Source organism: Chiloscyllium punctatum, chromosome 44 (assembly GCF_047496795.1).
Source record: "Chiloscyllium punctatum isolate Juve2018m chromosome 44, sChiPun1.3, whole genome shotgun sequence".
NCBI lineage: Eukaryota > Metazoa > Chordata > Chondrichthyes > Orectolobiformes > Hemiscylliidae > Chiloscyllium > Chiloscyllium punctatum.
In genome coordinates, this window is record NC_092782.1 from 44,840,936 (window position 1) to 44,951,934 (window position 110,999).

Consider the following 110,999-nt stretch of genomic DNA (forward strand, 5'->3'; position numbering starts at 1 on the left):
GGCCGAGGGGGAGGGACGGGAGGGAGGGGCGAGGGGGAGGACGGGAGGGCGAGGGGAGGACGAGGGGGAGGGACGGGAGGGAGGGCGAGGGGGAGGACGGGAGGGAGGGCGAGGGGGAGGACGGGAGGGAGGGCGAGGGGGAGGACGGGAGGGAGGGCGAGGGGGAGGACGGGAGGGAGGGCGAGGGGGAGGACGGGAGGGAGGGCGAGGGGGAGGACGGGAGGGAGGGCGAGGGGGAGGACGGGAGGGAGGGCGAGGGGGAGGACGGGAGGGAGGGCGAGGGGGAGGACGGGAGGGAGGGCGAGGGGGAGGACGGGAGGGAGGGCGAGGGGGAGGACGGGAGGGAGGGCGAGGGGGAGGACGGGAGGGAGGGAGGGAGGGAGGGAGGGAGGGGGAGGAGGGGGGGGAGGGGGAGGAAGAAGGGGGAGGGAGGGAGAGGGGGAGGGAGGGGGGATGGATGGGGGTGAAGAAGGGGAGGGGGGTGAAGAAGGGGAAGGGGGGGGTGAAGAAGGGGAAGGGGGGTGAAGAAGGGGAAGGGGGGGTGAAGAAGGGGAGGGGGGGGTGAAGAAGGGGAGGGGGGGGTGAAGAAGGGGAGGGGGGGGTGAAGAAGGGGAGGGGGGGGTGAAGAAGGGGAGGGGGGGGTGAAGAAGGGGAGGGGGGGGTGAAGAAGGGGAGGGGGGGTGAAGAAGGGGAGGGGGGGTGAAGAAGGGGAGGGGGGGGTGAAGAAGGGGAGGGGGGGGTGAAGAAGGGGAGGGGGGGGTGAAGAAGGGGAGGGGGGGGTGAAGAAGGGGAGGGGGGGGTGAAGAAGGGGAGGGGGGGGTGAAGAAGGGGAGGGGGGGGTGAAGAAGGGGAGGGGGGGAAGGTTGGGGGGGAGGGGGGGAAGGTTGGGGGGGGAAGGTTGGGGGGGAGGGGGTGTGGGGCAGAGTTGGGGGTGGGGAGAGGGGGAGGGAGTGGGGGGTTGGGGAGAGGGGGAGGGAGTCGGAGGTGGGGAGAGGGGGAGGGGCGGGAAATGGGGGAGGGGAGGTCGTTTTTGAGGAAGGGTGGGGCTTGAGGCGGGATAGGATAGGGAGGGGCGTCAGTGGTTAAAGGGGGTGGGGGTATATGGACAATAAGTGGGTAATGATGTACTGTGTTGCTGGCAATGCCCCAAGCTATTCGGACCGCGTTTTACCGTTAACTTTCCCAGAGTGGGGCAGAAAGAAGCGGATTGCTGACGGTTGTCCTCAGCCTCAGCCCCGGGTGCCCCCGTGACACCGCACATGGCGGAGCCGGGAACGTGAGCAACGTGTCCGCAGGGAGGCTGTCAAGGCTCTGACTTACTTGTAGGTGAGTCCATCGGAGGAGGCGAACAGTATCTGCGCGGTGAGACCGTCCTCGGGCACATAGCCGGTACCGCCGCTGATGAGGTAGTCGGCCATGCTGCAGAGACACAGGGGGGGGGGGGGGGGGAGGGGGGGGGGGGGGGGGGGGGGGGGAGAGAAGGGGAACGGGCCGTCAGACTGAGGGAGAGCGCGAGTGAAACCCGCGGGCCCACACGGGGCGGGGCCTGTCTGCCTGCCGGCTCGAGCACGCCTGGGCTCGCGACCCCGGCCCCAGTGCGCGTGCACGGATACCCCTGCCCCCCTCCTCTTCACCGCGTGGCTACCGGCCCTAAGTGCGCACGCGCAGGTCACAACGACTGCGCCGTTTAAATCGCGATGTTAACTGTCGCTGTGATTGTGCCTTAAACTCTCGCCGAGTCGAACTTGTCCTTGGCAAGAATGGTTAAATAGTAGCGGCTGTTTTATTGGTGTTTGTAATGAATTTCAGATCGCTTTTGGGTTCGCCGAATTATTAAAGACGGGGGAGGGTAAGAGAATGGGAAGGAGGCCATTTGGCCCGTCGTGTTCTCTCCTATGGTGCTACCAGGAGAAAGTGAGCGCTGCAGATCAGAGTCGAGAGTGTGGTGCTGGAAAAGCACAGCAGGTCAGGCAGCATCCAAGGAGTAGGAAAATGAGTCGACGTTTCGGACAAAGGAATCCGCAGCAACGTGTCCCCGGGCGACCCTGATGAAGGGCTTTTTCCCGAAACGTCGATTCATTCTCCTACCCCTTGGATGCTGCCTGACCTGCTGTGCTTTCCCAGCACCACACTCTCCACGGGTAATCCGCCTATCTCTGCTCACCAGTTTCATCCAGAACCTCCTTCTTCACATTTGTAAACAGTAAATTAGGGCCTAACTACATGAAAGTTGTTTTTCACACGTCATTTTAAATTTATTCCCTCTCATTCTTGTTTCTTGTAAAAGCAGGGACAGCTTCTCCCCATCTACTCTGTCCAGCCTGCTTGTAATTTCAAAAATCTCAATCACATCTTTAGAATAGATTCTCTACAGTGCGGAAACAGGCCCTTTGGCCCCAACAAGTCCACACCGACCCTCCGAAGAGTAACCCATTTTCCTCTGACTAATGCACCTTAACACTACGGGCAATTTAGCATGGCCAATTCACCTGACCTGCACATGTTTGGACTGTGGGAGGAAACCAGAGCACCCGGAGGAAACCCACACAGACACAGGGAGAACATGCAAACTCCACACAGACAGTCGCCCACATCTGGAATTGAACCTGGGACCCTGGTGATGTGAGCCATTGTGCTGCCCATAAATCTCAGCCTTCTCTTGCGACAGAAGAGTCCCAACTTCAATTCATTCTTGTAACTTTTGTATGAAGCTTTGTATGAAAATTGCTTTGACACTTCAGTTGCATTTTCTCAATAATGTGGAGCCCACAGCTGTACACAGTACACCAGCTAAGGTCTAACAAGTACCTTTTACATGTATAACTTCCTATTCTTATTCTCTATACTGCTGTTGATAAAGCTGAGAATGCTGTATGCTTTACTTCACTTGTACTGCTACCTTCAGTTGATCTATGCACATGCACTCCGGTCCCTTTGCTCCTATACCCCTTTAGGATTGTAATCCCTACTTTACATTGTTTTTCAGTGTTCTTCTGACCAAAGTGCATCTCCTCACACATCTTAGTATTAAATCTCATCCTCCACCTATCTACCCACTGCACTAACTTATCAATGTCCTTTTGGAGTTCCACACTCCTCACAGTTTACAATTCTCCCACATTTAATGGTATCTGCAGACTTAGAAATTGTTCCCTACATACCAAGATCCTGATCATTAATATGTATCAAGATTAGCAAAGGTCCCAATATTGAACGTTGGAAAATTCTACCATAGCTTCCAGCTGAAAAATTATCCATTGACCAGACAAAGAGGACTAAATCCTGTCTTTGAATAATGCGACAGACATTTTTATATTCATCTTAGAGAGCAAATAGAACCCTCACTACACATTCAGCAATGCAACACTCCCTCGATAATGTCAGCCAAGATCATACTCTGTAATTGCCAGAATGGGATATAAGCCCGAAATTTTCAATGGTCTGAGTCAAAAATGCAACCTTATGGACCACGGAAAATGCCAAATGTCCACAGTCATTTCTCAAATTCTTGACCCAGCAGATCAATTGTTTTGCAGGGCTATCAGGAAAGAGAAGGGAAGTCTTCAAAGGACCACAGTCAAAATAAGTTTGATTCTATGATGTCACTGTTGTTTCTCAGAGGTTTGACAAGGTTAGATCACATGGAATAAAGGGAGACCTAACTATTTGGATATAAAATTGGCGAGAAGGTAGGAGACAGAGAGTGGTAGTGGAGGGTTGCTTTTCGGGCTGGAGGCATGTGACCAGATTGGTGCTGTATCCACTGCTTTTTGTTATTTATATAAATGATTTGGATCTGAACATAGGAGGAGTGGTGAGTTTTTGAGAAGATTTATAGCTCAGGTTGAGGTTCTGGATGTAGGTTTGCTCGCTGAGCTGAAAGGTTCATTTTCAGATGTTTCATCACCATACTAGGTAAAATTTTCAGTGAGCCTCCGGATGAAGCACTGCTGGTGTAGCCGGCTTTCTATTTATATGTTTGCGTTTCCTTGGGTGGTTGATGTCATTGCCTGCGGTGATGTCATTTCCTGTTCTTTTTCTCAGGGGGGGGAGGGCAAATGGGATCCAAGTCAATGTGTTTATTGATAGAGTTCCAGTTGGAATGCTATGCTTCTCAGAATTCCCGTGTGTGTCTCTGTTTGGCTTGTCCTAAAATGGATGCATTGTCCCAGTTAAAGTGATGTCCTTTCTCATCCATATGTAAGGATACTAGTGAGAAAGGATCATGTCTTTTTGTGGCTAGTTGATGTTCATGTATCAGAAAACAGCTAGCTTTCTGCCTGTTTATCCAATGTAGTGTTTGTTACAGTTCTTGCAAGATATTTTGTAAATGACATTAATTTTGTTTGTAGTCTGTACATGGTCTTTCAAGTTCATGAGCTGCTGTTTTAATGTACTGGTGGGTTTGTGGGCTACACAAGGGGTCTGAGGAGTGTGGCAGTCATTTCCAAGATGTCTTTGATGTAGGGGAGAGTGGCAAGGGTTTCTGGATGCGTTTTGTATGCTTATTTGGGTTTGTTGCTGAGAAATTGGTGGACTGTGTTCATTGGGTACCCATTCTTTTTGAATACACTGTATAGGTGATTTTCCTCTGCTCTGTGTACTTCCTCTGTGCTGCAGTGTGTGTTATCTTATTGAAATAATGTTCTAATGCAGCTTTGTTTGTGGATGTTGGGATAATTGCTTCTGTAGTTCAATATTTGGTCCATATGTGGTGTTTTCCTGTAGATGCTGGTTTGAAGTTCCCCATTGGCTGTTCGCTCTACTGCAACCTTTAGGAATAGCAATTTGTTGTTGTTTTCCTTCTCTTTAGTGATGAAATGGCATCACCAACCCAAGGAAACTCAAACATATGAACAGAAAGTGGGCTACACTACCAGTGCTTCATCTGGAGGCTCACTGAAGATATTACCTATAATGGTGGTGAAACATCTGAAAATGAACCTTCCAGCTCAGTGAACAAACCTACATCCATAGGAGGAATGTTTAGTAAATATGCAGATGATACTAAAATTGGTGGTGCAGTAGGGAAAGCAAAGTAGTTACCTCAGAGTACAATGGCAACTTGATGAGATGAGCCGAAGAGTGGTAGATGGTGTTCAATCTAGGTAAATGTGAGGTGCTACATTTTCGAGGGAATTCAGGGCAGGACTTAGGATATCTGGTTGACATGGATGATTTGGACCGAAGGGTCTGTTTCCATGGTGTACATCTCTATGGTCTTAGTCTGTGGTCTTAGTCAGATTAAACCATAATACTCTGACCACAGCTTGCTGCAATGACTCATAAACAAAATACCACATGTTCAAAATCTGAAATTACAAAATAGAAGCATTGTAAATTTTCCAGCAGATTTGGCAACACCTGTGAACAGAGAAACAGTTAACATTTCAACTCGATATCTCATTGAAACTGGAAAATGTTAGGTCAAAGGTTTTAAAAATGTATTGGAACAGACAAATGATAATACCAGAGCAGGTCTATAGTAGAATATAGGATAAGAGATCAAAAGACAATAAGGTTGATACTGTAAATCAAAAGGGATGGTAATGCAACAAATAAAGAAGGCAAAGATGTGTTTAGAGGAGATGCAACTGGAAAAGCAAAATCATTACCAACAACATGGAGGATAACCAGATGGTTGAAGAGGCTGGGTTGTTAATTACATTCAAGGCTGAGATAGACAAGTATTTAATCAGTAAGCAAATGAAGTGTTGGGATAAAGTAGGAAAGTACAGTTGAAGATTATCAGATCAGTTATGATCTTATTGAATGGCACAGCAGATTCAAATGGGCCAAATGGCCTCCTTCTGCTCCTATGTATTGTGGTCTAAGTGCCATCCAAAAATAAAAAAGAACAAAAGGGAGCAGAGATTATAATCAGAAACTGTTGAATTTAACATTGAATCTAGAGATTGTAGAGTGCCTATGGGAAAGGTGTGGTTCTATTTGTCAAATTTACATTGAACTTCATTAAAAACATATTGGATGTGAAGGAAAAAGAGTTCAGAGTGGGGCTGAATTTGAGAATTAAAAAGACATACTCAAGGGCTGCTCTTGAAAAGTGAGTGGAGGTATCCCCAATGTAGGAGAGGCTGCAGTAGGAGGAACAAAGGTTCTTATAATGTTTAATCTGCTTTCTACAGATACTGCCAGACCCGCTTGATACACTACGTTTGAATAATGTGGATAATTACACCTTACAAGCTACTTGGCCTAACCAGGTCTTGCTGTGTAGTGTGTGTGCACTATAATTGGTTTCTTCAGAATATGGCAGACAAACTAGCTGTCCTTAAAAGAAGCAGCACTGAAGGCTGGTTTCAAAAGGTGCTGCTGAGGGAACATTGCAGTATCAGAAATGCTATTAGCACACTCTGGTGGATGTAAAATCCTATCATATAGCTTAGAAGAGCAGGCGTTCTCTATGATGCCCATGGCAATACTTAGCCCTCAACAAACATTACTAAAAACAGATTGTCTAGCCACTTTTCATTACTGTACTCAGGATCTTGCGGAGCACATTGACTGTCTCGTTTCCTACATGACAACAGTGACCATACTTCTAAAGTACTGCATTAGCTGTCTAGTGCTTTGGAACATGGTGAGGTTGTGAGAGAAACAATAATTTTTTGTAATCTATTTGTATTGTTTTCACTACAGAATTATGATTTTTAAGATTACTGATAAATGCCCATTTCTTGGAAAGTTTCACAAATGTTGGTTACTGATCCATTTCTCATTACCTTGTCTCTACTTCCTCAGAAGACTAAGGAAATTTGGCATATCCACGTTGACTTACCAATTTTTATAGATGCACCACAGAAAGCATTCTATTCTGATGCATCACCTCTTGGTATGGCAACCACTCTGCCCAAGACCACAAGAAATTAGAGAGTTGTGAACATAGCACAGTCCATCATGTAAACCATTGACTCTGTCTTCTGGCCATACTTCCCACTGCCTTGGGAAAGCAGGCAACATAATCAAAAATCCCTCCCACCTGGTTAAACTCTCTTTCACCCTCTTCCATCGGGCAGAAGGTACAAAAGTTTGAAATTTTGAATGAACTTCTCATATATTAGAGTTGATCTTTCTCTGCACCTTCTATGTGGCTGTAACACTATGCTCTACATTCTGTTCTATTACCCTGATGTACTAATGTAAGGTATGATTTGCCTGGATATGACAATGACAAACAATGCTTTTCGCTGTATCTCAGTACATGTGACAATAATAAATCAAATCAAATCAAATCAAATCTTACACAAGGATTTATTAATATGCACATCGCAAAATGTTGGTTTTAACTATATCATCTGATATCATCTGATGCCAAGTTGCGCACACTGAGGAAGGGGCTGTTACTGTTGCTTCCAGTCCAATGAACCAAACCCAAATAAATGAGATAGAAAGAGGAGGACAAGTACGGTCATATGGACTTCAAGAGAGAATAAAAGAGAGCCAGGTTGGTTGTAAAGAGAGACAAAGGTCAAATAGAAAAACATAGAAACAAAGTGAGACAGATAGGAGCGACAGGGATAGAAATACATGCAGAAAGTTAAAACATTGAAAAAAAACCACAAAAATAGATGAGTGTAGGAAGAAACAGTCAGAAACATGAAGAAAGATGGAAACATGGCAAAAACTGAATGCCGAGAGGTAGCTGGAAGGTGATCGGGCAATAAATAGAGGAACAGATAAAAAGTATTTAAAGACAGATGGACAGTCAGGTTGTTGGAAAACAACTCAAGAAGGCAGCTGCTGCCCTGTTTGTCCTAATACAAGATCCAATATGTTGCCATCCTCCTAATGTTTTATCACGTACACAAACTAAAGAGCTGTAACTAACTCCACAGAAACTAAAATAAAATAGTGGACGCTCAAGGGACTGGTGGCCAGACTATCAATAAAATCACTGTGAATCAGCATTCGGCAAGAACCAGACAATTTCAAATATGCTTTCAAAGTGGCAAACGTCAAAAGAAGAGGCAAACTAATTGTGTTATATTGCTTATTAACTCTTTGCTGAGATGAAGTGGAGCATTTAAAGTAATAATGATAAGTTTGCAAAAACATATGTGAAAAATATAGTCACAGAATGAAGGAACAGGACAAATAAAATAGTAATACGTGTGCTTTGTTAAAAGCATCCCAAAGCATTTAAGGTACAATGTATTACATTGTATAGTCAAGTTCATTACAGGTGAGGAAGGTCATCTGGCCCATTTTATCGCCAGGATCTTATGATTCTTCCTAACAATACAGCATCCAATTTTGGCTTGAATAATTCCAAGAATTATAACTACTACTCTATTCCTCAGCTTTAGTTGAGGTCTGGGACTCCAAACACTGGCAAATAAATGAGTTATTCCATCATTCCTGTGTCAAAGAAAGACAAGTAAACTTGTCAAAGACAAAAGGTGAAAAAGGAAGAAAGAGAGGAAGAGAAAGAAGAGAAGTGAAGGAAATAATTACTTACATCTATAAAATGGCTTTCATGACCTTGAGGCATCACAAGACATTTTATAGTAAATTAAGTACTGTTTAAAAGTGTAGTCATTGTTGTAATGTAGGAAACATGGCTGTCAATTTATACAACTAAGGTCATAGCAATGTGTTAATGTCCAGATAATCTGACGCTGATTGACAGAAAAAAAAATGAAGTATTTTTAAAGTGCAGTGTTTTGTTGAAAGGTACATTTTTGACAACAATTTGGTTAAGATTGGGGAAAATAAAGTAATGTTGATAGGTGTAACATCCTGCTATGTACTAGTTGGCATTACTCCACAGAGAGGTCAGCACTTATGCCCTTAATTTCTTAATCTACAAATATGACCTGGATACTGGAATTAACTATACAGTCATCACGTTAACTGATAATAAAAACAAAAAGCAGATGAGTCAGGCATGCATTAAAGGATTTGCAAAGTGATTTAGGTATGGAGAGCAAATGAGACAAATTAAATTCAAATTAAATTGTTTGATTAAAAAATATTGCATATAAGCATTGGTGATCCACTAAACCTGCCTCATACTTAGTAATTTCCTGTAAAAGAACTAACTTGTGTTCAAAATATTTAAGATAAAAATATACAATAGATTGACTTGAATTAGTGCAAGGTGACACAGAATGAACCAGGGCTACGACATGCAACACAACACTTTCAATGTTCAGACAATGCAGTGAATATTAAATACTTGGGGTTCTTGTGGTGCTGTAGTAGTGTACTTCTGTCTGGTTTCACCTCACACCTGCCCTGAAGGTTTGTCAAATACGTTCAAACAGGTTAGTATTAAAAAAGAACTTAAATGTTTTTCACAATCCAAAGTGAAAGAACAACACATCAGCACATGTAGTCTTTACAATGATCAGAACTTGAATGTTAAAAAAATCAACAATTACGAAATAAAAAACCACAAAGAATGAATGGAACTGGAAGAGCTTTATAGATCAGAATTCATCTCAATCCTTTATTAAAAATGCATTTGGCTGATTTGCATTTTACTGAACTAACAAATAACTCTATGTTGACAGTGAGTTATTACAGGAAAGGGCCTCACCTGAATAACAATTTCTTTGGAGAATTTTGAGTCAGTAAAAGTATAATGATGCAAAATACAATTAAAACAGATGATGTTCATTTCCTATTGACAACATTCAGTTTTGCAACTTCGATCCTTGCAATTGTGAGAAGAGGAATCATACCATTGCACCAACCTGCATCAAGTGGTGAAACAGTTTTCCAATTTACCCCCTCTTCCAAAACTAAAGCTACAATCAATCATGAGAATCCCTGCTCTAAATGTGACCTGCTACCCTCAGTCATATTTCAATTTGGTTTGATTTGCATTTTAGTTTGGAGAGTTGAATTCAATTACAGCCAAAGACGTACACTAAAAACATCATTTTCCCAGGCCTCTGCTGGGAGAGCCAAACCAGAATGTTAATCTCTGTTAGAGTTAGTTGTTAGAACCACACTAAACCCAGATTTTATCCAGGACAGAATTCAGAAGACCAGAGCTAAGAGCGGAATTCTTCAAGTGTGTTTCTGGAACTGCAAAAAAGGAGTCAACAATTGCTACCAGTTAGGTTTAGCATTTGAACACAAGCTTTTCACTAGACCATGGTTTTCAATTCAATTGCAACTCCACATCTGCTATTTTTTGCTTACTTGACATTGGTGTTCTTTGCTACAGTGAAGAATTCCATAGCAACAGACATTGTATAGCAATACACGTTAGTAACAGGAACAGTAACTATTAATCATGAAAGTGTGAGGGGGGTCACATCTCTGTTTCTGAGATGAATCACTGACATTTACCATCACCTGGATGACCATCATCCTTGTCTTTTGCGTAAGGTAACTGACTAAATCTCATGGAAAATTCAATATTAATGTTTAACTTCAGGAAGTAATGATTAGATGACATCAAAGTTGGTGCATGAGTGAAGAACGCAAGACTGAGACAGGGAAACAGTTTCACATTTCTCAGGCCCTGAGAATGAAAAAGGTTAGAAGTAGATTATTGTAATGCATTGGGGATGGAGGTAACGACACAGGATATTGAACTTAGAGCAGCAAGAGACATAATTGTAGAACTACACTGATCAATAATAGTGATGTAACATGTACCTCTAACAAGAATTGCCTCAAACACAGGAGGTATGGTTAGTAAGTTTGCAGAAGACACCAAAGTTGGTGGTATAGTGGACAGCAAAGATTACCTCAGAGTACAATAGGATCTTGATCAGATAGGCTAATGGGGTGAGGAGTGGCAGATGGACTTTAATTTAGATAAATAGAAGGTGCTGTATTTTGAAAGACAAATTAGGGCAGGATTTATACACTTAATGGTAAGATCTGTGGAGTATTGCTGAATAAAAAGATCTTGGAGTGCAGGTTCATTGTTCCTTGAAAGTGGAATCCCAGGTAGATAGGATAGTGAAGAAGGCATTTGGTATGCTTGCCTTTTTTGGTCAGTGCATTGAGTATAAGAATTGGGAGGTCATGTTGCTGCTGTACAGGACATCAGTTAAGCCAATATTGGAATACTGCGTGCAATTCTATCTCCCTGCTATCGGAAGATTGTTGTGAAACTTGAAAGGGTTCAGAAAAGACTTGCATGTTGTCAGGGTTTGAGCTAGAGGGAGAGGCTGAATAGATTGGGGCTATTTTGCCGAAAGAATCGGAGGCTGTGGGGTGACTATAAAATCAAAGAGGGCAAGGATAGAGTAAATAGGCAAGGTCTTTTCCCCGGGGTGGGGGAGTCCAAAACTAGAGGCCATAGGTTTACGGTGAGAGGGCAAAGATTAAAAAGGGACCTGAGGGGTAACTTTTTCACGCAGACGGTGGTGTGAGTTTGGAATGAGCTGTCGGAGGAAGTGGCGGAGTCTGGTACAATTACAACATTCAAAAGGCATCTGGATGTGTTTATGAATAAGGAGTGTTCAGAAGGCTATGGGCCAAATGCTGGCAAATGGGACTAGATTTATTTAGAATATCTAGTCGGCATGGATGAGTTGGACAAATGTTTCTATGCTATATATCTCTGTGACTCTAAATGAATGTCAGCAATCTCTTGAATGCTGCTATGAAACCATTTATCACATTTACAATTAACATCAACTAAGCATACATAGGATAAATTTCAGCCTCCAAGTCGTAGCTCCAAAATCTGCCTATGACTTCCCTGTATAGTGATGTGATCTGAATGTGGACTTGTATTCCCCTCCCCAACACACACACACACAGTGGCAGGGCATGCTATTAGGAAGGGAGTTACAGGATTTTGGTCCAAGGATAATTACACGGTTTCATGTCAGGATGATTGTAGCTTGGACAAAACTTGCAGTTTGTGGTGTTTTCATGCATTTGCTAACCTTGTCCTTCCAGATGTTAGAGGTTGCAGTTTGGAAGATGCTGACAAAGGAGCATTGATCTGTTGCTACAGTGTATCTTGTATATGGTATACACTGTTGTACATGCATTTAGCTCAAGTCTACACATCATCATGGGGTAGGTTTGTTGCCATGCCTTTGAATGTAGGAATCTACAGGGACTCCTTCATCTAGAGGTAGAGGTAAACTATTTCTTTGTCGAACTAAATGTCGAACTAGTTTCTTACAAGTTAGTTACTAGATACAGGTTACATTGTTATGATAGTCTCTGTAGTAATGGCTATGAGGACGACTAGTATATAGATCTTACCTCTTCAATATCAGAAACTATTCTAACCTAAAAATCCATTTGACATCATCATAGTGTGTGGTACTTAAGGCACTCCTCAGTATTCAGACTTTCAGATACCGATGGTCTTATACAACACACACTGCTACCCCTATGCATCAGGGGATGAATGTTGAAGATGGTGGGCAGACTGCCAATCAAGTAGACTACTTTGCCTGTACCTGTGATTCTGCCACAGTACGTCTGTGACTGTGTATCATGACTGTCATGTGGATCAGTGGTTAACACTGCTGCGTCACAGGAGCCTGGGTTCAACTCCACCCTTGGGCGACTGTCAGTGTGGAGTTTGCACACATTCTATCTGCATGGGTTTCCTCCAGGTGCTCCAGTTTCCTCCCACAGTCCAAAGATGTGCAGGTTAGATGGATTGGCCATGGAAAATTGCCTACAGCACCCAGGGATGTATAGATTAGGTGGATTAGCCATGGAAAAGCTGAGTGACTAGGTGGAAAAGCAGGGTTACAGGGATAGGGTATGGGTGGGTCTGTGGGTATGCTCTTTGGAGGGTCTGTGTAGATGCGATGGGCCAAATGGTCTGTTTCCATATTGTAGGGATTCTGTGATTCCCATAGACAGAGATAGTAGATGGGTTTGCTCTGCACTATTGTACTACAATGGATAATTGTGTGGAGATCAAGCACATGAGATTTAGAAGACAGCAAGTGAAGACAGACTTCTCCAACTGGCAGGACATGAAAAGCAATGTTTGCAATGGAACTCTGTGGTGGCCTCACCCTGATACCATATATGTCAATGGCTTAGAGTGTTGTATAATCCTAGTTTTACAGGTGACACTACGTAATGGAGTATCTTACATTGGGCAAATCATAGTTGATCTATATCTCAACTCCATTTATCCACCTTAGTTCTATGCCCCACAAAAATCAATTGATCCTAATTTTTAAAGCTTCATTGAATCTCAGCATGTCCATATGGTCTGAGTTCACTCCAAGGTCCAGCAAATGTATTTTCCGCACCAGGTTGCGAACCAAACCATCTCTGTTTCCTGACTGTTTAAGTGTCAAATTGTGGAATTCCCACCCAAACAACAATGTGGGTGTACCTATATTGTATGGACATACTGAGATTGAATGAAGCTTTCAAAATTAGGATCAATTGATTTTAGGGGGATACATGCTCAGTGCAGATGTGATGGGCCAAAGGGCCTGTTACTGTGCTGTACTGTTCTATGTTCTGTAGAGCAAAGGTGGGTAAATGGAGTTGAGATATAAATCAACCATGAATTAATTCAATGGTAGGACACAGTATAGGCTCAGTGGTCTCTTCCTGTTCTCATATCTATGTGTGAGAAAGGTTGTGTGATCAGTATTCTACTAAATAATTCCACTTAAGTGCTGCTTTTCCCTAACTGGTTGGAAGCTGGGATTACTCTACCACCCACTGAATTCCTTTGGGATTGTTATCTTAGAGGAGAGCATCCAAGTGAAGGAATTAGCTAACCTTATTTTGGTAAATATCCAACTAACAGACAGCCCAGGAAAAGAGATCAAGCAGCAGGAATACTGAAAGCTGTGTGCAAGTGGTTTGGAGATGCCGGTGTTGAACTGGGGTGTACAATGTTAAAAAATCGCACAACACCAGGTTATAGTCCAACAGGTTTAATTGGAAGCACACTAGCTTTCGGAGCGACGCTCCTTCGTCAGGTGATTGTAACTATCACCTGATGAAGGAGCGTCGCTCCGAAAGCTAGTGTGCTTCCAATTAAACCTGTTGGACTATAACCTGGTGTTGTGTGATTTTTAACTGTGTGCAAATGGGTGTTGGTTGCAAATTGCCCCAAGCAATGAGCAGCTCTACTTTAATCTCCAGAGATAATGGAATATTTCAGGCCATCATCACCTCTCCAGGAAATGAGACAACAATTGTAGTGCAGTTTCCAAGCAACTCCTGGACATGGCTCATGCTTAGCTGGGCAACTTCATGCCATTAGTGTGTTTGTTTTACATTCTGAAATGGTCTGAAGATTGCAAGACCCCTTAGTTATAAACTGCTCCAAATTTTTAATTCCATTGACTTCCATGGTAAGTAAAAGTCAGGTGAGATGTAAAATAGACAATAATTAAACCAAACAAAAATAGCTTTTCTTTCAAGGCATTTGTAATCAATCTCAGCCAGGTCCCTATATGATCTTACAGAGGGAAAACTTCATGTTTGTTATTTTGTCAAATCAGTTTGTAATTACTGATTTGGTAAAACTTCCTGGGAATATTTCCTGCAACATTAATTATGTTTACACAATGATTTGACATCTAGATTTGACATCTAAATTTCACTCTAGTCCCACCCATTTCTGAAAGAATTTAGCAGAGATTCTTGGCAAGCGACTCTCATCTCCCACCTTGTCTGATGGACAACTAAAGGGTATTCATCAGGCTGGAGTCCTCAATAACTAGCTGTCTCGAGAGAGAGATTCTGATCACAAATGGACCACCTAGTGTGGTACTGAGCATAGAGGCCTCAAGTTCAGTTTTCATTCTGGCCTGCAATTGCCGATGTCAGACAATTGAGGTGTTGATACCAACCTTTGCATTCCTGTTTTTCAGAGCAGGGTCATGAGGCCCAGCTAATGAACATCCCAATGACCGACACAAATAAATGGGGACGCGACAGCCTAGTGGTATTATCACTGGACTCTTAATCCAAAGACTCAGGTAATGTTCTTGCGACCAGGGTTCAAATCCCACCTTGGCAGATGGTAGAGTTTGAACTCGATATAAAAATCTGGAATTAGGAATGCGTTGATGATTGTCTAAAAGTCCATCTGGTTCATTAATGTCCTTTTGGGAAGGAAAGTGCCATCCTTACATTCTACATGTGACTACATCCAGGCAACGTGGTTGATGTTTAACATCCCTAAGGGCAATTAGGGATGGATAAGAAATGCTGGCCTAGCCAGCGATGCCTTCATCCTGTGAATGAATGAATAATTTTTAAAAGCTCAACTTGTATTAAGGCTAGTTATTATGGTGACATATTTTCTTGGGAATGAGGATAACTTTCTCCCACAGCAGTGCTGTGGATCCTGTAGTGATGAAACAATTCAATGTTAGATTGGCACATCCCATCACAGGCAGGGCAGGTGGTGTTTGATGAGGTGGAATACTCCTTCCTCTGTTTACACTTGGCCTCCACCTGGGCCTGTCAGAGATGCTTGAGATGGCCAGTGGATCTTTCTACTCCAGTTTAGTATTAGGGATGTAGACAATATGATACATTCAATGCAGTTGTTTGATCATAGAGTCCCCCAGTACTCGAGATGTTGGCCTCAGACAGAACATTGATTATTGTATATCTCTCCTGTCACTGGATTTGCAAGATTTTGTAAAGATACCACTGGTGACCACATGGATTTGAGGTGTCTGCCGCATATTGTCCATGTCTCCGACACACATGGAAGGACAAGCGACCACTGCGAGCTTGCAAACCATGAGTTTGGTGTCAGGTTTAAGACCTTTGTCATCAAACTTTCAATTCCTCAGACGGTCAAAGGCTGTGCTGCACACTGGAGCAATGTTAAATTTTCATTGTTGACACCTGCCCTCACTGAGAAGAGGTTGCCAAGATATGGGAATTAATCCACATTGTTCAGTGGCTTGCCGTAGATCTTGATAGTCAACTATCAGTATTGTGTGGCAGTAGTAGGCTGGTGAAGGACCCTTGTCCATTCTCTGCTCTGCCTCTGTGAGTGCAGAGATAATAGGTTGGTGTTTAGCGTCTGAGTGTTTACACACAGAAGCATCATCTGCACATTGCAACTTGAAAGCAGAATTTGGAGTGGTCTTGTTTCTGGACTGGAGACAACAATTTGAGCAGTTTCCTAACTCCAGTGGGAAGCTTCTTGGACCTGGGATATTATTGTGGCAAAGAAGGTGGAGAGGAGGATCAGTGCAATAACACAGCCATGTTTGACCGCAGTTATTTTGTTGCATAATACCAGGTCTAATATAAAATACTCTCTGATTGGCTCTAGAACATGCTGTTCTAAGAAACTATTCTGAAAATAATTCTATGACATGCTCATCTGGGCATTTCATTTTCTCTTCTGATTTTTCCAATTTGTAAGTAGATTAAAATTCCCCATAATATTCATTCTACCTATCTGACAACCCAGAGGGAAAAACATCAGTTTAAAATGTATCAGTCAGTAGACCCCATTTAGAAGTTTAAAGATAAGTTGGACTGATATGTGTCATTCATACGTTTTACTTGAAAGTTTTTTTTTCTGGAAAGCTACCACTATTTCATCTTTGACAATTTAATAACCTCATAATGCTGACACAGGGATTGCCCTACCACTTTCTGGTGTGGGGTCCCTTTATTAAACTCAATTAGATTGAGGACTGAACATAGGAAAGCTTGCTAACAGCCATTCCTTCCCTTGCTACTGATACCCTGTCTTGTCTCCCACAACTCCCACCTTGTAAAACTCAACTCCTCTGCACATTACTTACCTGTGACCTGACCTGATCTCAGAGTCAGGCCCTTTAGGCAGCAACTATGGCCTCCAAAGCAGTGTTGATGAACATGAGAGCTACATTGGCTCTAGTTCACTGGCACCTCTTGCTCAGCAGGATCTTTTCCCCCAAGGACCTGATTCCAGTGAAAGGCCCCCTTATTACACCATCACTGCCTGATTGGCTTGAGGTTCATTGGGCCTTTGGTACCTGAATCTCAGGATCATACAAATTACTTTGTAATCATGTGTTACTGAAGCGGTAAATATAAAAGACGGAGAAATGTCTGCTGACAATGCTTCTGTGCTGTGACTTCAAATAGCAAGACAGGAACTTAGGCACCTACTTACATACATGAGGCAGCAGTGATGTATTTCCAACCCTACTGAACGAAAGCTGAATAACAGCCCTCTTAATTAATAAATATTGGATGCAGTCATTACTGCATAATATGAGAAGTTATACTTAGGTAACTTGTTAATTTAGTGCATACTGCCGACATAGTAATAAAGTCAGATTCTCACAATATAGGAAAACTAATTTTACAATAGCAATTACTTTATTTTCTCATATACACTGGGAACAGTGTTTATGAGAAAAAGTCCACCACTGACTAATTATTAAGAGAGGGGTCGTATTTATTGCAACAATGTTTATTTATAATGACATAAAGTAATCTTAAAACAGAGCAAATAGTAGCAGATAAGTAGATTCGAACTGATCTCTAAATCACTGTCCTTCAAGACTCAATAATCTCTCAATCTTTTTCCTTTCTCTTTGACAGAGACAGTTACATTCTGGGAGATGAAGGGAGATTGTCCCTAAATGAGTGGACTTTGCTGAACTGATGGCACCAGCAGTAAAGCTGCAAGCACCTCATGTAATACAGGCTGGGAGGGCTCTGTTCCAGATTTGTGTTGAATTATCTGATAACGGTTAGGTCATGAGTGCAATCCAATTGGCATTAGTGGCCTTGGGGTTAAAGAATGCTGACTCTTGCAACCCCTTCCACCAAATCCCTCCAAATGGTACTTAATTTTTATCACTACCTCAAGTTCTTTAAGCTCTTATTCAGATTCTACTGATATTATGAATTGTATTTTGTAAAACATTTAGAGCCTCCACCCTTCCTCCCCCTTACCCTACCTTACCTTTCAGGTGCATAGCCAGCTTGAATTCTGGTGGCAGTATATCGCTGTGCTGCTGTCTCATGTCCATGCCCGTGGTGGGACACACTTGGATGTCCCACCCCGGGGGAGAACTGATCACCTCGAGGCTGAGTTGGGTCCATTTCTCCCACAATTGTCCGATAATCAATCCGGTAAAAGTCGTGCTCTGAGTCACTAAATCCACCGTAACACTGCCTGTCCATTTCCCCGCTCTCAAGAAAATAACTTCCAGAACCTTCCAAGTGTCGAAGTGTACAGTTCACCGGGGAAGGCAGATGGTGTTGAGGGAATCAAACTGAATACTGCCCAGACATCCTACCACCGTAAGCTCACCATTCAGGATCAACAAAACACCAAGAGATATTCTTGAAACAGTTCAGCAAATGTAAATTTACTTCACACTGCCCTAGGGTCCATGTAAAACAGCAACAACTTCTAAATTGGTACAATTATTTTAAAAATCTCTTAGAAAAATAGATGCTTTCCAAATGAAATGTAGTAAAATATTTGAATATACATTATTTTGATTGTAAATTTATGACAATGGATGATTACTCTCTCTCCTTTCCCTTTCTCTCGTCTCTTCTGTTCTCAGCTGGTGTACATTAGAGAGTATTTTTGTTCTGTAGCCCAGCCCTACAGCTCTAGATTAGCCTTATTCTGACAGTGCCAGACGTCACATTGTTAAAGAGGATTGGACACTCAAGCGAAACAATGTTGTTCCTGCAAGTCCCGCCCCTTTGACAAACACACAAACACAAACTCATGTCAACTATTCCCTTTAGTGCTTCTACTCGCACCCCTGAGAGCAATGTAGCTACATGTGAGTGTGCAATGAACAGCAGCATAATAGCTGAACAGAGAAAACTCGGAGAATCCTTACAGCTTGGGACAATCTAATACTTCTCCCCTTTTTTCATCTTGCTATTTATGACCCATGCTAAAATCTTGTGTTTCAAACATTTAGTTACATGCAGTCTGCATGAAAGCCTACACATCTTACAAGTAGGTGTGAGAAGTGAAAATATAGCCCTATATCAGCTGATTACATTTCAGAACAGGTGTACGCCTTCCTTTCCGTTGTCATGTACTTCACATATTTATTGTGTGCTACAATGCGGCTGGAATTATCAATGTTTGTTTTGATCTGACTTGCCAATTACATTGAGCATAGCTAAACTCCCTTATCTTATCTAAGAAAACTCTCTTCCTTATCTAGGGGAAAAAAAGCTACTGCCGTTGGAGGTGTTCCAAAGGTGATTCACTAGCCTGATCCCCGATATGGAGGGATTATTTTATGAGAAAACGTTGAGTAAGTTGGGCCGATACTCATTGGAGTTTGGAAGAATGAGGGGAAACATTGTTCAAACATACAAGATTCTTAGGGACCTTAACAGGGTAGATATTGCAAGGTTGTGTTCCCTGGTTGGAGAGTCTACAACATAAGGAGAGGCTAGAAAAACTCAGGTTGTTTTCCCTGGAGCAGCAGAGGCTAAGTGGAGACTTGATAGAAGTAAGTAAAATTATGAGATGCTTAAATAGAGTTGATGGTTCAGGATCTTCTTCTGTGAGTTGAAATGTCTAATACTAGGAGGCATGGCTTTAAGGTGAGAGAGGCAAAGATCAAAGGAGATATAAGGGGCAAGTTATTTTACACAGAGAGTAATATGAGTCTGGAATATGCTGCCAGGGTGATAGTGGAGGCAAATGTGATAGGGGCATTGAAAAGACTTTTAGGTAAGCACATGAATATACAAGGAATGGAATTAGATAAACACGTGAATATGCAAGGAATGGAAGGATATGGACCAAGGGCAGACAGAGAGATTAGTTTAATTTGGTATCATGTTTCGCACAACATTGTAGGCCGAAGGGCCCCTTCCTGTGCTGTACTGTTCTATGCTATAAAAGAGGACATAATCTCAGAATAAGGTTTTGCCAATTTAAGACAAATGAGAAGAAATTTCTTTTCTCATAGGGAAGTGAATTTATGGAATCCTCAACTTGTAGTGGCTGTGTCGTTGAGTTGAGTATATTCAAAGTTGAGATAGATTTGTAATTAATAATGGAATCAAGGGTAATGGGGAAAAGGCAGGAAAGTGGAGTTAAGGATTATCAAATCAGCCATGATCTCATTAAATGGTGGAGCAGACTAGATGGATTGAATGGCCTACCTCTGTTACTGTGTCTGTCTTATGGCCTCTCTGATGGACTCTTGGAGTATACTCACTTGGGGTTTTTCTTCCAGTACACTAACTTGGTGTACTTCTGCCCATACACTGACTCAATGTTACTCCACAAATTCACTCACTCAGTGTTACTCTTCCAGGATATCGACTCGAGTGTAACCTCAGTATTACTCCTCCAAGTGCACTGAATCAATTTTACCTCCCCAATACATTGGCTCAGTTTACTCTTCCAGGACACTCATTTGGTGTTAATCCTCCAATATGCTGATGCAATATTAATCCTCGAGTACATTGACTTAGTGGGCAGGCTCTTCCAGGTCCACCTAGAGTTTTTAGAAGGGCAGCCAAGGAGGTCAAATGGCCGGGAGGCAACAATTCTGTTTCCCAATGGTTCAACTAAATTCTCAGATTCTTCCAGGTGGGCTGATATTTCCTGACCATCAGGGTCAGGAATGTCTTTTACATTCCTCAGCATGCAGTGAATGATCATTAACAGTCCAGTCCACTGGAATTGTTTTTACAGACACAATCATGTTGGCCAAAAACAAGAAACTTGTGTTTTGGCCATCCACAGTTTTCTAGCAGGGAAGGGCGCAGGTGAATTACTCAAAAGAAAAATTTACAAGCAACGTCTTTCTCTAAAATGAGTTTCAAAATAAAAGCCTGTCAGAGAATGCAAATGGAAGGGAACCATTTATTTGAACATATATAAACAACCAACTGAGGCAATTGAAATAGAAAGTGGAAAATACTATTGTGCCAGCACTGTTAAGGGCTTAGCACTGAAGGAAAGTATTCACTGCAGAGTACAGATGAACTAACTCCAACAACTCTGAACACAAACATCCCAACCATGTCCTGTCATTCATTAATCTTTGATGAGCAAGGCACCTAAACATCACCAGTAGTGTTGAAGGTGCGAGAGGTTCCTCATTCGACTGTAGAGAAACATTCACAGGCTTTTTATATGCAAGTTAACAATCTGGAAATGAAACCATTATACAGACTGTAGATTCCTAGATTGTAGGATTTATCAAGGACGATAATGAAGGACACTAAGAGTCAGATTGTGCTCATTGCTACACCATTGAAAGATCAAGGTTGCAAATATCTTGCACATGGTGACATCAGAAAAGGAAAAGTCAGTTATGGACTGGGCCAGTCTGATCATTTAGGCAAACACTGCTGCCTCACGCGCCAGGTTTGATACCCGTCTCCTGTGTGGAGTTTGCACATTCTCCCTGTGTCTGTGTGGGTTTCCTCCAGGTGCTTTGGTTTCCTCCCATAGTCCAAAAATGGCAGGTCAGGTGAATTGGCCTTGCTAAATTGCCCATAGTGTTAGATGCATTAGGCAAGGGGAATGAGTCTGGGTGGGTTACTCTTTGGAGGGTCGATGTGGACTTGTTCGGCTGAAGGGCCTGTTTCATAATTTAGGGAATCTAATCTAATCAAACTAGAATGTTGATTAGTCCACTAGACTTTAACGTGTTTACAATTTGCCTGAAGAGGTTTTTTTTCTATTTAAAAAGGTATACTATTATGTTACCTCTTTTAAATAAAAGTATCAAATACTGTACTTGTAAAAGTTGAACAGATAAAAGGACCGGCAAAGCGAAATGATTCCTTCTGCAAATATCTTCGATTTGACAAACACCAAATTAGAAGCAGTGCACATCAACACAAAGGCAGCTCACTTCAAGATAGAGTTATCCACTTGACTGGATGGATGCAGTTCCAATAGCACTCAAGAAGCTTGACATCATCCGGGACAAGCCCAGTTGCTTGGCACCACATTCAACAGCATCCACTCCCTTCATCACAAATGCTCAGTAGCAGCAGTGTGTGCTATCTACAAAATGCAGAAATTCACAAAAGATCCTTAGGTAGTACTTTCCAAATCCATGACTACTTCTGTCTGGAAGGACAAGGTCAGCAAATTCATGGGAACACCACCACTTGCAAGCTCCACTCCAAGACATCCATCATCTTAACTTGGAAATATATCGCCATACTTTCATTGTTGCTTGGTCAAAAATGGAATTCCCTCCTTCATGGCATTCTGGGTCAAATGACAGCACATGGACTGCAGCAGTTCAAGAAGACAGCTCACCACCACCTTCTCAAGGGCAGCTAGGGACAGGAAATAAATACTGGCCAGCCAACAATACCCACATTTCACAAGTGAGTTTAAAAAAATCAAAATGAAGGCTAAAGTTAAAAATCACACAACGCTAGGTTATAGTCCAACAGATTTATTTGAAAGCACTAGCTTTTGAAACACTGCTTCTTCATCAGGTGGTCTACCCTAGTCTAACACCGGCTCCTCCAAATCAAAATGAAGACAACTTACTTCAAGATGGTGGTAGTTCAGAGCATCAAATGTACTGGTTGTACTAGAGCACTTCTATTAGATATACAAAACAGGTCAGACCAGTGTGTGGTATTTGCAAGTTTTACTGTTTTGTTTTCCTTCTTGGCCAAAAATAGAATGGAGAAAACAAATTGCAGTGGCATGTTCAAGTAAAAAAGGTAACAAAACTACGTAAAGAACTGTGGATGCTGGAAATCAGAAACAAAAACAGAAATTGTCAGAAAAACTTAATAGGTTGGGCAGCATCTGTGGAGTTAAAGCAGAGTTAATGTTTGGGTCCAGTGACCCTTCTTCAAAACTGATTATAGCCAGGGAAAGATTGGTATATTTGCTGAAGATGGGAGTGTGGGATGGGGTGGGGTAACCAATGGATGAGCATGAAAGCCTGAGAAAGAGACGAACACAGTTGGGTAGACAAAGGAATAGGTATAGGTCAATCTAGGAGAATCAATATTATGAACGGGGACCATTAGTGGCTGACAATAGACTGTTTAAGGCAGCAGCCCATGTGATGACAAGACCTGGTGTGTGGGGGTTGAGTAAGGACATGGACAAAAGGTGCTCAGGCCCTAAAATTGTTGAACTCGTTATTAAGTCCAGAAGGCTGCAGGATTCCCAAGTGCGCTGACTTCACTCCAGCATTGCAGGAAAGCCGGAATCAGAGATATTGGCCAAGGAACAATTGAAGTGGCAGGCAACTTTTGTGCTTTTTTTAAGTTCAACATGCATTGGGAATCTTTCTGCCCACATAACATTTATTTAAACAAGACAGGAGAGTTGAATTGTTGCCTCCAAGTCTCTTTTTGTAACGGAAGTTGGAATTTCTATGATGTACAAATTGAAATTTCTGATGATACTATCCTAACAGGACCATCTGGTAATACAGTGCGTGTAAGCTCTTCTGCTTCTCTCGCCTTTGCAAGTTCAAATTTGTAGTTTCACTCATTTTGTGGTATGATATCTCGTTTGAGGTCAACCTTATTAGTAAGAAACTTCAGGTAAAGGACTCCAACATTCATTCTACTATGCAACAGCTCAACCAGATTGAGAAGTTTCTGCAGAAATGCAGGAGTGATTAAACATTTGAAAAGAAATAGTATACATTTGGGAGATTGCTGAGGAATTTGAGCTACCAACAGACTTCGAACTAGAACAAACACATATTTGGAGAATGAGGCAATAGCTTACATTTGAGGGAAAAGATAAATCCGTTCAGGTTCCAAAACAAAAATTCAAACTAAATTTTTATTTTTCAGTCCTAGATACTGGAATCCACTTGGTTAAAGAAGAATTTGAGCAGATACAGTAACTTGTTTCAATGTTTAATTTCCTTAATAATGTGTACAATTTGTTAAAGAAGACTTCAAAACATATATTAGAACATTGCTTGAAGCTAGAATTGACAATTCAACATGGAAATTCAAAATGCAGTGATTTGTGCATGAAAGCTTTTTTATGATGACTTCCAAGACATTTTACACCTCAAGGTGTGATGAAGGTCACTTTTAAATACACTTACAGACAACTTTCCCAACATCTTCGCTGCTCTTTGAATTATCCTGACCTTTACAGTTTCTGTTGGTAGTGGGGAGTGTAGCTTTTCAAATTTAAAATTGATAAAGATAAACCTTTGATCTTCCAAGCTGCAGTAGAGATGTCTTAGACAGATAGGGTAGTAAATAGCTTCAGTACTTTGTCTCAAACAAGTTATTGCCTAATTTGTGAAGCAAAAGCATGAAAAACAAAATTCTAAATACTATGTTGTAAGTATGTGAAGATTACGGAAAAGTAGGGGGAAAAAATCAATAACAGTATTTATTTTATGTTTACATTGTTAATTTTGAATGCCCAGTACACAAAGGCAAAATTTCATGACAGACTCGCATTTACCAGCCCCTGAGAAAAAGAACAGGAAATGGCATCACCATAGAAAATGATGCCACCACAGGAAATGACATCACGAACCCTAGGAAACTCAAACATATAAATAGAAAGCGAGCTACACCACCAGTGCTTCATTTGGACGCTCACTGAATATGTTACCTAGTATGGTGATGAAACATCTGAAAACGAGCCTTCCAACTCAGCGAGCAGACCTTCATCCAGACTTTTAATTTTTCTCTATATTGAATGTGGCAGGTAGTGCATCAAGGTATAGTCCACCTAAAGTGCCAAAAACCATTAGGCAGGTTCTTGGTCACGCATCATGGAGGATGCAGATCCCCACATTGAGCGGACTGTATGCCTGGCAAGGGCCTGATGTCCATGTGCCATGAGTAACAAACAAAATGTGAGCCCACTGTCCTGATATGATACTGTCCCCACCCCGTCCCATGCATCATTTCTAGGGTGGTTCCATTGGTGACAAGTGGTACCCCCAGAAGACATAGATAATGGCCCCAGTATGCAAACATCAGACTAATACCAAACAGTTCAACAATGCTAACCATAATTTCACTAAGGTCATCAGTGAACAAATAATTGGTCTTCCAAAGATGTGCTTCTGTTGCCTGAACTACTCAGGAGCAGTACTGCAATACTTGCTCAACAGGGACATTAGATTAGTGATTGTTTGCTTCACTTAGAACAACCTAGACCAATAACCGATGAGGGGGAGATGGACTGAGAGAAGAGGGAGATGGATTTGCCACCTCTCTTTTCAGAGAAAGAAGAAGGAAGTCTGATAGTATTAATGCAGAGACATTCCTGGCCTCGAGAGAATGCTTAGTTTATAATTTAAAACATTAAGCTACATTATGCTGGAATAAGTTGTAAATTAACTTGTTCCCTTTGCACCAATGCCCAGAGCATCAATGTGGAGTTATGCATGATTACATGGAGTTGCACGTGTGGGACTGAAATTTTGTTTGCTAGAAACATTCATCTATCACTGAGATAGAGAGGTTGAACTATGCTGATTGACTTCCAAAATCCAACCATCTACTTTAAATTGCTGCTTTCCTCCCAGAGGACAGCCATGAATGACAGCCTCAAAAAACTGTAATGTTCTTTAATCTTTCTTTTCCTACCAGCATGTCTAAGGGTGCACAGAGCTGAGCTTAAGGAAGCCTGCTGATGGCTTTTCACGCCTTATCTGAGGAGAATTTAACTGGCATCATCTGGTGGCCTGGAACCAAGAGGGTTAGGCAAAAGTGAGGACTGCAGATGCTAGAAACCAGAGTTTAGATTAGGGTGGTGCTGGAAAAGCACAGCAGGTCAGGCAGCATCCAAGGAGCAGGAAAATTGACGTTTTGGGCAAAAGCTGAAGGGCTTTCCTGATGAAGGGCTTTTGCCAGAAACGTCAATTTTCCTGCTCCTCGGATGCTGCCTGACTTATTGTGCTTTTCCAGCACCACTCTAATCTGGAACCAAGAGGGTTCTGGCGTGCTAAGGATTTCCTGTATTTGTGTAGGCACACCCTCCTCAGCCTCACTTCATGGGTCCCTAGGAGAGGCAGGGAGGTGTGTCAGGGTGCCTCTGGAATGCCCTGAGATGATAAGCACTGGATACCTGGTTGTCTCACGTGATCCCTGTCAGTGTACAATGGTGCTTGCCTCATCCTCTGAGGGGATGGAGTACCTCAAAGGTTAACAATGCCCCTTGGCTTCCCCTTAAATCAATGCAAGAGGTAAGGATTTTGTGATAACAAACGTCCTTCAACTGTGTGGGTGTTTGTTTCATGCTATTGTCCTTAACAGCCTCACTTTGCACAAATATGGAGCCCCTTCCGTGAGAGATAAGGGGCAGCAATTTAGGGTGGATCAGTGGTTAGCCCTGCTGCCTCACAGGGCCAGGGTCCCAGATTCGATTGTAGCCTCAGGCGACATCTGTGTGGAGTTTATACATTATTCCCATTCCACTTTCTCTGCATGGGTTTCCTCAAGGGTGCCCCGGTTTCCTCCCACAGCCCAAAGACTTTAATTTGTATAAATGTGAGGTGCTGCATTTTGGGAAAGCAAATCTTAGCAGGACTTATACACTTAATGGTAAGGTCCTAGGGAGTGTTGCTGAACAAAGAGACTTTGGGGTGCAGGTTCATAGCTCCGTGAAAGTAGTCGCAGGTAGATAGGATAGTGAAGAAGGCATTTGGTATGCTTTCCTTTTTTTGGTCAGAGTATTGAGTACAGGAGTTGGGAGGTCATGTTGCAGCTGTACAGGACATTGGTTAGGCCACTTTTGGAATATTGCGTGCAATTCTGGTGTCCTTCCTATCAGAAAGATGCTGTGAAACTTGAAAGGGTTCAGAAAGGATTTACAAGGATGTTGCCAGGGTTGGAGGATTTGAGCTACAGGGAAGAGATTGAATAGTCTGGGCTGTTTTCCCTGGAGCGTTGGAGGCTGAGGAGTGACCTTATTAGAGGTTTACAAAAACCTGAGGGGCTTGGATAGGCTAAATAGACAGTCTTTTTCCTGGAGTCGGGGAGTCCAGAACTAGAGGCCATAGGTTTAGGGTGAGAGGGGAAAGATATAAAAGAGACCTATGGGGTAACTTTTTCATGCAGAGGGTGGTGCATGTGTGGAATGGGCTGCCAGAGGAAGTGGAGAACCTTATCAAATGCCTTACTGAAATCCTTATGCACCACATCAAGCGCTTTACCCTCATCCACCTGTTTGGTCACCTTCTCAAAGATTTCAATAAGGTTTGTGAGGCATGACCTACTCTTCACAAAATCGTGTTGACTATTCCTAATCAACTTATTCCTCTCTAGATGATTATAAATCCTATCTCTTATAACCTTTCCCAACACTTTATCCAACCAAAGAAAGGCTCACTGGTCTATCAATACCAGGATTGTCTCTACTCACCTTCTTGAACAAGGGGACAACATTTGCCATCCTCCAGTCTTCTGGCACTATCCATGTAGACATTGATGACATAAAGATCAAAGTCAAAGGCTCTGCAGTCTCCTCTCTGGCTTCCCAGAGAATCCTATGATAAATCCAATCTGGATATGGTAGCAGCCATTTTAATTTCCATTGCGCATTTATGATATGTCTGAGAATTGTAGGACAAAGAAGAAATAACAGGGAGTGAGACACTTTGAATAGCTCTGCACGAAAGGCCAACAATCTCCTTCTGTGCTTACAATTCTATGATTCTATCCCTTCAACACCTCAATGTAATTCAGCTATCCAATCCAATCCCAAATGTTAACATAGCTGTTGCCCCAACCACGGACCACCCTCTGCATGAAAATGATGCCTCTTAGGTCCCTGTTAAATCTTTCCCCTTCCGCTTTAAACCTATGCCCTCTAGTTTTGGGGAAAATACCTTGACTGTTCACCCTATCCGTGCCTCTCATGATTTTATAAACCTCCATAAGGTAATCTCTCAGCCTTCGATTCTCCACAGCCTCAGCCTATTCAGCATCTCCCTATAGCTCAAACTCTCTAACTCTGGCAACATCCTTGTAAATCTTTTCTGAACCCTTTCAAGTTCACAACATCCTCCCTATAGGAGGGAGATCAGAATTGCATGCACTATTCCAAAAGTGGCCTAACCAATGTCCTGTATAGCCACAATATGTCCTCCCAACTCCTATTCTCAATACACTAACCAATAAAGGCAAGCATACCAAACACCTCCTTCACTATTCTGTCAACCTGGGAGTCCAGTTTCAAGGAACTATGAACCCGAACTCCAGGGTCTCTGTGTTCTGCACTACTCCCCAGGACCCTACCATTAAGTGTTTAAGTCCTGCCCTTTCCAAAATGCAGCACCTCATTTATTTAAATTAAAGTATATCTTCCACTCCTTGGCCCATTGGCCTATTCTAGTTTTGGTCACATTGTACTCTGAGGTAATCTTCTTCACTGTCCATTACACCTCCAGTTTTGGTGCCATCTGCAAATTTACTAACCATACCTCCTATGTTCACATCCAAATCATTTACATAAATGATGAAAAGTAGTGGACCCAGCACTGATCCTTGTGGCAGTCCACTGGTCAAAGGCCTCCTGTCTGAAACGCACCCTCCACCACCACCCTCTGTCTTCTGCCATTGAGCCAGTTCTGTATCCAAGTGGTTAGTTCTCACTGTATTCAATGTGATCTAATCTTGCTAACCAGTCTCCCATGAGGACCTTGTCAAGTGCCTTGAAGTCCATATAGATCTGTCCACCGCTCTGCCCTCACCAATCCTTTTTGTTACTTCTTCAAAAAACTCAATCAAGTTTGTGAGACATGACTTCCCATGCACAAAGCCATGTTGACTATACCTAAGCAGTTCTTGTCTTTCCAAATACATGTAAATCCTGTTCTTCAGGATTCCCTCCAATAACTTGCCCACCACTGATGTCAGGCTAATTAGTCTATAGTTCCCTGGTTTTTCGTTACCACCCTTCTTAAACAGTGGCACCATATTAGCCAACCTCTAATCCTCCAGCACCTCACCTGTGGCTATCAATGATGCAAATATCTCAGAAAGGGGTCCAGCAATTGCTTCCCATAGAGCTCTAGGGTACATCTGATCAGTTTGATAGATACATATTTAGCAAAAAAAAAAGTTATGCAAAGACAGGAATGTGGAGTTAAGTAGCAGATCAGCCATGATCTCATTGAATGGTGGAACAGGTTTGAGGGGCTAAATGGCCTCCTCCTAATCCTATATTTTACATTTAAACATTTTTGTTGCAGGATTGTCACTGGATCAAAATCTTTGAAATGCCTACTTAACGGCATGCTGGAAGTACCTCAACCACATGGACTCAAGAAGGCAGCTGATCACCAGCGTCTCAGGGACCAACTACAGATGGGCAGTAATGACCATCAGTGGTGCCCACATCTCAAGAATGAATTAAAAATCACTCGCCTATAACAGGATATATTTCAAGTTCTTTATGCCTCTGATATTGAACTTTATACACAAACTCAGAAGTCTTTACAGTAGGAACAGGTCATATCCGTTCAGGTTTAACAGTTGAGTGGAAACCTCTCAGTACTGGTTGAAAGCAGTGAACAAATATATAAAAAGTAGAAATTCCAAACTTGACTCCCTGAGGTACAAAAACAAAATCTAACAGCTCATATAAAAAAAATTGATGACAGCATTATTGCATAGTGAATGTCAATAAACTATTTGACTTCAGGATCATAAACCAAGCTTAGTCCTTTTTTCAGGTGACCTCTATAAACCTTACATTTCTCTTAAGGGCAACAAAGCTAGCTGATCATTTTGCCTCTACCATTGCCTAGCAGGACTGTAGCCAATTTAGATCCTTTCAACACCCCCTTGTAATCTTCATCCCAGTTTTGAATCCTGAGCATAGAAATCTTGCAATCACAGCATATTTTATAAAACAATCTGAGTTAAGGATAAAGACTTGGTACATTTCCTAATTAATTGAATTCCCAAAATTAAATATAAATAAGTCAATAATTGCAATCTTCAGATATTTTTATCGTGCGTTTTTTATGTGTGTGAGAGCTCCTCTGCTGCCTTCTTGACTGCCACTTATAACCTGCTGCTGCTCTCTCCCATCTCCCTCACCCTTGCTTGTTTTTTCCATCTCTCTTGGCTTGCTGCCCTAGTGACAGGTTTGTCATTGGGGGATGTTCTACAATAACTGCTCCTGGCTTATTAAACAGCTCCTTGATAGTTTCATCTGCAGGTGACTAATTGCTGCTGAGTGTGGCAGGGGATTAACTGTAACAAGCCTCTTACTGATTGAAGTATCCTGTGTTTGTAAAGAAATGGAGATGGAATATCTGAAAGCAGTCCCATGTGTATACACGTTAGTGCACATGTGCCTCCTGTGTACATGCACCAACATGTCTGTGGGTTTATCAATACGTGTGAAAATTAGTTTAAGAATTTTTCTGTGGCTATCTGAATGTGAGCATCTGTATATTTGAATTAAATGGTGTCTGTGTGTGTTTGTGTATCAGTTTGTGGGTATAAGATGAGTGTGTGAATGTCTGTGTATATACGTGAGGGATGTGGTTGTTCATCGTCCTTATGGATGTATAGGTGTGTCCAGGGGTGTGTTGATGTGGCATGAATTTATTTACTGAAGTATGATTGTGTGTGGAATAGTGTGTACAGGTTTGTCAGTGTTTTGTGAGTGTCTTATAGATGTCTTACTGAATGGCGCAGCAAATCTTTAAGGACAAATGGCTAACCTCTGTGTCTGTTTCTTATGATGTGGAGGTGCTGGTGTTCGACTGGGGTGTACAAAGTTAAAAATCACACAACAGGTTATAGTCCAACAGGTTTATTTGGAAGCTCTAGCTTTCAGAGCGCCTCAACCACCTGATGAAGAAGCAACGCTTCAAAAATTAGTGCTTCCAAATAAACCTGTTGGACTATAACCTGGAGTTGTTTTATTTTTAACTCTGTTCCTGCGAGATTCTGTGGTTATATGCGTTATTATGATCCCACAGGTAGGCCAAAATAGCCAAATGTACTAAATGACCTCCATGTGAAGAAATTACAAACACGATTCCACTTTTTGTAATTTGTCCTTTAACATGAATCAAAGCCAATGCAAATTACACATGAAGTAGTAAAGAAAAGGTAAACTTCACTTTAAATAGCTGATACAACAAAAATAATCCCTGAATAAATGTGGCACTACATTTTTTAAATTCCATTCAGGGAATGAGTGCTTCGCTGGCTAGTTGAAATGTTTTATTCTCCCTAATTGTCCTTGAGGAGGTGATGATGAGCTGCCTTCTGGAATCACCACACAGTCCATTTGGTGTAAGAACACCCATAATGCTGTTCGGGAGGGAGTACCAAAGTTTTGACCCAGTGACACCGAAGGAATGGCAATGTATTTGCGAGTCAGGATTGAGAGTGTGTTGGAGAAAACTGCAGGTGGTGGTGTTCCTACGTATCTGCTGCCCCTATTAGATAATAGTGTGTGTAACTTGTCTAAGGAGCCTTGGTGGATTTCTGTGCTGCATCGTGTAGATAGTACACATGGCTGGGAGGAGTACAGAGGGTCGGTGATGGAGCGAGTGTTGCCAGTCAAAGGCTGGAAAGGACATGGGATGGGTCTCAGGACTAGGAGAAATACATCGGTGGGACATAGAGCTGGGAGAGGTACAGAGGGTAGGACACAGGGCTAGGAGGGGTATACAGAGAGTGGGACACAGAACTGGGGGAGGTACAGACAGTAGGACACAGGGCTGGGAAGGGTACAGAGAGTTCAACTCAGGCCTTGGAGGGGTACAGATAGTACGACCCAGAACTGGGAAGGACACAGGATTGGGATACAGGACTAGGGTCAATACATAGGGTGGGACACAGAACTGGGGGAGGTACAGAGGGTGGGACACAGGAGAAGGCGGAATACAGAATGTGGGACACAAGAGAGGGATACAGAGGGTGGGACACAGAACTAGGGGAGGTACAGAGGGTGGGACATGGGAGGGTGGGACACAGGAGGGAGGAACACAGAGGGTGGGACACGGGAAAAATACAGAGGATGGGACACAGAACTGGGGGAGGTACAGAGGTTGGGACACGGGATGGAGGAACACAGAGAGTGGGACACGGGAAGAATACAGAGAGTGGGACACAGAACTGGGGGAGGTACAGAGGGTGGGACACGGGAGGGAGGAATACAGAGGGTGGGACACGGGAGGTGTACAGAGGGTGGGACACAGGGGAGGGAGGGGTACAGAGGTTGGGACACAGGGCTGGGAGGGATACAGGTTGATGGACAAAGCTGAGAGAGATATGGGGATAAGGACAGAGCTGAGAGAGGTACATTGGGTGAGACATAGAGTTGAGCAGGGTACAGGGACTGGAGAGGTTACTTAGGCAAAATGGTGTTCACAGATCAAATAGATAAACAGGAAATCAAATGAGTCATTGGCAGGTGATAATGTAAACATGATGAAAAGGCAAGTCAGAACACATATCCTCACCAACAAAGCCATCTTTTTTGACTTCAGGGACTACTGCTGTTTTTATCCAAATTATTTTTAAGTGTCCATTTCCAATATATGTCAGGTTAAGAAGTGACTAGTCAACATGCCAAAGAAAATACGCTAATTCCATTCAGAGGAGTTAGAAGGACAGCTAAACAGGATTCCAGGCATCAGGGAATTCTACTCTGATTAATTAAAGCAAGCTTCATTTTCTTTGGAAGAGATAAACCTACAATTTGACCAATGGAAGATTTTGTAATTCTAAAGGGAACTGACAAAGTAGATCCCTGCAAAATTACTCCTGCTACAGGGTTCAAATCTAAGGGGGCAGGAAAGAAAAGGAAAAAGGTGGGAGTAAACAATAACCATGGGGGAGCTTTCTCAATCAAAAGGGAATCATGTTACGGCATTAGATCCATCAGAAGGATATTGAAGCAGTCTGTGTGAATGGGATCAAGAACTAGTTAGATAGTGGAGAAAGAAATGCTGAGAGAGACTGAGGAGATTGATTAGTAAATTGAGAGGAGTGGTAGACTTGAGTGATCGGGAGGAGGGGGTAGACATAGTTGTTTATTGAGGACAAGGGGGTAAATGGGATCTAGTGATGGGGACGAGGGTGTAAATGGGATCGAGTGAAGGGGAGGAGAGGGTAGATGACATCGAGTGATGGGGAGGAGACAGTAAATGGGATTGAGTGATGGGGAGGAGGGTGTAGACAGGGTTGCGTGATGGGAAGGAGGGCTTAGATGGAATGGAGTGATGGGGAGGAGGAGGGGTAGACAGGATCAAGTGATGGGGAGGAGGGGTAGATGGGATCAAGTGAAAGGGTGTAGATGGGATTGAATGATAGGGAAGAGGGTATAGATGGGATCTAGTTTTGGGGATAATGGGGTAGATGGGATTGAGTGATTGGGAGGGGGGTGTAGATGAGATCGAGTAATGGAGAGGAGGGAGTAGATGGGGTTGAGTAATGGGAGGAGGGTGTAGATGGGATTGAGTGATGGGAGGAGGGTGTACATGAGATTGAGTGATGGGGAGTAGGGTGTAGATGGGATTGAGTGATGGGGAAGAGGGGGTGGTTGGGATTGAGTAATGGAGGAAGATGGGATCAAGTAATGGGGAAAATAGGATTGAGTGATGGGGGAAGATGTAGATGGGGTTAAGTGATGGGGAAGAGGGGGTAGATGGAATTGTGATGGGGAGGAGGGAGTAGATGGAGTTGAGTGATGGGCAGGAGGGGATAGATAGGGTTGAGTGATGGGGAGGAGGAGGTAGATGGGGTTGAGTGATGGGGAGAAGGGGGTAGATAGGGTTGTGATGGGGAGGAGGAAGTAGATGGGGTTGAGTGATGGGGAGAAGGGGGTAGATAGGGTTGAGTGATGGGGAGGAGGAAGTAGATGGGGTTGACTGATGGGGAGGAGGGGGTAGATAGGGTTGTGATGGGGAGGAGGGAGTAGATGGGGTTGAGTGATGGGGAGGAGGAAGTAGATATGTTTGTGATGGGGAGGAGGGAGTAGATGGGGTTGAGTGATGGGGAGGAGGGGGTAGATGGGGTTGAGTGATGGGGAGGAGGGGGTAGATGGGGTTGTGATGGGAAGGATGGAGTAGATGGGGTTGAGTGATGGGGAGGAAGGGGTAGATAGGGTTGTGATGGGGAGGAGTGGGTAGATGGGGTTGAATGAGAGGGAGGAGGGGGTAGATGGGTTTGTGATGGGGAGGATGGGGTAGATAGGGTTGTGATGGGGAGGAGGGAGTAGATGGGGTTGAGTGATGGGGAGGAGGGGGTAGATGGGGTTGAGATAGAGAGGAGGGAGTAGATGGAGTTGAGTGATGGGGAGGAGGGGGTAGATGGGGTTGAGTGATGGGGAGCAGGGGGTAAATAGGCTTGTGATGGGGAGGAGGTAGTAGATGGGATTGTGATGGGGAGGAGAGAGTAGATGGGGTTGAGTGATGGGGAGGAAGGGGTAGATGGGGTTGTGATGGGGAGGAGAGAGTAGATGGGGTTGAGTGATGGGGAGGATGGGGTAGATAGGGTTGTGATGGGGAGGAGGTAGTAGATGGGGGTGAGGGATGGGGAGGAGGGTGTCGATGGGGTTGAGTGTTGGGGAGGAGGGGGTAGATGGGATTGTGATGGGGACGAGGGAGTAGATGTGGTTGAGTCATGGGGAGGAGGGGTAGATGGGGTTGAGTGATGGGGTAGGAGGGGGTAGATGGGATTGACATTCATCAACATGCTGGAGGCCAAATGGATCAAATGGTCTTTCCTTTTTTTAACCAAATTAATTTGGACCCTTACAGTATATCAGATTCTCTTGTCATTAAACATTTTTTTTCAACTATTTACCACCTCCCTATTAAAACCCCTACCTCTGAGAAAATTGCATCTTTCAAAATTAGGGTTTACCATAAATCTGAATTAAGAGGAATGCAATAAAGAGAGACTATCCTTGAATTGTAAGCATGAAAGAAAGCCAATCTTCTTCCATCATGTTTGTACTAGCTCTCTGAAGGCACCAATGATAGTCTTTCCATACAACAGGTTCCCACCGTTCCCCTAATGGTCTCTGCCTGATATTCCCTGTCAATTCAAAGACCAGCCAGCTGCTTGAACCATGCCTACATCCTGCAGGGCTTAGCATCTGGAAGCAGGGGAGGAAAGTCAAGCATTACTGTGGGCCTGGGAGATGTTCTATACAAATCCAGATCTCAGGATGTTCAGTGCAGAACCTGAATAAGGGGAAACACTGTTTAGGGCTTCCAATGAAATGAAATGGCTGGCTCAGCCAAAGGCCTGGAACCTATTGTTTTCAGGTAAACTGTACAACCCTGAGATAGGTAGAAGGCAAAACGCTTCCGAAACTCTTGCATTAACTCTTCCACTTAATTTCCATACTATTTCCATGTTTACATCTATCAAGAAACTCGGCGACATAAAGGGTGTGAGATTGGCATTAGGGATGTCTAAGTCATTATTTTTCTGCTTTGTACTTTGGAAAGAAGGCATGCATTTCAGGGGTAATCACATGCAGAGAGCTGAGGAAAAGTTCTCCATTGGCCATGCATCACGGCAGTTAAGTCCTCAAAATTCTGAATACATTTGTGTTTTGTCAGTTATGGTAGTTATTCAAATTAATTAGTTATAGTGGCAGGAGGCAAGTCTAAAGTCAAAGAAGGTACTTTTGACAAAGTTTATATTTAGCTCCCAATGTGCATGAAGATGTAAAACAGGCACAGCACACAGTTATGGAACAAGATAGTAGCTTAATACATTTATTACAGCAAACACTACTAATTTGATTGATTGATTGTCATTTGTTTTAGTTATTTAATAGATTAACAATCAAAAGTATTTGATTAACCTCTGGTATATAACTCATTTCATTGTGTCACTTATTCTATGGAAGCACAGGATTCCACCCTGTAATTCAGTTTTTATATGTAGATCCGTAAACCCTCTGAAACCCCTTGATTAGATTCTATGTTATAACTCCCATTCAAGTGTTTGATATTCTAAATGTAAAATCTGTGGATAAATTCTAGCCAAAAACTCACCTCCAGATATCAGCTATTTTTATACCGAAATACCTGAAGCATCCATTAGATTCTGTCTTGTAACTCATTCCTCAATATCTGCCATTATGTATATAAGCCACTGAACTGAATTGTAAAACTCTTCTAGATATCTGCTGCTTTCTAAATAACCTTCCCCAAAGTCTCTACTGGATTTCAGTCTCCACTCATACCTTGATATCAGTTATTCTCTATATAACCTCCACTGAACCTCTCAGATTCCAACCTGTAACTCAATCATGATATTTATTATTCTATATATAAACACACCCCAATTCCTCAATTATATTTTATTTATAGCCTTCATGTGGGCATCAAAATTTCAATTATTTAGAATAACAGCATTTTAAATAATATTAATTTGATTGCTTTGTCATTAATGGGTCACAATGATTTATTGACATTACATTTCCCCTTATAAATTTTTCACAGTCTTTGTAACATGTTCACAGATGAGTTCCCATTATAAAAGTGTGAGATGATGAAGTAAATACATTCAAGACGTTTCCATTAATGCAAGACCTTTAGTAGTATAAATAGCAAAATATGTTGTGCTGGCCAAAGTGAGACATTGCACTGAGAGCAAATGAATCATTTTCATTTCAGATACTCTGGATGTTAGCCTCAAGTGCTCCCAGGTCAAGTTAAACAGAGAGTAATATCCACTCGTACCACCCAAAGACGAGTCTGTACTCCCAACATCTGCAGTAATTTCCCGAATACATTACCGTGCCATTCAGTAACAAAACTATTGGAAGTTCAGTTAAACTTTCCTTTGCTGGAGTTTTTTGAAGAAGTGACAAAGAGGATTGATGAGGGCAGAGCAGTGGATGTGATCTATATGGACTTCAGTAAGCCGATCAACAAAGTTCCTCATGGTAGACTGGTTAGCAAGGTTAGATCACATGGGATAGAGGGAGAACTAGCTATTTAGATACAGAGCTGGCTGAAAGGTAGAAGACAGAGGATGAGGGTTACTTTTCAGACAGAAGGCTTGTGACCTGTGGAGTACCACAAGGATTGGTGCTGGGTCCATTACTTTTCATCATTTATATAAATGATTTGGATGTGATCAGAAGAGGTATAGTTACTACGTTTACAGATGACACCAAAATTGGAGGTGTAGTGGAGAGTGAAGAAGGTAACCTCAGAGTACAAGGTGTACTTGATCAGATGGGCCAATGGGCTGAGGAGTGGCAGGTGGAGTTTAATTTAGATAAATGCGAGGTGCTGCATTTTAGAAAGGCAAATCAGGGCAGGACTAATATACTTAATGGTAAGGTCCTGGGGAGTGTTGCTGAACAAAGAGACCTTGGAGTGCAGGTTCATAGTTCCTTGAAAGTGGAGTGCCAGGTAGATAGGATAGAAAGCATTTGGTATACTTGCCTTTATTGGTCAGTGCATTGAGTTTGAGTTGAGAGGTCATGTTGTAGCTGTAGATGACATTGGTCAGGCCACTATTGGAATAATATGTGCAATTATGCTGTTATTGGAAGCATGTTGTGAAACTTGAAAGGGGTCAGAAAAGATTTACAAGGATGTTGCCAGAGTTAGAGAGTTTTAGCTATAGGGAGAGACTGATTAGATTGGGGCTATTTTCCCTGGAGCTTTGGAAGCTGAGGGATGACCTTATAGAGGTTTATAAAATCATGAGGGACATGGCTAGGATAAATAGACAAGGTCTTCTCCCAGGTAGGTTTAGGGTGAGAGAGGCAAGATTTAAAAGGGACCTAAGGGGCAACTTTTTCATGCAGAGGGTGGTATGTGTATGGAATGAGCTACCAGAAGAAGTGGTGAAGGCTGGTACAATTACAAAATTTAAAAGGCATCTGATGGGTATATGATTAGGAAGGATTTAGAGGGATGTGGGCAAGGTGCTGGCAAATGGGGCTAGATTAATTTACGTTATCTGGTTGGCATGGACAAATTGGATGAAATGATCTGTTTCCGTGCTGTACATCTCTATAACTCTATGAATGCTTACAATTAACTCACAAAGGAAACTCTGATCCATCAACCTAAAACAAGGTAATAACAAAAAGTATGTATCAGTGGGTCTTTTTCAGATTGGCAAGATGTGATGAGTGCAGTCCTGCAGGGGTCTGTACTGTGGCCTCAACTTCTCGCATATTTTCAATTTCTATTATACTTAGATGAAGGAAGTGATGGCGTGGTATCTAATTTGCAGATGACACAAAGATATGTCGGACAGCATATTGTGAAGAGGACTTGATGAGAATGCAGACCAATATAGATAGGTTGAGTGAGTGGGCAAAAATCTTGCAGATGGAATACAATATTAATTGTTTACTTTGACAGAAAGTAGACTATTACTTAAATAGAGAATGACTACAGAATTCTAAGATGCAGAGGGATCTAAGTGTTCTATTGTATGAATTACAAAAAGTTAGTATGCAGGTACAGAAAAGAATTAAGAAGGCTTGAGAAGAGTTGAAAATAAAAGTAAGGATGCTATGCTTCTGTTATAAACCTCTCCTTGCTACAATCCGAAATCCCCACCTGCTTTAAGAAGATCACCATCATCACAGTGCAACACAGTATAAAACACCTACAATGTGCATCATCACCTACTGCCCAGTGGCTCTGACCTCCATAATCGTGAAATGTTTCAAGAGTCTGGTCCTGGCCCGCATAGCCTCCTAGTCTGTCTCAATCCCCTACAATTTGCCAACCGGTGAAACAGGTCATGATGTGAAGGTGCTGGTATTGGATGGGGTGGACAAACTCAGAAATCACACAACACCAATTTATAGTCCAACAAGTCTATTTGAAATCAAAAACTTTCAGAGCACTGCTCCTTCATCAGGTGAAGAGCTCTGAAAGCTTGTGATTTCAAATAAACCTGCTGGACTGTAACCTGGTGTTGAGTGAAACAAGTCCATAGCGGATGCCATTTCCGTAATCCTACACTCATCCCTGGAACATCTGCATAACAAGGATACCTACGTCAGGCTCCTATTCATCAACTAAAGTTCCACCTTCGACACCATAACCTCCTCCCGACTAGTCTCCAAACTCTGAGACCTAGGTCTTGGCTCCACCCACTGCAACTGGTTCCTCAGCTTCCTGACCCACAGACCGCAATCAGTGAAGATAGGCAACAGCACCACCTCCACGATAATCCTCAACACTGGCGTCCCGCAAGGATGCATTCTCAGCCCCCTAGTGTACTCCCTATATACCCATGACTGTGTGGCCAAGTTCTGTACACCACCGTGGTAGGCCAGATATCAAGCAACAATAAGTCAGAATACAGGAAGGAAGTGAAGTGCTTGGTTTTATGGTGCAATGATAATAACGTCTCCCTCTCAATGTTGGCAAAACAAAAGAACTGATCATTGACTTCAGGAAGAAAGGAGGAGGACACACCCTTATTAATCTCAATGGAGCTGAGGTAGAGAAGGTCAACAGTATCAAATTCCTAGTAGTAATGATAACCAACAATCTGTCCTGGACCCCCGATGTATTTGCAACAGTGAAGGCGGCACAACAGTGCCTCTTCTTTCTCAGGTGGCTTAGGAAATTTGCCTTGATAAGGATACTCGCCAATTTTTAGAGATGCACCATAGAAAGTAATCTATTCAGGTGCATAAAGGCCTGGAACAGCAACTGCTCTGCCCAAGACTGTAAGAAACTACAGAAAGTTGTATGCACAGCCCAGACCATCATGGAAGCCAACCTCCCATCTATGGACTCCATTTACACTTCTTGTTGCCACAGAAACCAGTTAACATCATCGAAGACTCCTCCCACCTGTAATGCTCTCTTCCAAGCTCTTCTGTCAGGCAGAAGATACAAATGCTAGAACATATGCACAAACAGGTTCAAGAACAGCTTCTTCCTTGCCATTATAAGACTGCTGAATGGATCTCTCTATCTTCAAACAATGTTGACCTTGCTCATGTTGACCTTGCTAATGTTGACCTTGCTAATGTTGACCTTGCTCATGTTGACCTTGCTCATGTTGATCTTGCTAATGTTGACCTTGCCTTGTGAACTTCCTGTGCAGCCGTTATCTTGTATGCCTCGCTCTGTCTAAACACTGTATGATCTGTACGTCTTGGTTTGCTATGATCTGCATGTACTGCTCACAAAACATAACTTTTTACTCTACTTAGGTACATAGAAGTACAATAAATCAAACCAAATGAGACATCATCATGAATACCATGTGTAGTTTTTGTCTCTTTATTTAAGGAAGGACGTAAAAGTGATGGACGCATTATTACCGAGAATCAGTGTTTTATTTTATGAGGAAAAGTTAGAGTCGTAGAGACCTACAGCACGGAGACAGGCTATTCGGCCCAAACTGGTCTATGCCAACCAAAATGCCCATCCACATTAACCCTACTTCTCTGCACTTGGCTCATATCCTTCTAATGTTGGACTGAGCTTGTTTCCACAGTTTGGAAAACTGAGGCAGGACTTGGTTGAAGTGTCCAACCAAGTTAATGGTCTCGACAAGATGGATGTGGAAATGATGTTTCTTCTTTTGAATGAGCCCAGACCTAAGAGACACAATATTAGGTGTCACTCTTCTAGGACAAAAAATATGGAGTACTATTTTTACTAAGGAATCACGTGACTTTAGAACACTGTGCCTCAGAAAGTGGTTGGGAGGGTCATGAGTATTTTTACATTGTAGGGAAATAGATTTTTATTAAGGAAAGAAATCAAAGGTTTTCAGGAGTAGGTGGAATGTGGAATTCGAAACACAAGCAGATCTGTGATGAACTTATTGAGTAACAATGCAGACTCAAGGGTCTATTTCTGCTCCTAATTCATATATTCATAAGACACACAGTCCATCCAGCTTATTCTCTGCACCCTGAGCTAGTTTAAAACCCAGGTCCCAGAAGTAAAAGGATAGTATCAAATCTCTTTTGCACTACTCACTTCAACTATGAGCCCTCAGCTACATTTGGTCTTACTGAGTTGTTTTACAAATAGGGCTCCATTGTTTTTAAAAATAATGAGTCTGCAGTTTCTGGGAACAAAAATGTCAGCAGAACTTAATTGTGCTGGAGACCAAATATTGGTTGTTTAATGACAGGACAAAACTTTGCAGTGAAGCTTTTGGATTGTTAAAGACAGGTCAAGTCTCCTGACAGCAAACATTGGGAAGGGCTTTTGTGTACATTTCACGCCATATTTGCTCAATGAAATGTTAGCTCTTTGGAATGAAGTTTCCCTTCCTAATTAAGCTCTCAGCAAGAAAGCAAGACATGACTTCAGATTCCCATGTAAGTGGTGTGCAGCAGGCAGGATAATGTACTTGCTGGGGTTTGAGCGAGTAGCCGCCAATTTTTTTTGGAGTCCATTTGTCTACACATCACAATTGTGATTGTCTAAGTTGTACAGGGTATGGGGCAGGGGGAGCTTGGACTGTAATGGACACAGGTTAAGGATGCAAATCTGACCGAATAAGGGCAGAGGTCTGTCCAGAGGAGGGTGGAAAGTCCAGCTTTCACATTGAGAGACTGAGGGATGATCCTGCTTGCTGGGAATGAATGCTTGTCTACTTGACCTTTAAACATGGCCATGCCACCTTTGACTCCAAAAGGCGGAAGTGGACCAGGGCATCAATGTCCTGCCTAGCCCACTACAAGATGCACTGTGCTTCTTGTGCACACATATGTAGCTGTGTAAGCAGAAGAGATGGTCACTTGCACACCCACTTCCAAACCTGTACTTCAGTATTAAAGATTCCACCCAATCTTTCCAACACAGTCAGGCATGCTTTCTCAGAGGCTATTCGAACTGAAATTTAAGAGATCAATGGATGACCTGATCAAAGTGTTTAAAATATTCAAATGATTCAGTATGGTAAATGCGGAGGAACTATTTCTTTTTGTAGAGAAGAAAAAGAATTGGACATAATCCTAAAATTAGAGTTAGGCAGTTCAGGAGCAAAATCGGGAAGCACCTTTTCAGACACAGGTGTGGAAATCTGCCACACTCCTCTTCCAAAGACTGAGAATAATGGGGTTAGTGTAAAATATAAAGATTGAGATCACTACATTTTTGCTGGTGAAGGTATCAAGGGAAATAGAGCAAAGGCAACAACAGGGAGTTTAGTTACAGATCACTCAGGAATCTAACGAAATGGAGAAACCAACGTAAGTGGGTATTAGGCTTCCTCCTGTTCTTATATTAAAAGCAGAAAGTAACTGAGAACAAATCAACCTTAAAAAGTCATAATGCTTTTTGTATTTGTTTGTTGAATGTGAATGCATCAAGGCTAGCATTTATTTTTCATCCCTAGCAAGGCAGCTGTTTATGAAATGTGACCCACGGTCCTCAAAGGGTTAGTATTCACAGATGCATCAGGAGCTTGAAGCTGCAGGGTGTGCTCTCTCCCACATTTCCTATGTCTGTTCAGCTCTCCTGAGTTCTCCTGTGATTATAATTCTAATCATTTCACAGTGACTGTCCCAGTTATTACTGGAACATTGGTTAATATTATCCTCTTAGAAAGATGCTCGTAAGCTGTCAAGGCAGATGGTCTCACACGAGAGACTGCTACAACTCTCATTTGCAAAGTAATTATGAGCCTCTTATTTCTGTTCCTTAGAATTTCCTCTATATCAACAGGCCTCTCAGGTGTTAACAGTTGCTTGGCACACTGCTGCCCCCAAGTGGTAAGAATTGCAAACAGTTCAAACAAACTCAATCTGCCTTGGGTTTGTGTTAGTGTGTGTTTTTGTACATAAGTCTTAACTCACAGTTTTCCTATGCTGCATGAAATTACCATTTGATCTTTGTAAATCACTTATGTAATGGATTTGAAAGGAAAATTAAACATTATATGTCATTCATTAATACCTCTGCTTTTTAGCTTTTTATTCCTAATTAAGAATTGCAAACGAAGGCCCAAAGTGCAGGAATATTCACCACTTGCTGAGACTGATGCAATGCAAACAACATGCAATAAGCTCCAAACAACTAAAGGAGAGAGTAGCTGACTTCAGCTCCAAGCTGTGGGACTCAATATTCACCCCCTTCACATTGCAGTTTGTATGATCTACGTAACGCATTTCAGCAATGCACAAATGTTATTTCACCAGTTCACTACCCCTCTGCCCTCACTAGACCATGACTTGACTACTGAACATAAAAGGTATTGTTTCCAGCCTGTCACTGGCTTCACCTCCTCAGGAGATCTTCCCTCCCCAGTTTCTCATTCCTTGTTCCAGTCTCACTTGGGATTCTTCAATGACTCTTTTTCTGTTACACCAGTGACTGCATTCGCACCACTTTTCATTCCTATTCCTATCCAGAATTGGAAAAACAAAATCAGTTTGCTTCCAATTTCCAACCTTCAATTCTTCCCCCTCCTTCCTGGACTTTTCTGTCTCTATTTCTGAGTCCACTAGTATTCATTACAAACCACTGACTCCCACAGCTACCTCATGTGCAATTCTGCAGACCCTGTTTCCTGTGAGAACTCCATTCTGCTGTCTGTGTTTCTCAATCTCTGTCAAATCTGTTCAGATGATGCCACTATCCACAATGGTGCGTAAGACACATTTTACTTTTCCCTCAACTGGGGATTACTCCCCATTAAGTTGAACCAGGCCTTCAACTGTGTCCAATGTACTTCACACACATCTGCTCTCCCCAATTCCCCTCCATTAAATTTTCAAGTCTAACATGACTTGTTTGTGGAGTTTGCACATTTTCCCCGTGTCTGCATGGGTTTCCTCTGGGTGCTCCAATTTCCTCCCACAGTCCAAAGATGTACAGGTTAGGTGAATTGGCCAATCTAAATGGCCTGTAGTGTTCAGGGATGAGTAGGTTAGGTGCATTATTTAGGGGAAATGTCGAGTAATAGGGTTGGGGAATGGGTCTGGGTGGGATACTCTTTGGAGGGTCAGTGTGGACTTACTGGGCCAAATGGCATGTTTCCACACTGTATGGATTCTATGATTCAGAATTTCATACACTGACATTCCTTCATCATTCAATGAGGGACCATTATCAGCATCAGAACTGCAGCAGTTTAAAGAGAATAAATCTATTGTATCAACCAGCACCAATCCTGTGCATCTTGACCCACACTGTGGACCTGGGTCTTACCTGTGAACCAGGGTCGACTCTGTGGGCTCAACCAAACCTTTTGCCTTTAACTATCCTGTGGGTCTTCGCCCGACCAATCCTTTGGCCTAGACCTAGACTGCAGGCATTGATATAGAACATAGAACATAGAACATAGAACAATACAGCACAGAACAGGCCCTTCGGCCCACGATGTTGTGCCGCACTTCTATCCTAGATTAAGCACCCATCCATGTACCTATCCAAATGCCACTTAAAGGTCGCCAATGAATCTGACTCTACCACTCCCTCGGGCAGCGCATTCCATGCCCCCACCACTCTCTGGGTAAAGAACCCACCCCTGACATCTCCCCTATACCTTCCACCCTTCACCTTAAATTTATGTCCCCTTGTAACACTCTGTTGTACCCGGGGAAAAAGTTTCTGACTGTCTACTCTATCTATTCCTCTGATCATCTTATAAACCTCTATCAAGTCACCCCTCATCCTTCGCCGTTCCAACGAGAAAAGGCCGAGAACTCTCAACCTATCCTCGTACGACCTACTCTCCATTCCAGGCAACATCCTGGTAAATCTTCTCTGCACCCTCTCCAAAGCTTCCACATCTTTCCTAAAGTGAGGCGACCAGAACTGCACACAGTACTCCAAATGTGGCCTAACCAAAGTCCTGTACAGCTGCAACATCACCTCACGACTCTTGAATTCAATCCCTCTGCTAATGAACGATAATACTCCATAGGCCTTCTTACAAACTCTATCCACCTGAGTGGCAACCTTCAAAGATCTATGTACATAGACCCCAAGATCCCTCTGTTCCTCCACCTGACCAAGAACCCTACCATTAACCCTGTATTCCGCATTCTTATTTGTTCTTCCAAAATGGACAACCTCACACTTGGCAGGGTTGAACTCCATCTGCCACTCCTCAGCCCAGCTCTGCATCATATCTAAGTCCCTCTGCAGCCGACAACAGCCCTCCTCACTGTCCACAACTCCACCTATCTTTGTATCATCTGCAAATTTACTGACCCACCCTTCGACTCCCTCCTCTAAGTCATTAATAAAAATTACAAACAGCAGAGGACCCAGAACTGATCCCTGCGGAACTCCACTTGTAACTGGACTCCATGCTGAATATTTACCATCTACCACCACTCTCTGACTTCGACCGGTTAGCCAGTTTTCTATCCAATTGGCCAAATTTCCCTCTATCCCATGCCTCCTGACTTTCCGCATAAGCATACCATGGGGAACCTTATCAAATGCCTTACTAAAATCCATGTACACTACATCCACTGCTCTACCCTCATCCACATGCTTGGTCACCTCCTCGAAGAATTCAATAAGACTTGTAAGGCAAGACCTACCCTTCACAAATCCGTGCTGGCTGTCCCTAATCAAGCAGTGTCTTTCCAGATACTCGTAAATCCTATCCCTCAGTACCCTTTCCATTACTTTGCCTACCACAGAAGTAAGACTAACTGGCCTGTAATTCCCGGGGTTATCCCTATTCCCTTTTTTGAACAGGGGCACAACATTCGCTACTCTCCAGTCCCCTGGTACCACCCCAGTTGCCAGTGAAGACGAGAAGATCATTGCCAACGGTACTGCAATTTCCTCTCTTGCTTCCCACATAATCCTAGGATATATCCCGTCAGGCCCGGGGGACTTGTCTATCCTCAAGTTGTTCAAAATGTCCAACACATCTTCCTTCCTAACAGGTATCTCTTCTAGCTTATCAGTCCGTTTCACACTCTCCTCTTCAACAATACGGTCCCTCTCGTTCGTAAATACTGAAGAGAAGTACTTGTTCAAGACCTCTCCTATCTCTTCCGACTCAATACACAGTCTCCCACCACTGTCCTTGATCGGACCTACCCTCGTTCTCGTCATTCTCAGGTTTCTCACATACGCATAGAATGCCTTGGGGTTATCCTTGATCCTATCCGCCAAGGATTTTTCATGCCCTCTCTTAGCTCTCCTAATCCCTTTCTTCAGGTCCCTTCTGGCTATCCTGTATCCCTCCACTGCTCTGTCTGAACCTTGTTTCCTCAACCTTATGTAAGCCTCCTTCTTCCTCTTTACTAGACATTCAACCTCCCTCGTCAACCAAGGCTCCCTCACACGACCATTTCTTTCCTGCCTGATCGGTACATACATATCAAGGACACGTCGTATCTGCTCCTTGAAAAAGTCCCACATTTCCACCACATCCTTCCCTGACAGCCTATGCTCCCAACGTATGCTCCTCAAATCCTGTTTTACAGCATCGTAATTTCCCTTCCCCCAATTGTAAAAACTTCCTTGTTGTGCGCACCTATCTCTCTCCATAACCAAGGTGAAAGTCACAGAATTGTGGTCGCCATCACCAAAATGTTCACCCACTAACAAGCCCACCACTTGTCCCGGTTCGTTACCGAGTACCAAATCCAATATGGCCTCCCCTCTGGTTGGACAATCTACATACTGCGTTAGAAAAGCTTCCTGGACACACTGCACAAACACCGCCCCATCCAATCTACTTGATCTAAAGAGCTTCCAATCAATATTTGGGAAGTTGAAGTCGCCCATGACTACGACCCTGTGGCTTCTGCACCTTTCCAAAATCTGTTTCCCAATCTGTTTCTCCACATCTCTGCTGCTATTGGGGGGCCTATAATAAACACCCAACTAGGTGACTGCACCTTTCCTATTTCTGACTTCAGCCCATACTACCTCCAGAGGCAGATCCCCCTCAAACTTCCTTTCTGCAGCCGTTATACCATTTCTAATTAGCAATGCCACCCCCCCTCCTTTTTTACCACCCTCCCTAATCTTACTGAAACATCTGTAACCAGGAACCTCCAACAGCCATTCCTGTCCCTCATCTATCCATGTTTCCGTGATGGCCACTACATCGTAGTCCCAGGTACCGATCCACGCCTTAAGTTCACCCACCTTATTTTTGATACTCCTTGCATTGAAGTATACGCACTTGAGCCCATCTCTGTGTCCTGTGAACCTTAGTCCTTTATTTGTCATTTTAAATTGAAAGTCAGAAGCCTGTTCAGAGGAGAGCAGTTTTTGTATTAATCGCAATTTTCCACTAGATGGCCCAAAACTCACATTTCAGGGGCATTCAAATATTTTCTGCAAGAATCATTGATTAACAGGACAAGGATATTTGCTTTCAAGCTCCTCTCACTTCTCCCCTATGTTCCTCAACCCATCTCTCCCCATCCCTCAGTCAACCTCTCCTCACCCCTCAGCCCACCTCTCAACCCACCTCCCTCTCCCCTTTCCCTGTCCTCAACCCACCTCCCCTACCCTTCATCTCTCCCTACCCAACCCAGCACTTTCCCCCTTCAACCTGCATTCCCCCACCATAGTCCTCAATCTAACTCTCCCCATACCCTCCAATTGATTACCCATTGTTTCTCTCTACAAACTTAAAATAGCCTCAGTGCCTTTCAATTAATGAAGAAAAAAAATCAGAATAGCTTTCCACAGATGGGGTCTTGATCTTGTCATGAGCTGTAAAGGGATGTCAGGCAAGGACAAGGCTGAGCTGAGATTTGATGCTGTGTACAGTCAGACAATGGGGATTAAAAGAGAAATCAGATTGAGAGAAACTGGATGTCCAGACAAGCATCATGAGAAATCAGTGAGAGTGGAAATTCAGATAATATAAGTAAAAATGTCTTTTTGTTGGAGAGAAGGAAAGTGTTCTGGATGACGAAATATCTGGAAATGAACCTTCCAGCTCAGCGAGAAAACTTACATCCAGAACTTCAACCTGGGCTACAAATCTTCTCAAAACTTGCTAAGAAGGGAACTGTGGAACACCTATTGTAGGTTGTTAAAGTACTGAGAGATTGGATAACCTTGGTTATAGGTTAAGGTCCTCGATAAAGTCATTAATCCTTATGTTAAATGAAAATGTGCAAATGAGCAGGATACATATCCTGTTGAAAACCAGACTAAGGATGTAGTACAGATGGAGATGAACACTGAAACAACATCCTGCAAATCAATGAGGGACCATCTTCAGCATCAGGACTGCAGCAGTTTAAAGAGAGGTCCCTCCAATGGGGTAACCTTTATTTATGGGGTTTCGATATTGAGCTTACCAGCACTGTCCAAATCCTGAAAGTTGATTGGCAAACATACACATGAAATTGGAAGTCAAGCCGCATTCTCACTCCCATGCACCAAACTACATTCACACGTTCTGAAGAAGGGTCACTGGGCACAAAACATTGACTGTTTTTTTTTCTCTCTATAGATGGCGCCAGATTTGCTGAGGTTCTGCATCAAATTCTGTTTTCGTTTCATACCACCATCTGGTCACATCGGCCTTCAATCTTCATCGAACTAGACAACACCTGTCATCAAGAATGAGAATCGAAACAATGTAGGGTCAAACAGCAGAGCTGCTTATAGAGGCTGGGAAGAATAATCCAGAATCTTCCTTCCGAAGATAAACATTCAAGGCTAATTTCTTTACCTTTTTACCCCACTGCTGGAAAATTGTGTATCACTTTACTTGTGGGAGCATCTCAGCCTTGACTGCAATGCTCTGCCTCCAAGCTATTCTGAGATTTCAGTTTACATTTGAGGACAGTGTGAACACAGGAAATAGTATCACCGATTTGGAAATCTATTAAAACCACAACAAAGATTAACATTCTCCACTTCATCAAATCCTCTTATGACCACGTCAGCTGAGGTTAAAGTTAGTCATGTTATTGAAGCAGCATCAGTCTCAAGCTTTCTTCCAAAAACACAGATACCCCATCAAATATTGGTGAGAGGGGAGGGGAGGAGAGCTGGTAAAGCAGTGAGGAGGCATTTCAGGACAGTTCCCCCACACTCACTCACTGTCGTGCCCTATCAGGTGCATTGAGGTGGGCAGCATGGAGGTGGGCAGCTGATTTGCATAATTAAGGCTCTAATTAAAAGCCATTTTAGCAAGCTGCTGACTTTAATCCAATGGTGGAATGGATCCTTTTAGAGTCATGGAGATGTACAGCACAGAAACAGACCCTTAATTCCAACTAGTCCATGCCAGACAGATATCCTAAACTGATCTCATCCCATTTGCCAGCAGTGGGCTCATATCCCTCTAAACCCTTCCTATTCATGTACCCAGCCACTTGCCTTTTAAACGTTGTAATTGTACCAGCCTCCACCACTTCTCTGACAGCTCATTCCATACACAAACCACTCTCTGCATGAAAATGTTGCCCCTTCAGTCCTTTTTAAATCTTACCCCTCTCGCCTAAACCTATGCCCTCTAGTTTTGGGGAAAAGACCTTCACTATTCACGCTATCCATGCCCCTCATGATTTTATAAACTTCAGTAAGGTCACCCCTCAGCCTCCGATGCTCCAGGGAAAACAGCCCCAGCCTATTCAACCACCCCACATAGCTCAAATCCTCCAACCCTGGTAACATCCTTGTTAATCTTTTCTGAATGCTTTCAAGTTTTACAACATCCTTCCTGTAGCTGGGAGACCAGAGTAGCACGCAGTATTCCAAAACTGGCCCAACCAATATACTGTACAGCCACAACAAGACCTCACAACTCCTAGACTCAATGCTCTGACCAATAAAGACACACCAAATGTCTTCTTCACTATCCTGTTGACCTGTGACTCCACCTTTGTTGTTTGGAGAAACATCAACCTCCTGAAGGTGGCAGCTCAGAGAGGACAGTGGTGCTGCAGAATCCATGATCCAAAGAAGGAAGGTCATCACCACAGTCCCAATGATATCTCCAACCTCCAATTGGTGTGACCTACTGCCCATTCCTGATGAAAGGTTCACGCCCGAAAGGTTGACTCTCCTGCTCCTCTGGTGCTACCTGACATGCTGTGTTTTTCCAGCACCACACATTTTGACTCTGATTTCCAGCATCTCCAGTCCTCACTTTCTCCTGGCCTATAGCCTTACCTACCTGGAGTTAAAGTTACACCTATCAGTCTCACCTCAGCTCACTTCCTGAGGTCACTAGCCTGCTTTGGCAGTACCTACCTTTTCTGATGACACTGCAGATGTTTTAGACTTGCTCACTTTCTGATTGGGCTAGTGACCAATTTCCTTGAATGAACGTGGACCTGCATATGTCAATACAAGAGAATGCCTGAAGTAAAACGTATGAACTTGGGCGGCATGGTAGCATTGGGCAGCACAGTGGTTAGCACTGCTGCCTCACAGCGCCAGAGACCCGGGTTCAATTCCCGCCTCAGGCGACTCTCTGTGTGGAGTTTGCACATTCTCCCCGTGTCTGCGTGGGTTTCCTCTGGGTGCTCCGATTTCCTCCCACAATCCAAAAATGTGCAGGTTAGGTGAATTGGCCATGCTAAATTGCCTGCAGTGTTAGGTGTAGGGGAATGAGTCTGGGGGATTGCACTTCAGCGGGTTGGTATGGACTTGTTGGGCCGAAGGGCCTGTTTCCACACTGTAAGTAATCTAATCTAAAACTAGGGACATTGCTGGCACATATGCTTTTAAAAATCCAAAGCCCAGGTAAAACTCAGCCTATTGGCAGTGACCCTTTAAGTCACTCCTAATGGTTCTATACATCAACCATCTCAATCCGATAAGTGATTCCCAGTGATCTGAAATATCACACACAACAGTCCTACACCTACTCAGAATAATCCTATACATCCTTCCCAATGATCCTATACCCTATTGTGAGAAACAAAGCCCACTCACTTCAACAATTTCAGTCCGAGACAAGATCTGAATCAGTAGTGCCATTTATTTTACACTTGCAAGTGGGTGTGATGTCACTTTCTCAAGGCAAGGGACATACACACACTAAATTCAATTCATACATAACATTTATATGATTTGACGTCTATTGTTTAACACTGCTCCCTCCCCTGCTTACATCGTCCACTTCCCTAAGACCGGCCCCCATTACCCCTGTTTACCTCTTGCCTTATCCGGCCTTGTCTGTGATAAAATGCTTATTTCTGGTCTCACAAGGCTGTTTGACCTTATCCTGCTATAGGTCATTGTTAGGCATATTCTTTCTTCATCATTATCTACCCCCTTCATCTGTGCCTTTCCCGAGGCCGTTCTGATCCCTATGACCCTTTTAATTGGGGTTTGTTCCTGTGTTTTTGTAAAAGTGGGAAGCACATGTTTATACCTACTGTTTGTACAGGCGTATCTAGCTTAACTTCATCCCCTCACAACATCTTATCTACTTGCCCATAATGTCTACCTTCTGACATACAGTTTTAGCTAATACAAAAACAATTATATATTTCCTCCACATTGTTTCCATTCTTGTTGACTCAGCTCTTGGCTAAAACAATTACCCACTGGTGTGAGTTCACCTCCTTTGTAAAATGGAATTGCAGAAGTAACACTAATCCACCATATCCCACACTATCACTCCTTATTATCATGTCATTGCCAATATCCATATCCAATATCTCCCAGTGATCCTTTACAAGTCCCACATGACTACGTGAACAGACTGTACAAAGTTAAAAATCACACAACACCAGGTTATAGTCCAAAGGGTTTAATTGGAAACACTGGCGTTCGGAGAGCTGCTCATTCATTGATGAAGGAGCGTCGCTCAGAAAGCTAGTGTTACCAAATAAACCTGTTGGACTATAACCTGGTGTTGTGTGATTTTTAAACTTTGTACACCCCAGTCCAACACTGGCATCAAGACTGTACAAAAGCAGATCTAACATCACAGAGACTGTTTTTAAACATTCAGAAACAAGGGAGAAGACTTCCCAGCAGTGTAAACGCAGAGTAATCAACACGGTTAGCTCAGGGGCCGACCCCGAGCACACATGTGATAACACAACTCCCCCCTTCTTGTAGAATCACAGGACCCCCTCGCCCTTCTTTGAAAACCTTTGTTTACAAAAGCCTGCGGGGCTGTTGTAGCTGAGCCTGTTTAAATCTCTCTGTACAAGCACAGACTCACTGCCTGCAATCTTATCCTCATTAAATTCCCTCTAAGCCCGCTCCTTGGGTAGGATTTCTCCTCCGGGCTCCGGACACGTGATGGTCTTAGTGCAATTGGTCAAGGAAATAACCTTAATCATCGAATACTCACGGATGGAATCAGTGCGAGAATAAACCATACACACTTTTAAACATAAACATGTTAAATAATTATTAAAATCTCGGACCATCGCTTACTTCTACTGAATCTAATTAAAAGCAAAAGGAACAGGAATCCCCGAAGCCAGAATGTCAGGGTAAGAGAATATTTATATGTATGGATTTAATGTTAAAGATCATAACTGTATAAACCTATTCATTATTTTTGTCTGAAGATTAATGTGAAAGCTACAAGCATTATTGATTTCGCTTCAATTGAAGTTAGCTCTGATACGTTGGTATCTGTATCTTGGAAATTTCAGAACTCCCATCCACTCACAATGGTGATTCTATCCTTGTCATTTCTTGTCTACATTTGCCAGAGGAAACAACTAAAAAATATACAAAAAGTACGGGAAACCCATGAAGGTGTCAATATTTACGGGGGGGATCTCAGATGTATTTATGAGGTCTTGGCGGGACGGGGTGGGGGAAAGAGTCTCAGGAGCATGTCAGTATTTACGGGACGGGGGCCACACGAGTCTGTCTGCATTTTCGTGGGCTCCCAGGAGTATGTCAATATTTACAAGGGGTCTGACGAGTATTTAGAGACCCCAGATGCATGACAGTATTTGCAAGGGGTCTCAGACGTATATAAATATTTACGGGGGGTGTCTCAAGGTAATGTCAGTATTTGCAGAAGGTCCTGGGAGTATGTCAGTATTTAAATGGAGATCCTAGGAGTATGTCAATGTTTACAGGAAATCCCGGGAGTATGTCGGTATTTTACATGGAGTCTCCAGAGAGTGTCAGCATTTACAGGGTATGTCAGGTGACACAGGGTGTCATGAGCATGTCTGCACTTGTACAGGGTCCTAGGTATGAGTATTCACGGGAAATCCAGGGATTGTTTGAGTATTCACAGGGAATCCTAGGATTGTATTTGTTATCACAGGGAATCCCAGGATTATGTGAGTATTCACAGAGAATTCTGAGATTGTATTAGTTATCATAGGGAATGCTGAGGTTGTGAGAGCATTCACAGGCAATCTGGCACCTGACTGTATATATTATGTAAGGTGGTGCTGTGTCCAATGGAAGAAGCCATACGTTGCTCCAGAGGCATTTCTGTAAATATGGAGTCTGCACTCATGTCCCATTGTTTAGATTTTCTTTCTGACCCTAATACAGAGTCGGCAGCTGCGCCTGACTGAGCAGGACAGTGAAGTTTTAAAGGAACAGGTTTCTGCCACATAGAGAGAATTTTAGTACTCACTCTAGGTATGTGTCAAATCAGATGGTTAGTATATGCAGCATATTCTTTCATGTAGACTGTAAAATGATTCATGTAGAAATGCACAGGCATTACATAGAAATAGGCCATTCAATTTCTCCAGTCCATGTTGGCATCCTCCTCCACAACTTGAAAGTCTATGACCTAGCAGCTACTGAAATGGAGTTGTCCACCACCCTGACCACTTTCCCTGACCATCCAGCCTACCTGTTCAGCTTGACAGCCCACACACACTGTCCATTCTGACCATCCACATTAACTGCCCCCTCTGACTGCCCACACTCACTGCTCATACTTACTGAAATTCCACAAACACTGCCCACTCTGACTGGCTGCCCAGTTCCACACCCAATGTGGAACCAGCTGTGTAAGATATTGGACATATGGAGGTTTGATATGAGACTTGCAGTGTGCCATTATACAGTTACTTTTTTTTACTCATTTGTGGGCTTTGGGCATTGCTAGCTGGTCAGCATTTATTGCCCATCCCTAATTGCCCTTGAGAAGGTGGTGATGAGCTGCCTTCTTGAAGTGTTGCATTCCACCTGCTGTGGGTTGACCCATTAGGGATTGAATTCCAAGATTTTGACCCAGACACAGTGAAGGAATGGCGATTCAATTCCAGGTCAAGATGGTGAATGGCTTAGAGGGGAACTTGAAGATCATGGTGTTCCCATATATCTGCTGACCGTGTCCTTCTAGATGGAAGTAGTCGTGGGTTTGGAAGGTGCTATCTGAGGGTCTTTGGTGAATTTCTGCAGTGAATCTTGTAGATAACATTTACTGCTACTACTGAGTGTCAGTGATGTGGAGTGGATGCTTGTGAATATAATGCCAATGAAGTGGGTTGGATAGCATCCTGGATAGTGTTGAGCTTCTTGAGAATTGTTGGAGCTGCACTCATCCAGTCAAATGGAGAATATTCCATTACATCATGATTTCTGCTGTGTAGATGGTGAACAGGCTTTGGGAAGTCAGGAGGTGAGTTAATCACTGCAGTATTGCTAGCCTCTGACCTACTGTTGTAGCTACTGTGTTTATGTAGTGAGTCAAGCTGAGTTTCTGTCAGTGATAACCCCCAGGATGTTGATAGTGGGGGATTCAGTGATGCTAACATCAATGAATGTGAATGGGCAATGGTAAGATTGTCTCGTATTAGCGATGGTCATAGCCTGGCATTTGTGTGACACAAATTGTTTCTTATTGTTGGAGTGTTGGAGAGAGATTATCTCTATATATAGTTCAAAGACATGCAGGTTACATGGATTGGCCATGCTAAATTACCCCATAGTATCTAGGGATGTGTAGGTTGGGTGGATTAGCCATTGGAAATGCGGGATTATGGGGATTGGGTGGGAGCTGAATCTGGAAGGGATGCCCTTCAGAGGGCAGATTTGAAGGGCTGAATGGCCCCTTTCCACACAATAGAGATTCTTTATAACCTGTATAAAAGGGTAGCCATGTCCAAAAAAAATGTAAATTAGTAAAGTGAAAACAAATTAGGTGTTTAAACAGGGGATCGGAAGCTAACATTTTGTTTGCAGGCCTCAGAGCAAGAACAAAACCTCAGATTTAAAAACAAATCACTTCAAATTCTTTCTTAACAGATTAAAGGGCTCACACTCAACTTTGGCAACAGTTCTGGGAAGCAAGTAAGGAGGGGTCAGCCCAGTCCCCACGACATGGACAGGAACACTATGTTAAAGACTCACACGCTGATTGTAAGCTTGCTACTCACCAGGTTTATACCGGTCTCCATGGAAGGTAACAGCTATTTTTTCATTTCCACAAGAGTTTCCTTCATAAGACCAGAAAAAAAGAATTAAAGAACCCATATGTATGTCATTGCCTTTCATAAATTCAGGACATCCCAAAGGATCTTGTAGACAGCTAAGTGCCTTTTGGAATTATTCATTTATAATGTAGAACAAGCAGATTATAATTTGTGCACAGGAAGATTCCACCAACAGCAATATGATAATGGCAATGACCAAATTATTTGTTTTAAGTGATACTGTATTTCAAATAATAACACTATCTTTCCTGGGAAGGTAGATTCACCCATTTGAAAATCAGGTCCTCTGCTGTTTCAGCCACTCTCTTAGTACTGCATTGCATGGCTCTGCCTTCATTCCTCATACACTAATTTCTCCGGAATGTCTGTCTGCTCTCTCAGGTGAATGTAAAAGATCCAACAGCACTATTTCAAAGATGAGCAAAGAGGTTTGTGAAATCTGTGCAGAAATTGGTAATTACAGTTTCCCAAATAACAAGTTATTTCATTGCAACTAAGTATCACACAGTCTGTAAAATACTGCTGCAGTATTGAGGTTGTGAGAGGTTATTAAGCTAATTAGCCTGGAGTCACCGTGCTTTTGATATGTTTCCTGTTTAGGTAAAGGTGTTTTATTTCACATTGGCTGTTGTTCCAATCTTAGGCACTTATCCCAAATCTAAGGGTTCCTAGAATATTACTACCAGTACCTATACTATCTCTGTATCTACTTACTTTTAAATCCCCAGGATGCTACCTATCGGTCTATGGTACCTATTGGCCTTTAGCCTCATCAGTTTCCCCAGCACTTTTCTCTCAGATAGTTATTTTGTTTATTTCCTCTCCCATTTTTCCCTTTGTTTATTGAGTATTTTTAGACTGTAATTAGAATCTTCTCCTTTGAAGACTGATGCAAAGTATATTTTGAACTCCTGTGCCATTTCCTGGTTCTCCATTATTATTTACTTAATCTCATTCTGCAAGGGCCCTAAGTTCACTTTCGCCTTTCTTTTGTTTTACAAACTTAAATAAGTTCTTGCTGTCTATTTTAATATTACTTGTTGGTTAACCTTAAAGTTTATTTTCTGTCTTTTTGTTTAGTCATCTTTTGTTCGTTTTTAAAACTTTGTAAATCCTCTGGACTAATATTTGCCTCATCATCTGATTTTTCTTTCAATTTTATTCTATCCTTAACTTCATTAGTTTACTGTGGTTGGGGTTTATCCCCTTCCTAGAATCCTTCTTTGAAATTGGTATATATTTTTGTTGTGGGTCATGAACTATTTTCTTAAACATCTGTTGTTATTCCTCAAACATGTTTTGCAAAACTCCTTTCCCAGTCTATTTCAGGTAACTTTGCCTTCATTCCTTCATAACAACTCTGATTTAAGTTTAGCACAGTTGTAACCCAACCAAGTTAATTACTTTCCGACTGAATGGTAAATTCTACCACGTTATGGTCACTGTTTTCTTAGGGGATTTATTGCTCTCAGATCATTTAGCAAACCTGTCTTGTTATACATTGCCAGATCTCAAAAAGCCTGATGCCTGAATGACATATAGTTCTAAGAATTCATCCTCATGGCTATCTCTGCCAATTTGATATTTCCAATCTACGCAAAGATTAAAAATCACCCATACAAAAAAAAATCTAAAGAATGGCAGGTAGCGACATACATGGAAACAGACACTGCAGTCCAAACTCGTCCATGCCGACCAGATATCCTAACCTAATCTAGTCCCATTTGCCAGCACTTGGTCCATATCCCTCTAAACCCTTCCTATTCATATACACATCCAGATGCCTTTTAACTATTGTAATTGTATCAGAAAAAAGAACAGAAATTGCTGGGAAAATGCAGCATCCGTGTACATAAAGCAGAGTTAACATCTTGGGTCCCATTCTGAAGAAGGGTCACAGGACCCTTTGTTTTCTATCATTTTTCCCTATTTGACACTGTTGTTTTACAATATTTGTTTACTCTGTCCTTACCTGACCCACCCTGGGTCTAGTTGACCAAATAGCTGTCTGTCAGTGCTACCATATGCTTTTGCTTTGCAAGTCTGCGTTTCCTCTCTGCCAAACTTTCCTGAACCCTCCAATTAGTTTATTCAATATACCAGGACACTGGTCCCAGGATGGTTCAAATGAAGCCCATACAAAAGGAACAGCTGCCTTCTACCCAATACTGCTGCCAGTGCTCATGGACGAACACCCATGCCACACACACCAATTTTTGAGCTATGCATTTAAGCCATGCTCTTTCAATTAGCTTCTCTTTCAACAGAGAAACTTGAAAGGGTTCAAAAAAGATTTACAAGGATGTTGCCAGGTTTGGAGGATTTGAGCTATATGGAGAGGCTGAACAGGCTGGGGCTGTTTTCCCTGGAGCGTTGGAGGCTGAGGGGTGACCTTATAGAGGTTTACAAAACTATGAGTGGCAGGAACAGGGTAAATAGGCAAAGTCTTTTCCCTGGGGTGGGGGAGTCCAGAACTAGAGGGCATAGGTTTAGGGTGAGAGGGGAAAGATATAAAAGAGACCTAAGGGGCAACTTTTTCACGCAGAGGGTGGTACGTGTATGGAATGAGCTGCCAGAGGATGTGGTGGAGGCTGGTACAATTGCAACATTTAAGAGGCATTTGGATGTGTATATGAATAGGAAAGGTTTGGAGGGATATGGGCCGGGTGCTGGCAGATGGGACTAGATTGGGTTGGGATATCTGGTCGGCATGGACGAGTTGGACCAAAGGGTCTATTTCCATGCTGTATATTTCTATGACTCCATGGCTCTATGAGAACCTTTTCTCTCGTCCTAATGAATGTCATTGGTGACAACATGAATGACAACTGGATTCCTCCCCTCCCATTCCAAGTTTCTCTCCAGCCCTGAGGAGAAGCCCTTAACCCTGGCACCAATGCAGCCTTGGGACTTGTGCTCATGGCTGCACAGGACATTACCTCAGCCCTTAATTGTACTGTCCCCTATGACTACTGCATTCCTATTTCCTCCCCCATGCCTTGGTCAGTTTGCTTACATTTCCCTGCTGTCCCCACCCTTGTTCATGCAGCTTGTATGAACCTCATAATTGTTGAAAAATTACAGAGGCCAAAGCTCTCGAATTGCCACTCCCCACCCTCCATGGAGTCACTATATCTACCTCACCTGCAGTCACACCCTTGTGTCCTCAAACACAAACCACATTTGAATTTAAATGATTTAGTATGAGGGGTGTGGCCACCTCAAACAGTAAAATGTCCAGGTACCTTTCCCTCGCCCTGATGTGATGCAACGTCTGCTTGCAGACTCTCCCTCAATTCCGATCTAAAGTTCCTCAAGCTGTAGATACCAACTACAGATGTGTTCTCTCTGGATCACCATCCAGCAGCTCCCATATACAGCAGCAGCAACAACCTATCTCATCATTACTATATATATTTTACTTCATTTAATTCATTAATCATTGTAGAAACCCTGCTCCCTTACAGTTTATTATAATTAACTTTCATGTCTAAAAACACCAGAGCCAATCTTACAGTGGAAAGAGAAGTAAAAAATTAAAGACCCAATACAAATTGAATATCTTAATTTGGCTTAAAAGATTTAAAATATTCATCAATCTTACTCACCAATCAACTGCCATTCCTTCACCCATATCTTGTTGTGCTTCGCAATGTTAATCCACTGCTGGTCAGCCTCTCAATCTGTGCTTCATATCCTCTCCCATTTACCTCTCGATCTGGAGACTTTATTTCTTGCAGTGAACCTTGACTTCAAGCACATCTTTCTTCCTCTACACTGAATTTCCACTTTGAACCAAATTTCCAGATATGCTCACTCAACCTTTATCTCAATAAGACAAAGTCTCCCTCTCACTGACAATGCATCCTCAATGACCGTGCAGTGTAAAACAAAGCCCTTTCTAGTATGGAGCTGCACTAAGTCACTTTGTAGATATAGTAATCAGTCCCTCAATTATACAAGGGATTTCATCTGCTTGAATGATATCTGCCACAAGACTCCACCTCCTCCAAGACTTCTGGTTCCCTTGCCCTCAACACCTCATCTTCACCATGGACATTCAGTCCCTTTACACCTCCATCTGCCATGACCAGGGCCTCTAAGCCCTCTGTTTCTTCCACTCCCGATGTCTCCACCAATACCCTTCCAACTGACACTCTCATTTGTTTGGCTGAACTGGTCCTCACCCTCAACAATTTTTCCTTCAAATCCTCCCACTTCGTCCAGATGAATGGGGTAGCCATGGGCATCCGCATGGGGTCACCCCATGCTCCCAAGAGGAGATTGAACAGTTCATCAACTTCACCAATACATTCCATCCCGACCTTAAATTCACCTGGATCATCTCTGACACCTCCCTCTCCTTCCTGCACCTCTTTATCCCCTTCAACGGTGACCAACTTAACACTGACATTTTCTACAAACCCACCGACTCCCACAGTTACCTGGATTACACCTCCTCCCACTCTGCCTCCTGCAAAAATGCTATCCCTTACTCCCAATTCCTCCACCTCCACTGCATCTGCTCCCAGGAGGACCAGTTCCACCACAGAACACACCAGATGGCCTCCTTCTTTAAAGAGCGTAATTTCCCCTCCCACATGGTTGATGATGCCCTCCTACGCATCTCATCCATGTTCTGCACCACTGCCCTCGAACCCCACCTGTCCAACCGCAACAAGGACAGAATCCCCCTGGTCCTCACCTTCCACCCCACCAACCTCCCATATACATTGCATCATTCTCCGCCATTTCCACCGCCTACAAACAGACCCCACTACCAGAAATATATTTCCCACCGCACCCATCCGCTTTCCATACAGACCATTCCCTCTGCAACAACCTGGTCAGGTCCACACCCCCAACAACCCACCCTTCCCTCCTGGCACCTTCCCCTGCCACCGCAGGAATTGCAAAACCTGCACCCATACTTCCCTCCTCACCTCGATCCAAGGCCTCAAAGGAGCCTTCCACATCCATCAAAGTTTCAGCTGCACTTCCACACGTCATTTACTGTATCCACTCCTCCCAATGCAGTCTCTTCTATGTTGGGGAGACAGGACACCTACACGCAGACCGCTTCAGAGAACATCTCCGGGACACGCACACCAATCAACCCCACTGTCCCGTGGCTAAACATTTCAACTCCCCCTCCCACTGTGCCAAGGACATGCAGGTCCTGGGCCTCCTCCATCGCCACTCCCTTACCACCCAACGCCTGGAGGAAGAACACCTCGTCTTCCGCCTTGGGGCCCTTCAACCCCATGGCATCAATGTCATCTACACCTTTCCTCATTTCCCCTACGCCCACCTTACCCCAGTTCCAATCTTCCAGCTCAACACCACCCTCATGACCTGTCCCACCTGTCTATCCTTCTTCCCACCTATCCGCTCCATCCTCCTCTCCAACCTATCATCTTAACCCCCACCTCCATCCACCTATTGCACTCTCAGCTACCTTGCCCCCAGCCCCACTCCCTCTCATTTATCTCTCCACCCGCTGAGGCTCCCAGCCTCATTCCTGATGAAGGGCTTTTGCCTGAAATGTCGATTTTCCTGATCCTCAGATGCTGCCTGTCCTGAACTGCTGCGCTTTTCCAGCACCACTCTAACCTTGACTCTGATCTCCAGCATCTGCAGTCCTCACTTTCGCCTGATATCTGCCATAATCAGCTCCAAAGAAGGAAGCATATGTCACATACAGCGCATTTAAAACAGTGGGCCAATCAAAAGTGCATAGTGTGTAGAGGGTGCTTAAATAAAGAAATTAAGAGGACAAAGAGGGGCCACAAAATATGGCAGAGAGGATTAAGGAAAATCCCAAGGCATTTTAAGAGGATTACCATGGAAAGACTGGAGCCTGTAAGAGACCAAAGCGGCAATCTGTGCATGGAGCCAGAGGATGTGGATGAGGTGTAAAATGAATAGTTCTCAGTATTCACAGAGAAGAAGAACATTGCAGCTAGAGATTTCATTGTTGGGATTTTGAGATTTTGGAATATGTTAAGATTAATAAGGAGGAAGTATGAGATGTTTCGGTGGGCACAAGTGCATAAACCCCCAGGGTCTGATGGGATATCACCCAGGCTATTATGGGAGGCAAGGAAGGAGATTGCTGGGGCCCTGGTGGAGATATTTAATACTTTATTGGCCACCGGTGAAGTGCCAGATGACTGGAGGATAGCTAATCAGCAGAAGGGCAACAGGGATAGGCCAGGTAATTATAGATCTGTTAGTCTGATGTCAGTAGTAGGGGAATTATTGGAAAAAGTTCTGAGGGACAGGATTAATCATTACACGGAAAGGCAGGGATTGATCAGGGATGGTCAGCATGGATTTATTAGAGAGACGTCCCACCTGGCTAACTTAATTGAGAGTTTTGAAAAGGTGACTAAATGTATTTGATGCGAGTCGTGCATTTAATGTTGTTTACATGGACTTCAGTATGACCTTTGACAAGGTCCCACATGGAAGGTTAGTCCAAAAGGTAAGAGCCCATGGGATCCCAGGCTAGTTGGCACATTGGATTCAAACTTGGCTTGCAAACAGGAGGCAAAGGGTGATAGTAGAGGATGTTTTTGTGATTGGAAATCTGTGACCAGTGGTGTATCACAGGGGTCAGTGCTGGGACCCTTGCTGTCTGTTATGTACATTAATGACATGGATGTGAATGTAGATGGTACAATTAGGAAGCTTGCAGATGACACAAAAAATGTTCTGAATCGTGAGGAGATGGTCTCAGGCTGCAGTCTGAGGTATACAAAATTGTGAGAGGCATAGCCTGGGTGGATTGTGAGAGTGTTTCTCCACGGCAGACATGTCTAAGACTAGAGGGTATAAGTTTAAGGTGAAGAGTAAGTGGTTTAGAGGAGATCTGAGGAAAAATACTTTTCACCTCAAGGGGATAGAAATATAGAATGTGCTGCCTGAGAGAATAGTGGAGGGAGGTGCTCTTGTAAGATTTAAAAACCATTTGGATGAGCACTGAAAATGACAGGGCAGTGATTAGATTACTTACAGTGTGGAAACAGGCCCTTCGGCCCAACATGTTCACACCGCCCCGCCGAAGCGCAACCCACCCATACCCCTACATTTACCCCTTACCTAACACTACGGGCAATTTAGCATGGCCAATTCACCTGACCTGCACATCTTTGGACTGTGGGAGGAAACCGGAGCACCCGGAGGAAACCCACGCAGACACGGGGAGAACATGCAAACTCCACACAGTCAGTCGCCTGAGGCGGGAAATGAACCCGGGTCTCTGGCGCTGTGAGGTAGCAGTGCTAACCACTGTGCCACCGTGCCGCCCACGGTGGATCGACCAAGTGCAGGTATATAGGATTAGTGTAGTTTGGTGTTTACTGGTTGGCATAGACATGTTAGGCCAAGGGTTTGTTTCTGTGCTGCATGAGTCTATGACTCTATGACATTCTTCTGAATCTTTCCATGGTCAAAGTGTGGTCAGTGGTATGTATGAAACTCTCTTTCCATTGCTGCGAGTATAAATCTTCAGCAAAATGACTTCAGACCAACTCCTCCTCTCCCTGGACCACAAAGAACCCTTTTTAAAAAGTTGATACCTACAACCGTAGACCCGTTCTTTTCCTTAATGTGGTAAACACAATGACTGCAGATGCTGGAAACCAGATTCTGGATTAGTGGTGCTGGAAGAGCACAGCAGTTCAGGCAGCATCCAAGTAGCTTCGAAATCCTTTTCCTTAATGTGCTTTCCCAGATATTTGATAACGGAATAAATGATTTCCATTACCTGAGAGGATTGCAGCATGCAGTTTGTTACACCTCACTGGAACAGTACAATAGAAATCCAGCTTCACTATTTCCAGAGTCATTAAAACAGTTGAAGATTTTATTAAGTATGCACAGCTCCTCAATTTACCTGACTTCTAGACCAAAGTTGATAGAAAGCGTGGACCGAGTTTCTGTACTGAACAAGAATCATAATTTATGACAAGTAATTCGAGCCTTTATACAGGTAAAGTTATAAACTGTCAGCATATAATACTATTAATTAAATTCTAATGCCCCATACACTCCCCTTTACACACCCACAGACATGTGGCAGAGATAAACCTGGAAGTACAGTTCAATGATCTTTGTTCCTAGGTTTTGTTGCTGAGATGATCGTTGTGATTTTACTCCTGGCCAGCGCACTGCTTCAGTTGGCTTTCTCCAAATGCTTCCACTTACAAGTGAGAGGCACAAGGTGGCGGGTTCATTTATAAAAAATGAACTTATACGGCATCAATGTGGACTTCACCAGTTTCCTAATATCCCCTTCCCCCACCTAACCCAGTCCCAACCTTCCAACTCGGCACTGCCCTCATGACCTGTATTCCTGTCCATCTTCCTTCCCACCTATGCGCTCCATCCTCCTCTCCAACCTATAACCATTACCCCCACCTCCATGTATCTATCGCAGTCTCAGCTATCTTCCCCCTGCCCTACCCCCACTCCCATTTAACTCTACACCCCCTCGGCCCACAAGTCTCATTCCTGATGAAGGGCTCTTGCCCGCAACGTCGATTCTCCTGTTCCTCGGATGCAGCCTGACCGGCTGTACCTTTCCAGCACCACACTTTCAACACTTGTAAAAAGTGTCTGATTTATCAGTTAAAAGTCACAGCTTACAGCAACTGTTGCAAGAAAGATAAAATTGTTCTTCTTCAGGTTTAAGTTAGTTATGGCTCCAGAGAACAGTGAGACTGTTCCTGGAGTGGGAAAGAATTGAATACCTCTCTTTTCCATTGTAACATGTTCCCAGTTCCAAGATGATCAGTTACCTAAGAACCAATCACAGTTATTAGCAGGTGAAAGGTCTCTGTAATTGATATCTGGTCTGTGGTCCATAGACCAAGTTAACTTTGTGCTGTCAACCAGAACTGCATCTGTACGTTCCCTCAGCTCCAAACTGTCTGCAATTCAAACATCAATTGCTGATTGTTCCAACAATTGTTGCCCACCATGATGCTCGCCATGGCTATTGGTTACTTCCTGTCAAAATATACAGCTAGTTTGAAAATGGCTCTTTCTCACTTCAATTCAGGGTTTAAAAAAACGTAAAAGATTTTATCTTTAGAGCTTAGTAACAAGCATAACCAGCTTACTCTGTGCAGTGCCCCTAAGAATTGGACTGGGTTTCTACAAAGGCAGGAATTGGCTGGTTATCACATTACCCAAATTACTAGCCAATCTTTAGCCAGTAGTCTGTTTAGAATCATTGGTTTTATATGGCCTTCAGGTCTACTAACAATATGGCTGAATCACATATTGTGATTTATAAATCATTTAGCTCTGCATTATTTCCATCTGCACTAGGTAACCGGTGTTCGGGAGGGCATGACCTGTACGTTGATATTCAAGAGAACAGTCCAAATGGCACAGTCATTGCAAAGCTCACCATAAATGGCAACCTTTCCAGCCATGAAATCAGCTTGAATCTGACAGGAACGGATATGGAGTGGTTTCAGTTGGAGGAGGAAGTTGTCAAGCTGAATGTGTTGCCTGCCAGACAGTTGGATCGAGAGGTACAGAGATAGGAGAGTCCGGAAGTCCTGCGATAGTAGAGCTAGACTTCAAATAAGTGAATGCTGTCTTCTGAGTTGCATTATCTCCATGTTCCTCTCCAAGTTGCATAGCAACTTGACATGGAAACGCATTGCTGTTTCTTCATGTTCAGGATGCGAGAATTTCCATGTAACAGCACAGCCTTCACCACACATGATGCAGTGGCTCAAGAAGGTAGCTCACAAGGACAGGTTGGATAAGGCAATATATGCTGGCATCACCAGCAATGCTCACATTCTGTGAATGAATAAATGTTTTTTAATACATAAACAATGCTAATTAGTTCCAAGCACAATTTCAAGCCAGTGTTCGGCGTCTCCATTAGGGCCATGTGTTATGGACTGAAAAACAACCTGTGAACAATTTGTAATTAGCTCCGGTCCTTAGAAGCAGAGATGAAAGCATTGCAACTTTTAAGTGTGAATGTTATTCTTACTGTGTAACATTGTGTATGTTCCATTTTATCAACAGCTACTATCCTCCCCACTTCTCTTTGCAACGATAACATGTACTGATGTTGCAACTTCAGATCAGGTATATGGATATCTCATTATTTTAAAATTATTCTTATTCTCATTATTTTTAGTCTATCTAACCATTTTCTGATAGATACCTTTGGATTGAAATATGATAAATAGCATTAACATCTTTAATTATGAAACACATAGCTAATTGATATATTACATTACCAACAGTGTGGAAACAGGCCCTTCGGCCCAACCAGTCCACATTGATCCTCCAAAGAGTAACCCACCCAGACCTATTTCCCATGCACCTAACACTATAGGCAATTTAGCATGGTCAATTCACCTGACCTGCACATCTTTTGGACTGTGGGAGGGAACCAGAGCACTCAGAGAAAACCCACCCAGACACGGGGAGAATGAGCAAACTCCACACAGACAGTTGCCTGAAGCTGGAATCGAACTGCTGTGAGGCAGCAATACTAACCACTGAGCCACCATGCCGCCCTAGTCACTATGCGCAGAAACATCCAGGCCAATAGAGTTGTACATCCTTTTTTAGGTTGTTCTGCACATGCACATAAATCCATCTTTATTCCTAACCCATAAAAGTTGTACTGGCACATCCTGTACTGTATGCTCCTGGGCTATGCTGTTGTCTTTCTTTGTGTAACGTATTGGTTAGGAACAATGGAGACTCCACAAGCTGTTACTGATTTCTGAACGTTAATTGGATCATTTGAGAGGCGGAGGGGGTTATTGAGAGGAGTTACAGGGAGGTAGTCACACCTTGGATACAAGAAAAAGGCAGATGGGTTACAGTCAGGCAACGGAAAGGGAACCGACAGACAGTGCACGGAATCCCTGTACCATTTTGGACACTGTTGGGGGGGGATGACTTACCAGGGGTAAGCCATAGGGTACAGGTCTGTGACACAGAGTCTGTCCCTGTTACTCAGAAGGGAAGGGGAAGATGAACAAAGCATTAGACATTGGGGACTCCGTAGTTAGGGGGACAGATAGGAGATTCTGTGGGAACGAGAGAGAGTCACGGTTGGTGTGTTGCCTCCCAGGTGCCAGTGTTCGTGATGTCTTTGATCATGTTTTCGGGATCCTTGAGGGGGAGGGGGAGCACCCCCAAGTTGTGGTCCACATAGGTATTAACGACATAAATAGGAAAAGGGTTGGGGAGTTAAGGCAGACATTCAGGGAGCTAGAGTGGAAGCCTAGTGCTAGAACAAACCGTTGTTGTCTCTGGTTTGTTGTCCATGCCACGTGCTAGCAAGGAACGGAATAGGGAGAGAGAGGATTTGAACACGTAGCTACAGGAATGGTGCAGGAGGGAGGGTTTCACATACGTGGATAATTGGGGCTCATTCTGAGGTGGGTGTGACCTGTACAGGATAGTCTACACCTGAACCAGAGGGGTAGCAATATCCTGGGGGTGAAATTTGCTAATACTTTTCAGGAGGGTTTAGGTGATTTGAAGTGTGTCTACTTCAACGCCAGGAGCATCCAGAATAAGGTGGGTGAACTTGCAGCATGGGTTGGTACCTGGGACTTCAATATTATGGCCATTTTGAAGACGTGGATAGAGCAGGTACAGGAATGGTTGTTGCATGTTCTGGGATTTAGATGTTTCAGTAAGAACAGAGAAGATGGTAAAAGAGGGGGAGGTGTGGCATTGTTAGTCAAGGACAGTATTACGGTGGCAGAAAGGATATTTGAGGACTTGTCTATTGAGGTTAGAAATAGGAAAGGAGAGGTCACCCTGTTGGGAGTTTTCTGCTGGTCTCTGAATAGTTCCAGAGATGTAGAGGAAAGGATAGCAAAGATAATTCTGGATAGGAGCAAGAGTAACAGAGTAGTTGTTATGGGGGACTTCAACTTCTAAATATTAACTGGAAATACTATAGTTTGAGTACTTTAGATGGGTCAGTTTTTGTCCAATGTGTGCAGGGTGGCTTCCTGACACAGCATGTAGACAAGGCAACAAGAGGCGAGGCCACATTGGATTTGGTACTGGGTAATGAACCTGGCCAGGTGTTAGATTGGAGGTAGGTGAGTACTTTGGTGATAGTGACCACAATTTGGTTATGTTTACTTCAGCGATGGAAAGAGTTATTGCAGGGGAAAGGCAATTATAATGCAATTGGGTAAAATTTAGGATGCATTGGATGGGAAAGGAAATGTGAAGCTTGAATAAGGAAAAATTACTGTGTGTCCTTGATAAGTATGTACCTGTCAGGCAGGGAGGAAGTGATAGAGCGAGGGAGGTTTACTAAATAAGTTGAATCTCTTGTCAAGAGGAAGAAGGCAGCTTATGTTAGGATGAGATGTGAAGGCTCAGCTAGGGCACTTGAGAGTTACAAGTTAGCTAGAAAAAACCTAAAGAGAGAGCAAAGAAGAGCCAGGAGGGTACATGAGAAGTTGTTGGTAGATAGAATCAAGGAAAACCTTAAGCTCACTATAGGTATTTTGGGGAAAAAGAATGACTAGAGAAAGATTAGGGCCAATCATGGTAAGTTGTGCATGGAATAAGTGAAGATAGGAGAAGCGCTACATAAATTTTTTTTGTTAATACTCACACTGGAAAAAGACGATGTTGTCGAGGAGAATACTGAGATACAGGCTACTAGACTAGACAGGATTGAGATTTACAAGGAGGAGGTGTTAGCAATTCTGAAAAGTGTGAAAATAGATAAGTCTCCTGGGTGGGATTCTCTGGGAAGTCAAGGAGGAGATTGCAGAGCCTTTGGCTTTGATCTTTATGTCATCATTGTCTACAGGAATAGTGCCAGAAGACTGGAAGATAGCAAATGTTGTTTCCTGGTTCAAGAAGGGGAGTAGAGACAACCCTGGTAATTTAGACCAGTGAGCCTTACTTCAGTTGTGGGTAATGTGTTGGAAAAGGTTACAAGAGATAGGACTTATCATCATCTAGAAAGGAATACGTTGATTAAGGATAGTCAACATGGTTTTGTGAAGGGTAGGTCGTGCTTCACAAACCTTATTGAGTTCTTTGAGATGGTGACCAAACAGGTCATACAGTCATAGAGATGTACAGCACAGAAACAGACCCTTTAGTCCAACTTGTCCATGCTGACCAGATATTCCAAATCAATCTAATCCCATTTGCCAGCATTTGCCCCATATCCCTCTCAACTCATCTCATTCATGCACTCATCCAGATGCCTTTTAAGTGTTGCAATTGTACCAGTCTCCACCACTTTCTCTGGTCCTCATTTCACACACACACCACCCTCTGCATGAAAAAGTTGCCCCTTAGGTCCCTTTTATATCTTTCCTCTCTCACCTTAAACCTACGAGGCAACGAGCCAGGACAGGTGTCAGATCTCGCGGTGGGAGAGCACTTTGGAGAAATCGACCACAACTGCCTCACATTTAGCATAGTTGAAAAATGTGTTGCTGGAAAAACACAGCAGGCCAGGCAGCATCCGAGGAGCAGGAGAATCGACGTTTCAGGCATAAGCCCTTCTTCAGAAATGAGGCTGGTGTGCCAAGCGGGCTGAGATAAAAGGTAGGGGGGAGGGAATTTGGAGGAGGGGCGCTGGAATACGATAGGTGGAAGGAGGTGAGGGTGAGGGTGATAGGCCGGAGAAGGGGTGGGGCGGAGAGGTTGGGAAGAAGATTGCAGGTCAAGAGGGCGGTGCTGAATCCAAGGGTTGGGACTGAGATAAGGTGGGGGGAGGGGAAATGAGGAAGCTGGAGAAATCTACATTCATCCTGTGTGGTTGGAGGGTTCCTAGGCGGAAGATGAGGCGCTCTTCCTCCAGGTGTCGTGTGGCCAGGGTCTGACGATGGAGGAGGCCAAGGACCTGCATGTCATTGGCGGAGTGGGAGGGGGAGTTAAAGTGTTCAGCCATGGGGCGGTTGGGTTGGTTGGTGCGGCATTTAGCATAGCCTTGGAGAGTGAAAGGAGCAGTTACCGAGGGAAAATATTTAATTAGGGAAAAGGAAATTGTGACGCTATCAGAGTTGGGAAGTACAGACTGGGAGCAATTATTCCACAAAAAGGGCACAGCAGACATGTGGAGACTATTTAAGGAGCAGTTGTTGCGAGTGATGCACGAATTTGTTCCTCCGAGACAGGTAAGAAGGGGTAAGATTAAGGAACCTTGGGTGACGAGTACAGAGGAACTTCTCGTCAAAAGAAAGAAGGCAGCTTAAGTAAGGTGGAGGAAGCAAGGACTTAGCACAGCTTTAGAGGATTACAGGCTTGTTAGAAAGGAGCTCAGAAATGGACTGAGGAGAGCCAGGAGGGGGCACGAAAAAGGCTTGGCAAGAAGGTTTAGGGAGAACCCAAAGGCGTTTTACTCATACGTGAGGAATAAGAGAATGATCAGGGAGAAGGTAGGGCCGATCAGGGATAGCAGAGGGAACTTGCGCGTGGAGTCTGAGCAGATAGGGGAAGCCCTAAATGAGTTTTTTGCTTCGGTTTTCACCAAGGAAAGGGAACTTGTTGTAAATGAAAACTTAGAGGAGCTGGGATACAGTCCTGACCAGATCAAAATTGATGAAATTGATGTGCTGGAAATTTTGGAAAACATTAAGATTGACAAGTCCCCAGGGCCAGACCAGATTTATCCTAGGCTGCTCTGGGAAGCGATAAAGTAGGTTGCTAAGCTGCTGGCAAAGATCTTTGCCTCCTTACTCTCCACAGGAGTTGTACCGGAGGATTGGACGGAGGCAAATGTTCCTCTCTTCAAGAAGGGTAATAGGGAAATCCCTGGCAATTACAGACCAGTCAGTCTTACGTCCGTGGTCAGCAAAGTTTTGGAAAGAATTCTGAGGGATAGGACTTAGGACTATTTGGCAAAGCATAGTGTGATTAAAGGCAGTCAGCATGGCTTTGTGAGGGGCAGGTCATGCCTCAAAAATCTTTTTGAGTTCTTTGAGGAGGTGTCAAGACAGGTTGATGACGGTCGAGCAGTGGATGTGGTGTATATGGACTTCAACAAGGCATTTGATAAGGTTCCCCATGGGAGGCTCATTCATAAAGTAAGGATGTTTGGGATACAGGGAGATTTGTCTATCTGGATTCAGAATTGGCTGGCTGACAGAAGGCAGAGGGTGGTTGTAGATGAAAAGTATTCTGCCTGGAGGATAGTGTTGAACGGGGTCCTGCAAGGCTCTGTTCTTGGACCTCTGCTCTTTGTAGCTTTTATAAATGACTTGGATGAGGAGGTTGAGGGGTGGGTTAGTAAATTTGCAGATGACTACAAAGGTTGGAGGTGTCGTTGATAGTATAGAGGGCTACTGCAGGTTGGGGTGACCACCGATGCTCCTGCCGACTTCACCTGCAGGAAGTGCAGCCAGCTCCAGCTCCTCACAGACCGTGTTAGGGAACTGGAGCTGGAGTTGGATGAACTGAGGATTATTCGAGAGACTGAGAGGGTGATGGATAGAAGCTACAGGGACATAGTTATGTCAGAGAACATAGGTAGCTGGGTAACAGTTAGAGATGGGAAGGGGAGGAAGCAGGCAGTGCAGGGATCCCCTGTGGTCGTTCCCCTCAACAATAAGTATACCGCTTTGGATACTGTTGCGGGGGGACAGCCTAGCAGGAGTAAGCTGCAGTGACCGGGTCTCTGGCACGAGGTCCGGCTCTGAGGCCCAGAAGGGAAAGGGGGCGAGGTGGAGAGCGCTAGTTATAGGAGACTCTATAGTTAGAGGGACAGACAGGCGGTTCTGTGGACATGAGCGAGACTCTTGGATGGTTTGTTGCCTCCTGGGTGCCAGGGTCCGAGACGTCTCGGACTGTGTCTTCAGAATCCTTAAGGGGGAGGGTGTGCAGCCAGAGGTCGTGATGCACATTGGCACCAACGACATAGGTAGGAAGAGGGGTGGGGAGGTCATTCAGGAGCTCAGGGAGTTAGGCTGGAAGCTAAAAGCTAGGACGGACAGAGTCGTCATCTCTGGGTTGTTGCCGGTGCCACGTGACAGTGAGGCAAGGAATAGGGAGAGAGTGCAGTTGAACACGTGGCTGCAAGGATGGTGTAGGAGGGAGGGCTTCAGGTATTTGGACAATTGCACTGCATTCTGGGGAAGGTGGGACCTGTAGAAGCAGGACGGGTTGCACCTGAACCAGAAGGGCACCAATATCCTGGGAGGTAGGTTTGCTAGCACTCTTCGGGGGGGCGGGGTTTAAACTAATTTGGCAGGGGGATGGGATCCGGACTTGTAGTCCAGCAAGTAGGTTAGCTGTTTTTCAGGATGTCCAAGAATGTAGGGAGGCTGTGGAGAAAGTAGCAGTGACAGGGAATACTTGCAGACACAGAGATGGGCTCAAGTGTGTATACTTCAACGCGAGGAGTATCAGAAATAAGGTGGGTGAACTTAAGGCGTGGATCGGTACTTGGGACTACGATGTTATGGCCATCACAGAAACGTGGATAGAAGAGGGACAGGGATGGTTGTTGGAGGTTCCTGTTACAGATGTTTCAGTAAGATTGGGGGGGTGGTAAAAAAGGAGGGGGGGTTGCCGTTGCTAATTAGAAATGGTATAGCAGCTGCAGAAAGGCAGATCGAGGGGGATCTGTCTTTGGAGGTAGTATGGGCTGAAGTCAGAAATAGGAAAGAAACAGTCACCTTGTTGGGTGTTTATTATAGGCCCCCCAATAGCAGCAGAGATGTGGAGAAACAGATTGGGAAACAGATTTTGGAAAGGTGCAGAAACCACAGGGTAGTAGTCATGGGCGATTTCATCTTCCCAAATATTGATTGGAAGCTCTTTAAATCAAGTAGATTGGACGGGGCGGTGTTTGTGCAGTGTGTCCAGGAAGCTTTTCTAACTCAGTATGTCGATTGTCCGACCAGAGGGGAGACCATATTGGATTTGGTACTTGGTAATGAACCGGGACAAGTGATGGGCTTGTTAGTGGGTGAGCATTTTGGTGATGGTGACCACAATTCTGTGACTTTCACCTTGGTTATGCAGAGAGATAGGTGCGCGCAAAGGGCAGGTTTTACAATTGGGGGAAGGGTAAATACGATGCTGCAAGACAGGATCTGAGGAGCATAAATTGGGAGCACAGGTTGTCAGGGAAGGATGTCGTTGAAGTGTGGAACTTTTTCAAGGAACAGATACGACGTGTCCTTGATATATATGTACCTGTCAGGCAGGAAAGAGATGGTCGTGTGAGGGAACCTTGGTTGACGAGGGAGGTTGAATGTCTTGTAAGGAGGAAGAAGAAGGCTTACATAAAGTTGAGGAAACAAGGTTCAGACAGAGTGTTGGAGGGATACAGAATAGCCAGGAGGGAGCTGAAGAAAGGGATTAGGAGAGCTAAGAGAGGGCATGAAAAATCTTTGGTGGGTAGGATCAAGGATAACCTCAAGGCTTTTTATGCGTATGTGAGAAACATGAGAATGACAAGAACGAGGGTAGGTCCGATCAAGGACAGTAGTGGGAGATTGTGTATTGAGTTGGAAGAGATAGGAGAGGTCTTGAATGAGTACTTTTCTTCAGTATTTACAAATGAGAGGGACCGTATTGTTGAAGAGGAGAGTATGAAACGGACTGGTAAGATAGAGGGGATACTTGTTAGGAAGGAAGATGTGTTGGGCATTTTGAAAAACTTGATGATAGACAAGTCCCCCGGGCCTGACGGGATATATCCTAGGATTATGTGGGAAGCAAGAGAGGAAATTGCAGAACCGTTGGCAATGATCTTTTCGTCTTCACTGTCAATGGGGATGGTGCCAGGGGACTGGAGAGTGGCGAATGTTGTGCCCCTGTTCAAAAAAGGGAATAGGGATAACCCCGGGAATTACAGGCCAGTTAGTCTTACTTCGGTGGTAGGCAAAGTAATGGAAAGGGTACTGGGGGATAGGATTTATGAGTATCTGGAAAGACACTGCTTGATTAGGGACAGCCAGCATGGATTTGTGAGGGGTAGGTCTTGCCTTACAAGTCTTATTGAATTCTTTGAGGAGGTGACCAAGCATGTGGATGAGGGTAGAGCAGTGGATGTAGTGTACATGGATTTTAGTAAGGCATTTGATAAGGTTCCCCATGGTAGGCTTATGCAGAAAGTCAGGAGGCATGGGATAGCGGGAAGTTTGGCCAGTTGGATAGAGAACTGGATAACCGGTCGAAGTCAGAGAGTGGTGGTAGATGGTAAGTATTCAGCCTGGAGCCCAGTTACAAGTGGAGTTGCACAGGGATCAGTTCTGGGTCCTCTGCTGTTTATAATTTTTATTAATGACTTGGAAGAGGGAGTCAAAGGGTGGGTCAGTAAATTTGCAGACGATTGGTGGCGTTGTGGATGGTGAGGAGGGCTGTTGTCGGCTGCAAAGGGACTTAGATATGATGCAGAGCTGGGCTGAGGAGTGGCAGATGGAGTTCAATCCTGTCAAGTGTGAGGTTGTCCATTTTGGAAGGACAAATAAGAATGCGGAATATATGGTTAATGGTAGGGTTCTTAGTAAGGTGGAGGAGCAGAGGGATCTTGGGGTCTATGTTCATAAATCTTTGAAAGTTGCCACTCAGGTGGATAGAGCTTGTAAGAAGGCCTATGGAGTATTATCCATAGGAAACAGACTCTTTGGTCCAACTTGTCCATGTCGACCAGATATCCCAACTCAATCTAGTCCCACCTGTCAGCACCCGGCCCATATCCCTCCTATTCATAATCCCATCCAAATGCCTTTTAAATGTTGTAATCGTATTAGCCTCCACCACTTACTCTGGCAGCTCATTCCATACATATACCACCCTCAGCGTGATTTAGCAATTTGGATCAGAAATTGGCTAGCCGAAAGAAGACAGAGGTTGATGGTTGATGGGAAAAGCTCATCCTGGCATAATAGTGGTGTACCACAAGGACTTGTTTTGGGGCCACCAGTGTTTGTCATTTTTATAAATGACCTAGATGAGGGTGTAGATGGTTGGGTTAGTAAATTTGCAGATGACACTAAGGTCGGTAGAATTGTGGTTAGTACTGATTGTGATAGTTGCAGGTTACCAAGGGACACAGATAAGCTGCAGAGCTGGGCTGAGAAGTGGCAAATGGAGTTTAATGTGGAAAGTGTGAGGTGATTCACTTTGGAAGGAGCAAAAGGAATACAGAGTACTGGGCTAATGGTAAGATTCTTGATAGCGTAGATGAGCAGAGAGATCTTGGTGTCCATGTACATAGATCCCTGAAAGTTGCCATCCAGGTTGATAGGGTTGTTAAGAAGGCATACAGTGTATTAGCTTTTATTGGTAGAGGGATTGAGTTTTGGAGCCACAATGTCACGCTGCAACTGTACAAAACTCTGGTGTGGCCGCACTTGGAGTATTGTGTACAGTTCTGGTCACCGCATTATCGGAAGGATGTGGATGCTTTGGAAAGAGTTCAGAGGAGGTTTACCAGGATGTTGCGTAGTATAGAGGAAAGGTTTTATGAGGATAGACTGAGGGACTTGAGGCCATTTTCTTAGAGAGAAGGATGAGAGGTGACTTAATTGAGACATATAAGATAATTAGAGGGTTAGGGTGGACAGCGAGAGCCTTTTCCCTTGGATGGTGATGGCTAGCACGAGGGGATATAGCTTTAAATTGAGGGGTGTTAGATAAAGGACAGATGTAAGAGGTAGTTTCTTTACTCAAAGAGTAGTCGGGGCTTGGAATGCCCTGCCTGCAACAGGAGTAGACTCGGCAACTTTAAGGACATTTAACTGGTCATTGGATAAACATATGGATGAAAATGGAATAGTGTAGGATAGATAGGCTTCAGCTTGGTTCCACAGGTTGGTGCAACATCGAGGGCTGAAGGGCCTGTACTGAGCTGTAATCTGTACTGAGCTGTAATGTTCTATGTCGCAGTGAGCCCTGTAGTTCTGCTAGTAGTTTTCAAACTTTGTTCCATGCTGGTCAGTTTTTCTGCAGCTGATGTGTGAAGCCTATGAGGTAGTGCCTATCTCCGAGGAATGGCTTATCAGCATTTGTCTAAGGGTGGGTTACCAGGAGCTAAAATATAATGGCATGGCCCACATTAAACTGAAACTCAAACATGTTTCATATCATCTACAATGTGAGGTATTACCAACCCGAAGTTACATCCTGAAGTAAGCTGCAACAGTCATGTATTATTGCTTTTGAGGCTTTTAAAAAAAAACTTTAGTTTAAAAGGTCAGAATGGTCTGGGTTGAAGCAATTACATAAAGTTACATCTCCAGCATAGAAAGATCTAATAGATTTATGCCAATGTTTATACTTAACATGATTTCTCTTTCGCCTTACTTCACCTGATCTTCTTTATATTAATCTGGTCTTCCCTTTAATGCATCTATACTAATCAGCTCAACATCCTTGTGTAGCATATTACAACCACGTTTTAGGTAAAGAAGTTTCTTGGTAATTCCCTGTTATATTTATTGGTAATTATTTTGTATTTATGGCCTCTAGTTTTGGTCTCCCATTACCCACCTCCTCGCAGAAATATTTTCTCTTATCCATGTTCTGAGAGTAATGTATCTGCTTGTTATTTTCAACACTTTGCCCACCATGTCTGAGACTTGCCCTTCCCCAGCATGAACTTAACTATGCTACCCATGACTAGGTTCTGGATCTTACTTAGGGCAATAGACAAAGCATGCTCCTCCTCTGACCTACCTAAACTCTCCCCAACTGCGTGTCCCTTTCTGTCTAATCGTGAATGCAGTCAAGTAAGAATCTGCATTAACTATCCAACATCCAGGCTCTAACCACTCCCTGCATCAGCACCAGCTCTAACAAGGTATTTGATGGTAGGGATTGTGTTATAGAGATATGAATGTAAGTTTGTTTAAGAAATCAAAAATATTCTTGATTAGATAGGGTAGAGATTAATTGGCAAAAGATCTGGGGCAAAGATGAGGGACCTATAAAGATGGGTTCAGTTCTGGAATTCACTGCCTGCAAGGATGCTGGATGTAAATTCAATGATAACTTTCAGAATGAATGGGACAAACACTTGGAACAGAAACAGTGGCAGGAATTAGGGGAAAGAGCAAAAATGTAGTGTTAATGATCCAAGTCTTTCAAAGAGCCAGTACAGGCTTGGTGAGTCAAATGGCCTCATACTGTGCTCTATGATTGTTCAATATAGTCAGTTCTGCTATAACATGGTAGTTCTATTCTCATGCAACCCCATATTATAAGAAAATCACATAATAGTGGCATTATTTCAATTAACTGTGTCAGAATTGTGTTATAACCAATATATACTTTAAAATTTGTGCTATTGAGACTGTCCCCATTTCATCAATCATGTTATAGTGAAATTGCTTTAATGAAACACACGCTATAGCTGAATGACATATATTATCACAGTTAATATTTCTATGAACATTTTTCTTTTGTTCCTACCAAGTTATAAATTTGCCATCTACAATCTTCCATCTCCATTTTGTTAAAGTTTAAATTCATTACTCCAATCTATCAAGCTCCCCAATAATCTGGCCAACTTCCCTTCCTTTGATCCTCAGGCTTTTAAAATCTAAGCTAACTGATGACTTCTGCTCTTTCTCATCTTCTCCTCAATTTTTAAATCAACCTTGGAGCAGTTTGTCTTGTGCCTTATGGGCCTTGTGAGGATTACAGATATTTTAGTTAAACTGAAAAATGGAAATTTGAAACTGCTTTGTTGCAGACAATGAATGAGATTTTTTTCTTACAACTTGAAGAAAAAGTGGAACGGTATGGTCACTTATTTATAAGGTCATGTAATTTTTTTCAAAAAACTGGATCTCATACTTTTATGAGACTTCCAAGTTCTTTTGGGTTGAAGATAAAAAGCTGCTTGGCCACAGAATTTGGATTGGTTCTAATTAGCAGTTGGTGACAGAACTGAGAAGAGAGACACCTGTTGGACTAAGACCTCCAAAAGGTCTGCAAGCAAGCGAGATATTTTTGTTCTCTCTTTCTCTCCCTCTGTGTGAAAAGAAAGAAAACTATTAACTCAAACCACATCCAACTGACCCGGTATTGAATTGAGGATCATGGTGATTGAGAGCAATGTGATATCATTGCCAAAACCTAAGAAAGTTCTCTCATTACTCTTTTCAATTTGGAATCTTGGTCTACAGACTTTGATCTGTTCTCCTACATTATCCTCCATTATATTTCTGAAAATCTGTTTGCCTTGACTACCTTGTCCATCCCATTTGTGAATGAATGTGTGCATGCTTAGATTTAAAGAGGGCATGGTTTAACTTTGCATTTTCGTAATAAAGGATTAATTTTTGCCCAGTTCATGGATAAGTTTGTTTTGATAACTAAGTTCTGTTTTCCTGTTCATTGATGGAACTCAGTTAATGTTTCTTTCATCTCAGATAGTGATCAAAATCAGGTATTAACCAAAATTGTGAGTAAGTTGGTCACATTTCACATTTGTGAGTACTTGTGGAATGATAAGTCTTGATTTCCAGTGCACTCTTCCATCAGGATCGGGGTAATCTTAATTCACAGAAGAGAAAGTTACAGCACAGAAAGATGCTATTCAGCCCATTGAATGTGAATTCTCTCGAAGTACCCTGCTTAATCCCATGTCCCTCAGTTTGTCTGTAACCCTGTTAGTATCTTCATCCTCTATTAGTCATCCACGTCTCTTTTAAAATTATCTATGAAATCAAATTCCATCATGTTTGCAGAGAGAACGTTCAGATTCCAATAACTTATCATGGCAACTCCATAGGAAAGAAACAAAACGCTGGAGAAAGATGGATAGAAAGCAAGATGTAGATTTGATTGATTGAGTTCCTGCGTTTCGCTCAAATGCTGATATTTCTCCACCTGTAACTTCAACAATAAATGTATGTTTTTGTCCATTTGCAGATCCACTACAGACTAATGGTGCAGGTACTTGATGAGAATGACAATCCACCAATGTTCCTTAAAGAAAGTGTTCAGCAAGTCAACATCAGTGAGGTGAGAGACTGACTTATGTCTCAAACATTAAAGAAGAAGAACTTGCATTTATAAAGCACCCTTTGCAATCTCAGGATGTTCCGAAGTCTTTTACAAATAGTATAGTATTCCCTTGCAGTATAATCAAGGGATAGCCACTTTGTGGACTGAAAGATCCTACAGGAAACTTTTACATCCACCTTTAGAGATGAGACAAGTCTATGCTGGGTCTTGAGCACTTAATCCAGGTAGGTGCTCTGTAAAGACAGTGTCTAATTTTCTGTATCTTAAATTGTGGACTGAAATGAGAAAAGATCTGTTTTAAAAACCAAGGATTGTAGAAGGATTATTGCAGCTTTTAAAATCAAAGAACATGATACTCATTGCAAGCACTGTTAACAAAGCTACTTAGAGTCATAGAGTCATAGAGATGTACAGCATGGAAACAGACCCTTTGGTCCAACCCGTCCATGCCGACCAGATATCCCAACCCAATCTAGTCCCACCTGCCAACACCCGGCCCATATCCTTCCAAACCCTTCTTATTCATATGCCCATCCAGATGCCTTTTAAATGTTGCAATTGTACTAGCCTCTACCACTTCCTCTGGCAGCTCATTCCATACATGTACCACCCTCTGCGTGAAAAAGCTGCCCCTTAGGGCCTCTTTTATATCTTTCCCCTCTCACCCTAAAACTATGCCCTCTAGTTCTGGACTCCCCCACCCCAGGGAAAATACTATGTCTATTTATCCTATCCATGCCCCTCATGATTTTATAAACTTCTATAAGATCACCCCTCAGCCTCCAACGCTCCAGGGAAAACAGCCCCAGCCTTTTCAACCGCTCCCTATAGCTCAAATCCTCCAACCCTGGCAACATCCTTGTAAATCTTTTCTGAACCCTTTCATGTTTCACAACATTTTTCCAATAGGAAGGAGACCAGAATTGCACGCAATATTGCAACAGTGGCCTAACCAATGTCCTGTACAGCCGCAACATGACCTCCCAACTCCTGTACTCAATACTCTGACCAATAAAGGAAAGCATACCAAACGCCTTCTTCACTATGCTAGCTACTTGCGACTTTACTTTCAAGGAGCTATGAACCTGCACTTTTTGTTCAGCAACACTCCCTAGGACCTTACCATTAAATGTATAAGTCCTGCTAAGATTTGCTTTCCCAAAATGCAGCACCTCACATTTATCTGAATTAAACTCCATCTGCCACTTCTCAGCGGATTGGCCCATCTGATCAAGATCCTGTTGTAATCAGCGGTAACCTTCTTTGCTGTCCACTACACCTTCAATTTTGGTGTCATCTGCAAGCTGACTAACTATATCTCTTACTCTCACATCCAAATCATTTATATAAATGATGAAAAGTAGTGGACCTAGCACTGATCCTTGTGGCATCCACTGGTCACAAACCTCCAGTCTGAAAAACAACTCTCTATCACCACCCTCTGTCTTCTACCTTTGAGCCAGTTCTGTATCCAAATGGCTAGTTCTCCCTGTATTCCATGAGATCTAACCTTGCTAATCAGTCTCCCATGGGGAACTTTGTCAAATGCCTTACTGAAGTCCATATAGATCACATCTACCGCTCTGCCCTCATCAATTCTCTTTGTTATTTGTCCAAACAATAACTGCAGTATAGTTTGCAGGTGAGTAGGAGCTAAGGGGTGTGTTCATCTGGAGATTCAGCTGACAACAAGTAGCTGAATGGTCTGTGAACTGGTGACTGGTTATCACTGACAAATGCTTTCTGCCTTCAACAACTATGTGATTGGATCTCAAGTAGCTGAACAACTTGGGGCTATGAACAGCCTTCAGATCTTCACCAGCTCAGACACTCCTGCTGTTTTCTGCAATAACAGCAACATCAAACCTTAAGAAAACTAGGGTATTTTTCCTTTAGAAGTTGCTGTATGCTGTGGATTTTAATGAATACGTCAAAGAACTTTTAGAAGTATGAAACAGACATCCTGTATCTCCTCTAAACCAGTGAAGGCATCCAGAGCAGAAAGACTGAGAAACAACATTCTGATTAATAAAAACCACCTGAGCAGATCCTATAAATAGAAACCACTGAATTATTTTCTACTTTTCCCTCCATCTATATAGCTCCGGGGTTAGCAATGCTGCCTCACAGTAATATGGACCTGAGTTCAGTTTTACCCTTGAGCAACTGTCTGTGTAGTTTGGACATTCTCCCTGTGTCTGTGTGGTTTTCCTCCTGGTGCTCTGTTTTGCTCCCACAATCCAAAAATGTGCAGATTAGGTGGATTGGCCATGTTAAATTGCTCCATTATGTCCAGGGATGTGCAAGCTAGGTGGGTTAGCCATGGAAAATGCAGGGTTACACAGATGGGATGGGTCTGAGTGGGAAGCTCTTTGGAGGGTCAATATGAGCTGAATGGTCTGTATCCACACTGTAGGGATTCTATAATAAGCAGTAATTCTTGATAACGTTCAGTAACCTGGTTAGTTTCCTGGCTTTCCGTCAACTTACATCTGAATGTCAGGCAAATTAAGGAATCCTATACTTTATAACAAATCTTTAACTTTTGTGATTTCACCAGAATTGTGCAATTTGATTTCCAGCACATTACTCCACTGGGGAGTAATTCTGAGAAAGGGCTGAAACATTGCTGTACCTTCCAAAGTGTTGACTTTCAATTGAAGGTTGAGAGTGTGGTGCTGGAAAAGCGTAGCTAGTCAGGGAGCATCCAAAGATGAAGGACTTATGCCTGAAACGTAGATTCTCCTGCTCCTTAGATGCTGCCAGAACAGCTGCGTTTTTCTAGCACCACACTCTCAACTCTGATCTCCAGTCCTCACTTTGACTTTTCAAATGAAGGTGTTAAATCAAGGCCCCATCTGACCTCTTCGATAGTTGCAAAAAATCCTGTGGCGTCATCTAGAAGTAGAACAGGGGAATTCTCCTGGCCAATATTTTTCCTCATCTACCATCATTAAATCAGATATGATTATTATTTCATTACTGTTTGTGGGAACTTGTGGTGCTCAAGTTGGCTGCTTTACTGCAATGGAAAATACATTTCAAAAAGAAATTGATTGTGAAGTGCTGTAGGATATCCTGGTGTCATGAATGGTGCTATGTAAATTCAAGTACATTATTTTTTTCTTCTTCAAGATTCCCTTCAAGCCAAATACCATTTGGCCTCTGACATTTTTGGATTTTAAACCACCCAACTTTCAGAAACATCTTTAAATTGTTTTTATTTTTCCTTCCCCCACACTCACAGTTAACCCAAGTTGGCAATGTTGTCTTCACACTGCAGGCGAATGACAGGGATGGAGACGACCTCATCTACATCATTGATGGAGCAACGGTAGGTGAAAGCTTGAGAGTTGCAATTGAAACAATGGTCCTTTTTCAGGAGAAAGTGAGGACTGCAGATGCTGGAGATCAGAGTCGAAAAGTGTGATGTTGGAAAAGCACAGCAGGTCAAACAGCATCCAAGGAGCAGGAGAGTCGACATCACCTGAAACGTTGACTCTCCTGCTCCTCGGATGCTGCCTGACCTGCTGTGCTTTTCCAGTGCCACACTTTTCGATCCCAAATATCTCTTTCAAATAGGAGACAACATAGAATCTTTCCTGTATCCAACGAGGTCACCTAGCCCATTGTACGGGTGTGATTTGCCCTAATCTCTCTCCAAAGGGGTATGAGCTTGGGCAAAATATTCTTGAGTTTTGTTTTAGTTTCCAGGGAAGAAATGTAATAGCAGTCAGCCCTCTGTACCTTCTGTGGGTGCCTGTTGTTTAATTTCACAAGGCCTAGCAATGTTGAAAGCTTGCTTTTTGTAAACAAAAATCACATAACTAGCATAAATTTGGGCATCAGAAAATACTACGTCATAACCCATATGCCCACCTGCATGTAGTCAGGCTAGTCTGTATGATTTAGTTAGTATATTACACAATATATTGCAATCTGTGGCAATCAGTTCCTTAAATTGTGAGGAGTCCTTAGTCTCGGTTGCAGAAGGAGGCAGAAAGTTGTGGCAAGTTGGATGAGAGAGTTGGCATTGAGAATGATGATCTGGTTGACCCTGGGGTACATATCAATGGCAATGGAAGAGATGTACGGACTGGCTGTACTCCCTACATTCAATGCTGTGCTATTAAAGTGGGGGCAGGGAGCAATGTGTGAGTAGGAGTTGGATCTCATTGCTTTGGAGTGTAAAATGTGGGCACAGGGTCAGTTTTCAAGATCAATGTTCCATGCCCAAAAAAAAGCTAAAAGATGTTTGACCCATTATCAGAATACACCTGTTTTTCAGGTGTCCTTAGTAAGCAATAATCCCTCTCTGCTGGAGTTGGACTTCATGCAGCAGGAGCTAAACCTGTTTCCTTCAATATTTGACAGCACATGTTGACTGGGAAGATATTTGTAAGCAACAGTAGATTCCATGGTAGCACTCCAAACAGTAGGACTGATTGCCCCAACCCTTTGCTGCTCCTTGCCAAACCCCGACTGCCTCCAATTCCTATCACTCCCCTCAATCCCAGGGTCCATCCTCAAGCTACTGCTGACAAGTTGCCTGAAGTTCATCTTTTGAAGATGGCTGATATGCCTGTGGAACTATCAGCTGCTCACCTAACTTTCCTGCTCTCACTTTCCCTACCTGTTTCCCAATCCTGAAACCACCAGCTGGAATTTAAATTCATCATGGGGATTCTAGTTTGAATCCTAGCCAAAGGGTCCAGGCCATTGAGTAGGACAGTGACAAGGTGGAAACATAACGAACAGTAATTAGAGGAATCAATAAACATTGTTTGGTGATTCCCATTCCTAATATTATAGATAACTAAATGGACTGAGAGAGGGAATGACTCCACACTCTAAGACCCTGGGAGAACAGGTGTAGGATTTGGAGATGTTGTATTGAGTCTTTGCTTCAAAATAAAAGAAACAAGAGAACATTCATTGGCATGGGGGAGAGGGGCTGGGAAATGTAAGCAAGAGTTTGTAGCAGTTCAAGAGGGGAAAGAGCAGAAACTGAAAGGATTAATGGTCATAGTAAAATCCAAACAGACAGAGGCTAAAATGTTGCAATAGATAGAGAAAGCAAGACAGAGAGAAAATAGAGGTCGGGAGAGGAGAAAGGTGTATATCTGATGAGAAGCTTCTCACCTGCTGATGGATGGGTGAAGTCTATTGTTCTTTTCAAACTCTGTCCTTTTGTTGTAGAGTGATGCAGAATTCTTCACAATCAACTTACCGAGCAGTGGAAAGGTCCAGTTGGCCCAGCAGCTGGACTTTGAGGTGAAAAAGGAATTGGAGCTGATGGTTTATGCCATGGTATGAATCTAATTTTTGCATCGAGCTTTTTCATTTGATGAGGCATTGTCTGCAGTTTCTTAACAAACAGCAAGTACAATTAAGGTGCATCGGATGGTGGAGCTGATATCCAGGATAATACTGAGATTCTAGGAATAATTTCTTCACTGAGACTGAGACAGTTGGGTTATATCCATATTGATACTAAGACAGTGAGTGTGATATCTGCGGTGATTTTGCGCAAGTGGTGGTAATATCTGTAATGATTCTGAATTCATGGATGACATTGAGTATGAGATATCATATTTGGTATCTGCTGTAATATTGAAATTGTGAGGATGGTATCTGCAGGGCTATTTCAATATTGTGAGTAATATCCCTGTTACTACTGAGACAGAAGAGATGGTATTTGCAGTGATAGTAAGATAATAGCAGTGATATCCACAAAGATACGGAGATTATGAGGGGTGATATTTATTATGAAATGGGTCCCTTAGAAAGTGATTTGAGACTTTTCCCCACTCTGGATGGTTTATGAGGGAGCAGCTGATTTGAGGCGGATTAAAAGCTAAGATTTTATGTAAACTAGCTTTTGGTCTGAACGATAGACTAAGGCCATTCAAATACCAGCCTCTTTGTAAAGGACAGGAAAGTAGCATGATAAATCAAAAAATCGAAAGTCCTGTTAATACAAGAAGGAATGAATGAAGGAAATCTACAGTAGGGATAGACCAAGAATGCTTTGTAATAGGAGGTGATATAGGAATCTAAATTTCAACACAATAATAATGCAAACGGAATGAATACTTGACCTTGGATATGATGGATGCAGAAAATTGAAGGAATCCATGACAGCAGTACTGTTTTTAAAAAAAAGACAATGACAAGAATGTAAGAGAGTGAAAGAAAGAAAAATGAGCAAGGAATGAGCGAGAAGGGATGATAGAAAAAGGAGAGAAAGAGAGAGAGAGAACAAAATCAGAAAACTGAAGAGGAACAGTTGAGAATTGGAAGGGGGGAGAGATCATTCAGATTATCATTACAGTTTTTAATTTCATCATTAATTATAAATTACCTGGAATATTCTTGGAATATTTTCAGCTTCACAACCATAATTTCACCAGATATACAGTCAAGGAACAGGAACTGTTGTGAGGAAATTTCAGATCCCTTTTTAATGTCCAGGTTACATTGTTGTTATGACTTTCCACCATTACCTTCCCTGGTTAACCAAGTTAATCTCAGTACTTCAGCATTTCCTGCACCAATCTAACAGTGCCTATTCATAGGAAGTGAATACCAAAGAGAGATACAACACAACAGCGAAAATTAACATCAACGTGTTAGATGGGGATGACCAGTACCCAAGATTCCTTCCCTGCAATTTCCTGTCACATGGAGCATCCAGGATTTGTGTCAACCCAATCTACACAGGAAATGTCACAGAGGCAAAGCTACCGGTAAGAGGCAGTCATTTTTCAAGAAAGCATTCAATAATGTGTGGCATATTGTACAGAATAGGAGTTCATAATACTGGGGTGACATATTAACATGGACTGAGGATTAGTTAACACACAGAAGACAAACAGCCAAGATTAGTAGGTCTTTTTCAAGTTGGAAACTTATAAATAATCAGTACTTAGAGCCACAGTTATTTACTAACAATATTAATAACTTGAAGGAGGTAGCAGAGTGTAATGTATCCAAAATTGTAGATGATAGAAAAATAGGAGAGAGGGCCTGTTGTGAAGATGATGTAAGCAACATGCAAAGGAACGTAAATAGGTTGAGTGAGTGGGCAAAAGCTTGGCAGATGGAGTTTAATGTAGGAAAGATGTGCAGGTCAGATGAATTGGCCATGCTAAATTGCCCATAGTGTTCAGGGATGTGTAGGTTAGGTGCATTAGTCAGGGGTAAATATAGAGTATAAGGGTAGAGGAATGGGTTTGTGTGGGATACTCTTCAGAGGATTGGTGTGGTCTTGTTGGGCTGAAGGGCCTGTTTCCACACTGTAGGAATTCTATGAAAGAGTGAACTCACATGCTGTGGCAAGAGGAATCAAAATGCAAGTTGTTATTCAAATACAGAGAGACTGCAAAAAGGTTCAGCGCAGAGGGATCTGGGTATTCTTAAATATGAAACACAAAAGATTAGCAAGCAGGTACAGCAAGTAGTAAATCAAATTTTGGGCTTTATTGCAAGGGTTGGAGTTTAAAAATAGGGAAATCTTGCTACAACTGAACAGTGTTGGTGAGGCTGGTCCTAGTGTACTGTTTACAATAGGGAAGGATGGAGGAGGTTCAATAGAGATTCAGTTCGATGATGCCTGGGATGAAGGGGTTGACTTACCAAAAGTGGCTAAACAGGTTAGGCCCTTATTCATTACAGTTTATAAGAATGAAGGGTGACCTTATTGAAACATACAAAATTCCCAAATTTTGTTCATTTCAGTTTCTTTTCTATTACAGTTTCACGCTCTCCAGCTCTCTCCGGGCTCCGTATTAGCAGAGGATGGAGACATAGGACTTCAGACACCAGTTCTATACTCAATCCTTGAAGGTCTGAACTCTCAAAGATAAACAAATCAATTTAAGTTGCTTGTTCTTTAAGAAAAAACTCACGTAGCTTGAAGTAAACCAGCTAATAAAAATCCCACCATTTGGTAGGACTGAGGGTGGGGTAGATAAGAGAGGGTATTATAACTGAAAGACTTATACTGAGAGTAAGGATGTAATAGAGAATGCAGTAATCTGGGAGAGAGCTGTCAGTGTCAGAGAGAGCTGGAGGGGTGGGGGCAGGAGTCAGTGGAATTGGGAGGGCAAAGAGAGAGCTGGGGTTGGGTCATTAGCAGGGGGATCTGGTATGGGGTTGGTAGGAGAATTAGACAGGGGTTTGTGGGATAGCTCCAGTGTGGGTATCACTGGGAGTTTGAGTGAAGATTAACAGGAGGCTTGGAATTGGGATCAACAGGCGAATGGCACTGTTGTCTCACTGTTATCTCATCTGCAGGTGGTGATAATGGCAGATTTGAAATCAACAATATTACTGGAGCGCTGTTGATGAGGTGGCCAGTCCGGAGCTACATACAAAATCCATCATTCTCTCTTACAGTCATGGTAAAGAAAATAGAGTCAGCCATGATTCACAATTTAAAAAAAACTAATGTGACAATGATTGAACTGGCCAATCTGCAACCACCCAAAAGTGAGATACTGGATACTATCTGCTGCTGAATAACTCAGACGTAGCCTTCCCTCCTTCAGCTGTACAGTTAGGAATGGGTGAAAGTAGTGGGTAATGATGCTGGATAGATTAATAACCCCTTTCCATTCCTCCTTCCTGCACAGTCCTGCTTGTCCCGAGGGCTTTGCTAGATTTGGCTCCATTGGCAATGTAGGCTCTTTTTGACATTAATCAACCAACCCTTCTTCACGTGTGAGTTTAGGCAATGATCATTGGCAGATATTGCACCATAATTCTATACTACAATCAAGGCTGGTCAAACGTGAAATTCACAATTGACTCTCAGAAGTCACTGGGCAGAATCACAAACAGGAACCTTGCCTGGGCACCCTGCCATTACTTGGCTAAGATTTCTCACTTTGAAAAGCAAATAAACTATGTTAAACCTACACTGAATCTTGATTTGATCATATTTAAAGTGCTGCATACAGTTTTTGTCTCCAAATTAAGAAGTGATTTACATGGATCATACCAGAATTGCATGTGTATAATTGTTAGGATAGCATGAGCAGGCTGGGATTGCTTTCTCTAGAAAAGAGAAGCCTATCGACCTGATAGAGGTAATAACAGTTGCAAAGTGATTTGATAGAGTAGACATAGGGAGACATAAGGTGGACATCAATTTGGATGGGTGCAGGGGCACATAAATATGTTAAGTGCCCAGTCCATCTCCTTCCCTCATGCCAATCAGATTGTCCAGCAACTCTCAAGGGTGGGTATTTCAGTCCATTCAGTTATTCAGCTGTCCCTTACCATGCTATTACTTCTTTTGGGACTGACTTTCATTCCAGGAGTGAGCAGCAAATAAAAAGGACAGTGTCTTTATGACACTGGGGTGAGCACAGCTGGGTTACTCTGATGTTCTTTTCTCCAGGCCTCCCAAGTGGATGACTCTAGTAAATACACAGTGACCAAGGTGTTGATTCGTGTCTTGGTCCAGAATCGTCATCGGCCACGTTTTAACAAGATCGAGTATAAAGGATTTGTTCAGGAGCAACCCAACCCCTTTGCCCTGGTAGTGACTTATGGAAATAAACCCTTATTAGTGAAAGCAGTGGACCAAGATTTCAAAAACGTGAGTTAAATCATGTTTATTTTTTAATATACCCTCCCTCATCCCCTTATCTTTCCATTGCTGGGGATAATGAAGAGAAATTAAACTATAGTGTCTCTACTTGCTAGGGTGGATATAAACAATCTGACACACTATTTGAAGACAGGAGAAGAGTTGTCTCAGTTTTTTTTCCTGACATTTATCTCAAGGAAGCTGGAATATCAAAAGTGAGGACGTGAATGCTTCAGTTGTACAGAGACTGGATCAGGCCTCATCTCTAATGGATTCGTATGAAGAGGCTATTTGACCCTTCATGCCTATAGTAGCTCTTTGAAAGAGCTACCCACTTAGTCACACCCTCCCTCCTCCATAACCCTACAAACTTTATCCTTGTTATGAAATATGATGTTCAGTTTTTGGGCTTCACACCTCAAGAAAAATATATTTAAGGAGAATGGATAGAGGTACAGAGCAGAAATACCAGAACGATACCAGGACTTATACATTTAGCTTATGTTCTCTTGAGTTCAGATGTTTGGGTTCTCTGATCCAATTGTGTTTTAAACAATAAAAGGATGGGAGGGAGTGAGATGGAGATATGAGGTTTTACTCAGCTGACTAAAAAACTCGCATGTAGTTCAGAATAACACCGATTTTGTGGGGTTAGATTCCCACTGTAGCTGAGGTAGATTTAGGCCTACCTCCTCACCCCGTCCCCTACCAATATCACAGCGTAAGCTATGATTCATTGATTCTCAAATTATCAAGAATGCCTTTTGAAGGAGAGGAAGAGAGCAAATACAGATAGACTATTAGCTCTGATTATTACAAAAATATATTATTTCTTTCAGTTGAAAGATTAGATGAGAGGCTTCAGATATGATGGGAGACTAGAGATTCTGGGGCTCTTTTCTTTAGAATCAAGAAGCTTATGGAGATCTAAGAGGTTTGATAAAGGAAATCGTTGGTAGGTGATAGGCAAATTTAACAACCTTCAAAAGAAGGAAAGTGGAGTTTTATGTCATTAGTTTCCTGAGAAAACAATTGAAAAATAATCCATTTTAAAAGTGGAAGCAGATAGATATTTGACTTCACCATGGACCTATTACCCTGATCTTATTGATATTAGATCCCCAAGGAGACTTGACAGGGTGGAGGTTGAGAGGACATTTTCCTGAATGGGAGGGACAAGGGTAAGGGAACACCATATAAATTTTAATGGGTATCCTATATAAGGTATAGACAAGAATTAATTTCTCGCATTGGGTTGTACTCTGTGAATTTGCTTCTGCACAGACCAGTTGAAGAAGAGACATTGAATATTTTTAAGGTCGAGTTAGATAGATCCTTAATTCGTGAGGAAGTCCAAATGTTATAGACAGGAAAGTAGATTTGAGATGACAATCAGATCAATCATGATCTTGCCAGGTGGCTGAACAGGATCAAGGAGCTGAATGTCCTACCCCTGCTTCTAATTCATATGTGCTTATAACTTGTTCCAAAGTCAACATAATTTATTGAAGACCTTTATTCTCAGCAAGTGATCAAAGAAGTTCACAGATCAGGATATATTCCCTCTTCGGCTAAATGAGCTTGGTAATTGTATTGCAACTTATGGTCTTATGGTCTTAACTGTACAAGGCAATAGTGAGACTGCGTCTGGAATACTGTACACAATTTTGGTCCCCTTACCTAAGGAGGGATGTGAAATAACTTCAAGAAGGCCGTTATCCTGTCAGCAAGTCAACCTTTATTTATATATGCACTATACGTGACACTGACCCAGCTAGTTCAGAGCTGGCTCCTAGAGTGAACAGAACCCTGACACTCATATTTATATCTGTCAGCCAGGACTCTCTGATTGGACCAGGTTACCAGCCCTCATTTGCAGGGAATTCATATTTCATGAGTTATACCAGGCTAACCTCATTCCAAACACTCCAGAGTCTAGTTGTATTGGAGTTCAGAGGAGGTTCACTAGGTTGATTCCATAGATGAGAGGTTTGTTTTGAGATTGAGCAGTTTAGGCCGATACTGTCTGGAGTTTAGAAGAATCAGAGGAAATCAAATTAAGGTACGTACTTTATTATCTAAAAGGGCTTGATAGTATATAGATAGAAAGGATGTTTCTCTTGTGGGGCAATCTAGAACAGGAGGTTGTGGTTTTCAGGTAAGCAGGGGCAAATGCAAAACAGAAATGGAGACAAATAACTTTTGTCAATAGGTTGTGAATCTATGAAATTCACTACCATAAGTGTGGTGGATGCTGGCTCATTGAGTACATTTCATGAGGAGATAGATGGGCAGATTTTTAACGCTTAGACTGTAGGGTTATGGAGAGCGGGCAGGAAAGTAGAGCTAAGGCCAAGATGAGATTGGCCGTTGTTATATTAAATAGCAGAGCAGGCTTAAGAAGCTGAATTGCCTACTCCTGCTGCTTGTTCTCACGTTATAATGGAATATAACTGAAAAGTGTATAAAGGCAGCAGTGGAAAAGATCAAATGTACAAGATTAATATAAATGCCTCCACCTGACTTTGACCCATTGTGTTACCCTAGGGCAGAAACCCGAAACTTACCTACACCCTGACAAATCAGTCCAACCACACACAGCTATACCAGGTCACTCAGGAAGGGCTTCTACTTGCTCGAACTAATCGATTGCATGCACATGAAAAGTACATGCTGCAGGTAAGGGAAGAGACTGGCAGAATATTCAAAGATGGGGTAGCAAGATTTAGGAAAAAATAAGATTTTGTCCATTCCGTAGCACAAGACCTGCCTGCCTCTGACTGGCCATCAGCTCTCAGTAGGATTCCAGTGCCTTGATCCAAAGGAAGGCTCACCAATGACCTCACCACTCATGATTGGTGTGACTGGGTAGGTCTTCCTGTAAAGGGGTAATGTAGATCTCTCGTTGGCTCTCTAGCAGAGACTCTCAATGCCTCAGCAAGCTTCCATTTCCATGTAGCTCTTGAATTTGTCATAAAAACAGACAGTTCCCTGATGCCCTTCAGAGAAGCTAACCTGCCATCTCTTTATTGCCTTGCCCATATGTGACTGTGTTGACTTTAAATCGCTCTCTGAAGAAGCCTAGCAATCCGCTTTCAAATTTTTACTTGTGATTCAAGAAGAAGGCTGACCATTCCGTTGCTAGTTTAACATTTTCTTCTAAGAATCTCTCTAATTACCATCATTACTCTGACTGACTTGGCACTATCATCAGCTTTTACAGAATGGTCCTATGTGCCAACAGGTCTTTGTGTGGAATATTCCTTCTTTGTTCCCTCTTTATACCTCAAGTACTGTCCTGAGTTATTATATCACTGATTCACTGTCAGCAGAATGAGTTTTCACAATATATGTTATCAAATGCTTTTTATATTTCATTCCAAAAGAGAAACTAAAATTTGACCTATGTGCACAGATTGTTGGAACAGATAATGAATCAGGCGACATGGTCAGCACCAAGGTCAATGTTGAGGTTCTGCACTCAAGTCAGCCAGGTAAGCCATTCAACAAAACTATCAATCTCTCCTCCATGATTACACCAAAGTAGCATTACCTGGTAATCATCCCAAAAAATTAAGTGCAGTGAGTGTACCAAGCTTGGGAGAAACAGGCAACTCTGGAACTATGGTGCTCAAAGCTCTCAGCTACTGAAGCATTCCTCATCTCATATCTAGGTCTGCTACATACTGTTTGGTATATAAGTTCATTTTTATGTGATTAGTCAACAACTCAATTTTTGTTTTCCCATGTGACTAGCAGGATGGTAGAAGGCAAACTAGATGGACCTCGGTAATGTCTCTTGCAGGTAATAATGTTCCCATGCGTGTGCTGCCTTTGTCCTTCCAGCTGGTAGAGGCAATGTGTTTGGAAGGTGCTGTCAAAAAAACACCTTTATAAGTTAATGCAGTGCACCTTGCAAATGACAGCCTGGTAGATATCAACTTTTAGGTCATGCTCATAAAGAAATGCTTGGATTTAAAGCTGACTTGCAACAGTTCATTTGGTAGGAGGACCCAGCCATTACTATCCACATCTCATGGGAAGCCCTGCAGCATGGTTTGTGCCAGGCCTGAGCCCCCACACTGGTAACGGAAGGCCAAAGGCCACCAGAGACTTTGGTTATTTAACATCAGATCAGAGTTCTCTAATCTGACCGACAGCAAATCCTGCAGTGTGTTAGCTCAGTTGGCTGCATGGCTGGTTTGTGATATACAATGATGCTAACAGTGCAGGTTAAATTCGTGCATTGGCTGAAATTACTATGAAGTCCCGCCTTCTTAACCTCACCCCTCACTTGAAGTGTGGTGAGACTCCGGTTAAACTCAGCACCAATTATCTCTCCCTAAAGGAGCAGCCCTCTGGGTTTGTCTTCATTTTCCTCAATAGTTATATTTCTACACTAAATCTTCTTTGGAAAACTGAGAACTGTGGACCAGCAGTTACTGATTTTTCATCCTCCAATTACAAAAGTGTCTGTTTCACAGTGTGGTGGCCGAGCTTAAAACTGCACTGAATCATAAGTGTACTCTAATGATAGTGAGGACTGTATGAAAGTAAACTAAATCTTGCACAAAAATAAAAAAAAAGGATATTTCCCCCTGGAAGGTTCATTGCTCTCAGACCAATGGATGATAAATTCATCCTTTGTCAAATTATGTAATGCAATGACATGTTTCTCCTGTTATTTTGTAGTTCCATCCGGACTTCCCAAAGAAAGCAGGATGCACAGCTCTAAAGAAATGGGATTATTGGGAGGAATCATTGCCATATTACTCCTCCTCCTTATTGTCGCATTTATCTTACTTGTATATAACTTAAGGCGTCGACAGAAGCAACATAGACAAACGAGCACAGTTGCAGTAGAACGAAATACCAATGTGGTAAGATACTGTGGTCTCAACCTCTCTGTGTATGTAAAAAGATATATCTAAACAAGGCATTTGGTGCTGTAATTTATTATGTTTTTAAAATGAGAAAACTAAGGCAAAGTAAATATATAAATGAAGAATAATTATTACAATTAAACTAAAAATTCATCAAGCCTGTCCTGCACTGTATGAATCAGAAAATGACCAGACTCTTATATAGAATCCCTATAGTATGGAAACAGGCCATTCAGCCCAACAGGTCCACAATGACTCTCTGAAGAGCATCCCACCCTGACTCACCCACCAACCTATCCCTCTAATCCTGTATTTCCCCTGGCTAATCCACCTGACCTACACATCCCTGGACATTGGGCAATTTAGCACGACCAGTCGCCTAACCTGCACATTTTTGAACTATGGGAGGAAACCCATACAAATGCAAGGAGAATGTGCAACTCCACACAGATAGTCACCTGAAGCTGGAATTGAACCTAGGTTCCTAGGCACCTAGGAACCGTGAGGCAGCAGTGCTAACCACTACTGTGCCGCTCCTAACCCTTTTCCCCTTCCTTGATGCCTGAGGCAAAAACAAAAGAAAAATCAAGCTCCAGTAAGGAAACAATACTCCTTAAAATTCTTTTTCAAGCCACTCCGGCGATCAGAACAAGTGCAGGAAATTATAGGCAAAGTCCTATCTAATGAATAATGCTGACCTTTTATGGGCCTGTAAAGTGTAAAATGGAGGGAGGTCGAGTTCTCCAGTCAATTCAATATCTCAGCCTTGAGCAAACCTCTTGTACCAGGGAGAATGGGTTTGGTGAACATTTGTTGTCCCCTCTAATGTCTGTAGAATCCTTTCATAAGCAGACAACAAAACTGAACACAGGACTCCAGGTGTGGTCTCAAAAAAGCCATATACCATAGCAGCAACATTTCCTTGCGCTATACTACAAACCCCTTACAATAAAAACTATCACATTGCTTCCTCTTAAAATTACTTGTTGTATTTGCAGGTTAACTTTTTAAGATTTGTGTACATGAGTAACCAAATCCCTCTGAACCTCACCTCTGAATGTATGCAAACTTTCACTTATTGCATTATGCTCGAGTTAGCATCTTTGTTGTCCAATCACTTACCCAATTTACATCCCTATGTACAGTGTTCTTTGCATATGTTCTTTGCAGCTTTGTATCATTTGCAAAATGGATAAGCTTTTTCTTGTGAAGGAGACCAGAACTACAGACCAAAGTATAGTATAGTTATCAATAAATCTAGGATGGAATCAGGAAGAAATTTGTTTATCCAGAGAATGGTTAGATTGGGTTGCGCTTCTAGGAGGCGTATCTGAGGGGAGTCTTAAGAAATTTGTTCAGATTGAACTGGAGTGTTGTGTCCAATTTTGGGTACAGTACTTTAGGAGAGAGTTTAGAGAGGGTGCAGAAAGTAGAAAGTATTTATGAGAATGGATCCAGCCATAAGAGACTTCAGTTAAGTGCATTGATTGAAGAAACTAAGGTTGTTCTCTTAAGGGAAGAGAAGGTTGAGGCATATGATGAAGTAATCTATTCCGCCATTAGCCATGCGGCTGATGCAGCTGCCATCCCAACGCTGATTGATGATGTCACTTCCGCCCCCATCATGGCCACTCCCACAAGCACTTCCACCCCTCACAATTCCTCATGCATCACACGTGACATCACTTCCGCCCTTCACATCATTGCTGATGCCACATGCTCAGTGACTTCCACCACCCCTACTGCCGTGGTCACCACCACTTCTGCCCCCACCAGCGCCACTCACCTGCATTCTGCTGACATGCCCCCCACAGACCCCACTGTCACTTTCCCCACCCCCCCAGAACCCCGAGGGGAACACTACCCCTGCTCATGACTCCATCCCCATTCCCCCCACCATCACACCCACTCCAGTTACATGTTCCGCCCCCACTCCCAGCTCTACACCCACACCAGATCCCAGCTCCCAGCCCTGCCAAGTTTTCACCATCCCCCCAGACCTCCCCCTCACTGAGGACGAACGATCAGTTCTCAGCAAAGGACTCACCTTCATCCCCCTCCATCCACGCATCAATGAATTTAATACACGCCGTGACATTGAACAATTCTTCCGTCGCCTCCGCCTCCGAGCTTACTTTCACAATCAGGATTCCCGCCCACCTTCCAAGGACCCCTTCGCCCACCTCCAACACACTGCATCCACCTGGACCCCCCGCGCTGGCCTATTACCTGCCCTCGACCTCTTCATTTCCAACTGCCGCTGGGATATTAACCGCCTCAACCTGTCGACCCCCTCCCCCACTCCAACCTCTCACCCTCACAACACGCAGCCCTCCAATCCCTCTGCTCCAATCCCAATCTCACCATCAAGCCAGCGGATAAAGGGGGCGCAGTGGTAGTCTGGCGCACTGACCTCTACACCACTGAAGCCAAACGTCAACTTAAGGACACCTCTTCCTACTGCCCCCTCGATCATGACCCCACCCCCCCATCACCAAACCATCATCTCCCAGACCATACAGAACCTCATCACCTCAGGAGATCTCCCACCCACAGCTTCCAACCTCTTAGTCCGGGAACCCCGCACTGCCCGGTTCTACCTCCTTCCCAAGATCCACAAGTCTGACCACTCTGGCTGACCCAATTTCTCAGCATGTTCCTGCCCCACTGAACTCATCTCTAGCTACCTCAACACTGTCCTATCCCCCCTAGTCCAGGAACTCCCCACACACGTTCAAGACACCATCCACGCCCTCCACCTCCTCCAAGACTTTCGTTTCCCCGGCCCCCAACGCCTCATCTTCACCATGGATATCCAATCCCTCTATCCCTCCATCCGCCATGACCAGGGCCTCCAAGCCCTCCGTTTTTTCCTCTCCAGACGTCCCCAACAGTACTCTCATTCCACCGACACTCTCATTCGTTTGGCCGAACTGGTCCTCACCCTTAACAATTTCTCCTTTGAATCCTCCCACTTCCTCCAGACCAAAGTGGTAGCCATGGGCACACGTATGGGCCCCAGCTATGCCTGTCTCTTTGTTGGCTATGTAGAGCAGTTGATCTTCCGTAATTACACCAGCACCACTCCCCACCTCTTCCTCCGCTACATTGATGACTGCATTGGCGCCACCTCGTGTTCCGGTGAGGAGGTTGAGCAATTCACCAACTTCACCAACACATTCTACCCTGACCTTAAATTTACCTGGACCATCTCAGACACCTCCCTCCCCTTCCTGGACCTCTCCATCTCCATTAATAACGACCGACTTGACACTGACATTTTTACAAGCCCACCGACTCCCACAGCTACCTGGATTACACCTCTTCCCACCCTACCTCTTGCAAAAATGCCATCCTGTATTGCCAATTCCTCCGCCTCCGCCAGATCTGCTCCCAGGAGGACCAGTTCCACCACAGAACACACCAGATGGCCTCCTTTTTTAGAGACCGCAATTCCCCTTCCCACGTGGTTAAAGATGCCCTCCAACGCATCTCGTCTACATCCCGTACCTCCACCCTCAGACCCCACCCCTCCAACCATAACAAGGACAGAACGCCCCTGGTGCTCACCTTCCACGCTACCAACCTTCGCATAAACCAAATCATCCGCCGACATTTCCGCCACCTCCAAACAGACTCCACCACCAGCAATTCCCCTCCCCACCCCTTTCCGCCTTCCGCAAAGACTGTTCCCTCTGTGACTACCTGGTCAGGTCCACGCCCCCCTGCAACCCACCCTCCAATCCTGGCACTTTCCCCTGCCACAGCAGGAACTGTAAAACCTGCGCCCACACCTCCTCCCTCACCTCTATCCAAGGCCCTAAAGGAGCCTTCCACATCCATGAAAGTTTTACTTGCACATCCACTAATATAATTTATTGTATCCGTTGCTCCCGATGCGATCTCCTCTACATTGGGGAGACTGGGCGCCTCCTAGCAGAGCGCTTTAGGGAACATCTCCAGGACACCCGCACCAATCAACCACACCGCCCCGTGGCCCAACATTTCAACTCCCCCTCCCTCTCTGCTAAGGACATAGAGGTCCTGGGCCTCCTTCTCCGCCGCTCCCTCACCACCAGACGCCTGGAGGAAGAACGCCTCATCTTCCGCCTCGGAACACTTCAACCCCAGGGCATCAATGTGGACTTCAACAGTTTCCTCATTTCCCCTTCGCCCACCTCACCCTAGTTCCAAACTTCCAGCTCAGCACTGTCCCCATGACTTGTCCGGACTTGTCCTACCTGCCTATCTCCTTTTCCACCTATCCACTCCACCCCCTCCTCCCTGACCTGTCACCTTCATCCCCTCCCCCACTCACCCATTGTACTCTATGCTACTTTCTCCCCACCCCACCCTCCTCTAGCTTATCTCTCCACGCTTCAGGCTCACTGCCTTTATTCCTGATGAAGGGCTTTTACCCAAAACGTCGATTTCGAAGCTCCTTGGATGCTGCCTGAACTGCTGTGCTCTTCCAGCACCACTAATCCAGAATATGATGAAGTTATTCAAACATCCAAAAGATCTAGGCAGAGTAACTAGAAAGAAACTGTTCCTCTTGATCCAGGGGCCAAAAACCAGAGGATATTGATTTAAGGTCATTGGCAAAAGAAAAAGGTGATTGCAGGGTCATGGGGAAAGGGCAGAGGAATGGGACGTCCGAGTTATTCATGGAAAGAGCCAACATAGCATGGATAGGCTGAACAGCCTTCTTCTGAGTGCAAGCCATCTTATGATTTTATTCTGTTACTAGCATAGATATGTATAAAAATCAGCAATGTAAGTCCATGAGTGACAACCTAAATTTTCAGTCAACACAAATTTTGACAAATCTAAGCTGTCGGTATAGTTCTTCACAGACTCAGGATTATTTATCAAACATTCTCCAATAGCTGAATCATATCTAATTTCAGACACTGTATTGTACCTTTTACAAGCAGGTTGAGTCGGTACCTTGTTTGTTGCAAAACTTTGAAGCGATTTGCTGTTTGTTAGCTAATTTAGGGTTGTCAGTCAAACTCGTCAAGTGAGGCACACCTAATTGTGCTAAAAGCTACATGGGACCGTGTTCATTGCAAACAGAAAGAATGTGCACTCACATCACAGCTGTATTAACTCAGCAAAATAGGTGACAGTCAATGCCAGGTTCATTTCGAAAGGCAAAGACTTGACCAATCAATGTCACCTTCCTGGTTTAAAATCTGAAGAAAGCTTAGCAGTTAACTGGCAGGCATCATTGAGCAGCGTGTTATCCATTGCAACAGCTCCACCAATTAGACTTTATTTGCAAAGCAACAGCATTCTCCTCTCATATAGTATAAATAATGTTTTCCCTTTACTTAGGTATTTTCTTGAATGCAAGACTAAAGGCTTTGACTATCTTTTTTTCATCAATACTCAAGTTCTGTATTACTAAAGGACTACTTGAATGTACCTTTTGATAAATAGACAATGGCTTATTTACATATGCCAAGCACCTAACACCCACTTCAGACATGAGCCTGGCATTTTATACCTTTGCCAATATCATAGAATTTGTTTGGGGTGGAAGGAGGCCATTCAGCCTGTCAAATCCATACTGACCTTCTGAAGAGCAACCCCCCCCAGACCTACCCTCCTATCCTGCCTTGATATAGGATCCTTATTTGTCCAAATTATCATGGTCCCACTGAATTTCTAGATCAAGTTTTCTTTAAAAAAAAGTAGTTCCATGGATTTTAGTAATTTTCTTTTAGTCTTATTTCCTGTTGTATTGTGACTTTCCTTATTTAAAATCCCAGTATGTGAGGGAACTTGAATAACCTTATAGAGATTTACAAAATTATGAGGGGCATGGATAGGATAAATAGACAAAGTCTTTTCCCTTGGATAGGGGAGTTCAGAACTAGAGGGCATAGGTTTAGGGTGAGAGGGGAAAGATATAAAAGAGACCTAAGGGGCAACTTTTTCACACAGAGGGTGGTACATGTATGGAATGAGCTGCCACAGGATGTGGTGGAGGCTAGTACAATTGCAACATTTAAGAGGCATTTGGATGGTTATGAATAGGAAGGGATTGGAGGGATATGGGCCGGGTGCTGGCAGGTGGGACTAGATTGGGTTGGGATATCTGGTCGGCATGGACGGGTTGGACCGAAGAGTCTGTTTCCATGCTGTACATCTCTATGACTCCAAGTCTGACTTATTTGGAAACAACAATTTAAAAACTTGTAGAGTTGAATGAGAATGATTTAAAGTTGTGCGTGTCTCTTCAATGCATAGGAACAGAGTATAAAATTATCAATTCATAATAGGCCACTTGGTAAGGAAGGGCAGATGAACATCACTAACCCACAAGAACATGGTAACTGATATAAAATGGATAATATTGGCCTATACTTCCCTAGGAGTTGAAAATCTTTTCTCTTGCGAAGGAAATTATTAACGCAGCATCCAATAAAAACGTATTGTTACAAAAAAATGTAACAAAACCTTTCAAGTTAACCAACACTAGATGGGCCCACATAGTAAATATAGACAAGTGCAACCACTGAACACCAATTTGCATTGAAAATTGGTGAATTATACTTCCTTTGGCACCAACTCCGTGCTGGCAATGTGCAGAACAGACCTTTGTGGAGTATGGTAACCTTAAGGCTAGAAGGTCTGTAAAGGAGACAGGTCACTTATTCTAACTTGTTTGAGAGGAGTTGGAAAAAAACACATTTGTTGTCTACATGCATCTATTCAAATCTTTGTCAAAAATGTATTTAAAGTGCTGAACTGTCTCTGAGGAAAAAACAAACTGACTCATTTTCTCTCTCTCCTTGCCTCATTTTCTTTTTATTCACCACCTGCTGTTCTCAGAGGTTAAAGTGGTTCCAGCTGGTGAGTGTGTGGGATTGTTGTGCATTCTTGTTTCTGTCTTTCAGTGGGTTCAAATTTAGAAAAGACGAACCAATAAGTTGGGTGGCTGTGTGCCTAACTCACCAAATCCAGTGGAGCTATGAGTTTGAAAGTGAAGCCTGCCCTGAAATTCAGGCTCCACTGAGTTTGTTGGATTTCAACTGTTCATTTCTCAGTTGAGTCAACGGTTAGACACAATAGAACACAACTCGGAATCAAATCCATTTATATTGTAAAGGATTCTTGAATTGATTTCTGTGAAAAATTGAACCTAATTAAGAGAAAAAGACAACATTGCCAAGGTGTTGAAAGTTTGGAAAGGACTACAAATAGAAGTGGCTGAGTCCAATCACATCAATAATTTTAAGGGGAATTGCACAGGTATTTGATGAGAAATTCAATGGAAAATTATGTACTATTTATGACACTAGGGTTAGTCTGAAGGATCGGAATGATCTTTTCTGATCTGGAGTGTGAAAAGTCCATTTATTCCTTTGTCTTGCTCTGTCCATTTAATTATATATTAAACTGACACCACTTCCCAAGACTACTATTCCACAATTTTCTCATTTATGGATTAAAATATTCCCTGTGCCCTCAATTATTTACAATCTATGTCATTGATTTGGATGAAGAGATTGAATGTGTGTTGGTGACAACACAATGAAAAAAAAGGGACGTTGTGAAGAGGACATAACCTATCTAAATCCCTTTGTGTAAATGAACAAAAAGGAAATTAACAGATGGAGTAAAATGAGGGAAAATGTGAACTTGTCTACATTGCTAACCACATTACTTGAAGTAGTCTGAGATTGCAGAACTCTGCTTAACAGCAGGATCAGGGGTGTCCTAGTGTAGATATTGTAAGTAGTATGAAGGTGCAGCAAGTAATTAAGATGATAAATTGAATGTTGTTGTTAATTGCAAGGGGAATCCAATATAAAATAGTAAGTTTTGCTAGAACTATGTAAGTCTTTGGTGACTACATTTGAAGTGTCTTGCACTGTTTTGGTCCCCATATTTATGAAAGAAAATGAGCATATTAGAAGGAGTAGGTGAGGACTGCAGATGCTGGAGACCAGAGTTGAAAAATGTGGTGCTGGAAAAACATAGCAGGCCAGGCAGCATCCAAGGAGCAGGAGAATCGACATTTTGGGCATAAGCCCTTCTTCAGGAATCTTTTATTAGAAGGAGTATTAGAAGGAGTGCAAAGAATGTTAATTCAACTGATTCCAAGGATGAAGGGCTTCTTATGAGGGAAAATAGACAGTTTTTATATGCCTGTCTTAAAGTTTAGAAGATTGCATATACATTCCTGAGGTGAAAAACCAGTAGATGCGGAAGGGAGAGATCTATAGGAGAGATTAGAACTGATTTAACTATAAGGGTCCTCTCATTTATGATAGAAATGAGGAGATCATTTTTCTCTCAAACTGATGTTACTTAATAGAAGACACCTACCCCAAAAGTAGTGATAGCATGGTGATTGAATATTTTTAAGCCTACATTAGAAGATTCTTGCAGGTTGACAGGAAAGTAGAATCGAGACCAACTTCCTATTTGATTGCTATTTGATCTCTGCCAAAGCAAACAGCTTGAATAGTCCAATTTTGTAAATTAATAGATTTTTGCTTCAAAACCCTCCAAATGTTTCCAATAATGGAATGGAAAATCATGCATTGCATGTGATTGTTGCTCTATGGTCCGAACAAATGAGGCTCTGTGCAATGAGATATTTACACTCAAACATCAACTTGGGGATCTTGTAACACAGTTTTAGTTTCCCTACCTCTGAGCCAAGAGGCCTGGGTTCAAGTTCCACCTGTTCTAGCAGTCTGCGATAATATCTTTTGAATAGGTTGATTAGAAAACATTTAAAACACTAACTTGTGCTAATATTGCACTTAATGTAATAAAACAACCCAAGCGCTTCACAGCAGCATTATGAATCAAGACCTAACACCAAGTACACATGGTGATTGTATGGCAATTATGACCACACCATGTATGTTCATTGAGTGGACCATGAATTACAAATTTATGCAGCTCATTTACAGACCCTTTTATTTTGTGTGTTCAAATTTTAAAATAACAAACATCACTGCTTTTTGCACAAGATAAATGGTTAGTTTATTACATAATTGCTTCAAATTATTAAGTAAAAAGTGATAAGGTCATGAACTAAAATACAGGTGTGAAGACTTAAAGTGAGCAGGGATAAAAGTTAGTTATAAAGTTGTAAGTAAGATCCGTCTCTAAGATCATTGTAGGTCCATTATTTGTTTGAAGATCCTCTTTCTGAAGTGAAGGGGTTGAAAACTTGTAAAACAGAATCCAGTAGCTGTGATGGCTTCTGTTGTTGAATACTTGGAGATTAGCTCCACGGATGGACTTTGCAGAAAAGGTCTCAGACTGAGCAAAGACTCCTTTGTTTTTCTTTTTTTTGTGGGATGTGGGTATTGCTGGAAAGGCCATCATTTGCTGTCCCTCTTCGATTGCTCTTCAACTGAGTATCTTGCTCGGACCAATTCAGGGGAAGTTAAGTAAACCACGTTATTGTAGGTCAGGAATCCCATTTAGACCAGATGAGATAAGGACAGTTGATCTCCTTTCCGAAAGGACATTAGTCAACCAGGTGGGTTCATACAACAATCAACAGTACTTACACGGTCGCCATTAGACTAGCTATTAAAAGCAGATTTTATTAAATTCAAATTTCGCCTTCTTCCATGATGGGATTCAATCATATGACCCCAGGACATTAGCCTGGGTCTCTGGATTACTAGTTCAATGACATTACCATTACTCCACTGCCTCCCTTGAAAAGCACAGCAGGTTGTGGGCCTGGTTCAATACAGCAGTTGTCTAGCTGCAACAAAAACAGAAAATGCTGGAAAAGCTCAGGGCTGGCAGCATCTGTGGAGAGAACTCAGAGTTAATCTTACGGGTCTCATGACCCTTCCTTCAAACTGGCCTCAATCAGTTTCTTCAGCAATTTCTGTTTTTGTTTCTGATGTCCAGCATTTACGCGGTTCTTTTGGGTTTTCTTTAGTCATTTAGCTGGATTGTCTTCCTCTGCCACTCAGCTAAGAGGAAGTGAATGCTTCAGGCCGTATCAAAAAAAAAGTTGCTTACAGCCTATCTTTTACACCTCAAAACCGAAATAGACTGCTATCCCAAAACTTGCAAATGATGCTTCTACATTAGGTGTTGGCTTCCCCAAGGCTGGGCCAATCTATATTCACTCTCTTTTAGTCAAAGCAATTATTCAATTACTTTAACCATTAGCTTGGATGGTCCCATAGTCAGGTTTGGATGAGCAAAGAAGTGATATTTACGCCTCTGGGACAGAACTGTTCTTATGTCAGGAAGAAATCATGAGATTTGTTTGAAATCCAATGAATATTTCCAAGGATAAACCATTGTCAAGGTGTTTCTGTTAATCCTTGGAAGTATTCATTGGATTTCAAAAAATCTCATGATTTCTCCCTGTCATAAGTACAGTGCTGTTCCGGAACCAGTTAAAATGCCCAAGAGTGGTCATATGATTTCTGGGAGCATGCTAGTTTGTGTATGTTTTAAAGACAGATTGGCTTTCTTTACAAAATATGTAAAATGTCATGATGGGGCGATAACTAAATCCCTGGTAGAAGAGACTTTAAGGAGCATTTTAATGGAGGAAAAAGAGATAAAGAATTGGAGAGGTTGAGGAAAGGGATTCTAGAGCTTAGGGCATAGGTTGATGAAAACATGGTCATCAATGGTGAGACGAATTAAAAAAGAAATACTCCAGATGCCAGAATGCACACCCACAGATATCATAAAGAACGATACACTGGAACAGATGCAAGGAGCAAGTCCATGAAGTGACTTAGAAACAGATGAAAATATCAAAATCAAGGTCTTGCTGAACTGGCTAGCAAGTTGATGGGAGAACAGGATATGAAGAAAGTTGGGACATGGGGAACGGTGTTTTGGATGATGACACTTTTCTTGTTTTGAAGATAAAGGAATATTACAGTGAAATGTAGGGGATGCTATACTTGGCAGCTAGCACTTGCTAGATCTGCTCTGGGAGTTTAGATATGGCAGCGTACATGTGCTCTTTCTAAACTGGTGGAGATTATATAAATGAATGCTTTGGGATCTTTATTCTGACTATAAATTGCATGTAGATGAAATTAAAACAAATTCCCAAGCACAAAAACCTACAGAAAAATAAAACTTTTTCAACTGATATACTTTTTTCTTCTAACGTTTCTTCTTTGTTTTTTTTCAATAAAATTCAGATTAACACCAGCAAGCCAGAACAATCCTGCAGGAATCTAGCCTATATAAATGAAGCCTTCAGTAGTTGCAATGAGGAGTCAAACAATGGTGGTGCCACCTACAATCAGGCAAAAATTTCACATGAACTGCTTGATGCTGCACCAATTCAAGAACAAGAGTGTACCATCAAACCCATCTTGACGAATGGAAAACTTACTTCCTGCAAGTTCATGTGTGTTAAAGCTGATGTAATGGCAGAGGAAATTAGCACTGATGCTGGACATCAATATACAGAATGTAACAATGAGGAGCAGAGAGTAAATAGCAATTGCCCGATAGAAGTAAACTTTCAATTACCAGGTAAGTCTGGCTTGGAGGAAAGGCCACAATGGGAAAGTAAGAAGGAGCCATTGGAAATCATAAAGAAAACTCTGCAAGAAGCAGCAGGGCAGGCAGGAACTGTGCCAGAAGAAATAAAGAGCTCCGTGTCAACAGAAGACCAAGACCTTAAAGCATATATGACAGAAGAACAAGAATATTCAATATCTTCAACAGGTCTTGCAGATCTCATGACCGCAAGAGGAAAAAAGCAATCGGTATCTGAAGCAATACAAGAACATCCAGCAACCACATCAAGAGAACAAGGGCACACAATATGTTCCAAGAAAAGAGCAAGTGTATTGGATATAATGGCAGGAGATGCAATATCAGAAGGTACAGTGAGGACAAAAAACCTAGTAGCCCTAGAGCAGCCAGCAGCAGAAGAGCATCCATTAGTTGAAACACAACCTGTGATAGAAGTAACAGTGGAGCATCCCATGGAAGTACTGTATCCAGCATCCACAGACCATCCAGTAAAAATAGAAAATACAGTGGCAACAATGTCTCTGGCATCCTCAGAGTATCCAGTGGTAGTACAGCATCATGTGGAAACTGAGAATCCAGTGGAAATGGAGGATCCAGGGGTTACAAGGCTGCAAGTGACAAGGAAAATGACAACAGAATATCCAGCAGCCACAGAGTGTTCAGTATCAGAAGACATTGTTTTCTACTGTCCAATGACAGGAGTGACCATAGAGGTCTTGGAAGGAGCAGAGGAAATGGAAGACACAGCAACAATAAAAGAAATTGTAGAAACTTCAGCGGTAGTCACAAAGTGTCCCGTGGCAGAAGATGGTACAGAGCAACTCATGACAGAAGGACTGGCCATTGAGGGACAGTCAATCACACAGTTGGATGCAGAAGATCCATCAGCAGAGGGATCAACCATAAAGGGGCCAGAGGGAGAAACACCTACTGAGGGTCAACTGGAAGGCAAAGGAAGCCTGTCAGCAGCAGGAGCAGATTTAGAGCTCTCGGAGGTAGTTAGCATTGACTCAGCAGCAAAAGAAATAAGTCTGGAAGCTACAAGGCATCCTGAACCTGATATGGTCAGAGATTGTTCATTGGTTCCAATGGGTTCAACAGACACTGATTACTCAGCAGCTGTTGAAAGAGGAGACAGTTCTGTAACTTTAGGGGAAAACACCACAAATATGGTGATGCTTTAGGAAACACAGGATGAAAGAACTGTAACTGTCCACACCTCCATCCAGCCCTGCTGCCCAAATTACTGATATGTTGAGCAAAAAAAGCAAAGCCCTAACCATGTGCAGTGTGAAGATCCCTTGCCTTCACCTTTCAGATTGTAGATTTAATATCCATTTCTTCAAGACCCTCTTCTTCCTCTAACCTGTATTCTTGCAGCTTTAGTGCTGTTAAAAGATCTGTTAAAAGACCTACATTATGAAAAGGTTTGATTTTCTGCAGGATAAAAAGAATTCAATAAATTCAATAAAAGCTAGGGATATGATTAGAACTGATATAACCTAGCTCACCTTCTGAAAGAGAAAATTTGTAATTTATTCCTGGGCAATAGTCACTGCTGGTAAGGACAGCATTTCTTGCACACCCATGGTTGGCCTTGAGAAAGTGACTATCTTCTTGAATTGCAGTTTGTGCAGGGAAGATAGTCCCACAATGTCACCTTGCAAGAAATTTTAGAATTAAAAACCAGTTACAAAAACAATGACTTATTTCCATTTCAGCATGACATGTAACTTGAAAATAAGTCTGGATGTGGTGCTGTTGCCGTGCATTTGCTACTCTGTTCATCCAAGTGGTAGTAGGTTCTGCCAAAGAAGCCTTGGAGATGTTGCATTGCGTCCAGTAAACCATTCACACTGTGATGGAGTTCTGATAAAATTGGTTGTTTTTTTCCTGGACTGTGTCAATCATCTTGATTGTTGAAGTTGGATTGATAATTTATATTCGACTGTGAAATTTGTGCAACTTGAACAGAGTTCTGTGGTGTTTGTGAGTTTAGAGAGTTAGATGAGGAGTCAAAGGATGTGTTCCTTTGCATTTTTCACTTTTACCCTGTTGAAATTGGTTTTTACTCTGAGCCTTAAGTTTCTAATTTATAGGCACAGGAAAAGAAGGCTGACTGATGAGTAAGATGAATAGTTCTACTTTTTTCTCTCTAATCTCAAATCCAAAAGTAAACTCAAGGTTGAAAGCATCTTGCCCATATGGAATTTCAATCTTATGATATGTTGGGAATTGTGAATAAACGCATGCACAGAAGTGTTTCCATTTGAGATTACCATAGAGGTTTAAGCTCCTGGTTTCAGAGCTCAAGCAGCAGCTGAATTCACTATCATGCATCAATAGTGCAGTGGGCTACATAGATACTACATTTTAAGAGGAGGTCACACCACAGGATAATGGCATGCAGGCCATATTATAAATTAATTCATTGGAGGCAGATGTTGCTGACTACGCCAGCATTTATTACCCATCCCTGACTGCTCAGAGGACAGTCAAGAGTCAACCACATTCTGTGGGTCTTCAGTCACACGTAGACCAAACCAGGTAAGGCTAGTGAATTCCCTACCTAAAGGTCATTAGTGAATCAGGTGGCCTTTTACAAAAATCAACATGGTTACCATTAGAGCAGTCCAGGAATGGATGGCCACCACCAAACAGTCCAACAGAACCAGACAGGTAGTGCAGGAATCCGTGACACTATTTTGCCCACTGATAGGTTTTCTGTTCTGGTAGCACTAGAATTAGAATAAAGTACATATTAAAATATTCTCAATCAGGCTTGCGGTAAATGCATGTGAATGCATTGAGTGAAGTAAATAGGATAGGCATGTTAACGGTACAGATTATCGTTTGGAATTATTAGGCTGTGGCTGTAACAGAGGTTTAGTTCTAGGAAGCATAGGTGTTAAATATTCCTGGACACACAGTGCTCAAGAAAAATAGAAAAAAAGGGAAGAAGAGATAATGGTATTGGTTAAGAGATTGCAGTGCTGAAGAAAGAGAATGTCTCACAGGGTTCAAGGACAGAATCAATTTGACTAGAGTTATGGTGTAAAAGGGTGCAACTACATTGCTTGGTGCGGTTTATAGGCCATCAACTAATGGAAAGAATGCGCACATTATAGGGCAGTTGTATTTGGGAGAGTTTAATTATCTGAATACATACTAGGGTAGTGATAAAGGATTAAATGAGGCAAATGTTCAATAGCAGTATATGTTAGTCCAATAATAAAGCGGACAATGCTAGACCATTTTCTTGGGAATGAGGTGGGCCAAGCAGATCAAATGTCAATGGAGAAACACTTAAAGAACAATAAGGTTAAGGATGACAATGGAAAGGGATAACAAACAATCCAGAACAAGAATAATTAACTGGAAGCGAAATGATTTATTTGGGGCAAGAACAGAGTTGAGCTGAATAGACTGGAGCCAGAGATTGGTGGGAAAACTGTAGAGGAACAATAGGCTACCTCTAAAGAACAAATATTTAAGCACAGTCAATGTATATTCTCTCATTAGGGAAAGGGAGAGCAAACAAAGCCACAGCTCCCTCATTGAAAGACTATAATGAAGAAGAATAAGTGTGCTTATGACAATTGTCAGTAGAGAAAATTGTGAATGAAGCTGAATGCAAAAGGTTCAAAGGAAGTGAAAAAGCAAATGAGAGAAGTAAAGAAGAATTATGTAAAGAAGTTGACAGCTAACATAAAAAGAAATCCTAGTATCGTCTTTAGGCACAGAAAATACTAAAAGGGTCCAATTGGGGATGAGAAAAGGAATTTACACAATAAAGCAGAGTTATGGCTGAGGTATGAAATTAATACTTTGCATCTGTATTTCCCAAGGAAGCAGATGTTGCCCAGGCCACGCTGAAACAGGAGGAAATTAAATCAGTAGAAGGATTCAAAACTGATAAGCAGCAGAAGTTGTTGGTACTGTTGATGAGCACTGGATCAGGTGATTTGCATCCAAGGATTTTGAAGGAACTGAGAGTAGAAATTGGAGACAGCCTAAGGTTATGAGAGGCACTATATAAATGCAAGTTTTTCTTTCTTCCTAATATGAACCTCAGGCCACTAATTGTTCCCACAGAGTCCATTGTTGACCCCACCAATGACAGTTTATTGGGCTCCTTTGCAGAGTTGCCATTCTCTTGTGCAGCAGCACCACTGACTGGAGGAAATAAAAAAAAGTGTAATTGGGTCTTATTTATGACACAAGTTCTTTTCAGATCAAACTTTAAAATCAGCAGAAAGTTGCAAGAATCAGAACAAGATCCACTGTCTAGAATTTACAAGATATTCATTCATAAAGGCACAGAATTAAATCCTCCAATTTCCTCATTTTGCAACTTGGGCAGTGACACAAAATCCTGGGTGAAATGTTCACCTATCCTCCCTTTTCACATGATTACTGATTTGGTCTAAATTTTGAAGCACTTTATATTTTTAAGATTTCAAGTTTTTTGTTTTGATTTTAATGTTAATGTCTTTCAATTTGAGATTAAACTGGTTGTTGTTTCACAAGATTTACTAATTTGAATGGGGAAAGATGGGAATGTAGAACCATATATATTCAGTGGGAGAAATATACTTATAATGTTGTAAGAAATAATGAAAGGAGATTTCACAATACAGGAGGAAGATCTCTGTCCATAAAAGTATCTAAATCAGCTTGTTTACAAAAAAATGCATAGCCTCGGACACTTAGCAAATTCTTCGCCACAACGATTTAAAACTCAAAGTTGCTGCAGCTGATATTAACAAATACTTAATGTATATCATTAATAAAATTGGTTGAAATTGTTCAGATATTAGTTTATCCTCTGATGAAAGAGACATCAATAGTACATTTATTTCAAATACAACAGGAATACTCTATGAACATATGTGTGTTCTGTTACAAATTGTACTAACAGAAATGTCTTAGCTTTAATATGAAGCCTTTCCTGGTCTTCTGATCTTCTTGCGCCCTCTGCAAAATCCTAACTTTATTTGTAGATCATGGATAGATACAATGTTAGCAAATCATTAATTCCTTTCAGTTAATTAAGTTTAATCAGTCTAATATGACTCAGTCATTTGCAACTGAATCAAAAATGTTGAATAAATAACTGTTATAAAAAGACACGTCGCTGAATTGGTCTAATTTAATGTGACAAAACTCCACTGTAATAATGCCTTTTACTGTACATGTATGGATTGGTAAAGATAATGATGAACACTGTCCTTTCAATACCAAATTTGTAACATTCACACCAAACACTAAAATTTGCGGCATGCTTTTAAAAGCCATGATAGGATGTGGCTACTACCTTTTGTTTCATGTAAGAATGTGTTCCATAACAGAGATGTCCTTCTCTCTTAGTTCAGATTAGTGTCCTAGAATTGAAGCTTGTTCATTTAGCAGCTCCAATAACTCACTTGGGAAACTGATTCACTAAGAAAAATGCCTAATATTCTCCAAATAGGTGGTCTGTGTGTTCTACCACACAAACTACTCGTATCTTCAATGAAAGTCCAGTGCACCCTTGACCCCTGAATCAGTAACCAATGCTTTGTTGGTATCCTGAATGAGAGACCTGAGTTCTACGGATCCCCTGAATGTAAGAACCAATTAATTAAGATGAAGTGCAGATGTTTTAGATTCTTGATTCCTCCCTGCCATTTAATATAACCATGTCAGATTTTCTAGAGTCATAGAGATGTACAGCATGGAAACAGATCCTTCGGTCCGACCAGATATCCCACCCAATCTAGTCCCACTTGCCAGCACCCAGCCCATATCCCTCCAAACCCTTTCTATTCATATACCCATCCAAATGCCTTTTAAATGTTGCAATTGTACCAGCCTCCACCACATCCTCTGGCAGCTCATTCCATACACGTACCATCTTCTGCATGAAAACGTTGTCCCTTAGGTCCCCTTTATATCTTTCCCCTCTCACCCTAAACCTATGCCCTCTAGTTCTAGACTCCCCAACCCCAGGGAAAAGACTTTGTCTATTTATCCTATCCATTCCCCTCAAAATTTTGCAAACCTCAGCCTCTGATGCTCCAGGGAAAACAGCCCCAGCCTGTTCAACCTCTCCCTATAGCTCAAATCATCCAACCCTGGCAACATCCTTGTAAATCTTTTCTGAACCCTTTCAAGTTTCACAACATCTTTCTGATAGGAAGGAGACCAGAATTGCATGCAATATTCCAACAGTGGCCTAACCAATGTCCTCTCCAGCCGCAACATGACATCCCAACTCCTGACCAATAAAAGAAAGCATACCAAGCACCTTCTTCACTATCCTATCTACCTGCGACTCCACTTTCGAGGAGCTATGAACCTGCACTCCAAGGTCTCATTGTTCAGCAACACTCTCTAGGACCTTACCATTAAGTGTATTAGTCCTGCTAAGATTTGCTTTCCCAAAATGCAGCACTTCGCATTTATCAGAATTAAACTCCATCTGCCACTTCTTAGCCCATTGGCCCATCTGGTCCAGAGCCTGTTGTAATCTGAGGTAACCTTCTTCGCTGTCCACTACACCTCCAATTTTGGTGTCATCTGCAAACTTACTAACTGTACCTCTTATGCTCGTATCCAAATCATTTATGTAAATGACAAAAAGTAGAGGACCCAGCACCGATCCTTGTGGCACTCCACTGGTCACAGGCCTCCAGTCTGAAAAACAACCCTCCAGTACCACCCTCTGTCTTCTATCTTTGAGCCGGTTCTGTATCCAAGTGGCTAGTTCTCCTTTTATTCCGTGAGATCTAATCTTGCTAACCAGTCTTCCATGGGGAACCTTGTCGAACGCCTTACTGAAGTCCATATAGATCACATCTACCGCTCTGCCCTCATCAATCCTCTTTGTTACTTCTTCAAAAAAACTCAA

At 42.8% G+C, this 110,999-nt stretch overlaps 2 protein-coding genes and 1 long non-coding RNA gene across 8 annotated transcripts in view; 2 read left to right on the forward strand and 1 right to left on the reverse strand.

The window, feature by feature from the left end:
• The window catches only part of LOC140466935 (inosine-5'-monophosphate dehydrogenase 1), a 51,335-nt gene extending 32,858 nt beyond the window's left edge, over positions 1-18,477 (reverse strand). For 2 of the 4 annotated variants that reach the window (XM_072562795.1, XM_072562796.1), the window contains exons 1-2: positions 17,876-18,477; positions 1,321-1,419 (exon numbers count right to left, since the gene is read on the reverse strand). In XM_072562795.1, the coding sequence (XP_072418896.1) occupies positions 1,321-1,419; positions 17,876-18,096 (320 nt within the window). In that variant the 5' untranslated portion in view covers positions 18,097-18,477. The remainder of the gene's footprint in view (positions 1-1,320; positions 1,420-17,875) is intronic. The other 2 variants (XM_072562798.1, XM_072562797.1) reach the window with 2 other exon arrangements.
• LOC140466936 (uncharacterized) lies at positions 1,651-31,768 on the forward strand. Its single transcript, XR_011955306.1, has 3 exons — positions 1,651-1,763; positions 14,814-14,921; positions 29,091-31,768. It is a non-coding gene; the product is annotated as an uncharacterized lncRNA (long non-coding RNA).
• A 19,886-nt stretch (positions 31,769-51,654) lies between these two features.
• cdhr5-rs (cadherin-related family member 5, related sequence) lies at positions 51,655-109,235 on the forward strand. Of its 3 annotated transcripts, XM_072562800.1 has the most exons (16): positions 51,656-52,204; positions 54,948-55,104; positions 64,475-64,683; positions 65,195-65,257; positions 78,014-78,106; positions 81,357-81,443; positions 83,309-83,419; positions 84,688-84,858; positions 85,867-85,957; positions 86,408-86,514; positions 87,516-87,716; positions 90,255-90,386; positions 91,123-91,201; positions 92,400-92,587; positions 99,434-99,454; positions 103,762-109,235. In XM_072562800.1, the coding sequence occupies exons 2-16, from the start codon at positions 55,023-55,025 to the stop codon at positions 105,289-105,291; spliced, it is 3,165 nt and encodes a 1,054-aa protein (XP_072418901.1). In that variant the 5' UTR covers positions 51,656-52,204; positions 54,948-55,022; the 3' UTR covers positions 105,292-109,235. The 3 variants fall into 3 exon arrangements, with proteins under 3 accessions (XP_072418903.1, XP_072418901.1, XP_072418902.1); XM_072562802.1 differs by lacking the exon at positions 90,255-90,386 and having other exon boundaries at positions 51,655-52,204; XM_072562801.1 differs by lacking the exon at positions 99,434-99,454.
• Positions 109,236-110,999: the final 1,764 nt, after the last annotated feature.

Bases quoted from the DNA above. Each gene is read 5' to 3' on its own strand.
- cdhr5-rs (XM_072562800.1), top strand. From the start codon at position 55,023: ATGGACAGGAACACTATGTTAAAGACTCACACGCTGATTGTAAGCTTG. The intron at 64,684-65,194 runs GTACAGAGATAG...TTTTATCAACAG, and splicing joins CCAGACAGTTGGATCGAGAG to CTACTATCCTCCCCACTTCT. The intron at 91,202-92,399 runs GTAAGCCATTCA...GTTATTTTGTAG, and splicing joins TCTGCACTCAAGTCAGCCAG to TTCCATCCGGACTTCCCAAA.